The sequence below is a fragment of the Mus caroli genome, unplaced genomic scaffold, assembly GCF_978045245.1.
Source record: "Mus caroli unplaced genomic scaffold, Mus_caroli_1 scaffold_6, whole genome shotgun sequence".
NCBI classification, from domain to species: Eukaryota; Metazoa; Chordata; class Mammalia; order Rodentia; family Muridae; genus Mus; species Mus caroli.
Window position 1 is genome coordinate 114,266,837 of NW_028227261.1, and position 144,179 is coordinate 114,411,015.

At 43.9% G+C, this 144,179-nt stretch overlaps 2 protein-coding genes and 1 pseudogene across 2 annotated transcripts; 1 reads left to right on the forward strand and 2 right to left on the reverse strand.

Moving 5' to 3' along the window:
* Nucleotides 1-312: 312 nt before the first annotated feature.
* On the forward strand, nucleotides 313-46,664 carry Rigi (RNA sensor RIG-I). The gene is made up of 18 exons (XM_021159600.2): nucleotides 313-537; nucleotides 11,786-11,920; nucleotides 20,071-20,252; nucleotides 21,405-21,552; nucleotides 22,777-22,899; nucleotides 24,501-24,608; nucleotides 25,209-25,362; nucleotides 26,090-26,348; nucleotides 28,208-28,370; nucleotides 29,984-30,088; nucleotides 32,966-33,123; nucleotides 33,930-34,065; nucleotides 36,733-36,881; nucleotides 39,525-39,615; nucleotides 41,437-41,607; nucleotides 42,593-42,744; nucleotides 42,921-43,064; nucleotides 45,414-46,664. Exons 1-18 carry the CDS (start codon nucleotides 432-434, stop codon nucleotides 45,708-45,710), a joined length of 2,781 nt encoding a protein of 926 aa, XP_021015259.1. The 5' UTR covers nucleotides 313-431; the 3' UTR covers nucleotides 45,711-46,664.
* A 6,583-nt stretch (nucleotides 46,665-53,247) lies between these two features.
* Aco1 (aconitase 1) lies at nucleotides 53,248-111,289 on the reverse strand. Its single transcript, XM_021159519.3, has 21 exons — nucleotides 111,145-111,289; nucleotides 90,765-90,891; nucleotides 89,851-90,019; nucleotides 87,376-87,513; nucleotides 76,058-76,127; nucleotides 75,772-75,955; nucleotides 75,166-75,305; nucleotides 73,800-73,971; nucleotides 72,689-72,789; nucleotides 71,551-71,667; nucleotides 70,306-70,465; nucleotides 68,925-69,060; nucleotides 68,165-68,249; nucleotides 66,756-66,912; nucleotides 65,266-65,390; nucleotides 63,406-63,510; nucleotides 62,173-62,315; nucleotides 60,762-60,909; nucleotides 57,794-57,916; nucleotides 55,303-55,488; nucleotides 53,248-54,031 (listed from the first exon to the last, which is right to left on the reverse strand). The coding sequence occupies exons 2-21, from the start codon at nucleotides 90,859-90,861 to the stop codon at nucleotides 53,918-53,920; spliced, it is 2,670 nt and encodes an 889-aa protein (XP_021015178.1). The 5' UTR covers nucleotides 90,862-90,891; nucleotides 111,145-111,289; the 3' UTR covers nucleotides 53,248-53,917.
* A 15,591-nt stretch (nucleotides 111,290-126,880) lies between these two features.
* Nucleotides 126,881-127,607, reverse strand: LOC110293704 (cyclin-dependent kinases regulatory subunit 1 pseudogene; annotated as a pseudogene).
* Nucleotides 127,608-144,179: the final 16,572 nt, after the last annotated feature.

A 144,179-nucleotide genomic window follows, 5' to 3' on the forward strand; every position in this document is an offset into this window, starting at 1 on the left:
GACCGTCAGAGCTACATAGAGAAACCCTGCCCCGAGGAGGGAAAAAAAGGTTAAAGATTACTGTAGGACCCAGCTGATCTGTGGAAGAGGTAACTGGCGTTTATGTTTTTCAAAACTCATTGAACTATGCACTTCAATTGTGCGCACTTTAGAAATATAAACCCACTACGCGAAAAGCTGCGCCCCAACTTAAAGGCAATTTCCAAGGTACTTCTGGGTCCCTGCGGTTCAGTGGCTGTCTAGGTTCAGAAACGAAACTGGATCCCCGCCCCCCCCCCCCGCCCCCTCCAGCGCCCTGAGGCAGTTTCGGTTTCCTAGCGCCAGCAGGCTAGGCAGCTTTTTCATCGGGACTCCTTGGAAAGTCCCCACCACGTTCATCTCTGGCGGATTTGGGGGAGCCAGGGCGCTCATAGATCGCCTGGAGCCACAGAATGACAGCGGAGCAGCGGCAGAATCTGCAAGCATTCAGAGACTATATCAAGAAGATTCTGGACCCCACCTACATCCTCAGCTACATGAGTTCCTGGCTCGAGGATGGTGAGTGGTCCCCAACTGGGGCTCTCAGGCTTTCCACCTTAGCGAGGGGGAAAATATCACTCAGATCAGAAACAATTGAAGGCTCCGTCTCTCCTCTACCCGCCCACCCCGCGCCTTTCTTATGCCAATTTGGGTTATCCCATGTATGTGAGACTCCCAGGCCACATTAGAGTAGACAGCATGGGGATTTGATGTTCGGGAACAAAATTCCTGCAATCTGTAGTAACTTGCATAAGAATACCACTCTTTTCTTACTTTCAAAGCTGGGGAAATGGTCTGTTCGTCTTATTTTCACCTTCTAGACTGCTGTGTGCCTCCTGTTGTCCTGTCATGAGAAACTGAGAAATCAGAATGCGCCCGCCCCTCCTTAGATTCCTGTACAGAGCAAAGAGCAAGGCTTTGGGCCGGGGCCAAAGGTGGAGGTGAGGGCCGCAGGAAGCAAGAGGACTGACACGCGCATTTCTGTCAAATCATGTTGCTGAAATCCGTGGAGGTCCAAGGAAGTTCGTGGAGGAAAACTTTCTCCAGACTCCGTGTGTTCAGTTTAACACAGTTGTTCACATCTAGCTTTTGGGGACTTGATTGGTGGAATAACAGACTCTTTTTGTAAATTGCACCGGGTGCTTCCATCTGAGTAAACAGACCTCCCCACCTCACCCCCACCCCCAGGGAGAAGGGAGAGGGCGTTTGAAGGGGTGACCGACCGAGGGCATGCGGCAGCTACTTTTCATTTTGCAAGTTAAAGCCTAGATGTCTTTCCTGGTGTTGGACGATGGTGGAAACTGCAAGTTAATTCTGACTCTCTTGAGTTCCGAAGCCTAACAGGCTATGCAGAGAGGAGCTAAAGAACACTACCCAGGGCTACCCATGCCCTGGTTGTGCTAAGAGAGAAGCAGAAAAAAAAAAAAAAAAAAAAAAAAAAACCTAATGATTGTGGGGGGACGGGGGGGGGGGGGGGGGGGGGGGCTGAGGAGACCAAACCCACCCAAGGCTTTTCTTAACACCAGGGTCACTTGCCTTTCAATCCTTTAATCTGATCTTTAGTCATTTACATTAGCATACAAAGTAACTAGTTCAATACTGAAACAAAGTAACTAGTTTGTTCAGCCATTCCTGCCATTGCTCTTTGTTCTTATTTAATTCCCTCTTCTGTGGCTCTTCCATCCCCTTTACCAGTCCCTCTCTGGACGCCCACCCCCCCCCCTTTCCTGGAAATGGTACCCTGTTCTGCTTTCTTATAACATGAGGTTCATCACACTCCCTCCCTCCCCCATTTAAGATGTCATCCTTTCCTCTCAGGGTGCCTGTTTTAGTTTCATGAATTTTAGGGTTTTAGTTTTTTGTTTAGTTCTGTGATTTTTTTAAAATGTGGATTATGTTGAATTTGTAGATTGTTCTTGGTGCTAGAGGCCTTTTTATAGTATTATTTCCATCCATCTTGGGAGATCTTTCTGAAATCTTCCAGTGTCTTCGAGATTTTTTTTCCCCACTGCCTTAGAAGTTTGCATTGTAGCGATGGATGGATCGTTCACCTCTTTGGTTAGTTTGTTGTTATTTGTTTGTTGGAGGCTATTGTGAGTAGAACTCCCTCCTCCCCATGTCTTTCTGGGCCAGGTTGTTCTTAGTATGTAAGTAAGCTACTGGTTTCTGTATGTTTATTTAGAACCCTGCCTCTTGGTTGAAACTTTTTATGAGGGCTGAGCTTTGTGGTAGAGTCTTAGGATTATATAGGAATCATTTGACTCATTCCTTCCCTATTTGTCTAACTTTTATGTATGTCTCTTGTCTAGTTGTTCTAGTTGGAACTTTAAGCGCTTTCTTTTTTTTTTTTTTTTAATTGTTTTTGGTTTTTCGAGACAGGGTTTCTCTGGGTAGCCCTGGCTGTCCTGGAACTCACTTTGTAGACCAGGCTGGCCTCGAACTCAGAAATCCACCTGCCTCTGCCTCCCAAGTGCTGGGATTAAAGGCGTGCGCCACCACGCCCGGCTTTAAGCGCTTTCTTGATGAAGAGTGGAAGGAACAGGCACACTTGTCTCATTCCAGACGCTAGAGGAAACACTCTCAGTCTCTAGTATAATGCTGTCTGTGGGTTTGCCATTGTCTATGTAAGAACAAACAAACAAACAAACACACACACACACACACACACAAATCATAAGGAAGCATAAAAGACCAAATAGCCAAGACCACCATTAACAGGAAGGACCGTGCACTCCAATCAGATTGGCTACCTATCAAGGAAACCAATAACAACCAGTATTTACAAGGATATAGATCGAAAGGAACCTTTCTTTTTGTTACTGACATTGAGGATGTAAACTTCTGTAGCTGCTATGGAAATCACTATAGAGGTTTCTAAAACAAACCTGCAAGCAACCCTACCAGGTAACACAGCCATGCTCTCGGAACTCAAACTCCAACATACTGTGGACACACTTACATACCAGTGTTTATTGCTGAACTCATTCATGTCACTGAGGGTACAGTAAAGAACCAGAGACGGCTCTGTGGCTCCATGGAAGGCTTTGTTTGTTTGTTTGTTTTAGTTTTTCAAGACCGGTTTCTCGTCAGGCAGTGGTGGGGCACGTCTTTGATCCCAGCCCTTGGGAGGCAGAGGCAGGTGGGTCTCTGAGTTCGAGGTCAACCTGGTCTACAGTGAGTTCCAGGACAGCCAGGGCTACACAGAGAAACCCTGTCTCCAAAAAAAGAAAAAAAAAAAAAAAAAAAGACTGGGTTTCTCTGTGGCCTTAGCTGTCCTGTAATTGGCTCTGTAGACCAGGCTGGCCTCAATAAAGTTGTGCACTGCTACTTCTTGACCAGGGGGAAGGTTTTTTTATTGTAGCTACAGTGGAGCAAGCAGAGGTATCCGGAACAGAGGGACACAGAAGTTCACTGGCCATGGGAGCAGAGAGAGTAGCAAGGAGAAACGAGAAAATAGGGTCATGGGGGTGGGGTGGGGGTGGGGTGGGGGGCGTGTATAGCCTCGGGAGGTTACACCTCGTCAGTCACTGTAACTAGGAAACAGAACCAGTCTAAATGCCCATCAATGGATGAATGTATAAAAACTTGGTAAAGCTGGCACACACTTTTAATCCCAGCACTCGAGAGGCAAAGGTAGGCAGATCTCTGAGTTCGAGGCCAGCTTGTTCTACAAAGAGAGTTACAGGACAGACACGAGGGGCTACATGGAGAAACCCTGTCTTGAAAAACAAACAAAACCACTTAATAAAACTGTTTCCAAAAAGCCGGGCGTGGTGGCGCACGTCTTTAATCCCAGCACTCAGGAGGCAGAGGCAGGCAGATTTCTAAGTTTGAGGCCAGCCTGGTCTACAGAGTGAGTTCCAGAAACTGTTTCCAGTTGGAACAAAATTTGGGCTAACCTAACTCTGTGTTACTGAGCTATGGTCACTCAAAAATGTTTTCTCTTATTCTCTGTTAGATGAAAGCTATTGTTTTTTGTGTTGTTTGTTTTTGTTGTTGTTGTTGTTTTCTGTCTTGAAAGTTTGCTTTGTGGTCCTCTTACCCCTTTAGGTAAGGTTTGCTGTTGTTTGCTTGTGGCTGTTGTGAATAGGAACACCCTTTTGTGATTGCTTGCTTGCTAAGTGTGCTAACAGCATGTTGGAAAGCTGCTGGTGTATGTGTTCATTGAGAAATTGTTTTATCTCCCTTTTTCCATGCCCCCCCCCTTTCCTCCCTCCCTCCCTCCCTCCCATCCTTCTGTTAGTACTAATCTAATATTGGTATCAGAGTAATGATAGCTTTGTACAATGTGTTTGGTGATGTCCCTTCCCCTACTCTTTTATGGAATAAGCTGACTAATATTTATGTTAGCTTTTCTTTCAAGGTTTGGGCAAATTCTGCAGCGAATCCATCAAATTGCAGGCTTTTATTTCTTGGGAGACTTTTTATTACTGTTTCAACCTTATTCCTTGTTATAAATCTGTTTGTTTATATCTTCTTGATTAAATTTTGGTAGGTCATAGGTGTCTAGGAATTTGTCCATTTCTTCTAGTTTGTTTTAAGTATGAATTTTCAGAGTATTTCCTAATGATTCTGTGCAAGTTATAGGACTCTGTGGTAATCCCCACCTCCACCACCACCTTTTTTCCTTTCTAATTTTGTTATGTGGGTCTTTCTCTCTTTTTGTTAGTTTAGGAGTTTTAAAGTAATAATTTGAATTTAAAAATAAATCAGCAAAGCGCTGAGGAAAAGAATAATAAATGTATGTGAAATTCCTTGTCTCCGACGTGAGGAGGCAGGCAGCACAGCGCATCACCTTGTAGCTTTAAGATGTTAGCCAGAGGCTAAAGATAACAACCCACGAGTTTAGAGAAGATTATACTGGTTTTATGCTCTAGAAAGAGAGAGAAACATGTTTAGTAACTTTAGAGTGATACTATTTGAAGTATTAGGAGGTGTGGTCTTGTTGGACTGAGTGTATCACTGGGGATAGCTTTTGAGATTTCAAAAGCCCAAGCCAGGTCCTGTGCCACCTCTCTCAGCCTGCAGACCAGGATGTAACAGCTGCTCAATGCCTTGTGTGCTGGTGCGCTCCCTGCCATGATCGTAAGGGACTAAGCCTCTGAAACGCTAAGCAAACCCTCAATTAAATGCTTTACTTAGGGTTGGAGAGATGGCTCAGTGGTTAAGAGCACTGACTGTTCTACCAGAAGTCCTGAGTTCAATTCCCAGCAACTACATGGTGGCTCACAACTGTCTGTAATGGGATCTGATGTACTCTTCTAGTGTGTGTCTGAGGACAGCTGCAGTGTACTCATATTAAAAAAACAAACAAACAAAAAAACCCCAAGAATTAAAAAACTGCTTTATTTTATAAGAGTTGCCTTGGTCATGGTGTCTCTCCATAGCAATGGAACAATGACTAAGACACCCATCTAAAGAAAAAGAAAATCAAAAGTAGAAATGAAACAGGCATATTAAATAAATGTAGATGAGAAAACTAGAGACCTAGTTTTAATACTAAAACATATTTCACAGACACAAACCTTAAATTTCGAAGGGTAGCTAATTCACAACGCAGCTTTGTTGGGTAATAAATTTGACATGGTAGAACTCAAAAAACTCTGGTATTACCAGGCATTTTATGAATATTGTTAAATTAGTTCATCAATATTAAAAATGATATAGACATTGTTCAATATAGTAGTAATCACTGAGAGGATGCCACAGACCCTCTGGGCCCCTTTGTCTGCGTGGAACGGGTCTCTAGTCGCAGGTGGGAAAAGCGTCGGATGAATGACAGACAGATGTACACAGGAGAGGTTGTGTAGAATCTGAATGTAATTTGTCAAATCAAGCATCAAACTTTTTATACAGAAGACAATAAAGAAGTTGGGTGACGAGCCGGGCGTGGTGGCGCACGCCTTTAATCCCAGCACTCGGGAGGCAGAGGCAGGCGGATTTCTGAGTTCGAGGCCAGCCTGGTCTACAAAGTGAGCTCCAGGACAGACAGGGCTACACAGAGAAACCCTGTCTCGAAAAACCAAAAAAAAAAAAAAAAAAAAAAAAAAAAAAAGAAGAAGTTGGGTGACATACCCGCAAGGTACAAATGAGGTTACTGGATGCTTAATGACTCTTACACAAAACAGAGGAATGAAAACACAAAGACCGGAAGCAACTGGGCAATAAAAATAACTGAGACAAAGCCAGCCCTATCTAAGGTCAGCTATAGTCTTAGAAGTCGGGTGTGAGGTCTTTACTCTCCTTTCACACCCAAGTCATGGTTCTAACTAGGGAATTCCGTTCTTGCTAACCATCTCATGAATAATGCAATACTCTAAAACCACAGCCTGGTCTACTTCCTAAACCAATGTAAATTCCTGTATATGGGAGCGACTTGGCTTTTATTCTAAGTGATAGTGTAATGCCAGAGGCAATTCTGAATGTCAATGAATTCCCATGGTCTGCTCAAGGACTTTCTAGAACTGTTGGAACACTGGTGAAGGCTTTAGCTATGTCAGAATTCAATCTTAAAAGGGACTTATAATAGGATAATACTAAAAGAGAGCACATGGATCCATACACTAGACTAACTTGGGAATGGAAAATTAATGTATGGGTTAGAGAGAACGCCAGACTCCAGGACTGAGTTTCCATGAAACTCTTCTGCCTCTTGAGTAGCTTCCAGACCTCAGCCTGTCAAGCTGACTCGACCGGAGTGCTTGGCAAGAGGACACATATGTAAGTTTGTACTCTATAAAATGAGAGTCCATTGCCTGGCAGTGGTGGCGCACGCCTTTAATCCTAGCACTTGGGAGGCAGAGGCAGGTGGATCTCTTGAGTTTGGGGCCAGCCTGGTCTACAGAGTGAGTTCCAGGACAGCTAAGCCTACACAGAAAAAAACATATCTCAAAATACTGAAAGAAAAAAAATGAGAGAGAGAAAAAGAGTATATCAACCTCTCCCAATCTGTAAGTTTTCTCGGATGCTACACGACACAAAGGGTTTCTCTGTGTAGCCCTGGCTGTCCTGGAACTCACTTTGTAGACCAGGCTGGCCTCGAACTCAGAAATCTGCCTGCCTCTGCCTCCCGAGTGCTGGGATTAAAGGCGTGGGCCACCACACCCAGCTTAAGTGACTCTTAACCAAAGGAAAATCAAAGCAATGCTAGCCACTTTTAAAGTAAAGTGACAATCAACTCATAAAGTACACATTTAAGGTAACAGCTCAGCCTCTAAACAGGAAAAACTGCAGCTTAAGTGGATTAATTGATAACTCAAAAGAATGAACCTAAGGCATTAGTGAAATGGACAATTATAATGCAAGACACTGCAAACAAAAGACGATGGCAACCGGAAACAGTAAGAGCCAGAAAAATCCCAAAGAGAGCAAATCAGCTAAAAAAAAGAACAAAGATTTTAAAATGCTCCTCTAAGGACAGAGCTAATAGGGTTTCTGCAGTCTTACTGCAAAAAAGGTGCCTAATGGTCCCATATTCCAGAAGGTAGAAAATTAGCCTTTTCCTAAGACACAAAGGATTCTTACAAGGTGAGTTTAAAAAATGAGTAAACAACTCTTCCAAAGGAGAGTGTGTGGGATGCAACAGGAGGTTTAGTTTAAAACAGAATGACTGGAGAGAGGGCTCAGCAATTGAGAGAGTGAGTGTACTGGAACCCAAGTCAGGCTGCCTATAGCTCCAGCTCAGGGCATCCCGCACCATCTTACTGTGCTCAGACCTAAATATACAAACACTAAACAAACACACAATTGTTGTGATGGTTGTCCTGATTGTCAACATGACCACATCTGGAATGAACTAAAATCCAGAAATGGAGGGCACACCGGTGTTCCAGATCTTGAGGCAGGAATACACAGGCTTCTGACTCATTTCTTGACATGGACTGACACAAGCTTTTGATCCAGATTTTGAGGCATACTGGCCATGAAAAGTTTAGGCTCATGCAAGGTAATACATACCTTTAATCCCAGGAGACAGAGAGGCAAGCAGATCTCTGAGTTCAAGGCCAGCCTGGCACAGAGCAAGTTCCAAATCCAGCCGTGGTGGAACACACCTTTAACCTGCGACACATCTTCTGCTGGAGGCCTATTTAAGGACGGGGGAAGAAGGAAGAGTCACTCTTCTTTACCTGCTTTTTACTTACTTGCCAGCACATCTGTTGGAACCTACTTCTTCAGGATTCCAGCTTATATAGAAAACAGAGCCCGGCGTTGGTGGCACACGCCAGCCTGGTCTACAGAGTGAGTTCCAGGACAGCCAGGGCTACACAGAGAAACCCTGTCTCGAAAAACCAAAAAAAAAAAAAAAAGAAAAAAGAAAATGGGCTGAAACAACTAGCCTCATGGACCAGAGCAATTGCTAGACTCTTGGACTTCCCATATACAGCTGACCATTGTTGGGTTACTGGGAATGTAGCAGTCAGTGGGTAAGAGCGCTGACTGCTCTTCCAGAGGTTCTGAGTTCAATCCCCAGCAACCACGTGGTGGCTCACAACCATCTGTAATGGGGTCTGATGCCCTCTTCTGGTGTGTCTGAAGACAGCTACAGTGTACTTACTCATCACATATATGTATGCAAGCCATTAAAATAAATTTTCTTTTTTCTTTCTTCCATTCTTTCCTTCTTTCCTTTATTCCTTCCTTCCTTTCTTTTTGTTTTCTTTCTTTTCTTTTTTCTGAGACAGGGTTTCTCTGTATAGCGCTGGCTGTCCTGGAACTCACACTGTAGACCAGGCTGGCCTCGAACTCAGAAATCCACCTGCCTTTGCCTCCCGAGTGCTGGGATTAAAGGCGTGCGCCACCACTGCCCAAATATTTTATTCATTCATTCATTCATTCATTCATTCATTTTATATATGTGATGAGTACACTGGAAATTCCATCAAAAAGAGCAAGTTTGACTGGTATCAGTAGATTTACTGTTGATAGGAATCCCTAAATGAGAGCTAAGGTAAAAGGCTCTCCCTCTCCTAGGTCTTCTGCATACCTTCCTTGACTGGTCTGGGCCAGATCTCCTAAGCTCTAAGAATGTGCTGAAAACACACTGGTAACTGGCTCCCTCCTTGGGAATTTGTACTCCCTCTGCTGTGGGAAACTTGGATATAAGAGGCTACAGGAGGACAGTGTGTTATACCCCAGGCACAGAGTTAGCGTGTACATTCAAAACGCATACCATTTTGAAAGTAGCAGCTGCTAGCATTTCCTGTCACCTGGTCAACCTGGTCTCTTTAGCTCCCCCACCCCTTCCACTTTTCTGCTGTGTTTCTTTTACTCTCTTAGCAAAAATTGGAATGAAAGACCACAAATGTATTTGTAATTCAAAATGCTTGCTGAATCAGCTATACTCGTTACTGTTGCCATAGGGCGTTCGCTCCCACCCACCCCCACCCCCTTAGTCCAGCAGTTGCTTCAGAGTTTTGAAGAAGAGGAGGAAGCCTTTCTTCTTCCATGTGACACCCTCCACTGCGACTTCTGCTTACTGTGGGGAACTTGAGTGGAGGACGGGAGTGTGCATTGTTGAAGGAGTGGAGGACGGGAGTGTGCATACATGAAGGAATGGAGGACGGGAGTGTGCATACATGAAGGAGTGGAGGACAGGAGTGTGCATACATGAAGGAGTGGAGGACGGGAGTGTGCATACATGAAGGAATGGAGGACGGGAGTGTGCATACATGAAGGAGTGGAGGACAGGAGTGTGCATTGTTGAAGGAGTGGAGGACGGGAGTGTGCATACATGAAGGAATGGAGGACGGGAGTGTGCATACATGAAGGAGTGGAGGACAGGAGTGTGCATTGTTGAAGGAGTGGAGGACAGGAGTGTGCATAGATGAAGGAGTGGAGGACAGGAGTGTGCATACATGAAGGAGTGGAGGACAGGAGTGTGCATAGATGAAGGAGTGGAGGACAGGAGTGTGCATACATGAAGGAATGGAGGACGGGAGTGTGCATACATGAAGGAATGGAGGACGGGAGTGTGCATACATGAAGGAATGGAGGACGGGAGTGTGCATACATGAAGGAATGGAGGACGGGAGTGTGCATACATGAAGGAGTGGAGGACAGGAGTGTGCATTGTTGAAGGAGTGGAGGACGGGAGTGTGCATAGATGAAGGAGTGGAGGACGGGAGTGTGCATTGTTGAAGGAGTGGAGGACGGGAGTGTGCATAGATGAAGGAGTGGAGGACGGGAGTGTGCATACATGAAGGAGTGGAGGACAGGAGTGTGCATAGATGAAGGAGTGGAGGACAGGAGTGTGCATACATGAAGGAGTGGAGGACAGGAGTGTGCATAGATGAAGGAGTGGAGGACAGGAGTGTGCATACATGAAGGAATGGAGGACGGGAGTGTGCATACATGAAGGAATGGAGGACGGGAGTGTGCATACATGAAGGAATGGAGGACGGGAGTGTGCATACATGAAGGAGTGGAGGACAGGAGTGTGCATACATGAAGGAGTGGAGGACAGGAGTGTGCATACATGAAGGAGTGGAGGACGGGAGTGTGCATACATGAAGGAATGGAGGACGGGAGTGTGCATACATGAAGGAGTGGAGGACGGGAGTGTGCATACATGAAGGAGTGGAGGACGGGAGTGTGCATACATGAAGGAGTGGAGGACAGGAGTGTGCATAGATGAAGGAGTGGAGGAGGGGAGTGTGCATAGATGAAGGAATGGAGGATGGGAGTGTGCATACATGAAGGAGTGGAGGACAGGAGTGTGCATACATGAAGGAGTGGAGGACAGGAGTGTGCATAGATGAAGGAGTGGAGGAGGGGAGTGTGCATAGATGAAGGAGTGGAGGAGGGGAGTGTGCATAGATGAAGGAATGGAGGATGGGAGTGTGCATACATGAAGGAGTGGAGGACAGGAGTGTGCATAGATGAAGGAGTGGAGGAGGGGAGTGTGCATACATGAAGGAATGGAGGACGGGAGTGTGCATACATGAAGGAGTGGAGGACGGGAGTGTGCATACATGAAGGAGTGGAGGACAGGAGTGTGCATAGATGAAGGAGTGGAGGAGGGGAGTGTGCATAGATGAAGGAATGGAGGATGGGAGTGTGCATACATGAAGGAGTGGAGGACAGGAGTGTGCATACATGAAGGAGTGGAGGACAGGAGTGTGCATAGATGAAGGAGTGGAGGAGGGGAGTGTGCATAGATGAAGGAGTGGAGGAGGGGAGTGTGCATAGATGAAGGAATGGAGGATGGGAGTGTGCATACATGAAGGAGTGGAGGACAGGAGTGTGCATAGATGAAGGAGTGGAGGAGGGGAGTGTGCATAGATGAAGGAGTGGAGGACGGGAGTGTGCATACATGAAGGAATGGAGGACAGGAGTGTGCATACATGAAGGAGTGGAGGACAGGAGTGTGCATACATGAAGGAGTGGAGGAGGGGAGTGTGCATAGATGAAGGAGTGGAGGACGGGATTGTGCATACATGAAGGAATGGAGGACAGGAGTGTGCATACATGAAGGAGTGGAGAACAGGAGTGTGCATACATGAAGGAGTGGAGGACAGGAGTGTGCATAGATGAAGGAGTGGAGGATGGGAGTGTGCATACATGAAGGAATGGAGGATGGGAGTGTGCATTGATGAAGGAATGGAGGACAGGAGTGTGCGAGGATGGAAGGGTTGAGTCTGTTGCTTCTCAAAGGTCTTCTGGTTCTGTGAGTTATGACTCCCAGTCCCACATGGGAAGGTCTGGTCTGTTATCTTCCAGTGACTAGTGCTTCTGCAGGCTGCTCACTTGCCCTTGCTTCTGTTTGCAGAGGAGGTGCAGTACATTCAGGCTGAGAAGAACAACAAGGGCCCAATGGAAGCCGCCTCACTGTTCCTCCAGTACCTGTTGAAGCTACAGTCAGAGGGCTGGTTCCAGGCCTTTTTGGATGCCCTGTACCATGCAGGTTGGTTCCTTCTTCTTCCTCACAGTTCAGAGTACTTCACTCTGCTGCCTCAGAAGGCTGAGGGGAGAAAAGTGACTTGTTCTGTGACATCTGTGTGTGGCTTCTGCCTCATGCGGGAAATGTAAAGACTATTTTGAATCAGATAAGAGAATGGTTTATACTAGAAATATCCAAAGCAATCTACAGAGTTGTAACCACTAGGAGAGGTGACAATATTACTAGCATGCCGGTATCTTTCAAGAGGAGAACGAGTAAATAAATCGGTTTTATAATGTTTACTGTGCTCCATTATACTGCAATGAAGCGTGTGGACATGTCTGTAAATGACAACCCAGCTGAACTGTAGGCATGCAGCATTTAAATTTGAATATCATAAACTATAATAGCTATAAAGTTCCACATGAGTCAAACTAAACAGATAGGGAAGGAAACTGGACCAGTCCTGGGGCGTAAGCTTAATAAACTCTCCCTGTCTGACTGAGATCGGTGTCCTGTGGTTTGTGAGGCAATTCCTGAACTATAACACTTAAGCGATTACATTTCTTGCCCCTCTGCCACTCTAGCTTATTCACTGGTGAAAGAAGAATACTTTTCTTTAGTGTTACCAACAATGAGCAGGGGGTGGGGGGATGGGGGAAATGTGAAAAGGCAGGCCCAGTGTACGTAAGAAACACCAAAGAAAAGAAAGCCACCGGGCTCCTGTTGCTTTCATTGTATTGGAGTGTTTGTCAGCTGGCTGGGGATGGGGGGGGAGCACACCTTTAATCCCAGCTCTGGGGAGGCAGAGGCAGGCGGATCCCTGTGAGCTCCACCAGTCATGGCTGGCCTCGCCAAGAACTGTAACCATCACATCCTAACACAGGTGTGTTGAATTAACATGATACTGTTAAAACCAACATGCTGGCTTCCTCCGCTGCTGCGGTCCCTAGGGAAGCCGCACATTGGCACCAGCTGTATAAAAACTAATGATTTTTTTTTCTTTTTAATTCATTAAAAGGATTTAAATGTCATTGTTATAAAACTTGGTTTCCTGCTATTTCCAGGATTAATAATTGACTTATTCTCTCTATTTCCTGCTTTATAGACCATCATTTTGATACATTATCTATTTCCATCTCAGTGATACATGCTTATCTTACCCGTTTATTTCATTTTAAAAATTTGTGTGTGTGTGTGTGTGTCTGAGAGTGGGCATGCATTTGTGAGTGTATTGCCTAGAGGTCAGACATTCCCCTGGAGCTGGAGTTAATGGCAGTTGTGAGGGACTGACATGGGTGCTGGGATCTGACCTCAGTCCTCTGCAAGAACACTATGAACCTTACTTGCTAAGCCATCTCCCCAGCCCTTACCTGTTGCAGTTACTCTCCATTCCAAATAAGCCCTGGCAATGAAAACAAGACTTAATTCATATGAATACAAGCTGTGCACCTAGGTTGGGCAGATCTACCGCTACACTACTATCTTCTCCATCTATGAGACACACCCGCCCTTTTTTTTTTTTTTTTTTTTTTTTTGGTTTTTCGAGACAAGGTTTCTCTGTAAAGCCCTGGCTGTCCTGGAGCTCACTTTGTAGACCAGGGTGGCCTCCAACTCAGAAATCCACCTGCCTCTGCCTCACAAGTGCTGGGATTAAAGGCGTGCGCCACCACTCAGTTTCGGCAGGCCATGTGCTTCTGCTCCACTTTTCTTCTTCCTCCTCCTCTGTGTCCGCTCCCTCTTCCACTTTCTTCTTCTCTCTCTTCCCACCTTCCTCTCCACCTTCCTTTTTTTTTTCCTTTTTTTTAAGTTTTTTAAAAATTAGGTATTTTCCTCATTTACATTTCCAATGCTATCCCAAAAGTCCCCCCTACCCTCCCCCCCCACCCCCCTACCCACCACCTTCCCTTTATCAGCCCAATCACCAGTTCTCCTTTATTTTACAAATTAAGGTGGGAAGCAGGTTTACAGGAAATCACCCGAGTGCTGAGTGCTGACTCATTCCTTGTTCACAGCCACTCACTGGAGAACGGAATTACCATCAAATGTAATTAGGCCGAGGGCTCTCCACAACACTTACCAAGCACTTCAAATGGCGCAGCAGGGGATCAAGAGACAAGGAAACACAAACTCTGCTTATTTTCCTCCTCTCTTATGTAGCCCCATCAGAGAAGCTGTTGTTTACCTTTTGTGGGCTCTAACTAATTTGAATATTATATTTAAGATCTTGTCTCTTAAGTAGAAATGGCACAGCTAACTTTAACTGTACAATTATATGAGGTTTACTAGTAAAAGTCTCGCGTTTAGGCAAGAAAGGGAATTTTAAAACATTTGTATTGGAACATAAGCGCTGGAACATCTCTGTTTGCAAGTGAGGTGCTTTGTGTGCACAACCCTAAGAGTTTCATAAAGGAATGGTCTGCATTAATCAATTCAGAAAAGGCTCAGAATATAAAGCCAATATCATCAAATAGAGATGGAGACCAGTTTATGTACTAACAAATAATGCAAAAAAAGATTTTAATCAAGCGATTCCTTTTATAACAGCAACAAGAACAATAAAGTTAGGCATGCCAGTGCTCCTGACTGCTGAACCACCTCAGCAATGCAAACGTTTACATCTTAGCAGTAAGTACAGCTTCTAATTCGTGAATGTAAGACGCCATTGGTTAGTTAGTTAGTTAGTTAGTTAGTTAGTTTCAGAAGTGGTTTATGGCCTTCGGGTCATAGGTCTTCCCCTGCTCAGCTTTGCTTGTTCCTAACTTTATCTAAAGTTCTCAGTGTTGTTATAAAAGGAATCACTTGGGGCTGGAGAGATGGCTCAGTGGGTAAGAGCACCCGACTGCTCCTCCAAAGGTCCTGAGTTCAAATCCCAGCAACCACATGGTGGCTCACAACCATCCGTAACGAGATCTGACTCCCTCTTCTGGAGTGTCTGAAGACATCTACAGTGTGCTTACATATAATAAATAAATAAATCTTTAAAAAAAAAGTAAAAAATATGGGAAAAAAAGGAATCACTTAGTTAAAAATCTCATCCCTAGCCTGTTTGGTGGCACATGCCTTTAATCCCAGCACTTGGGAGGCAGAGGCAGGCGGATTTCTAAGTTCGAGGTGCCTGGTCTATAAAGTGAGTTCCAGGACAGCCAGGGCTACAGGGAAACCCTGTCTCAAAAAACAAAAACAGGGCTGGTGAGATGGCTCAGTGGGTAAGAGCACCCGACTGCTCTTCCGAAGGTCCAGAGTTCAAATCCCAGCAACCACATGGTGGCTCACAACCATCCGCAACGAGACCTGGCGCCCTCTTCTGGAGTGTCTGAGGACAGCTACAGTGTACTTACATATAATAAATAAATCTTTAAAAAACAAAACAAAACAAAACAAAAAAAGCACTGACTGCTCTTCTGAAGGTTCTGAGTTCAAATCCCTGCAACCACATGGTGGCTCACAACCATCTGTAATGGGATCCGATGCCCTCTTCTGGTGTGTCTGAAGACAGTAACAGTTTACTTACATATAATAAATAAATAAATAAATCTTTGGGTGGGAGTGAGTGGGGCTGGAGAGAGAAGAAAAAGTGTCTGAAGACAACTACAGTGTACTTACATATGATAGATAAATAAATCTTTAAAAAAATAAATAAATGAAAGATGCCAATATTACCCAGAGTAGGCACAGTAATACCTTTCATAATGCCAAATTTTGGTGGCAGGATTGTTTATTAAACAGGAATAGAAAAATTTACTCTAAAATTCATATGAAATATTAAATGGTCAAAATATTGGAAAGAGAAACACACTTGGAAACCTTGGGGGACTTATATTTCCTGGTGTCAAAACATATCACAAAGCTACAGTAATCAAAACAGTACAGAACCTCCATAAAGCCAGATAATTAGACATTAGCCCAGAGGTAAACTCTGAAGGATATGGCCAAAGGTTCTTCGGCAAGGGTACCATGACCGCCCAAAAGGGGGAAAAAACAACCCAGTCTCTTTAATATGAAAATACATTGGAGTAAGTGGATATACATATGGGAATGAGAGGTATCAGGCATAATCTTGTGCTATGATGTGAATTTGAAATGTCCCCATCACATTCATGTTTTGAGTGCTTGGTCCCCAGCTTGTGGGGTTTTAGGAGGTAGAGCCTAGCTAGCCAAAGTAACACGTGTATACGTTCATATATGTGTGCACACAGGTATGGGGGTACTTGTGTGTAGCCCAGAGGCTGACATAGTGTCTTCCTTAGGAGCTCTCCACCATATGTTTTTGGGAATTTACCCTCTCTGGCTTGACTGGCTGGGATTATACGGTTGTGCTGCTACACTTGGCTTTTTACATGAGAGCTGGGGACAGGAACTCAGGTCCTCAGGCTTGTGTGGTGAGCACTTTTCTACTAAACACCTTCTTGGTCCTGGAGCTATTTTGATTGTTTTAGTTTTTTGGGTCTATAGGGGGGAGAAAAAAACCACATTGTCTTCCCAGGGTCTTGAATGAAGTAGATGAGGGTCTGAGAGGCAGGCACGCCTGGTGGATCTGTCCAAGAACCCCAGAGTACGGCATTCTTGGATTCTTTTAGTAGAAGCCATTTTCCTTCTCCATTTGCCCATTGACTTAATCTTTTCTTGGAATGGTGTGGAAGGAAACACTTTTCAAGGGCAGTGTGATGGTTTGTATATCCTTGGACCAGGGAGTGGCACCATCTGAAGGTGTGACCTTGTTGGAATAGGTGTGCCCTGGTTGGAAGGGGTGTGTCACTGTGGGTGTGGGTATAAGATCCTCCCCCTAGTTGCCTGGAAGTCAGTCTTCCACTAGAAGCCTTTGGATGAAGACATAGAACTCTCAGCTCCTCCTGCACCATGCCTGCCTGGATACTGCCATGCTCCCACCTTGATGATAATGGACTGAACCTCTGAACCTGTAAGCCACCCCCAATTAAATGTTGGTTTTTTATAAGACTTGCCTTGGTCATGGTGTCTGTTTACAGCAGTAAAACCCTAACTAAGACAGAAGTTGGTACCAGGAGTGGGGTATTGCTGTGATAGGCCTGACCATGCTTTTATTTGAAAGAATGTGGATTTTGGGACTTTGGATTTGGAAAGCAGTGGAATGCTTTAAATGGGGTTTAATGGGTCATCCTAGTAGGAATATGGAAGACTTTATTGCTGGGAGTAATTTGAACTGTGTTGACCTGGCCCAAGAGATTTCAAAGGAGAAGAATTTCAGAATGTGGCATAAAGACTGGTTTTGTGGTATTTTGGTGAAGAATGTGGCTACTTTTTGCCCTTGTCTGAAAAGTTTGCCTGAGGCTAAGGTGAAGAGACTTGGATTAATTGCGTTGAAAAGAGAAGTTTCAAAAAAGCCCAGCAGAGACTTTGTTCTCTGGTTAAGTCTTATGAAGAGAAGTTTGAACAAGCATAGCAAGCTTAGAAAGGAAAAATATAAAATATATAGTTTGAGTATTAAAGGAGTACCAGGAAGTGAAATGGAGCAAAATCTTGTGTTCTAGGAGATAAAGATTAAGGGAGTGGGACCTTGGGGCAAGATCCTACCCAGCTAAATTAAATCCAGGCATGGTGGTACACACCTTTAATCTCAGGAGACAGGCATGCTGATCTCTGCATTCAAGGTCAATCTACAGAGCAAGAACCAGGATAGCCAAGCTTAGGCAGTGAAGGATTTAGAAAACATAAAGCTAGTGATAATGTAATAGGACAAGGGGATCATGTTCTAGTTCCTGTAAGCAGCAGAACTCGGCAGATTCAGCCATGTGCCTCTGGCTCTAGAGTTAAGAATGGAAGGAACTACTGGGACAATTGATGCTGGTTAGCTGGAGCTAAGGAATTAGCGGTGATTAAGAAGAGACCAGCATCGTTGAGGTGAAATCTTCTGGAAATTGTTTTCTGGGAGCACAAAGAAGCTGTGTTCCAGAGATACCCAAGGTTGTACCTCATGCTGCGGCTGGACTTGGTAATGTGTAAGAGTCACTCAGGTGGTACTGCTTGTGAAGGAATGAAGGGATCATGGAGAGAAGCTGAGGCTTAGCACTGTGAGAGGCCAGGGAAGGCCATTGGAGAAGGTGAAGCCTCAGCTGTAGTTGATGGCCCAGGACTGAAGGGGTCATGCAAAGGATTTGAGGCTTGGCACCCTGAAGAGAGCCTATGAGAGGCTATTGGTGAAGCCTAGTTGGAGTGGAATACCCCAGTGTATTAGAGATGTCAGTACCATGGAGTGATCACCAAGAACTGCAGCCATAGTGGAGTGGATCAACCTGAGCTTAGAGTGCTACAGAGGGCAGAGCTGGAAAAGTGATGCCAGCCCTTAGGAGGAGTCCAAAAGATCAAGTGGAATCCCAGACACTGAAACAAGAAGCTGTAACATTGAAATTGCCTCGGAGACTCAAAGATGTTAAAGATGCCAGAGCCATGGGACACATGCTGAGGAAAGCTGCTAACAGGGAATGGAACCAGCCCAGGAGAAAGCATTTTGTTGCAGTCAACAAAGATGAAAAAGGAGTGGAGATCTGAAGACCGCTTTGACATCAGCCATGGAGATGCAGAGTTTGGAGTTTGCCCAGCTGGTTTCCTGCCTTGCTTTGGAGATTACAGTTAATTAAGTTGGATGAATCTCAGAAGAGACCTTGAACTTTGGACTTTTAACATTGTTGTGACTGCTACAGGCTATGAGGACTTTGAAAGTTGGACTAAATGCATTTTGCATTATGCTATGTTTAAGTGTGGCCCCCATAGACTCATGTTTTTGAACAAGTCTATGGGGACCAGGGAGTGGAATGTGATGGTTTGTATATCCTTGGACCAGGGAGTGGCACCATCTGAAGGTGTGACCTTGTTGGAATAGGTGTGCCCTGGTTGGAATGGGTGTGTCACTGTGGGTGTGGGTATAAGATCCTCCCCCTAGTTGCCTGGAAGTCAGTCTTCCACTAGAAGCCTTTGGATGAAGACATAGAACTCTCAGCTCCTCCTGCACCATGCCTGCCTGGATACTGCCATGCTCCCACCTTGATGATAATGGACTGAACCTCTGAACCTGTAAGCCACCCCCAATTAAATGTTGGTTTTTTATAAGACTTGCCTTGGTCATGGTGTCTGTTTACAGCAGTAAAACCCTAACTAAGACAGGCAGGATGTAAGATTCGCATTGCTCTGGTCTTCTTTACTGTCTCCGCCTGAGAAGATAAACAGGATGGATTTGACTAATTTAAAAGTAAATTGAGATGACAAAGAGCTGGCTCTGTGATTAAGAGCACTTGCTGATCTTGCAGAGGACCCAGGTTTGGTTCCTAGACTTACATGGTAGCTCACAACCATCTGTAATGTCAGTTCCAGGAATCTGACACTCTCTTCTGCTCTCCAAAGATACCAGACACACTCACGGTACACAGACACATGCAAAGTAAAATAGAAATAAATATTAAAAAAAATAATAAATTGTGGGTTGTTGTTAAAGTGCATGAGGGGCATTTTCAAGATTTTATTCTAAGGTCAAATACAAGGTCTCATATCTGTTCTTAGGACTTGACCCTGAAAGATAATGAATTTTAGGAGACCTAAACTGTTGGGTACTAAAAATGAGTATTACTCCCATTTTGGAAAATCATGAAGAGCTGTATTAGCTTTCTTTAACTACTTTGAGTAAATGCCCGAGGAAATAAAAAGCAGAAAAATGAGAGCCAAGAGGATCTGTAGCTTCTGTACCCAGGGATGGTGAGGCAGGGCACCAGGGCGGGAGCATGTGGGCAAAGCGGCACTTTCTGATAGACAGGTGGCAAAGGGTGCCAGGCAGGGGCCCTGGACAAGATGCATTCTTCAAAGCCCATCTCCAGTGACTCACTTCTCCCAGAGAGGCTACAGTTCTCAGTTGCTCCTTCTGTATGAACTCAATATGCTGCCAGTGGTGACGCCAGGACCCGAAGGGTGTGGCCACCAGGTCTCGCAGGGTGTGGTCACCTCTAAAGACTGCCACCAGCTGGTGTCCAAGCCTGTAACCTGTCAGCCTCATGGCCTGGCTCCCCAGACTGTCCAGTGACTGAGGCCATTTGCAGATGGTTTTCAGTTCCCTTGCCACTGATTTGAACAGGATTCCTATGATTTTGATTTCAAAGCATTTTTATGTTGGATTTGCTTAAGAAATCCCCATTTCTCTTTCTTTTCAGGTTACTGTGGACTTTGTGACGCCATCGAAAGTTGGGACTTTTCAAAAATTGAAAAGTTAGAGGAACACAGATTACTTTTAAGACGTTTAGAACCAGGATTTAAGGCCACAGTTGATCCAAATGATATCCTTCCTGAAATATCTGAATGTTTGATTAATCAGGAATGTGAAGAAATCAGACAGGTAAACCAATGCCAAATTTGAAGAAAAATGCAGAGACATTGGAAATGCCCATTTTCTGTCTTTGTTTTAGGCCCAAGGATAATTGAAACCCACAAAAGCTCTCATCTAGCAGGTATAATGACTAGAATAGAATTTTTAAAGTGAATGGGGTAATTTTTGTGCTAGACTATTAGAAAATTAACCTATTTGCAGTTAAAGTTGCCCCCTTACTTTTTAAAAAAATAGTGGTTTATGCACAATGCAAAGCACACCAAACAGTGCAACAGATAAAAGGAAAAATATGTCAGGCTCTTGGGCATAAATACATTTATTACAGTCTCTCAGTCACTTAACTAGTGATGTGGTGCCCGACAGTTCATTTAGCTTCTCTAAGCATCTGTGGGGTTTTTTGTTTGTTTGTTTGTTTGTTTTTTGATTTGTTTTATTTTTTATGTCTAAAGAAAATGTACCTTTTGGGTTTTTTGGTGTTTTTTTTTTGTCGTTGTTGTTGTTTGTTTGTTTTGTTTTTGTTTTTTCAAGATAGGGTTTCTCTGTGTAGCCCTGGCTGCCCTGGAACTCACTCTGTAGACCGGGCTGGCCTCAAACTCAGAAATCTGCCTGCCTCTGCCTCCCGAGTGCTGGGATTAAAGGCGTGCACCACCACGCCCAGTGAAAATGTACCTTATTAGCATTCTTTTAGGGTTAAATGAGAGGTCATGCACAAAATGTGTATGTCAGCTTGATGCATAGCAGTATATGCACAATGCATTTCAGTTATCATTAGAAAGAAAAGTCATAGAACATCTGCTTTCAAAGAAGACCTGCTGCTGTGCTGTTAGGCATTTCCAAATGGCTCTGTGTGCTGATACATCCTTAGGGTGAATGGTTAGCATCTGGGTTAACGTTTTTTACCCCAGGATTGCTGATAGCCATGGATATAAGGATTCAGAAGATGACAACATTTGCCTTGGCATATTGATAACACATTATAAAAGACAAAGGTGAAGAAAAGAATATCTTAAAAGCTAGTGCTGGACAGGGCAAAAAGATGATGCTAACTAAGCCCTACTCAATTATATCTCACAGTGATTTCAATCAGATACCGCTTCCACAAAAGCTTGCCAGAGGAAAGGCTGAGCTGCCTGATCAGTGTGCTGCATTTGTCTCCCCCAGATCTGCGACACTAAAGGGAGAATGGCAGGTGCGGAGAAGATGGCCGAATGTCTTATCAGATCCGACAAGGAGAACTGGCCAAAGGTCTTGAAACTTGCTTTGGAGAAAGACAACAGCAAGTTTAGTGAACTGTGGATTGTTGATAAAGGTGGGCTGCTCCAAGAAAGAACCCTGGACCCTGCTGCACTCCTCCCAGTTCTCCCCACTTTACTACCCATCAGAGGCGCTGTTCACTTCAGATACCAAAGGCTGTATCCCTAGGATACAAGCAGTGGGAAGCTGAATTCTGGGAGGAAGGGAGCTACATGGCATGGAATTAACCCGACCAGGTCAAAGAATCTAGGGAAGGCTTCCAGCCCCAATTTAAGTTATCAGAGAAATAGCTTGAGAATTCTAAACTTAAAGGTTCAAACTGCAAGACTTACCTCCCTATCTGAGCAGAGGCTGAGTGTTGTGGGTGATAGTTATGGACTGGTTCTCTTGCCCGGAAGCCATCTGGACTCAGACAGAGCAAGAGTAAACGAAGATTTACTGTGTTTAAGCCAACCTCATTTGGCTTCCGGAAACTCACTTCTTGCTTTAAACAGACCTTGATAAATACCTGAGTTTCTAGTTTCCGTTCTCACCTAGATTTCCTGAGAACATAAATTATTCCAGAAACTCTACATCGTTGGTCAGAGATGGAACCGTGTCTCTTTAGTGTGCTCCTGCGTTATTTGCGTGAGTTCCGGAGTGGGGAGGGGCTCCGGATGCAAACTGCTGAGCGCAGCGGGTTACACACTTGGAGTCGCGTAGTTCCAGGTGACGCTGGAATTCAATTGCCAAGTTGAGCTTCAAACTCAAAATGATTCTTGCAGTTGTTCTAAGCCATCAAAGTGGGGCTGTTGAGATGGCTCAGTGGACAAGGTTCCTGCCACTGACCCTGAAGGCCCAAATTCAACGTCTAGAGCCTACATGATAGAATCAATCCCCAAACAGTGTCCCTATCCCTCTGCACACTCACTGTGTCACGTGTGACACACACAGTAAACAAATCCATTTCAAAAGTAAATAAAATGTTAAGAAAGTGCAAGACTGTGATTGTAAGAGCTCAACGGAAATTTAGATGTTTAGTGTTAGTGTTAGGACTTTTTGGGGCTTCCCCAACCAAAACCATAATCACATTGCGCATGCTTTTAGTCCTAGCACGTAGGAGGCAGAGGCAGGTGGATTTCTGAGTTCGAGGCCAGCCTGGTCTACAGAGTGAGTTCCAGGACAGCCAGGGCTATAGAGAGAAACCCTGCCTCGACCACCCCCCTCCCCCCAAAAAAGATTCTAAGTTGTAAGCTGTTATTTATGTTTATGATTGTTTGCTTGCCTGTTTATCACAAAGGTTTCAAAAGGGCTGAAAGCAAGGCTGATGAAGATGATGGAGCGGAGGCGTCCAGCATCGAGATTTTCATTCAGGAAGAGCCAGAGTGTCAGAATCTCAGTCAGAATCCCGGGCCTCCTTCAGGTACCAAGCATCGTTTGCTCTCATCCATGATGGTGTTCCCCCAGCACTTTGATGCCCTTTGAAAAGTCTTTTTTAAGGATGATTAAGAAAAGAAAGAGAATTTGTGGGGCAATAGGGACTTCATAATTAGAATCCCTGTTCCTGTCTTCCATGGCCTCTGCTGCTTTTAATACCCTTCAACCCTCCCCCTCCCCTCCCCTCCCCTCCCCTCCCCTCCCCTCCCCTCCCCTCCCCTCCCCTCCCCTCCCCTCCCCTCCCCTCCCCTCCCCTCCCCTCTCCTCCCTCCTGTATGTATGTCTTCATCTGTACCGTGTTCCCAGAACTTCAGTGTCCATGACTTCTCAAAGCAGCCTTGCTCTCTAAAGAACACTTCTGCTCATGAGCAGCCACTTGTTCAGTCTCCTCCCAGGATCCCAGGGCTGCCATACAAGTGGTCGAGGTGGCTGTGTGCCCACTGTTTGCAGCCACTGTGTGGGGCTCACAATAGCTTCTCATACACATGTGCTGTTTAGTTACCTGTGGTTGGACGGAGGCCCTAAGGCTCCTTGAAATACATTTTCAACACAAAGAGACCAGAAAGTAGTTGTAAGACATGCCATAACAAAATAGTGTGTGTGTGTGTGTGTGTGTGTATATATATATATATATATACATATATCAGTATATCAGGGAGGAGACAAGATTAATAATGAATAGTGTTAAAAGATGTGACTTTTTTCCCTAGAACAATAGAATAAAAATAGACACCTTACAAATGATGTCAGCAACTGAATGACACAGGTTTCTGCCATCCTAGAGATGCACAGTGGGAACTGATTTAAATGTTTCAGACACACAGTGGTCCATGCATGTCTTTTAAACAAAGGCAATTTCCTTCACTTAGGAAGTCTTTCTTTACAGTGGGAAGGTTAGACACACTAGGTGATTTCAGCCTTTCCTGTCTCATGACATTTTGTATGCTGACCCGTTACTGAGATGACGCCTCAGACCGCTGAACCTGGTCGTGCTGAGTTGAGAATCCCATTGGGCGTCCTGAGAAGCACACAGCATGGCTCCTGCTCACTAAGCAATGGCTTTGAGAATCTGGGCTGACAGCTGGTTTTCCTCGGCTGTTTTGGATGATCTGTTCTTACTTTGTTCCAAGTGGCTTTGTTTTGAATTAGGCCATTCTTGCTGTCCTTTTTCTTGATAAAGTTTCCATGATTAAGAAAGAATTCATGGGGCTGGAGAGATGGTTCAGCGTTTTAAGAGCACCGACTGTTCTTCCAGAGGTCCTGAGTTCAATTCCTAGCAACCACATGGTGGCTCACAACCATCTGTAATGGGCTCTGGTGTACTCTTCTGGTGTGTCTGAAGACAGGGACAATGTGTATATTCATATACATTAAATAATAAATAAGTCTTCAAAAAGAAAAGAAGGAAGAAACAAATGGGGGGGGTAGAGAGAGAGAGAGAAAGAACACACTTTGGCCAAGATCCCAAGCCTCAAATAGGGGCGTTGTTGCTAGAGTCAGAACTCATGTCCACTCACTGAATGGCAGTTGCACCATGATTCCTTATAGCATGAACCCTTCGATAACTTTGTCCCCTCTATATTACAGAAGCGTCTTCTAATAATTTACACAGCCCATTGAAACCAAGAAATTACCAACTGGAGCTTGCCCTGCCTGCCAAGAAAGGGAAAAATACAATAATATGTGCCCCTACTGGTGAGTCAGTTGCTGTCACTCACAGAACTCTCTCTCTCTTTGCTTTTTCTTCCCCTTTTGGGTGCTGTAAAACGAGGAGTTTTCCCCTGTGGCATTTGCCCATGGGAGAGCTGCTCTATTAGCCATCTCACTGTATTTCTTTTTTTTTTTTTAAGATTTATTTATTTATTATATGTAAGTTCACTGTAGCTATCTTCAGACACTCCAGAAGAGGGCGCCAGATCTCGTTACAGATGGTTGTGAGCCACCATGTGGTTGCTGGGATTTGAACTCTGGACCTTCGGAAGAGCAGTCGGGTGCTCTTACCCACTGAGCCATCTCACCAGCCCCCTCACTGTATTTCTTAAGGAACCTGGATAGCGATAAGGAGGGAGACAAGTGTCCTCTTTAGTTTGCTTTTGGTTCTTGCTACCTGAGTGCATGTTACTTAGAAAGTAGCTTGGCACTCTTCAGCCATGGTTTAAACTGTCATTGTTACCGCAGAGGAGGGATTATCAGTTTATTTGTATCCCAATGGTCATAAGGAAGCCAAAAATGAGTACCATTCTGGAAAACCAGCTAACACGGGTTATCTGTTTCCTTTTTCTTCCCTACTAAAAGGTTGTGGAAAAACCTTTGTGTCGCTTCTTATATGTGAACATCATCTTAAAAAATTCCCATGTGGACAAAAAGGGAAGGTGGTCTTCTTTGCCAACCAAATTCCCGTCTATGAACAGCAGGCAACTGTGTTCTCACGATATTTTGAAAGACTTGGGTATGTACTACTACAATCAGTCTAACTGCTTTGATTTTTGGTTTTTGGTTTGTTTGTGTTTGTATTTTAAATTCTAGCCTCTTTGGCTGGTTTTGGGGACTTTGTTGTGTCTGGTTTGGGGGGTTTTGTTGTTTGTTTTCTGAGACAGTGTATCACGTATCCTGAGCTGTCTCCAACTCACTGTGTAGCTGAGGTTGGCCTAGAAGAGATGATCTTCTTGCTTCTACAAGTGCTGAGATTACAGTGTGCACTGGCATGCCTGGCTGTTCTCTGTTTTTCAAAGCTATGATTAAAAGAAAATTACCATAGACTTAACTTTTAGAGGTAGTTCCTTTGTGCAATAACATTTTTGGTTTAACTTTACCAGAAATGCTAAGCCCTCATGTCATGCTCTGACAGTTAATGAACTTGGTGGCCAAATTTAACATTTAGGCGATACACAGGTCATCCTTAATGATGTTATACTTGATTGGCTATTACTCTTTTCAAAATCATTTCTCTCCTAATGACTTGAAAGAATAAATACAGTGTGATCAGCTATAACTTCTTGCATTTCCCGACTCCCTGGCTTTGTGTCAGGTCTGTGAGAAAGTTCAAGGTACTACCCAGTTTTACTCTTTTGGGCTTGGGGTGACTTCCTAAATTGCTGCTCTGACCTAGACTTCTACTTTGTCTCCTTGTTCATTCACATCAAGGTTGATGATAAGGGATTTCTGTCATTCCCCAGGTACAACATTGCAAGCATTTCCGGGGCAACATCTGATAGCGTCTCAGTGCAGCACATCATTGAAGACAATGACATCATCATCCTAACACCCCAGATTCTTGTGAACAATCTCAACAACGGAGCCATCCCCTCGTTGTCTGTCTTCACTCTGATGATATTTGATGAGTGTCATAACACTAGCAAAAACCACCCATACAATCAGATCATGTTCAGATACCTAGACCACAAACTTGGAGAGTCACGGGACCCACTGCCTCAGGTATTTCCAATCAAGTGACTTCTAAGAAGAGCCACAGTCTTCCAGAGTCCCACTTAGTTGCTCTTTTGTAGCCACATTTGAGCTTGCCCTCCTCGGGGTCTCAGTCCATCGGTACAACTCAGTGGTCAATGTTGGTTCATTCATTTGACCAACAGTTGTCCTTGGTGTCCAGGGTAGATGCCCTTCACAAAAAACAAAATCTAGGCTGCTTAAGTCTCTTGTATGAGATGACATTGCATTTATATATAATCTACACACTTTCCTCTTGCATACTTTAAATCATCTCCAGATTACTGGTATTGTACAGTATGATGAAAATTTTATATAAATAGTTGTAGTACTATAATGTTTAGGGAATAAAGGTGGGAAATTCATACATGTTTAGTACTTATGAAGTTTTAAAAATATTTTTGATCCATGGTTGTATGAATTCACATTTATATAACCTCTGGATTTGGAGGGCCAGCTGTATAAATCATGGGTTTCCATGGACCTTGTGCATTGCTCTAGGCTCTGGGACACCAATATAGAAGATATAGTCCTGGCTCTCATACAGTTAAGTTTGCAGGGAGCCAAGAACATAGTAGTCACAGCTTATCATGAGGTATGCTGCAGAGACAGGTAAAGGGTGTTGTCAGAACATAAGGGGTAATAAGGCATAGAAATGAAAGGAATTAACAGGGGTTTGCCAGGTAGATAGCTTCTGGTTTCTAGTAAGAGGGTGCTGTGTGTCCAGGGGCTCAGGGAAATGGAAGGGCCTGACATGCCCCAGAACCTTAAAACTCTATAGTATCACTTGAGTGTGGAGTGTGAAGCAGGAAACAACAGTCAAGCTGTTTGTTATGACAGATGACCCAGAGACACCAGGAGGGCAGAGCGTCAGTGGGCAAGTGGATGGCTTAGCACAGGGAACAAGCAGCAGCCTTCTGATGTCATATGAGAATCGTCACTTCAGAGTCATTCTTACATGTGACAAGAGGAGTACAAATTCTCCTTCTGTCCATCATAGGAGAGGGGGTGCTTTGCTGAAAGTCAGCGATATAGAAACGGGAGGGGGCTAGAGAAGATGGGGAAGTTTGATTCAGGCACTGATAGATGCAATAAAGAATGACGATAGTGGGGCTGGCGAGATGGCTCAGCGGGTAAGAGCACCTGACTGCTCTTCCAAAGGTCCTGAGTTCAAATCCCAGCAACCACATGGTGGCTCACAACTACCCGTAAGGAGATCTGACACCTTCTTCTGGTGTCTGAAGACAGCTACAGTGTACTTATGTATAATAATAAATAAATCTTTAAAAAAAAAAAAAAAAAGAATGACGATAGTGTATCTATCAGGGGCCCCAAGAAGCTGAATTATATACAATTCAGCTGAATTATATACAATTATATATAAACTATGAATTATATACAATTCTTTTGCTCCAACAATAACCTTTTTAGGACGTGCAGATTAAAGGACATTTAGTATAGGACCCACAGTTTGTTATTCTCAAGTATCATTGATAGGAAGCAAATTTCTTACCGTCCAGCTAATCATTTAGGTGAGTGATTGCTGAAGGGTGTTATCATACTGAATCTACACAGCTCTCGTTGTACACGGCCATTTCCCAACCTCACTGATTGTTGAAGATTCTTGTCCAGGCACACAAAATGCATGTGATATGGACGATTCTGGAATGGACTTTTTCTTCCCATTGCGACGTTTAGTAAGAGACTGGGGGATAAAGAACAGGGTAGCCCTGCCTGGAAATGTTTCCTCTCTGTTCTAGATGACACGCTAGATTTATTTCCGAGCTTTGCTTCAGGGGATCTTTGTGCTGGAGAATGTCAGAGAGCCAGTGGTGGGGTGCTCCTTACAGGTCGTTGGGCTGACTGCCTCCGTCGGCGTTGGAGATGCTAAGACCGCGCAGGAAGCCATGCAACACATCTGCAAACTCTGTGCCGCCCTTGATGCCTCCATGATTGCCACAGTCAGAGACAACGTAGCAGAACTGGAACAGGTCGTTTATAAGCCCCAGAAAAGTAAGTGGAGGTCAGCAGCCCACCCCTCGGGAGTTTGTAACATTCTGTCCCCTCTACGTCAGAGACAGTGGATGAAGTTTGAGGCTGTATTTGTTTGGTAAAAGCATTTTTAACTCCACACTTCAGAAATGGCTACATTTCCTATCTTTCTCCCTAGTCCACCTCTTCTCCCTAGCGACGCATGAGTCTCAAAGGTAGCCAGAAAGGGACAAACATCCCTACTCTGTCTCTAAAACCCGTCCACAGGCACCAGCAGCTGAGTGAAGGAGGCAGTGGGAAGATTCAAGCACTTTGAAAGCCTCAATAGCTAGTGGCGGAGTCAGGTCTCTGTGCTCCGGGCCCTAGGCAGGGGCTACGCGGCCATCTTGTTCTTGTATGTATCTGATCATTGTAGTGGCATGACCCGAATCATGACAGTTCAAATGGCCAGAACATGTTTTTAAAACGAGCTTCATTAGAAGATGGTTATTACTTATTAACTACCTGTGTAAGCAGGGAGGTACAGTAGTTACCCACGCTGGCTGGATCTTGGCCTGAGCACTCGCTCTGTGAGTTGATGGCAGGATCGATGGCAGGATGGGCACCGGGGTGGGGGGGTGGGGGGGGTGGTGGTGGTGTGTGTGTGTGTGTGTGGAGAGGCACAGCCTTGGTTCTTTCTGAGAGTCCCCGTGGAGAGTGTGAAGAAGGTGTGAAGGGGTGGGTCCCCACCCACACCCACCCCTTAGCAACACTAAGGGTTTCTCTACAGTTTGAGCCCTTGGAGCTTCATCTACTTCAAAGTCATTTTGTGTTGCTTTCCCCGGCTATGCAAACCCTCTAAGAGCTATTCTGGGGATGTGTCCCAGCTCCTGCGCGCCTTCCTTTTTCCCTTATTAATTCATCTTGCGGCAGCTTCCCCAGAGAGAATGAGGTTTCCTCCCCTCTCCAAGCGATGCCTTCCTTGCCTGCACCTTCCTTGCCTGCAGGGCTCTGATGGGCGGGTTTAGGAGCACACCTTTGTTTCCTTTAAGGAGTGGGTGGGTTGGGGAGCCGGGGGAGGGGGGAGGGGATAGGGGGTTTTTGGAGGGGAAACCATGAAAGCGGCTAACATTTGAAATGTAAATAACGAAAATATCTTTAAAGAAAAGAAAAGAAAAGGAAAAAAAAAAAAAGAAAAGAAAAGAGAAGAAAAGGAAAGAAAGAACCTGCCTTCTGTGCAGCATAGGGTAGCTCTTGTCAGCTCTCTGTCACTGAAACAGGACATGTGACAGGCAGTTCTTTTTCTGCCAAAAGTACACAAATATGAATGATAAGATCAATGGGGGCACTCTTGGGGGCTCGGAGGTGCGCAGGAGAATAGGAAATCAGGAAAACGGGGCTGGAGTATGGTATTTGCTGAAACCAGAAGGCTGCCAGACCTGCCACAGTAGAGGCACCAGGAATGTTGACTGAGACGCTGGCTTAGACTAGACCAGGAGAGACACTAGACTCAGAAGCAGTTCCGAGGCTTCTGACCGCCTGCTGTGATTTGGAGCCTGTGGCTTTAAAGGACTTACCCAGGATGGAGCAGCATCGGGAAATGGCTGCATAGGACCTGGGTTTCCTTCAGCTTACTCACATGCCTTTGACCCCAGTTTCCAGGAAAGTGGCATCCCGGACTTCGAACACGTTTAAATGCATCATCTCTCAGCTGATGAAGGAGACAGAGAAGCTGGCCAAGGGTGTCTCCGAGGAACTTGGTAAGCCTGTGCCAAGTCCTGGAGAGAGAAATCTCATGTTTCGTGTACCTTCCATTTAGAGATACTCATGGATTGCTCATTAGTGTCTTCAGTTTTGGGTGAGATTATACTCAGAGGTGGACTGACTTATTTATTCACACATATTTCTTTCTCTCTCTGTATCTTCTTTATCTCTTCATTCTTTTTTGCCATCTTTTTTTCTCTATTCCTTTTTTAAAAGATTTATTTTTATTTGATATGTGTAGATGTTTTTGTCTGCATGTATGTATGTATATCACATGTATCAGATACCCGGGAACTGGAGTTACAGACAGTTGTGAGCTACCACATCTGCTGGGAATCGAACCCATGTCCTCTAGAAGGGTAGCTGGTGCTCCTAACCACGGAGGAGCCCCCATTTCTCTAGTTGTTTTTAAGACAAGGTTTTTTTCCCCGTGTCCCTGGTTGGCCTGAAACTTGCTATGTAGACAAGGCTGGCTTTGAACTTGCAGGGGTCCCTTTGCTTCAGCTTCTGAGTCCTGGGGTCTCTGGCAAGCGCCACCATACCTGGCTCAGATGTAGACTTTCTTAATCCTAGGTTGTTTAGGAACCTTATAGGAATTCTTTAATTCTCTCTTGCCTTTTTCTTTTTAAATACAAAACACATCCACCTGGACATACATACCTGAAAAATACTGTCTAAATCATCTTCTAAATTTCCTTTTTTCCTTTTTTCCCTCTTGAGATAGAATCTCTGTATTCAGAGTAGGCTGGCCTTGAACTGGGAACTCTGCCCCTCTTCTTCCTCCTCTCCCTCCTCCTCCTCCTCCCAAGATGTGCATCATCACTGGGCTGCCATTAGAGTGCCATTGTCCCTTCCAAGAGCAGTTCCCCCAGTGACCTAACACTCTCTCATTGTCCTCAGCTCTTGAAAGTGTCACCACCTCCTAACCTCACACACTGAGGACCAACTAGCCTTTTGCCACATGAGCATCCAGAAGGCACTTAAACAGTAGCTAAGGCACAGCACTGGGGGAGGAGTTTGAATAATGAATCCACTACGGTCCTAAAGTAGTAGGGTAGTAAGCATGCTCTCTCCTCTAGAGTTTTGGAAACTCTGTAAGGTAAACAGTAAAGAGACCAGGTAGTCGGTACATGGCTCACCTAGGAACAAGATAACATGGTCTGACTAAAGTGGTGGATGGACAGACAGACAGGAATAGAGTTATATGACTTACTTTTTTGTTTTGTTTTTGTTTTTAAAACAGTCTGCCTGCATAGCCCTGGCTGTCCTGGAACTCTCTTTGCTGGCCTCAAACTCACAGAGATCTGCCTGCCTCTGCCTCCGGAGGCATCCACACTTTAGAATCTTTTCCCACCTCCTCACATTGAGTATCTGTCAATAGCTGCCTCATTTCTTCTGGAACTTGGACGTTTCTCATTGTGAGCTGGGTGTGGTGGCACCATCTCTACTCCCAGCAGCTGGGAGCCTGAGTCTGAGGCCAGCCTAGGCTACATACTGAGCTCCTGTCCTTGGGGCAGAGGCTGGGAAGAACTTGTCACTGTTTCTTGTTGGTACCCGTCCTCTGCTCTATTATTGCAAATGTGAGAGAAGCCATTTAACACACAAATGCATTTCTCTTCTTTGAACTGTACTGTGCTTGTCTCAAGAAGCCCAGGACACAAAACAATGGAGCAAGCATCTGGGGCTGTTCCCACTTCGCCTTTTCACCCCTACCCACACCAATCTTCCCCTGAGTCTGAATCGCTGTGAATCTCACAGTGGAACCAAGCAGTCAAGACTTAACTTGCACATGCACACACAGATGCTTCCGGGATAACTATGTTTGACTCCGCCTTGTGGTTGGTGCTGCAAGTGCTGCTCTGAGATCAGGTGTTTGGGCTTCATAGCAACATAGAACATGCTGGGAAGGGTCCTGGTGCTCCCATTTTTATATAACTGTCTCTGATGAAGCTCTTGAGACTTGCTACTCTAATGGTATCTTCATCTTGAAAGGCAAAGTGTGTTCCTCCTCCTCCTCCCCCACCCCTCTTCTTCGTTCTCTATTATGTTATTTCTGAACTACTTTGGCTGTCAGCCCCTTAAGCCTGTAGAGCATAGACACCACAGAGCTAGGTTTGAATTCTTGCCTCCCCCACACAATATGAGCTTTATGACATTGGGGGTAAATTCGTTTTCCTTTTATAGAAGATTTATTTACTTTAAAAAAACATGTGCATGTGTGGGATGGTGCTGTTGCCTCCAGGGGTCAGAAGAGGGCGCTGAATGCCCTGGAACTGGATTTACAGATGGTTGGAAGCCACCCAATGTGAGCCCAGGGAACTGAACTTGGGTCCTCTACAAGGGCCTAACTATTGAGCCTCGACTCCCGCTCCTTACTCAGTCTTTCTGAATCTGTTTCCTCTGTTTTTTTTTTTTTTTAAGATTTATTTATTTATTTATTATATGTAAGTACACTGTAGCTATCTTCAGACACTCCAGAAGAGGGTGTCAGATCTCGTTACGGATGGTTGTGAGTCACCATGTGGTTGCTGGGAATTGAACTCAGGACCTTTGGAAGAGCAGTCGATGTTCTTACCCACAGAGCCATTTCTCCAGCCCCTGTTTCCTCTTTTTAAAAATAAATAAATAAATAAATAAATAATGACCTCATGAAATTAGAAAATTTCAATGTAATTATGAACCTTGACTTTGGGTCATTTAGTAAATAGTTATTTTACACACTCTCCCCCCCCCCCCCCCACACACACATAGCTTAAGACCCAGTCTACTTCAGGATAAACATCTTCCATCTTCCTTACAATGAATAAGAAAGAAAATCAGAGGACCGGTGCTTGCAAATCTTTTATTTATCTATTTCTGTTCTTACCCTATAGGAAAGCTTTTTCAAATTCAAAACAGAGAATTCGGCACCCAGAAATATGAACAGTGGATTGTGGGCGTCCACAAAGCATGCTCAGTGTTTCAGATGGCAGACAAAGAGGAGGAGAGCCGGGTCTGCAAAGCGCTCTTCCTGTACACATCACATTTGCGGGTACATTGCTGCTCTCCAGGGCTTATTTTCATCACTGCATCTCCTGGGATCTGTACTTAGGCAGCTGAGAGAACATTAGCGTCTCAAGTCCTGAAAGTCATCATCAACCTTATTTGTTTTCTGAAACTTATCAAGTCTCCAAAAACTGAATTAAAGGCTCAGAGTCTATGCCACACCTCCCTCCAGCTTGTGATTGGTGACCACCATCTAACTGAGCTCAAGAAGTGGCTCCTGTGGCCATATCCAGAAGCTTGCGTGGTCTTAATTTTGTTATAAAGCCATATATTAGAATCTCGGGGGCTCTGGTTAGCACAGAGGGAAGGAGTAAGAGCCCTCAGCCCTGTTTGCTATGCTCTGGGAACTATTTAAAGACTTACTCCACACCATGGGATTGTGGAATCTTAACGCTTAATGGACTTTCAGCATAGGTGGTAAGGGCCATAGTTATGCAAGGCCCATGTACACTTTAAGCATGACTTGGAACTTAAGGGGAATGTCAAAGCTGACTTGCTTTTGTTATTGTTTCTCAAGATATGCCGTTTCTCCTCTCCCAAGGTGGAGTTTTATAATCTAAAGTGAATCTACTTTTAATTTTCTAGCTGAGCCAAAAATAGAAGCCAGCTTTTAGTTCAGAGGTTTTTATTGTAGACCCACTAAGGGCCATTCGCCTTTAAACCCTCAGCTGTACTGTATGAGAAGGATTTTCTGCAAACCAGTTTTGTGCTAAGTACAGCGAGTTGAACTTGAGTGTAGTGAACATATGCGACCTCAGAAATGTATTGGGAATCACTTTTCATTTCAAACAGAAATACAACGATGCACTCATCATCAGTGAGGATGCACAGATGACAGACGCTCTAAATTACCTCAAAGCCTTCTTCCACGATGTCCGAGAAGCAGCATTCGATGAGACGGAGCAAGAGCTTACTCGGAGGTTTGAAGGTGAGGCCGATTTCTGAAGTCAGGAATCCCTGGGGTCTGGTGGCTTGCATGGCAGTGTGCACATTGTAGTTAGCATACCTAGCCATCATGTTGGGTTTCAGGTGAGATTTGTAGGGGCTGTGACGATGCATGACCTTAGCATGGCTGAAATCCCCAGCGCTAAAACCTAAGCTAAAGCTTTAGAGCCAACCAACCGACGACAGAAGGGTTTGGCCTCAGAGAAATCTAATGCCTGTGGATGGGTCTGATGCTGGTCCCACTTTTCACTTGGGAAAAGGGGAAACAGTGGGATTTGGAAAGAATGCTTCCTCTAGGTGGTAGGTAGTGCTATTCTGATTAACTCAGTCATTCAGAAGGTTTAATAACAGCAGCACGTGTCTGATGGTGTCAAGGTTGTGCTTTATGTATGCCCTTCCTTCCTTCCTTCCTTCCTTCCTTCCTTCCTTCCTTCCTTCCTTCCTTCCTTCCTTCCTTCCTTCCTTCCTTCTTTCCTTCCTTCCTTCCTTCCTTCTTCCCTCCCTCCCTCCCTCCCTCCCTCCCTCCCTTCCTTCCTTCTTCTTCTTTTCTTCTCCTCCTCCTCCTCCTTCTCCTTCTTCATCTTTATTCTTCCTTCTTCTTCCTCCTCTTCCTTCTCCTCCTTCTTTGAGACAGGGTCTCTCTGTGTAGCCCTGGCTGTCCTGGAACTCACCCTGTAGACCAGGCTGGCCTTGACCCAGAGATCCACCGGCTTCCCTAGTGCTGGAATCAAAGGAGTGCGGCACCAATGCCCAGTTTATGCATACTTCTAATAGTGAGAAAAATGCCTTATTACCCTTAGAGTATACTCCGAACATGGGAAGGTAGAAAACATTTTCTTTCTCCTTTCAAATTACTTTTCCTAGAAGCAATTACTATTAATAACTTTTTTGTTTATACTAAATAATTTACTGTACATATGTGTGACATGCTATGTTGATAAATATGCCATTAGTTTTCTGTGGGAAAATGTATACACATATATGTGCATATGTTTATTATAAATTTTACTGATACAGATCACATAGCAATAATAATAAATAATAAACACACAAATAATAAACACGGAATTCATGTTCCACAGAATGCCTTTGGTGGACTTTTCAGTACCCTGTGTCCAGAGCCAACCAGAGATGGCAATTACCCAACATGGAGTTCTGAAATGAAAGTCAGTTCTAGCCAGGTGTGGTGGCACACGCCTTTAATCCCAGCACTCGGGAGGCAGAGGCAGGCGGATTTCTGAGTTCGAGGCCAGCCTGGTCTACAAAGTGAGTGCCAGGACAGCCAGGGCTACACAGAGAAACCCTGTCTCGAAAAAACCAAAAAAAAAAGAAAAAGAAAAGAAAAGAAAAGAAAGTTCTGTTAATGGCAGGAATAAGAACAAAACGAAACAGCGGAGGCATGTTGGAACCTTGCTGGTTTCTCAGTGATGGGAGCAACATTTTTCTGAGCCAGATAGTTTTTCAAACACGAGTGGGACATTTCTGCATTTTCACGTGATGCATAAATAATAGCTAAATTTAATCCACATTATATACTTAGCACTTTACAAAGTCTAGCCTGACAATAAAGGATGAAGCAAGTGCTATCTTTATTTCCATGGTATGGGTACTTCTAGGGTCATCAATCTTCAACCATCACCATGTTGCTGAACTTGTATAAAATTGAGCAGTGACACACACTAACATTTCTACCATTCATACACTATAGGTACATACTCAAGAGCATAGATAATAGTAAACTGTAATAAAATGAGTTAGGAAATTAATAAGCATGGATATTCGTTAAATTTGTTTTTAGTCATTGAGCTGCAAGCATAAAGAGTTGAATTTTTAATAATAGTTGTATTTAAAACCAGGTCCACAAGTCTGAAGAACTTAATAACTGACCATCATAATCTGGTTTGATCTGGTTCTAGTACACCACCATTGTGTGTGTGTGCGCTCCTATGCATACCTATACATTTTGAAAAAAGATAAGATATCCCATGCTTCAATTTTTAACTTAAAATAACCTTCTGAAAGCTGGGTGGTGGTGGTGCATGTCTTTAATCGCAGCACTTAGGAGGCAGAGGCAGGTGGGTCTCTAGGTTCAAGGCTAGTCTGGTCTACAGAGCCAGTTCTAGGATGGCCAGGGCTACACAAAGAAACCTTGTTTCAAAAAAACCAAACCAAAATACCACAAATAAAAAAATATATCTTTTTGATGTTTCCAAATCCTCAGGTATATATAACTCTTTAATTTTAATAGTAACAATGTATTTACCTCAGTGTATTTACCTTGGTAGCCTGGGATCTGTTGAGCTGTTTCTCAGTACTCAGTGTTTTGGTTGTGTTTTTTTTTGTTTGTTTGTTTGTTTTGTTTTGTGTTTGTATTTAGTTCACAGTTTCAAAACTGACTGTCCTTGGAATCTTCTTCAGAGTTTTCTAAATTGAACTATGAGTCAAATTCCTAGCTGTAGATGACTGTGTCAAAGACCGTGCGAGCTTTATATTGCTATGCTGCTTTTCCACACGAGGATTCCTGTTGAAACAAGTGTTTACTTCTCCGATTTCTGGTGAACAGTGGAAAGGTTAACTGAAATAGAAGGTCACTGTTTGTTCTAAAGCTTTAACATTTGTAAGCCCTTTGCAAAATGCTCTCTATTTACAGAAAAACTAGAGGAATTAGAAAAAGTTTCCAGGGATCCCAGCAACGAGAATCCTAAACTAAGAGACCTCTACTTGGTCTTACAAGAAGAGTACCACTTAAAGCCAGAGACCAAGACCATTCTCTTCGTGAAGACCAGAGCACTGGTGGATGTAAGCTCTGTGTGTGTGTGTGTGTGTGTGTGTGTGTGTGTGTTTACAGATTAGCCCTACTTTATTGAAAAGGCTGCCCATTCTTCACTGCCCTGTAATCGAGTATCCATACATGTGTGGACCTCTTCTGATTATTTGTTCTCACACCCATTGTCACTGTTTTTATTGACCCACAGTTATAAGTCTTGGCCCTATAGAGGAAGCCCTGCATCCTTTTTAAAATTTAAAATTTCCACGTCCAGCCATCCTGTAGGTTTTGATTAATGACTAATGTGTCTTATATACCTCAGTTATCTTCATATCATCTTTTAAAAATAATTTACTCAGATTTTAAAAACTAGTTTTAAAATTGGGCAATGGGCTGGAGATACAGCTCAATGGTCAAGCGCTTGTTTAGCGTGCATGACTTTAATCCCCAGTTCTGGAAAAAGATAGATATCTCTCTGTTTATGTAGAATGCCTTGAGTCTGGCCACAGCATATCTCTCTGTTTATATAGAATGCCTTGAGCCTGTGGCCACAGGGCATCCCTCTGTTTATGTAGAATGCCTGTATTGTTTCTGCTGAGTAGTAGATTACCCACAAAGCCAGAGGCAGAAAATGTCAAGCTTTATTATTTTATGAGATTCGTGGATCAGGATCTGAAAAGGACCGGATACTTATGCCTCAAGGATACTGTGCCTGAGGCCGCAGTCAGCTCGGCACTCGGCTCCTTTTGCAGGTTGTTGGCAGGCTTGTGAAGATGAGCCTCCAATGTGGCAGCTGACCTTGCTTCAGTGAGACAAGAAACTGAGAAGAAGAGGGCCTAGTAGACAGACACTGCCACTTTATAAAGTCCATCTTGGACCTGATGTCCCACCACATCTCCCATATTTCAGAGATAAACTACAGATTATTTTTAGAATATAGGATGTGGAAGTCATTAAAGGTCGCTTGTTATGTGATCTTTGCTGTCTTCTTTTGTTAATGAATGTGGGTGTTTACCATGTGCATGCCGTGCCCACAGAGTCCAGGAAGGGGGCATGACATGCCCTGGAACTGGAGTTAACAGACAGTTGTAAGTTGCCATGTAGGTGCTGGGAATTGAACTCAGGTCCTCTGGAAGAACAGCCAGTTCTCTTAACCACCGAGCCATCTCTCCAGCCCCCTTTGCTGTGTTTTATTAGCGTTTTGTCATTTTTTTTTAAAAAGACTTATTTATTTATTTATTAATTATATGTGTGTACACTGTAGCTGTCTTCAGACACTCCAGAAGAGGACATCAGATTTTTGTTACAGATGGTTGTGAGTCACCATGTGGTTGCTGGGATTTGAACTCAGGACCTTTGGAAGAGCAGTCGGCGCTCTTAACTGCTGAGCCATCTCACCAGCCCCGTCATTTTTAGTATAGAGGTCCTGCATACATTTTGTTAGATTCATACCTAGGTATTAATTTTAGTGTTGTCATTCCAAAATTGTACTTTCAAATATTTCTCACTGTGGGCTGGGAAGACATCTAAGTAAAGTGTCTAAAGTACAGGCATTAAGACCTGGCTTCCAGCAACCTGGCAAAAAAAGCCGAGTACAGTAGAGCACTCTTGTAATCCCAGCCCTGGGGAGAGAGATAAGCACAACCCTTGGGCTTACTGGCCAGCTAGCCTAACTGGCAATGCCCAGGTCCCAGGGAATTACTCAGTCTTAGGCAGAATGAAGGTGGGTGGCTCTTAAGAAATGATACCCGAGCCGGGCGTGGTGGCGCACGCCTTTAATCCCAGCACTCGGGAGGCAGAGGCAGGCGGATTTCTGAGTTCGAGGCCAGCCTGGTCTACAAAGTGAGTTCCAGGACAGCCAGGGCTATACAGAGAAACCCTGTCTCGAAAAACCAAAAAAAAAAAAAAAAAGAAATGATACCCGAGGTTGACCTCCACATGCATGTACACACACACACACACTCCCCTCCAACACAGTCAGCCATGTATACCTCCACACAACACACAGTTCTTCCAATTGCAGCTGTCTGCTGATATTTACTGTGTTGATCTTTCACCTTAAAGCCTTGCTAAATTTCACTTACTCTATGTCTGAAGCTTGTCTTTTTTTTTTTTTTAAGATTTATTTATTTATTATATGTAAGTACACTGTAGCTGTCTTCAGACACTCCAGAAGAGGGCGCCAGATCTCGTTACGGATGGTTGTGAGCCACCATGTGGTTGCTGGGATTTGAACTCTGGACCTTCGGAAGAGCAGTCGGGTGCTCTTACCCACTGAGCCATCTCACCAGCCCCCGAAGCTTGTCTTTTTAATCACTTAAAATATCTCCTACAGGGCTGGTGAGATGGCTCAGTGGGTAAGAGCAACCACATGGTGGCTCACAACCACCCGAAATGAGATCTGACGCCCTCTTCTGGTGTGTCTGAAGACAGCTACAGTGTACTTACATATAATAAATAAATCAAAAAAAAAAATCTCCTACATTAAGCCATAATGAGGCAGAGTTATATATCACTAGAATCGATTGTTGTTTAGAATTTAGGATTTGCCAGTCTGAAATCCATTTTTATCTTTAGTTGTATTCTCTTTTTGCATATACATCCATTATATCAAATTGATGTGAGGTTTAGAGTTTACAAGTAGTGTCTAACTGGCCATTGCTTTTCACTTTTAGGCTCTGAAGAAATGGATTGAAGAAAATCCTGCACTAAGCTTTCTAAAGCCTGGCATACTGACTGGGCGTGGCAGAACAAACCAGGCAACAGGTATTTATGTCTATTGAATTAGATTTAGTATACTATGTATATAAAATGTATATAAATGTAAGTAAAATGTATAAACACTACATTGTTTTAGTGTTTATATCAGTCAGAGCTCAACCAGAGAAATAAAGCTACTAGATTATGTATATGTATGTGGTAATATGTAAGTATGTATGCTTATTTGTTTGTTTGTTTATTTATGTACTTAGAGATAGGGTTTCTCTGTGTAGCCCTGGCTGTCCTGGAACTCACTCTGTGGACCAGGCTGGCCTTGAATTCAGAAATCCACCTGCCTCTGCCTCCCGAGTGCTGGGATTAAAGGCGTGCACCACCACTGCCTGGCCTATACTGTTATTCTTTACCCAGTAGATTTTTTTCCCCATCTACTGCCTCTTTAATAGTTTTTAAAAAACAGTCCAGGCAATCCTGAACTCTAGCTAGTGTGGTCTAGGGAGGAAGCTTATCATTTCCCGTAAGAACCCTATGTGGCTAGTTCTCATCACAGCTACGTCCCAAGTTATATCTCATGACTGTATGACCTGCCCTCACTGTTCTTCCTGCCAGTGTTGTTTACACTAAACAAGTCTCCACCCCTTCTCTCTCCGTCCTCAGGCATTGCTCTTGTACTTTTCCATTGTGGAATTTCCCGTCTCATAAACATAGAATGGACTCAAGTGTTGAATGTGTGGTTTCGAGTCTAACACTACCTTAATGTGGCTGGATTTTCAAAGTTCTTTGCCATCTTTCCAACATGAATCCAACTGGATTTTCAAACTGACATATAAATAGAGCCTTGAATAACATTTTGTGTGCTCATCCATGCATGCATAGATCCAATCATGCGTCCAACCACCCATCCGTGCATGCATCTGTTGCGGCCTGCCCGCAGTCCACAACACGAACGGTTCAACTGAAAATGGCAGTTCAGGCTGAAAAGAGAGGAATCTAGACGGGGTGGAAGAAAAGAATGGAGCCAGGACAACAAGTTCTGATCAAGGCTCAATTTTATTAATTCCAGACACTCAGTTAATAAAGGAAGGGGGAGGGAACCCAATTTCCCGCCAAGTAACTCAGGGTCCAGTAGCAGGACGAACACGTGTGTGCCTCCAGGCAGCAAAGGCAGGTTCCAGCAGTGGGCGTGGCAGGACGAATGAGCCGGTAGCTCCACCCTTGAGCAGGCAGGTTCCAGGCTGGGGGGAAGGGAGGCCACATGCATCCATCTTTCCGTCATGCATTTAGACCTTACTCAGCTCCTGCTTCTGTGGAGGAGCTGCCATCCCTGTCATCTAACACCCGAGGTGCCCCTCCCCCCGCCACGTTCCCATCTTACTGATCTCACCCCACTTCCTCCACCATGGCTTCCTGCTCATCATTCTTATAGATAAAAATGTAATCTTTAAGCGTCATATTTTTATCTGCTCAGCCACAACCCATAATTGCTGACTGAGTGTTGGATGAATGAATAAATTGGTTAGGATGATTCTGCTATTGTTGTTTTCTGGATGATTCTTTCTTGTTTTATAGCTAACCTGGGAAAAAAGGTGGACTTTTACAAAAAGCCACAGGTTGCTAGTGTTTGGACATTTTCAGATTCCCTTATCTGTAACATTTTTACTTCCTACTTTGAGAAGCATGTTGTAATGTTTATGCCTTACTATCTTCATCTGTAAAATGGAACAATAAATAGTTGTCCCCAGCTCATAGGTGAAACCTGAGCTTTTTTTTTTTTTTTTTTTGTGAAAATGACTTTTGCACTTTTAGATGGTTCAAAATTAGTAGCCAGTTTATGAGTGAGTTGTACAGTGACCTCTTTATCCAACACAGGAATGACGCTCCCGGCACAGAAGTGTGTGCTGGAGGCATTCAGAGCCAGCAGAGATAACAATATTCTGATTGCTACCTCGGTCGCTGATGAAGGCATTGACATTGCTGAGTGCAATCTTGTCATCCTGTATGAGTACGTGGGCAACGTCATCAAGATGATCCAAACCAGAGGTGAGAGCGGCTCATTCCTGCCCCGCTCCTGTTTCCTCTGGCCCAGTGGGTGTGCCTGCCCTTGGCTTTTCTCCTTTCCTCAGCTGTATCATGTGATTGACAGCACAGCTGACTCTGGTACTGGAAATCTAAAAGCTGACTGCCTTGGTCAGGATTGGGTGGTTATAGGTTTACCCATAATACTCCATTGCCACTCTCCACAATGGTACTGCATTTTTACCCAGCGTTCAATGGCATAGTCATGAAAATATCATATCCACTAGGCCAGAGGCTTTGCCAGTCGGCAAGTAGACCTTTGATGGGTGTGGTGAGTAGCTTTCTGTACTCCAGAGTCTGATCCCACCTGAACCAGAGTCTGCCTTCCTTTCCCTTTCTTGTTTCCCCAAGAACAGCCCCCACCTTCCCTTTCCTGAATAACGTCTCTGTGCCTGTCACTCATCAGTCACATCCATTTTACATCCTCCGCTGCCGCTTACTGTGCGGTTCAGCCAGACAGACTCCCCTTCCTGCTCGTCCAGTTTCTCACATACTGCCACTCTACATGTTAGGTCCTATCTCTATCTCTGCCACACATAACCTAATTCTTCTACCTAGGACAAGCAGCCCTTTAAATGTCCACGACCTGTTATATCTGTCTCTGCAAGAGCATGACAACTGCATTCCTTTCTCCGCATTGCAGAAGGGCCAGGTGCGCGTGCACGGTGCCACTGCTGAGGGCTCGTGCCAGATTATCTGTAAATCAGTGTTGCTGGCTGTGCAGAGCAATCAGACTATGCCATTGGAGACCCCATGAAAACTGCCAGAGATGGTTTATCTGTGTGCTGAGCACACTGGCTAGAACCTGCATTTGAGTCTACTCTTCGGTTCAGCTTCCCTAGGAAGTAGGATGCAGTGAATCAAAGCTGAACTCGAGAGATACTCCTCACATCTCTTTCCAGTAACCTCAGAGTTTGACATTAACACACAAATGAAACGTTCTCTGCAGGCCGAGGAAGAGCACGAGATAGCAAGTGCTTCCTCCTGACTAGCAGCGTTGATGTGATTGAAAAAGAAAAGGCGAACATGATCAAGGAAAAAATAATGAATGAATCCATTTTAAGACTGCAGACATGGGATGAAATGAAATTTGAAAAGACGGTAAGTCTCTTTTTCTGTGCTACTCTTATGGAATCTGACTAGAAATAACAAATGACCATGGTTTGTCCTGAGTGTGTGTGTGTGTGTGTGTGTGGTATGTGTTTGTGGCCATGTCCATTTATTTATCTTTGTGTGCTAGTTTTGGTCATTCAAATAACCTTTCCGTTGGCATGTAGGTTCACCACATACAGTTGAATGAAAAACTCCTCAGAGATAGTCAACACAAACCACAACCTGTCCCTGACAAAGAAAACAAGAAACTGCTGTGTGGAAAGTGCAAGAATTTTGCGTGCTACACAGCTGACATTCGAGTGGTTGAGGTGAGTGGCCCTGGGTAGTTTTTAGCACCAGTTAAATCTTACCATCTTCCGGAGAAATGTTTGTAGCAAGAACACTATGTTGTGGGGTTTCGAGTGTTGACCATGGTCCTGTATTAAGAAATAAAATCCTGCTGGGTGGTGGTGGCGCATGCCTTTAATCCCAGCACTTGGGAGGCAGAGGCAGGCAGATTTCTGAGTTGGAGGCCAACCTGGTCTACAGAGTGAGTTCCAGGACAGCCAGGGCTACACAGAGAAACCCTGTCTCGGAAAAACCAAAATAAATAAATAAATAAATAAATAAATAAATAAATAAATAAATAAAATCCTGCCTCTCTGTGGGAGCCAGAAGGGTTGATGTTATTTAAGTCCAAAACAGAAAATGGTGCTTAACGGGGAGAAGAGGAGGGAGGTCTAATTGTAGCTGCCCCAGACAGTCAGGCAGGATGGATAAGGTTTCCCGTTCCACTGCATAGCAGGGTGAATACTGCTTATAGTTTCTGATTCATTACAACTCTTACAAAGAATTAGACTTAGACGAGAGGAATTCATAGCCGCATACATAAAGAGATGAAAACTGTCCAGGCAGAAGGGAATGCTAATTACTCTGGTAAGATCATTAGATCCTTAGAAATTATCACACTGCACACCCTAAGTGAGGACAACTGTGTGCTTTGAAAGACAGTCTCACTCAGACCAGGCTGGCTTCCACTTGAGATTCTTCTGTGACTCAGCCTCCCCAGTTCAGGGACTACAGGCATGCGCCACCACTCTCTCCAAAGAAATAGTTTTTTCCCAATGCAGGGATAGAAAATGAAGGCTATGCTAGATACAGTGTTATGTCCTTGATTAGTTCCAGGGACAAGGAAGGATTAGGCATAACAATCTGTGATTGATTTCTTAGTTTTAACAAATGTGTAACTGCATCCAAAATGGAACTGGGCTAAAGGCATTCACAAATCTTCTGCGGCATCTCTGTAACTTTACTGTATGTCAACGATTATGCCAAAGAAATGTTAAGGCTCTGATTTTGAAGTGTACATGGTTATAGTATAAACCTGCCAGCAAATGAATGGTAAAGTGGGAAAATAATATGAATATGAAATTATAAAGATGCTTTTGTTATGGCTACATACAACATGAACAGTGATATCTTTGTCATGACCAATGTGGGTCCACCTTTCCTAAAGGGGAAAAAAGGCTAATATATAAAAATGATATATTCTGCTAGTGAATACTCTCTTCCTGTTTTGTTTTCTAAACTTCCTTATTGGGACAGAGAATGCTTTTATAATGAAAACAAAACACCTCATTTTAAAAAAATATAACACTTGTAGGTTAGCTTTCTACTTTTTCACCCCTTAAACTTTTTTTTTTTTTTTTGAGACAGGATCTCTCTCTATAGCACTGGGTATCTTGAAACTCATTATATAGAGATTCCCTTGTCCCTGCCTCATGGTCTTCTTAAAACTTTTAACTCAGGTTGGCAAAAAACCTCCAGAGACTAATCTTGCAGTCATCACCACTACCAATGGCAGTGGCAGATGGCTGTACTAGCTAGGGGAGGGGTATATTCCTTACTATGAGTGACATCCATTTTCTGAGTCTGATTCTTTAGATGTAGAAGGTCCTTTCAGCTCCAATTTCAAGGCTTCTTGTTCACAGTGGCCCCTGTAGACCATTTCAAACCTGGAGAACGAGATGCTTGGTCTGCGTTTGCGTCTGTAGGGTACACTCTTTTTTAAAAAAATTGGATATTTTCTTTATTTACATAAAGAATACCCTCAGTTCCCCTACACTGGGTCATCTATGGAGCCTTCATAGGACCAAGGACCTCTCTTCCCATTGGTGCATGACAAGGCCATCCTCTGCAACCTTCGAAGCTGGAGCCATGTGTGCTCCTTTGTGGACCTGGGAGCTCTTGGGGGACTGGTTGGTTGATATTGTTTTTCTCCCTGTGGGGTTCCTTCAGTTGTAGGGTACTCTCTTAAGTCAAGTTTAAGTGGGGTCTGTGGACAGCATGGCTCCTGAGCCTGTTCACACACATACCCTGTGACCCCTGGGTGTTCAGCCCTGTGCTTTGGTGCCTTCCTGGCCTCTGGTGAACTTGAACTTTGTATGTGAACTCCTCTTTGCTTCTGAGTTGGAAAGCTGGGTCTCCTCCCTTCTCGGGTGCCAGACACCCAGGAAATGGGTCCTAATCGGCCTGGGGAAGACTGTCTATATAGTTTTTTTTCTTCCAACTTGTAAAATAAATGGGATTCCATTCATTCCTGACTTTTAGCTACTGAGTGGCTTCTAAGTCATTTTCGAACCGTTTCTAACATTGTGTGCTCCATCTCTTCCTCCTAGACGTCCCACTACACTGTACTTGGAGATACTTTTAAGGAGCGCTTTGTGTGTAAGCCACACCCTAAACCAAAGATCTATGACAATTTTGAGAAGAAAGCAAAAATATTCTGTGCCAAACAGAACTGTAGCCACGACTGGGGAATTTTTGTGAGATACAAGACGTTCGAGATTCCAGTCATAAAAATTGAAAGTTTCGTTGTGGAAGATATTGTGAGCGGAGTTCAGAACCGGCACTCAAAGTGGAAGGACTTTCATTTTGAAAGGATACAGTTCGATCCTGCAGAAATGTCCGTATGATCTCGGGCTTCTCAGTCTCATGCTACAGGGAGCCATGCCTTAAGCGTGGAATTAATGAGCCAATCCTTTCTTACCCAAGCCTGCACTGTGTTGAATGCCAGATAACCTGACTGGTTGGTTTCAAGCTGTTTCTGTCCACACAAAGCACACACGCCTGAACTGCAGCGCCGAATAGTTTCTTCACCAATAACTCATAGCATAGAACTTGGCCATGGTGGGGAGGGGTTAAACTTTTCCCTTTTACACTTTTCAGAACTGCCCGCCAGGGAACATGCAGCCACTCGGTACACCGAGAAGCATGATGGCTGGCGTGCTGGGAGGGTTCCCATTCTTCTCTGTTTGCTCGACCTGCTGGAAGCTGCCTTTTGCCCTTAATGACAGTGCCCTTAAGAACAGTGACTTGGTTCTTTTTCAGGCCACCAGACTGACTGCCAGATCCCTGCTGTCCCTTCTGTCCCTTGCATTGACTCCTTTCCGGATTTGGCCCTGCCACCCTGTCACCCTTTGCAGAGTCTCCTGGTTTCTGTCTCTTCCCTGTCTTTTCTATTTGGTTTCTTTGCTGACTCAAATTTGGTAGTTGCAAGGTTCAGTATGCACACATATATATTTAAAATGACATATACTTTTAAAATGTAAAAGACTATAGTTGACAGCTATGCTTACTGAGACAGTATTTCTGTTCTGTTCATTACTATACATCTTACCCTTGCTCTCATCTGCTCTTTTAACTTGGGCCATTTCCCGTCTTTGAATAGACATCTCAAACCCTGTCTGTATGTCTGTCTGTTCCCCACCTGTTAGAGACAGGGTCTCTCTGTAGACCAGAAACTCGATATGTAGACTATGCTGGCCTTGAACTCACAGATCCCCCTGCCTCTCAAGTGTTGAAATTAAAATCTTTCACCATGCCTGGCTCTAGCTATTTTCAATAAAGGCTGATGTTTAAAGTTTGAACTACTTCCAATTCATTCCCTGCCATGGCTTGTTGTTGTTTACTTTTGGAGACACTGTTCCTCTCTGTAGCCCTGGCTCTGTAGACCAGGCTGCCCTTGGTCACAGAGATCTGCTAGCTTCTGCCTCCCGAGCACTGAGATTGAAGGCCTGCATCACCATGCCTGGCTTGCCCTTTCTTCTTTTTTTTTTTTTGTTTTTTTTTTTGTTTTTTTCGAGACAGGGTTTCTCTGTGTAGCCTTGGCTGTCCTGGAACTCACTTTGTAGACCAGGCTGGCCTCGAACTCAGAAATCCGCCTGCCTCTACCTCCCGAGTGCTGGGATTAAAGGCATGCACCACCACGCCCAGCTTGCCCTTTCTTCTTAAACATTATATATTCAAATGGCATTTCCATGTTTCTTCTCAAGGTTTGCCAGTGCTTCGGAGAGCTTAGTTTGGGGTTCTTCACATCAAGAGACAAGTGTCTGAGCGCTGTTACTGCCAACAGACCAAAGTACTCTTCAGTTCAGGGAAGGAACTGCTGGCTTTGTAGGCAGTACAGTGCTTTTAACACCTTCCTAAAATTTACTTGTAATTCATCAGTTGTAGACCATCAATGGCCTAAACCAAACCGCAGAGATCATCTGACCACATAACTCCTCTTCCAGGACATTTACATTTGAAGACTATCCCAAGCCCACCCAGAGCACAGTGGGTTGCCCAAACTCCCCAGGTCAACCCTGGAGGTCAACAGTATGACATGGGATAGCACACCACTTCTCACAGATGCCTAGAGAAATTACTCAGCAACATGACTCTTTGGGGAAAAAAAAAACACCTATAGGGATTAGGCTTTTAATTTTGATAGAATAGGTAGAAAAAAAAGATATGTAGTAGTTCTTGATAGTGGTTATTGGTAAAATTCTTAGTGCAATAAAATGAATTTGCCGAGAGCTGACTTTCTTTTTTTTCTTGTTTTTTTGAGACAGGGTTTCTCTGTATATCCCTGGCTGTCCTGGAACACACTCTTGTAGATCAGGCTGGCCTTGAACTCAGAAATCCACCCGCCTCTGCCTCCCGAGTACTGGGATTAAAGGCGTTCGCCACATGCCCGGCTGAGAGCTGACTTTCATTTATGTCTTTTAGTCTATGTTGCCTTTCTTTGCTGCTACAGTTTAAGAACTCTACAGCTTGTATAAGATATCTACTGGAAATTATTTGAGAAAAAAACCTGTAAACATTATAATAATTTAATTAAAAATTTATGTATTATATATATATGGGTGTTTTTTTCTGCATGTCTGTGTGCACACTAGAAGAGGGCATTGGATCCTCTCTATTGTTATAGTTTTATGCTGCTGCTGCTGTTGCTGTGTGTGTGCGCTATGAATTGAACTCAGAACCTCCGGAAGAGCAGTCAGTGCTCTTAACTGCTGAGCTATCTCTCCAGTCCTGACAATGATAAATCAGTTGAAGTGAAATTGTCCCCCCCCCCTTTTTTTGCCAATGGGGAAAAGCAGACTAAATCTGAGACCAAATGAAGATTTGAGTTGTACACTGACTTAAGCCACTGCCAAGCATACCCTGGAATGGAGCAAACCCTGGGTTACTAAGTACTGAATGAATACAACAGGAAGGTTTTGAGAGATGGGAAAATGCTGGTCTTTGGACTTCCCTGATGGAAGTTGCATCTGGAATCTCTCATGAGCACATCACCAGTCCCCACTAGAGTCCTCACAGGTTGCCATCCATGTGTCCTTTTTGAGGCTGAGATATAACTTGTTCTGCAACCACAGACCTTGCTGTTTTGTGGTCAGTATTGGTATCATAGCATTTTCATCCTGACCTGGAGCCTTCAGTCAAAGGCCTCATTGTGCAGTAAGGCCGCTGGACTCCTGACTCCTATACTTAAAACAGACTTGGTAATTTCAAACAACAAGTCAACCAGATGCCAGTATTTCTGCACGCATGTCTTGTGGGATGGTGTTAGGTCCCCTGACAGATGCACTGAGTGGCCAGGGAGACTTTTGTACCCTTTTCCATTTTATCAGCACATGGGTCACTGTGTTGCTTCCATCATATTAACATCTACTTGAACCACTGGTTCCTGAAACACTTCAGTTCATTGGACCTTGTTAATTGGCTGGGATATCAACTAGACAGGTAGAATCAAAGTGAACTATAAACTTCTGGATCATGCCAGTAACTGTTTTAATACACCATAAAATATAACTACTACTTCATTTTACAAATGTGTGTTTAATAAACAGGTACAGGCTTGTTGGGTGTGAACTTTTAAAACTCCTAATAAAAATGCCAGCTATGATTATCTTTGTTTATGGCAATTTGACTAAGAGAACAGAAATTAGTTGAGTGTTAAAGTACATCTGTGCTTACAACATTTAACAACTTCCTAAAGAGCCGGTAGAACCACAGTTCCTGTGTTCACAAGCAAGGCTGTTTCACTCCTGTACAACCCACAGGCTCCAGAGCACTTGGGCTCCAGAGCGTGGTACTGTTGGGGAAGGTTGGGGAACTTGTGGGGAGATGGCGTGTCACTGGGGTTGGATCTAGAGACTTTATAGCTGGTTCCTCTTCCTGTTCAGTCAGCTTCCTAAGAGGAGATGCAATGTGGCTGGCCAGCCTCCTGCTTCAGTCACCGTGCCTTCCCTGCCTGCTGCCATGTTCTCAATACCAGGTCTGGAACCCTACACCCATATAAACCTTCTCCCTGAAGTTGCTTTGTCAGGATATATTCCCACAGCAACAGAAAAGTAACTCAGACACTAACACAGTCCTGAAGCAGAGGCTGTGCCAATGAGGTTCTTCATTGATGAGTAGGAAGTCTGACTATCTGTGCCTGAGGCAGATGTTTGCAATGACAAATGATTAACTGTCACCAAACAGCTGATGGTAGCCATAACCCTGACCCATGGAAGGATTTAGAATAGGAGATATAAACAGATGCTGTCTCAGAGGCCATTAGAACATGAGCTGAGAGGGGAGCGAATGGCTAAGCGGCCTATGTTTAAATAACTAGAACCAATTAAGTTCGAGGCCATGATGTCGCTATTCTTTAGTTACATGGACCAGTTTATTTTTTCTTTTGCTTAAGCCACATTGAGTCATCCTTTTAACACCCCAAGACTGACTGACTAGTCTTTTTCTATGAAACACAAAAACACTGTATGTACACACACACACACACACACACACACACACACACATACACACTTGAAAGGTACTTGTACTTTATTGCTGTGTTAAGTAAATTTGCCATTTAGGTCACTGTGGATGCCAAGGGAGGCCTATTGTTTAGGAAAGAGGAGGCAGTAATGGACTTAGACACAAAGGAGGTATCCATCCCCTTTACAAGATGAAGGAAGGGATGGGAGTAGGTGGGCCAGCCCCGCCTTGAGAATTCAGATAAAAGGATGTACAGTCTAGCTTTGGACCAGCATTGGGCACTGGCCAATACTGAAGTACAAAGAACAGCGGACACGTTTGGCTAGAAGAGTGGAGAGTGTAAGAAGCTTGTTCCAGAGGTGTGGCCACTTGAAACTTCCCTCACAACCAGAGTCTGCTCAGGCTGCTACAATAAACTCTCACACAAGAGTCAGCTTAAGCTTAGATATTCTGGAGGCTGAGGAAGCCAAGATCCAAGAGTCCCACCCCTAAAAACTGCCAGCCAAGAATCCTGTTCCTGGCATAGCTGTTCTTCAAAATTGAAGAGAGGCTAAAGGCTTTCTCAAATAGAAGACAAGGGAGCCATCCTAACAGCCCCACCACAGGCAGTTCTTCAAGCCGACACTAGAGACAAGGGAAGACACAAAAGCATAAAACTCCCAGGGAAAGGAACTGAGTCCACATCCAATGAGAATGCTACTGGATGGGATGCAAACCTTCCAACCATTTACTTCCACTTTAAAGGTTTAACGACAACGCCATTTAAATGATAATCACAACCATGAGTTATTAGGTGCACAGTATACAAACAAGTAAAGCATGGTGTTTAAAATACAAAATGTAGGAGGAAGAGCAAGTTTTCATACGTGCACCTAGCTTTTAAAACAGCCTGCGATATCACAGGACTCCTGGAGGCTCACCGTGATCACAACTCCAAACCTCCACTAGACAGACAGGAGACCGGACCAAAGAACATCACCGCGCATACAAGAAGGGGCTGAGAGGGACATCCACAGCCACGTGGAAGTGAGTCCTCACCTACCCGTAACAGGAGACATTTTAGAGATGTGCAAAAAATGTGTAAATACTATGCTCCTGAACAACTAATGAGTCAAAGGGGGAATTAAGAAAATTAAATTCCATGCAATGAAAGAATTAAAGTTATTAACATGTCTGTGCTAACACCATGATCTGCAGATGCGGTGCAATCCTAGGAAATTCCCAATGCTGTATTTTCCCAAAAAACAAAAGCTACCTTACTGTGTACACAGATCCACAAGACTCCCCACAGCCAAAGATATGCCAAGAAGGAAAACAAAACTGAAGTTATAACCGTTATCAAGCTTCAAAGACACAGCAATGAAAACAGCATTCTGCTAACATAAGAAGAGATGCAGAACCCAATGGGAAACAACAGAGGCCGCAGAGGTAGACCTACACCAGTGTGGCTAGGACTTGACAAGGAAGCCAAGACACACAACGAATGGAGAAGAGCTGTCTTCAATAAATGCTGTTGGAAAAACTGGATGGCGACATGTAAAGGAACAAAGCTGGACCCTTATCTTACACTATATAAAAAGCAACTCAAAACAGATTGAAGACTTAAGCATAAGACCTCACTCCAAGAAAGGATTAGATAAACCCAAGAAATGCTATGGCATTATTTATAGTTACGTCTTCAGCAATGAAAAGGAAAACAGGCCCACCAGACTGCTTCCAAATAAAAGTTTTCTAGCCGTGTAAATAGTCAAGGGTTAAGACTGACTACAAAACAGGAGAAAATAGTTGATAAATACTATCTAGGGTAGGTAGTATTAAAATTCAACAACAAAATTAAATAATTCAATTAAAAATGGGCAATGGCCTTGAATAGACATTTTTCAAAACAAGTCACAAAAGTGATCAATACATACATGAAAATATACTCAATATCATTAATCATCAGGGAGTTGCATATAAAACCATAGTTAAAACCACATACAAAAATCAAGGTTTGCATTGGTGAGAGTACAGGAGAGGGGATGCACACACAGTAGGAGGTCATATTCAGGTACGTGTAACAGGAAAACAGTATGGAGTCCTTCAGAAAGTCACAAAGGCCACTCTTATGACCCAGGGATTCCACTTCTAGGTATGCATCCGAAGGCATCAAACCAGTCTGTTGAGGAATACCTGCAGCATCATTCATCTCAGCGCTACTCACAAAAGCTAGGGTAGCATCTGCCCGGTTGTCTATCCACAGCTGAATCAGTAAAGAAAATAAAGGGCACACGCGTGTACACACAAATACACTACTTGTGGCAACAGGGATGAACTTTATGGACATTATGTTAAATGAAAAAGGCCATGTACAAAAGAAAGACAACAGCACCATCTCACTATGTCTAAAGTTAAATGTTCACAGCAGTAGTTACAGGGGGCGGAGAGGACACCGTAGCTAAGGAGGCGGTGAAGAGTCAGCTATGGAATGAATGGAGAAAATAGTACAAGCCGTACGTGAAAACATGGAAGAATGTGGGATTTCATTCAGGAGGAAGAAGCAGTACAGCATGGAGATTGCTGTTGAAATCTATACATCCTATATTCTTTGAAAAATATATTCTTGGAAGTATTCTCACCACAAGAAGTAAGAATGTGAGGCTCAATTCAGCCACCCTATGATGTTTACATAGTAAAAAATCATGTACGAAGTAAATACAGTTTTTACTTTTTAGTTAAGAAAAAATAATAAGAGACACAGTCTAGCGATGGTGGTGCACACCTTTAATCCCAGCACTTGGGAGGCAGAGGCGGACGGATTTCTGAGTTCCAGGCCAGCCTGTTCTACAGAGTGAGTTCCAGGACAGCCAGGACTACACAGAGAAACCCTGTCTCGAAAAACCAACCAACAACAGCAACAACAACATCAACAACAAAAAAGAAAAGAAAAAAGAAAGGAAAAAAGAAAAAGAAGAAGGAAAAGAAAAAAAAAAAGGAAAGAAAAGATAAAAAGTGAAGAGAGACAAAGCAAGCCCTCCCCCAGCGGAATGTTTAATCCATCCCAGGCACTGGGTGGTCTGGACAAGGCTCAGGGTTTGGGTCATTCACAGCACAGTTCTCAGTTCTGATTCTTCTCAGGCATTTTGTTACAGCAGCCTGAGCAGAATAAGGCACACCCTAAAATAATTCCAGTTATGAAGATCAGTGAAGAGATTTTAGGGCATCAAGAAGCTGCGATATGCTTCTTGCTGCTGCTGTGACCAAGATAGAAGGTGCTTTCTTGTCCTCCGCTCTGACACTAGCAGCTCACACGCTGGCTCCACAGTGTTCCCTCTGTGCCCGCAGCTCAGATGCAGGGGTACAAACAGCAGACTCGAAGGACTTCCAGGGCTCTCAGTGTCGCGACATCCCCCGACAAAATTCAACTCCAAAGCCAACACGTTTTCATGAAAATATATTTAATCTTATTCAAATTAGAAATCCCGTATCTCTCCCCAGTTATTTTCAAACAAAGGACCCCTGTCAACAATCGTTGAAAATGGTAAGAGACAATCTCATGTTGATTGAAAGGTAGATAATCAAACACTTTTGATGGCTGACCTATCTACAAGGACTTGTTCACTTCAAAGGAAGGGATCACATTACTGCTATGAATCTGAAGTGTGAAGAAGGTCTTAAGCTATGTCAGTTAACACTGGTGTAATATACAGAGGACTGGGCTCTCCAGGGAAGGGTGTCACTGAGCAGAGATAAACACAGAACAACAGAAAGGGTAGGAGCCACTTCTGAGAATACTGGCTAGTACTGAGCTCAAGATTAGTCAGAGGGAAAAATCAATGCCCGTGACTTTAAAGAGAAGCGAGTTCTCTTTGGTATTACGGACCTTCCCATGATTCTAGAATCCAGATTACAGAAAGGGATAAAAAGATTAACAAATCACAAAACTAGAGACTCCTGGCTCTGTGCCTCCAGGAATGGCAGTGCCCACTTGCTCATCCTGCCAGCACCCTCATCAGAAGTAGAAGTGGCCGCTCTGCCAGGCCTCCACCAGCGGGGGCCTGGTACCTCACTGGGTCTAGCACCAAGTGCGGGTCTCCTGAGAGGCCAGCACCTACTGGGCCATCTTTCGGATCATGTAGTTCAGGATGCCTCCATTGAGGAAGTACGTGAGCTCCACATCAGTGTCGAACCTCATCACGGCCTGGAAGGTCTTCCCAGTGTCCAGCTGCAAGAGCAAAGAGGCAGAGTGCTGCTGAAGGCGGGGCTGAACCGAGACTCCCACCTCGGGGAGACTCCGCCTGTCTTGGCTGCCCACTGGCCTCAGTTGGGGTGTGGTATATGCCCACAGTGCCAGCAGCAGATGGAACCTCCGCACCCAACAAGAACCCTGGGAATTTATGTGCCCACCAGAGGTTGAGGAGCATTGCAGAATTAATGACGCAGGTGTGAGGCACATGGGAACAAAGTGTCCTCTCAGGACAGCAGCTATGAGTGACACTGTGACGCTTTGCCCTGTCTTTTCTGGACATGCTCTGGGCAGCAGAGGTCTCTGGGGTTGTTCCTTAAGCAGCTGATCCAGCTGCTTGCCTTGGGTCATCCTGGGACCTCAGCAGCTATCTCTGCAGTATTAAATCCCCTTGGGACTTTGGCAGAGGGCACTTTATTCTTGCCTCTCCTGACGATGTGTCATTACCTCTACATTGGTTACTTTTCTGTTGCTGTGATAAAACACCATGACCAAAGCAACATATGGTTCCAGAGGCTCAGAGTCCATCATGGTGGGAGCCACGGCTGTAGGAGGAGGAAGATGAGCACTCGAGGGAACTGCAATTGTGAGTGTCTGAACTCTCCAACTCTGCCCCCAGTAACATACTTCCTTCCCCAGCATGGCGTAGACCTAAACCTCCTGGAGGCACCAGCGCTGCTTACTGAGAGTTCAGATGCAGGTGACTGTGGGGACTAAAGGGTTTAAAGCAAAACCATGGGGCTGAGTAAAGCCTGGGACGGGGGTCATGGAGGGCGTACATACAGAATTTGTTGATCACAATTTCATTTAAAAAAAAATTTAAGCCGGGCGTGGTGGCGCACGCCTTTAATCCCAGCACTCGGGAGGCAGAGGCAGGCGGATTTCTGAGTTCGAGGCCAGCCTGGTCTACAAAGTGAGTTCCAGGACAGCCAGGGCTATACAGAGAAACCCTGTCTCGAAAAACCAAAAAAAAAAAAAAAAAATTTTTAGATAACAGGAAAGCATCACCTCTGAACTTTCATCACTAATCTTTGGGTTGAGAGAGACGGAGAGAATGGGGCTGGCTGGGGATGGGAGTTCAGAATGAATTGATAAGCGATGCTAATCAGCAGATATTATCCTACACAGGACCAGGAGGCTTTACATCGGATGTCATCTGGAGTTAACTCCCCTCCACCCCACTAATTTCTTCTGTTAACTGATGACAAACAACAGGCCCTGCCGGTTCTGACAGCAGAAGCCCTGCGTACCTTGATCTGCACTGTCATGCGAGGCTTGAGGTCTTCAGGGATGTTGATAGTGTATCTTTCCCGACCTGTGAGTCCCAGAGAGTCTGCAGTTTCACCGGGGAGATACTCAAGGGGGATCACTCCCATGCCAACCAAGTTGCTGCGGTGAATGCGCTCATAGCTCTCTGCCAGGACAGCTTTGATTCCCTGATGAACCAAGAGAGATGTTTAGACACAGCTCCAACTTTTCTTTAAGAGGTGCACAGACACTTTGCAAGACACTTCTTTGGAAATTCTCACAGCTAGATTACAGACCTGTTGACCCTTCATCTCAAATGCCATCCTCTGGTTAGAGATAACTGAGTAGTGAGTCGTATCCGACTGCCTACCGTACACCAGCATTTTGTAAACACCTCCTTGAATTCTTTCCTGCCCTCCAGTAGCCTGGAGATCCAGCCAATGCTATTACAGCTCCCTTTCACTGAGGGAGTCTCAGTGGTGGGATGCAGTATTAGAACCCATGAGGTCTGACCATGCATTGAACCACTTTGAGACACAAGAGCCCTCTGGAATACGTATCTCAAATATGTGTGTATATATATATATATATATATATATATATATATATATATATATATATAATTTTCCTTTCTTTGGGTTTTATTTTATTATGAGCACACATCAGCAGACACCAAGGGTTTAATCAGACCTGACATGCAGAATATACTACTAATTAAACGATTAACATGCATAGCTTTCCCACCTCCTGGTTCAGGATCAAACTGCACTCAACAGTGTTGCTATGCAGCTTCCTATAAAGGGCCTTTTACTGTTAGTGTGCAACTGGCACCATACAGCAGTAACCAATACAGCAGAGAACTGTGGTAACTATGCTTTCCTATCAGTTATCAATCCTTAGATACCACCTCAAATCTACTGCACCAGAACCTTGCAGGGGTGTGAGACTGTGTGTGCGTGTGCGTAATATTACATTTAAGTTTGAAGAACCTGATTGTAAAGTAGTAGGTATTGAAGCTGTTGCATGTTAGAATCACCAGGGGAGGTTTTAAAAATCCCAGTGTCTAAGCCTTTACTAAATGAAGTGTATTCTTTAAAGAGAACATTTAACACAAGAAACATTGGCAGAATATAAAATGTGCACACCCTTTAGCTGGTGCGGTTGCTCAGTGGGTAAAAGCACCAGCCATCATGCCTTAGGTCCCACAAGGCTAGAGTCAACTCCTGCAAGCTATTTTTGCTCCGACTTGTAGCTGTGTGGGTGCTCGTGTGTATGCACCTGCGTATGTATGAACATGAGTGAACAGACTAAATCCATGCAATTTACAATGAAAGCACCCACCCTTGCTTTACCCAGCTCCTCACTGCTGCCTTACAGCCTGCAGCTTGCTCCATACACTCACTGAGGACTATAACCTTAATATATCTTGGGGCTCCGAGCTCTGAGACTACATGTTGGAACATGGTCCAGGAATGGAGTCATGTGAGGATAATTCTGAGTGCTTTATGAGAAAAACTCCAAGAAACAACACAAGGGTCTTGTGAACTCAGTTTCTTCAGAACAGGGAACTGCTCTTAGAATGTGTTTCCGTGCCTGCCCAGGTATAGCGGATTGGAGTAAGTTTATTTTCAATTACTCATTATTGCTTGCTGTCATTATTCTATTAAATTATTATTCTATAATCCTATTATCATTATTATTATTTTGAGACAGGGTTTCTCTGTATAGCCCTGGCTGTCCTGGAACTCACTTTTGTAGACCAGGCTGGCCTTGAACTCAGAAATCCGCCTGCCTCTGCCTCCCGAGTGCTGGGATTAAAGGCGTGTGCCACCACTGCCTGGTTCCTATTAAATGTTTAAATTATCCTTTACATACTTCTATGGAAAACATGTTTTTGCCACGTGCATCTTGTCCTTGTGATTGTATACAGCTTGAAGTCATGAGAGCTTTACTCATGTGACCTTAACTCTCACAGTATAAATTGTTTGAGGTTCTAAATAAAGTTGGCTTCTGCCCCATTTATGGGTTCTATTCTCCCAGGTCCTCTAGAATGGTGACAATTATGAAAGCCATGCTATTTACATATATATATATATATATATATATATATATATATATATATATATATATGTGTGTGTGTGTGTGTATATATGTATATATATGAATGAAATATATATATGAGAGGTAGCTGCTTATACATTTCTGAATGTGTCAGCCCCGACAGGCTTTCCTCCAAAGTTGTGGACAGATACCTTCAGAGCTGATGCTGTCAGGCCCAAGCCCAGCTGACCTACCTGAGCCAGTTCTCCCTATGGACTGTTGCCCTTTGGGTGGAAGAGGTCTAGATCCACAGAGAAGCAGGCTGGATGAATATCACAGTCTGCTTTTTCATAATGTCTTGGGAACAAAGCCATAGCATCTATTCCCAAGCACCCTCCTGGCTCCAGCCCCAGTTCTGAGTGGCCCACCAGGAAGTTCCTGCTCCATACGTACCAGCAGGAAAGGGCCTTTGGCTGCCCAGTCTCGGGAGCTGCCTGAACCGTATTCTTTCCCAGCCAGAACAATCAGGGGAAGTCCAGCCTGCTGGTACCGCTCAGCAGCATCGAATACATCAAGCTGAGAAGAGGAAAGGGAGGTTTTATAGAAGGACAAAAGGCAAGAGTGGGCACACAGACCCCCAAGGACACCCGTGACAGTACAGGGTCCAAAGTGCCTCGAGGACAGCTAAGTCAGCAACAACTAAAGAACAGGGCATGTGAGGGTCTAAGTCCCCAGGGCACACCAGCTACTCATTTTTTACCAATGTGAATCTTACTTCTGCCTGAACTGTAACTGTTCTCCAATATTATAAATTCAAATCCTAGGGCATCGGAGGGAAAAAAGGGAACTGCATAAGGTTTTTGTTTCCTTCTCTTCTACTGACTAAACTGTTTGCAACTAAAAGAAAAATCCCACAAAGCCCCAGTTTTAGCCCAGTACTAGCGGCACAGCAATGGTCAGTTCTGGAAGGTAGTGAAATGTAAGATGGTATAGAAAGGACAACATAAAGCCCATTTGTCTTCATGTAAGGACCAGGCCTGATTTTGAAAGAAGGCCATAGGCACCAGCCCCAGGGAACAAGGTCATAAAACCTCCTCTCAAGGAACAGCCTGGGGATAACCACAAAAATGGGAAATATCTTTATCTCGGGATGGGCCATCTGGGCTGGGAAGCCCTATCTCCTGACATAGGAATGCAGACCACCGGCCACCTGTGACTTCCGCTAGTACCCACCAACGAAATTTTAGATTACCCAATCCTTCTAGAGAGTTGCCCTGCTTCCCTATAAGTAGCCTGAGCCCCTTTGCCATTTCAAAGAGTGGTTGATCCCTGTGTGCTGGATCTGAGTCTGGGGTCTTCCTTTTCTGATTTTCGGAGCCTTACAGTATATTTATAAATCATATGTCAAATGCAAAGGCTTCTTGCCCCTCACAGCGCAGGCCAGGGCAGAGGCAGCAGAAGCATGCATGGACGCAGCAGGTCAGGAAGGGTCCGTTAAGTTAGTGAGAAACATCTTCCACCAACAAATGTCTGCTGAGCTGAGAATTCCCTCGATATCTGATGGCATTACTGGTGACTGGGAATTTATAAATTATCTGTTTATAGCTAAGTGGATCAGAAAGTAAAGTCCTTTAAAAAGGAGTCAACTGAAAGGGGCTCAAGGCAAGCCTTTGGTTAAATCCTAAAATAGTCTTTTTCACGTGTTAAAATCCTGTGGATGGCTGGGGCTGTGCTTAATTCCATTTGTTATCACCTGAACCCTGAGTTAGCTGGAACTCATGAATATAGAAATGCTACACAACCTGTTGAGGTTTGGTCTGTTGCTATGTTAATGCTAAACTCTGTTCCCAAAGGTCTAGGGCCAGGAGTTCACATTCACAAGCTTTTGCTATGCAAACCTTGTTCCTTAATTTAAAAATACTGGTTAAATAAAATTGGCTACTGGAGGAATCAGGGGTAGGTGGGTTTTGAGTTACCTGGCTGGGGGTGAAGAAGCAAGGGGAGGAAGAGAGGAGGAAGCTGCCCTGAGAGCAGATGGACCATGAGCACAGCCAGGAGAAACAGTAAGTGTCTGGGCACATCACTGGGGAGGCAGCCAGGCCAGCAGTTAGAAAAGTAGATTAGCAGTTATTCCCCCAGTAATTGTCAAAGCCAAATAATATAACCATAGTGCGAGTCTCATTTATTTCTAAGTCAGTGGGATAAACTTAAACTGGTTCTACTGCAACAACAGGAAGTCTTTCTCTGCACAAGGAAATAGCAGGATCAGAAGGAAACCACCTACCTGCCACATTCCAGAGATTACTAGCCTGGTGAATTAACAGCATGGAAGTTTGGGTCTTAAAAAAGCTTTGTGAGACTGCAGCTCAGAATCCTAGTGGGAAGTAGCTTATGTTACCTGCAGGCTGGCGTTCCTTCCAGAATTTCTCATTTCTCTCTCTCTCTCTCTCCCTCTCTCTCCCCCTCTCTCTCCCCCTCTCTCCCTCCCTCCCTTCCTCCCTCCCTCCCTCCCTCCCTCTGCTTTCTTCTTACCACACCTGCCTGCTACACTGTTTAGGACTGTTGAGCTAGGTAATTTTTACATCAACCTGACACCAGCTAGAATCCTTTTTGAGTTGTTGTTGGGGAATTGTAATCAGAGTATATTGTATGAAAAAATATATTTTCAGTAAAAGTAAAGTAGAAAGAAAAAGAGGAGGAGGAGGAGGAAGAGGAAGAGGCAGCGGCAGTGGCAGCAGCAGCTGGCAGGTCATCTCCAAGGAGGGTAGGCAATTATCAGGCAGGTCTGTAACAGTCCTCAGAGACCTGCAGATGTGGAACCATCCTGGATATTACAGATCACCCCACACTGTTTTAAGCCTCAAAGCCATGTAAGGCTGGTGTTATTTCTAGGTCACAAATTTATAAAAAGGCCTACAGAGGTAAATAAATGATACTAGGCTCTCGCCTCAGGTGGCTCTGAGTTCAGGGTTTCCCACTTCATATACCCACACCTACAAATAAACAACTCCACGTATACACCAGCTTCAAAAAGCTCCTTCGGGGCTGGGCAAACCTCAAAGGGCCCCCCATGGCCCTTCCTTCTGCTGCGGACGCAATGGAAAAGAGCAACAGCCCTCCTGATAACTATCCTAAATAATCCGGAATTTAGACCTCAAGTAGTTTAAGCACAGATGAAATTTTGCTCAGAGATTTTTTTTTTTTAAAAGCTCAACTTCCAGGAAATGAGACTTAGTTGAACCTTGGTGTCCATCCACTAACCAACAGGAGATTGTAATCTCTACCATGATAAGTGGGACACATATGGACACCCAGCAAGAGGAACCGTAGGAAGTCAGGCAGGCTGTGGCCGTGAAGATAAAGAAAGCCACTGTGAAGAAGAGGCGTCAGAGCCTGACAGACACTGGTTTCTGATACTCACGGTTTCTCCTGAAGGGAGATGGACAGTCTGAGGTGCCTGCTTGTTCAGAAACTTGTTCAGCAAGCGAATGTTGGCAAATGTCCCCCGGGCCATGATGGCGTCGTTCCCCCGGCGAGAGCCATAGGAGTTGAACTCTCGCGGTGTCAGGCTAATAAAAGATGTAGCACGTGAGTGAAGAGTAAACTTAGCTTACACACGGACCAAAAAGAAAAAGCCATAAACCCAGGCACGTCACTGAATCTGCCAGACACTGCTCTGCACGCAGGTTGTTCTCAAAGCCTTAACTGGGTCAGTCAGGCAGGAGCAGAGTAGAGCAGGAATCAATACTCCCCGGGATCAACTCAAGAGGATCTGGATCTCCTCTTAACTCAGTGGGAAGCTCACACAGCTACACCTAAGTGAACACTGAGTTAAATAAAAGCAATAGGGAGGCCAGCAGGATGGATCAGAGAATGGAGGGCAATGGGATATGCTCCACTGACTACACGTGGGCCTGAACTTGCCCTGAATAATCAGGGCCTGCAGGCCAAGGGAAGCAGTGAACTCACTCACGGCAGGGCCAGAGATGCTGGATCTTATGCCTGAGGACCGATGAAGGCAACTTTGTGATGCCAAGAATAGCAGGTTTCAGCAACACAGCAGGCAGGTCACTGGCCTGTGCCTTCCACACTGGCGGTCAGTGTTAACATGATTTAATTGTTACGTCTCTACCTGGAACTAGGGAAGCTTCTCTTGGGTCTCAGGAGTAGACACAACAGGCAGGCCTCAGAACCTCGGAAATCCTACCCCAAATGTCGTGGCTTTGTGCACTGCAGGGAGGGGGCATTGTACTCGCTTGTGTTCACTGCCCTAAAGAGCTCCAATGTCAAGAGAATCCCCCTCCTGTCCCCAGAGAAAAAAGTGCCTTACTTCTCAAATTTGCTCTGAGCCCCCTCTCCAAGGGAACTGATTCAGAAGAGAAGGACAGAAATCAGGAATTTTTTTGCTTCCCACATGGAAATTAGACTCGGGAACCCCCAAATCATGATCTGTATTGTGCAGAGAGAGAATGGTGTGGGGATGACTGTGTGCCTGTCTGAGGGGAGGAAGGGGTGAGTGAGCTGCACACTGGAGGCAGTCCTGGCACACTGTCAACAGGACATGGCAATGAATTCCAGGTTGTAACACTGCTGGGCCTCAGCAGGCTCTGCCCAGGCTTCCGGCTTGAGAAGGCTGAGCCTAAGGCTTACAGTTGCTTAGGAAGCTGTCCCTCCTGGTCACTGTGACTCACAGGGAAACCAACTGGCTTTCAAGCACCAGTGCTTAGCAAAGAAAGACAACAGTCTGATCTCAAAGTCACCACAGAAAGAGAGAAATGCCAGCTTCATTTTGTCCCTCTGCCTTCAGCCCTTCCCGCCTCACCCGCACTCACCCTCTGTTCGTCAAGTAGCGAGCGGCAGGGCTGTTTCTTGCAATATTGCCGGCGGGAGAGATATGGTCCGTTGTTACTGAATCTCCTAAATTGAGTAGCACATAGGCATCCACTATGGACTTGGGTGGCTGGAGATCTAAAGTCTATCGAAGAACGCACAAGTCAGCATTTGCCCAGGCTTCCCAGATAGGTCACCAAGTGAACCAGACTGGGGGTTCTACACCAATGCACAGAAAGGCCTCAATCACTGGCTCATAGCAACGGTGTTTACAATTCAAAGTGAGGTGAACTGAAAGTATTCGCTTCTGAAGAGTGGACAGACGGTGACATTGGCACCAGCCCTCCAATGAATGAAGCTGCAAGGACATCCTTCCTGCTTCTCCATAATTCTTCAGATGACAAGGACAACTGGGCTGACTCCCCCACCCCCCGCCCTGCCCCACTGTCCCATAGCAACCTGTTATGGAGTGTAAGAGTTAAATACATATGGCAACCCCTGAGGATCTTTTCCCCGACCAGTCCTGCAGACCTTGCTGGTCCTCCCTAGGTGGTGTCTTCTCACCAGGCTGTCTCTGCAGTCATACAGAACTTCTGACCAGAGAAACAGTGCCTGCAGCCAAGCCCCCAAGCCTCCTCCAACACACTGAGCATTATCGGGTTGAGTATGCAAAGGTTTTACTGTAATGAGCAGCCAGCACAAGGCTGTGGGCTAAGACTGTACAAGGAAAAAAACATCTTTAAGAGCTTATGTTTAAAAGGAAAAAGCCAGGGGCTGGAGAGATGGCTCTGAGGTCAGGAGCACTGGATGCTCTTCAGTTACTATCACCTACATGATGGCTCACAGCTGCCTTTGACTCTAGGTACAGGGGATCCAATGCCCTCTTGTCACCGTCCTGGGCACTACACACATGTGGTACACAGACATACATGTAAACAAAACAGTCATACGTGTTAAAAAACAAACGTTAGGCCAGCGAGAGGGAGGGAGGTAGAGGCTCTTGCCAACACCAACCCTGAGGACCTGAGTCTGATCCTAGAACCTACTGTGCACGGAGAGAATTCACTCAGTAAAGCTGCTTCTGACCTCCATGTGTCATGGCACACCTGTGCCCATGCTCACATACAAGTATCACAGACATGCATGTGCGCGCGCGCGCACACACACACACACACACACACTAACAAGCACAATTTAAAATACACAGCATCTACAAATATAATAAAGATCCATACCAAGCTTTCAAAGAATGGCGGTGACTTAATGTAAGTAGATTTGGGATTCCACGCATACAGCTTCTCTGACGGGGCTGCTAAGGCATTCCAGCTTTTGTTTACGGTCTGAAAAAAAATGTGAAAAAAAAAGGGGGTAAAGATTCAATCACATTCCAGTCCAGGAAAAATCTGATAGGTACATAAAAACTTTCAAAAGCGTTCTACTAAAATCCACTTTGATTCTAAGCAGATACACAAAGTGGCTCCTTTGTCTTGCTAAGTGACAGGAATCCTGTCCAGTCCTGCCCTGGTAGAAAGGTCCTTTGCCCTCCCCAGGGACTCACTTGCAGGTGACCTTTCCTGTGGAGACACTGGCTACTCGCGGTTTCTCTGATGGTAACTGTCTACCATGATGAAACTGAAGAAGCCATGCAGCAGTGCTGAGGGAAGCTGCCACTCACGAACCACTGCGAGACTGGGAACCTCGGTTCAAAGCCCAGGTAGGTCCTCAGTAGATGGTGTCAGCCCAGATGGATGACGTTTACTTAGAGCTTGGGAAGGCCAAGGCTCCCACTGGCTCTGCACCCACAGACACCAAATGCTTTCATTTTAATTTGTTAAGTGTTACCTATTTTTATTTCCAATATATGTGTCTATATTTTATTTTTTTAATGATTTCATGTACACGTGTACAAAGTTCTAGGGCACATCCCCCCATCACCCTCTTGTCCCCTCCAGTTCTCACTAACATCATTCCTTCTTCTCACCTCCTCTCTCCTGCATTCATGCCTTTTTCTTCTGACCTGCTCAGTTTAATTAGCACTGCTTGTATGAAGAGCATGGGGTGGGTGATTTGTGGAGCCTGGATACCTTCTCATCAGCTACACTTCTGAAGAAATGACTCCTGTTCTCCAAGCCACCGCTCATCAGGGAGGGATGGGGCCTCGTGAGTCCCACCCCCATCCATGATGGAACCAACAGATAACGGATATGTTTTCTTAGAATTAGGGGCTTCCAGGTTACATGGACACTAGATAGCAAATGACAGCAACTGTGTATCTAAGTTGGCTTGAATTTTCTTCATAGATCCTTAACTTGATCTTTGTTGATGGCTGACAAAGCCCCCAACACTATTTCCCAGTGAGCAGCTTGTGGAGGGAACAATGAGAGGATTCCATGCCTACTACCCCATCTTAGAATCTTATTCTCATTTCAAACCATTACCCTGGCCAGAAGACGTTGGCCATCAGGGACGAGCATTACCAAGGCTCTTTTCCCACTCCTTTTCTCCTGTTTCATTTATTTATTCATTTAGTTACTTTGAGACAGGGTCTCACTTCGTAGATCCAGGCTGTCCTGGGGCTCACTATATTGATCAGGCCAGTCTCCAATGCCCAGTGATACACTCGCCTCTGCCTTCTGGGTGCTGTGCTGGGATTAAAGGCATGAGCTACCATGCCCAGCTTTTTTCCTATTTTAAAATGTACAATGGTTTTTTTTCCACTCATTTCAACAAGTTGGCACATTCTGATTTTTTTTTTTTTAACATTCAAATGATTCTTTGAGAGGCACATTCAATCAACTCACTCCACTCCAGTGACAATAGATAGGGGCCATCATGGTCCTCAACACAGGGACATGCCAGGATGTCTGAAAAAGAGTGGAGCTATAGCAGACCTAAAGACTGCTATTGAGGCCTGTGCCATCCCTTGTACCGATCTGTGCATCCTGGGTGAAGAATAACCAAGAACTCGCCTCTAGTCAAAGGAAGAGAGAGAGATATTTCTCTCTATAGCTTATGCTCCTATTAGCCTTGAGGTCTGCAGAGATAACAGAAAATAAATGCTTTCCTGTGCGCGCATGTGCCACGGTGAGTCTCACCTCTATTTTCTGATAGACTTCCTTAAACATCCCGGGGATGACATACTGCCGTTCCACTGCCTGGATCTCATCTCGAGTGGGCCAGATATCCTTCAGAAACACTTGCCGGCCCTGTGCGTTCACTCCTGGGGGAGACATGTTGCTGATGAGAAAATCTCTAACACCCATTTTCATTATCACATAGCCACATCTGTTCTGTGCAAGCATGAATCAGTGAAGACTGAATCTCTTCCTCTGTAAGAAAATCTCTGATCACATTTCCATCACGTATTTAATATATAACCTGGTAGCATATGCTCTCTTATTTACAGACATTTACATACAGCTGGGCCTCTAACTTGTAGGCTCTGAACTTGTTAATTCAATCAACTACAGACTGAAAACAGAAAACAAAGAGTGTCTGCACTGAACTTGTATATCTCCCCTCTCGTTATTCCCTACACGACATCTATATAACGTTGACATAGTCATAGGTGTCATGAGTGGCTTAGAGGTGGTCTGCGACTAATGTGAAATACTTTCTCGTTTGCTATTAGGCACTTGAGTTCTGGCAGATTTCAATATCCTCAGAGGTTCCTGAAGCCAATGCTCTATGGACACTGAGGAAGGCCTACAATCCTGTTCTTAACTGGGAACTCAGATCCAACAGCACACACATTGTGCCTGACTGAAGCCCGTGTCAATGTCAGGCACACCACTGGCTTCTTGTGTGTAGAACACTGGACGCCAGTTCAAGATTATGCTCCAGGCTATCTAAAGTGAAAGCAACATCATTGACTATGAAAAGGACACTTGCTTACAGATATAAGAGCCGAGACAAGAGGGCAGAGCGATGCTGTGTCTGGCTGTGGCACACTGACGATGTGTACTGGGTGAGTCAGATTTCCCCCCAGCTCATGTCTCCCTGACAACACTGGGAATATTGATTTAGGGTCAAATACGTCTTAGTGAGTAGGGATAATTGAAAACGTAGAATCCAAAGCCATGGAGGGTCAACTGTAGCTAGAGTTCGATTTTCCAAATGGAAATCTAAGGGATGTCCGCCACACTGAATCTCCAAGGGGTGAGGATACAGAGAGAGCAAAAGCCCAGGGCAAAGCAGCACTTGGGACTGTGAGATTCTGAAACACCTGGAGCGTGCGCATATAGGGTGCGCAGTAATGGGAAGCCTGCCTCAGGAGGCCAGAGGAGGCAAGCCAAGGATCACTGAAGAATCCAGAATGGCAAATTGCTAATATGTTTGGGCTTTATGTTCTTTTTGCAATCAACCACCCCTAATAGAGTCTTGCTTCTTCTTCTGTCTTTTGTCTGTACCCAGAAGGACAGTGAAGAGACCTCTCTGTCTCATCTCTATAGAGTCTTTGCCTCCTTCTGCTTTCTGAGTCCTAGGATGAAAGATGCATGCCAGCATGCTCCCAACAGCAGCAACTTCCTTCCAGTCTATTTTTCAGTTCACTAGAAAGAGAGAGTCACTACCCCCCAAATCTTACCCAAAGGCTCTTTCTCGAAGTCAATCCTGATGGTGCCTGCAATCGCATATGCTATTACCAGAGGGGGGGATGCTAAGTAGTTGGCTCGTGTGTTAGGATGGACTCGGCCTTCAAAATTCCTATTCCCAGACAGAACTCCAACAGCTACGAGGTCTCCCTGTGTGAGGCAAGAGAACTATCAGCTCACAAGGAAGGCACCGCCTAGGCTTCTGTCAGGTCAGCACTCACATCATGTGGACAAAGACATCAGCCACCCTTCCCTCAGGTCTGCTACCGGGAGGAAGGCATGGAGGGGTATCCCAAAGGGAGATAGATGCTCCAGGTCACATGCAGGGAGCAGTGGGCAGTCATTTCTGTTCTTGAGAAAATACCAGATGGGTCAGCATATAACATAACTTTTGCTGCAGGAGTCTAAGACCAGGTTAGACTACCAAGAAAGGTCAAAGGGTGAAAGCTGAAAGAAGCTACAGTAATGGGTCCAACAGTGCTTTTCAACAGGGCTGTAGATCCTTGGGGCCAGAAGCCAAACCAACCGAGGCAGTTTATATAAGGGGATGTGTATGATCTGGAACCAAGCTTCAAATGACCAGTAACAAACACATTTAGAGCTCCTTGTCATTCAAGCCAGCATGGTCTGAGCCCTCGCCTATGTGTCAGGCACTGTGCTAAGCACTTCACTGTTATTAACATCATTTTCAGTGCAGGGACCCTCAAGACACCCCAATACCAAGTTCTCAGAACAAAGAACATTTATTTGCCCCAGAGGGTCACAGGGCAGGGAAGAAGAGACAAAGACAGGAGACAGAGGATGAAGGAGAGGGGGAGGGATATTTGTTGGGCTGTGTGTCGGGGAGCCCATGACAAAGGACTATCTCTGGATAGAGAGGCGATAGATGTGGCACAGGGAAATGGCAGTTTGCTAAGGTAAAGGGGGAAGCCCTGTGTTAGGATGAGTTGTTTAATTTTGGTTGCACATGATTAGGACAGGCAAAGGGGGATTTTGATTGTTGGACTTTAATACTTTGATAGCTAGACCTTGGTAGTCAGCCTCAGGGAGAGGAAGTGGCCAATTAAGGGAATAGATGGTTTTTAACAAGGCAGATGGAATGGGGCGAAGGGCAAGGCCTTCCCGAGCTGTGTTTGCCATGCTTGGTCTGGCGAGAGTCCCTCCGTTTAGCACTCTCTAAAACATATCATCTCCAATTTACAGTTGTGGAAACAAAGGCACAAACCAGCTAACTTAGTTGCCCAATGTTACACAGCTAGTGATTTCTCCTTCTTCATCTTACTTCTAAAGCATATTCTTCACCACATCCCAGTCCCAAGGACTGTCTTAAAACTTCGAGAATTTGCCACATGTTACATGAAGTCAGGCAAGAGGTCTGCAGAACACAGACCTCTGTAATTACCTGAGTGATTGCCTCTACCACAGGTTCAGGAAGGGGTCCACTGTTGCCGATGCAGGTCATGCAGCCGTAGCCCACCACGTCAAACCTAGGCATCAAAGCACAGGAAATGTCCGCTCAGTGAGCCCCTCTGCTGGAATACTCCCGGAGGCCACAGGTCATAAAGGAATGGGAGTGGAGTGAGTTTAAGACAGGATGCTACTGACATTTTAAAGCTTGTTAACACAGGAGTTGAATGATTCGGGATCTTGAAAAGCTTAAACCAGATGTGTCATTTAACGTCCCTATCTCCTATTATTGTGAGTTCCGCCAAACCTTTTGAATTTTGCAAAACACACGGGGAAAACAGATACTATCCAAACTAACACAGTAATGGGAGAAACCGTTTTGGCATCTAATCACTCATTTGCCTCAAGGACTAGAACGACTGCAGCCACTGAGTAACTACTTTTCATGCCAAAATGCAGACAATTGCACGGCCACGACCAACCAGCTTGCCGTTCATCTCAGTACAAATGACGAACGGCGCCCTCTTCTGGGGAAAGGAGGGAACATCACACGGAAGCCCAGGGTTCACTCTTGTATGTATGTATGATGGGCCCCATGGAGTTGGAGTGCTAGGGATTAAGTCTGTCTACCCTGTGATAAAATGCTATGAAAGTACACAGCACCAGGTAAGCTCAAACCGCTACCCACAGACACAGATGCCAGAGGACTTCCACAAAAGCTAAGGCACAAACAAGACAAACACCCTCTTCCTCACCCTAACTGGGACAGGTAAGGCATGACTCCACTCTCTCGAAGGTAGTAGGTGACCACTCCACTTCCAGGAGACAGGCTGGTTTTGATGTAAGGCTTCACACTCAGCCCCGCCTCTACAGCTTTCTTTGCTAACAATCCTGTGAAATGGTGAACAGAGACACAGCATGGGTGGCCTTTTGTTTATATGTTAAGAACACATTAGGAAAAAGTCTGTTTTTTTCCAGTTATACTTCTTGACCGGCAGATCAAAAGTTTACTACCCAGAGACAACTGATGCCTGCAGCAAGCCCAAATGAGTCACGGGAAGGAAGCAAGAGGGAGGACCTCTCGCTCCTTTTAACAAATACATGGTGGCACACATCTTTACTCCCAGCAACCAGGAGGCAGAACCTCTGTGAGGTTAGACCAACCTGGTGGACACTGCAAGTTCTCAAAAACCAAAAACAATCAACTAAACAAATAAAAGAAATCCAAGCCAGTTAGGAATATTTTATAAAATGGGTTTTTAAAGTTTGGAGGGAAAATTATCTAAAATTATCTGTTTGGATTTAGAAGAAAAATTGTAACTGGGAAGGCCTTTTCTGAGATACATGAACTGTGGACTGAATGACAGTGAATCCAGGCAGCCGACAACAGATCTAGAACACAGATATTGATAAAGCAGAAGATCAGAGGCCCTGGGCCCTGGACTGTGATGGGATAGCCTGTACTCTGACTCTAGAAGAATCACAGCTGTGGGGAAGACATGAGGCAAAGAGGTGTGGGAGCAGGGAGACAAGGCCACGGGGACTGCTGATGTTGCCTGAGAAAACTGGTTCATTCCAGGAAAGCACATGAAGTTAGGTGGCAAAGATGAACTCTAATGAGATTCCCCTTTGGCCCACTAAGAAAGAACTCTTGGCTCTGGTCTCTGGACCCAAGGGAGGCTCTCAAGGATGACCAAACCTCTGAACTAAGGAGTTCTTCTGGCACTGAACTCTGCATGTAACTATTAACTGCTTCTCAGCGTTGCACAACAGGCCGGGCGCATGGAGTTTGATCAGCTAGTGCCCTGTGCCCCAGTCCGGCTGCAACTGCCAGTGCACCAAGACAGTGCAAAGCTCACTGCCCGGGTGGGCCTTATGGGAACAAAGTCTATGACACAGCAACAGGTTCTGCTTCTATTTCTTTCTTTCTCAGGCAGACCCAGATTCTAAGTGTTAGCAGAAATCCTGCTTCCTCTGCTTCTCGCTCCTTATTTTCTGTGCTAAGCACAAAAGAAGGCTGTATACAGGATGACTTCTACTTCAAATATTTTCTATTGGATGCTATTTGTTGCACCGGAATTTTCTGGCCCAGTCAGTGTCTAGCTCTGTAAAGAGGCTGAAAGCGGATGTGCTCACCTGCTCCTAACATCACGGATGGATTGCTGGTGTTTGTGCAGCTAGTGATGGCAGCGATGACCACAGAGCCATGAGCGAGAGTGAATTCACTGTTATTATAGAGGAATGTCTTGCGGTCATTGTGACGGTCTGGGGCAACTTGGAAACCTTTAAATCCTTGCTGTGGGAAGGGAAGGTTGAAAATATTGCACGTAGTAAGAAAGAAATAGGACACACACAGTCTGCTATAAAGAGAAAAATATGTATGATCAGAACTTCTCACTTTGGAAGAACTTTGGTAATAATTTTAAGTGCCAACTGTTAACAGAACAAACACTTCTATGAGTAAACTTTGAAATAGCCCAGAAAATTTCACTTTTTAAAAATTCACGAAGGCAGTTGTGAGTCCTGAATCTTGCTCAGCAATGAAGTTAATACCAATTGCTTTCTTCCCTCCTCAAGACTGGGAGATTAAATTTATACACAGTTCAAAGTTAGCCTGCAAAGAGCCCTGATTCATTAGTGTGCAGTTCAGTGCGTATGGCCTGAGACTACTGATTCTGACCACATGGAAATTTGGAGATGATATTTACTAATAATTACTCTCATCAATAATGTAAGGCACAGCTGAACATCTGGTATAACTAACACTGATGCCTTGTGGCTAAGATCCATCCCAACCTCTCATTTGGGAGCCCCTCACTGAGCAGCAGACATGCTGGGAGCTTTGTGGGGTAATGGAATGATCATGATGCAAATCTTATGCTCAAAGGCACAGGTCAGTAAGGGAAACCACACATGCAACAATCTAAATGAAAGAAAAAGAAACCTCACCCAATGGGCTTCAGGCTGTGTGCTATGACGTTTCAGGTGAGGGAAAGATGACTTCCTGATAGGAGATGCTTGGGGCCATGCTACAGAGAAGGGTATCTGAGCAGAACTTTATGGAGTAAACAGGATGTCAAGAGATGGAGCAGAGGCATCCACACACAGGGGCAAGAACTAAAGTCCAGGGACCTAAACAGTGTGTGTGAATAGGGCCAACGACACTGTAGAAAATGGGTTTTCCTGTGAAAATGCATAAACGGGTTGTATTTATAGGCAGGCATGCGGTGCGGGGAGCTACAGGGCCCATAGCTAACATGAGAATCATGAAAGCGTTTAGGACAGAAAAGAAATGCCCTTGGCACAAGGCTTCAGGAAGACTCATAACAAGGTGCTGTGAAAGCCTGGACCTAAGACACAGGCAGAGTCCAGAGGCCCTACCTTGGCTCCAAGGCAGCTTTCAAAGTCCTTTTTCATCTCAGACACCGCGACTTTGTCCTGAGGTCTTTTTGGTCCACTGCAGCAAGGCACAACTGTTTTCAGATCTAACTCCACAACCTGTGCGCCCAAGCCAAAAGCAATCACAGACTTCACAAAGAGACAGCACAACCACACCCGAGCCCTTAGAACATCCCAACAACAAACAGCCAAATAAACATGCAGGCACGCTCCAAAACTAAGGAGCCAGCAATCCTCCTACCCTGTGCAAGAGTCATTTCCCAATAATAAGATGGGCACGGGAGTGGCATGGGCTGGCAGGACTCTTTGCAGCCTTAGACAGGGTGGACATAGGCTGCCTGCTCTCTGCCACTCCCTACTCTGTAGAGTAGCTCACATATGGCTTGCAAGCCGAGATGGGCTTTCTACTGAAGGATAGACCCAGAATCCATCACTGCAGAAAACAGTCTGACTACTCAATGAGTACTTTTTTCCCTTGATACATGAACACTGGGACCCCAAGTCTAGTTAGCTTTCTAATCTTGGATGCTTGGAAAAATATGGATTCAGTTTTTCCCCAGAAAATAAAGCAAATCACTGGATAAGCAGAACCACTGACATGGCCGTGCCTTCAGTTCTTTCTAGGACTGTAACAACGATGGCCTTGGCCTTTAAACAGCTCAGCTACCTTAACAAAGCCTGCCACGCAGAAGTGTCAATCAGTAGGCGGGAGGGGGCACCCAAGTCACAGAGGGTAGGTCAGCAGTCACGTTAAGAAGTCTCTTTGGAGCCGGGTGGTGGTGGCACACGCCTTTAATCCTAGCACTAGGGAGGCAGAGGCAGGCGGATTTCTGAGTTTGAGGCCAGCCTGGTCTACAAAGTGAGTTCCAGGACAGCCAGGGCTATACAGAGAAACCCTGTCTCAAAAAACTAAAAAAAAAAAAAAAAAAAAAAAAAGTCTCTCTGGTACGTTTACGTCCTTAACCTTCTCATTTTTCACCCTTTGCCACCCTGTCCTGTCCCTTATAATAACAACACAGAGACTGATGCCCCACAGTTGGACCACCCCTGAAAAAACAAAGACCACTGCAGTTGTGACCTCAGAAAGAAGAGCCGTGACAGCTGGTAGCTACTCTCATACCTGAGTGAAGTCTGGGTCTTGAGAGGCGTCGTTGAAATCTCGAAACATGCCTACAGCCTGAAGATACTTCTGAATGTGCTTGACTTTGCCTTCCTCACGACCTAAATGGCATTAGTAACAGATAAGCACGTTACTATTTCCTGGTGGGAGGCTATAAGCTGAGAGCCCGTCTGTAGCTCCGTGTGAACACACACCAATGGTTCTGCTCTCTCAGCCTCCAGGCCGCTTCTCATCAGCACTGCCTGCTACTCCTACCCAAGAGACGTGGACAGAACAGATCCTGGCTCTACGTACAGTGACAGTTCCTTATCAGGAGGATGCGCAGCCTGAGCCCACTGCCCAACTCCACCCACGCATCTGTCCTCAACTTGCCACAGACACTCTTAGCATGACTTTGTTGAAATAATTACCAACCACCTCATTCATACCTCTGGCTCGTAAGCACTTCGGTATGCCTGGCACTGTGTACTAAGGGATTCATATGAATTACTTCAAACTCTGATCCCATGAAACAAGTACTATTATGATTCTCATTTACTAATGAGGAAATGCTAGCTCAGGAAAGTTATGAGCTAAATTCTTTAAGGATTCTCTAAGGAATACAGCTAGGACAAGGCAGAACCAAGAATCTGAATTTGCATCTAAAGTCTTAGCCCCCAGTGCTGCATCTCCAGGAACACAAGCTTGAACCCACAGGTGCAAGCCAGTCACAGCCTTCAAGTCTCAATCTGCTACTCATCAGCCTTGGTTAATTACACGGCTCTGATTCTAAGTTTCCTCTCCTATTACTTGGGCAAGTAATCCATCAAGCTACCCTACCAATGTATGAAGGGCACCAAAAGGCACCCCAGAGACAACAGTTACCATCACTAAGATCTCTTGTGTCAATATAAAGAAATCCGCAGTTGAAAACCAGCACACACATCTGGGTTCTGTGGTACCTGAGAGAGGTTTTTCTCTTGGCCATTATAGCTCCATTTTACACCTCTTTAAATCTGATGACATACTGTCTCCACAGAGGAGAGTAAGTCTAATACAGGAGCATGGTGTGGGCAGAGGCGGAAGGCAGGGCTGTTATTCCCAGTGTCTCTGCCTTCAGCCCTTTACTTACCTGTCTGCAGCAGGTACGCGATGCTAACTTCATCAACCGGGAAGAAGGCTGCCGTCGCACCATACTCTGGGCACATATTGGCAATCGTAGCTCGGTCAGCAATGGACAGCTGAGCCACTCCTGGCCCGAAAAACTCCACAAATTTGCCCACAACTCCCACTTGTCGGAGGTGCTACACAGTGGAAACGATAGGAAAGTTTGAGGCTTGACAGCCTGTGTTTAAAACACAGAACTACTTCTTTGCAACACTCCCTAAAAGCAACAAGGCACATAGGACTGGGTCCCAGAACTGCAAAGGGACACCACTGAGGGATGGACGGGGGACGCTGTAGTTAGGAGTGCAATATCAGCATCAGCCTTGGTTTTGAGAAGGCCACTATGGTGTAAACATTAGGGGAACTGGGAAGGAGAGAGCGGGGACCCCACTGGTTTTCCATCAGTGCTCCTGTAAATCTGAGATTGTAGCAAACTTATTCTTTTTTTAAATTATCATTATTATATTTGAATATGAAGAGTGGTGTAGTTGCAAATTTATTCTTGTAGTTTTAATAAAAAAAGAAAAAAAATGGCAAAAAAATGTGAATAACACCAGGGTAAGTTGTTCCACATGAGAACCATCAGAATGAAGGACAGTGTTTGGGTAAATGATTTGTTTTTACACATCTAATGCCCACTTCTGGCTACCACACATCCCACAGACTGCCCATCTCCCGTCTTCCCCAGGAAGCCAGTGACAACAAGGGACAGTTGGCGAGTGCACAGGAAGCCCTTCGGTTACAGGCATTCTATGACACTCTTGGGGTGAGCCCTGCTATTCCATTTTAGAAAAATACTATGACAATTTGTGGTGTTTAAATAAATTCAATTCTAAAGTCTATAAAGATTAAACCAAAGAAAACCTTTTGGCTTTTTTTAGCACGGGGTCTATACAAATGGCTTCTAAAGTATATGACCAAGAAAAAAAAAAAGGTGTTTAAAATAAAGACCATGAAACCTTATTTGTATCTTATTTCTTATACAATCACAGTAGTTACGTAAATAATTTGTTTTTAAAGAGATAATGCACAATACTTGCTACCACAAATCATGTTCCATGGAAAAGTAAATGAATGCTGTTTGTAAAGCAAGTGAATTAAAAAAGGGGGGGGGCAGGTTCCTGCGTAAGTTTAAGAAAAAGCCCTAATACTTTCCAACTAGTAGATATATCTGTTACAATAAAGTAACTTAAAATCCAGGTGGGGCCAGAGAGACAGCTTGGTGGACAGAACTAAATCCCAAAGGTTATCTATCCTCTGTACTTCATGCATGCCTTGGCCTGATACACACACACATACACACACACACACACAGACACACGTATCATTACCTTGGTAATGGTGAGCACGATGTCCGTGGATGTTACCAGAGGGTGAGGCTTCCCCATCAGCTTGTAGCCAATCACCTGGGGAAGCACCATGCTGATGGGCTGACCCAGCATGACAGCTTCTGCTTCAATACCACCCACACCTGCAGTGAACAGCACAGCAGAAGAACGCTTTTATAGTCCGCACTGCCCCTCAGCTAGAGGCCAGAAGCCCAGCCTGCATGTCTACCTGGTAGAGAGCTGTAGTCCCCTGAGGAACACTCACTTTTCTCTATTCCCCAGGACCTGTGTCAACATCTCTTCAACACCACACTTAATAGAGAGTGGATTTAGGAGGCACCATTGTTAACAAATGCCTAGGTGATTTTTACTTATACAAATGTCCTGAAACTTAATTCAGCTTAGTTTTACAAATAGAAAGTAAATTTCACTTCTAGGTACTGAAAATATAGCAGCAGTAAATAGAACAGAGAAATCACCTTCCTCTGTGACCGTGCAAGCAAGGCAGTGAGGGAGGTGCATGCTCCAGACGACCGTGCACACACAGGCGGTAAGCGAGACGCATGCTCTGTAAGAGCGAACGTGATGGGAATGCGGGAGAAGACTCACCCCAGCCAAGAACTCCCAGACCGTCAATCATGGTAGTGTGTGAATCTGTGCCCACGAGGCTGTCTGGGTAGTAACATCCATCCTGATCAAACACTACTCTTGCCAGATACTCCAGGTTCACTTGGTGAATGATTCCCGAGCCAGGAGGAATTATCCTCATGTTGCAAAAGGCCTGGGAACCCCACTAGGGTTGAACAACAGGAAGACATTTTTACTCGGTCTGCACACCTCTCCTCATGTCCCACACACACAAAACCAAACAGAGAAACTGAATTCTGGCCCATACCTTTAGAAATTCAAATCGTTCTTTATTTCTTTCAAACTCCAGGTCTTGATTCTTCTGTAAACTGTCTGCCCTGTCAGAAAGGAAAGACTGGCTGTATAAACTGCAAGGCCTCGCATGTTACCCATCCAGCCTGCTGGTGATGATCAGTGAGACAGGTTTGAGGCTGGTACACAGTCCCCATCACCTGCTGGGAAACTGAGACAAGCTGCTAACGCATGTTACCTTTGACCTGGTGCACGTGCCTTCAGCATGGTGGAAATCCATTGAAAGTTAAGTCCCTAAGTCTGACTCTAGGGACAAATTCAAGACATGGATGCCAAGAGCAGCAGGGACATGCCTGCTTCTCCTCTCTCCACTGAGCCACATGTGGGGCCATGCTAATGTGTTCATGCTGGAGAAAGCAGAGAGCAATGGCCAGGCCCATTGCGATCAGAATCCACATCTCCTGTCTTTCTTTTTTTTTTTTGGTTTTTCGAGACAGGGTTTCTTTTTATAGCTCTGGCTGTCCTGGAGCTCACTTTGTAGACCAGGCTGGCCTCGAACTCAGAAATCCGCCTGCCTCTGCCTCCCGAGTGCTGGGATTAAAGGCGTGCGCCACCACGCCCGGCACCTCCTGTCTTTCATACTGGGGTTTATGTAGACGGCTGCTCTCCACGAACAACTGTAAACCCCAGGTCGCATGCAGAGGTTTATTCAGGGTCACTCAGGTAGACTAATCGCACTTCTGCATGTTTAGCACACAGAAGGCACTCACAGTCTGCATATGGACTATGAGGAAACACTAAGCAGCTGAGACCACTCATTATATAATCACTACCTATGATGACATTGCTATGACTACTATAATGACATCACTGGGAAACAGCTACGATTCTAACTGCTTGATTAATTTTCTCATTGAATCTCCAAAATGATATTTTGAGTTGAGCACTACTAACGTATGCGTTTCAAATGAGAATGAAGTTAAAGCTGCCGGGTGCCGTGCAGCTAGTAGGTGGTGAGATCTCGGCATCTGGATCGGTGTCCACACTCTTACCCCCACACCCACCCAACACTGTCCCTTGGATCTTACTGTCTCACCGTGTCCTCATCACAACCTGCAGAAGCAACACAGGGAGGAGGGAGGAGTTGTCATGGTCAGATGACTGGTCAATCATGAACTGTCATCTGAATCCCAGTGTGACTGTTTCCCAGACTCCACTTCACCCTCAGTCCTTCCTGTCACTCACCAATCAGCTACTGAGAACGCACAGGCTGCATCTTCCCTGCTCCGCAGGCTCAGGGCCTGGCAGGAAAGAGAAGGAGCCAAGCAAGGCTGGAGTGTTATTACTAACTCTGCACGTGTAACCCTGGATGTCACAGGAGTATGCAGAAAGGGCATGAACTCCGACCAGCAAAGCTTCCAGAAAGGAGGAAATGACATCAATCCAGGCAGAAAGATGAAGGGAGCCAGCCAGGGGAAATTACACAGATATTCTTGGGAAGAAGATGTGAAAAAAAGCTCCCTGGTGTCGACACTGATTGGCTGAGTAGAACCATTTGGTTGGACAGAGTTGGAATGTTGCAGACCCAGAGCTAAAATTATCTTAGGCGGCTATCATTAGTTCCTTCAACAGCTATGCATCACGCACCTCTGCTTCTGACCTAGCCTTTGGGATGTTTTAAGTTATTAACAGATCACTAACTTCTATCATTCGAAAAGCTAAGCATGTCAGACAACATCTATGATCATCATCAGAGGTCCTGATTTCTGAACCCTGCCTATCTGGTGTCCCTGCCAACATATATAGCAAACGCACTGGCTCACGAAGGTGTTTATATAACCACTTCCCCAGTGTAGCATACCATTCAGAGTCAACCCACGTCCACACTTCTAGGCCATGGGAATAAATATCATATTCCTTTTGAAGTTCGAGAGCTGTGTTTTTATAGATATAAACAGCCAGCATGTCCCCAAAACACATTTAGTGAATATAGTGACCTTGTTCCCACACTGTGACATGAATATTCTAATGAAATTAATTTCTGAGAGACAGCAGAGCAGGGGTCTATAAACTCTAGCTCCAGGGCTGAATTCAGCGCAATACTGTAGATGCTTCATCCCCAAAGAATGATTCTGTTTTAAAGATTGGGGATGGGTTATATGACAGAGATAGCATGTGGCTACCAAAGCCTGAAATATTTACTTCTCAACTTTGTAAAAACAAACAAACAAACAAAAAGGTATTGATCCTATTGAGAAACTGAATGCCTGAGCATTTACATGTTAGAGGAAGGCAGAGAAAGACATGGAGAAAGGAGAGGCCCAGCTGGAGCAGAACACGGCAGGACTCCAGTGCAGGCACCTACATCAGCAGGCCCTTTAGATACACGGCCCACTCCTCAGCTTCACCAGCTCCTGCTCCTCCTGAGGCTTCCAGGCCTCTGGCTCCTGCCTGCCTGTCTCTCCCTGCCCTGGTGCATGTGCATCGGGGACACCCTAATACTCTGCCCGCCTTCCTACATCTTCCTCCTCTATCTGTTCACAGCTCATCTACCAAAGCCTTTACCATCAATGTAGCCCCAGTTAGCGTCTCAGTCCATTAGACTCACTTCCATATCTCCACTAGTACTGAGTCTCCTACATGTGCACACCATTATCGGCCTGCCATATTCTAATACACTATAAATCCTTTGTTTTAAAAAGCCAATTCTTCAGCCTGACCTGAACCTTGCTTTTCCAGACCCTTCATATTCTCCAGTCCAACCTTAGGGTCACCACCATAAGAATCTCTGAAAATCCTACACGCTGTCCTCTCTTAGGATGATATTTTGGCTTTTCTCCCCCTTGGTCTGGGTGCTTCAGGATTCTGACCGAGTGGCCCTCTGGAGAGCCCTCTGGCTCCGTCAGGATTATCCGACCCTTCTCGGGTGTGACCACGCTTAGTAATTGCATTGAAGTCATATATTCATTAAACTTTCTCTTTGAAATTTACTGGCTTATTGGATAAATATGGGTACAACACCGGTCTGTTAAACGTATTTTGAAAAGAACAGCAGAGAAGGGATTCCAAATATTATTTCTACCAGTACAGGTGAGATTGTGACTCATTACATGGCTGGTGGCCTCTCTCCTGTGACACATGAGCACCCGCCTCTCTCCTGTGACACATGAGCACCCCTGGACTCTAGTCACCTCTCTGTTTTCTTAACTTTCAGCATCAGGAGGACGCTGCAGCTGAAACGTGGAATGAAGAGAATAGAATGCTTGCCCCTGAAGATGTTGGGCAAAATGACCACAGAGGTCTTCACAAAATGATTAAGAGCCAGAAATGCTCAGGCTAACAAGCTAACACCATGAAAGCAAAAGCAAAAGTGTGGCTCAGTGTGCCTTGCTGTGGTTACCAGAATGAACCAATAGACCTAGAATTCAAAAATTTGGAATTTATTTAATTTTACTACCACTCAAAACTTTCCTAAATTAGTCCGACCTAGTGAGCTCTTTGGTTTTTTTTGTTTGTTTGGGGGGGACAGGGTCTCGTGTAGACAACAGGCTCCAAGCTCCTCATCCTGCCTCAGCGCTCGAGGTCCTAAGATTACCAATGTGTCAACATGCCCCGCTCCAATCTAGAGAACTAATGAAGTCCCCGAATGGCCTCATAAACAGAAGTGATAACAATCTCCTTAATTATTTAATACAAATTAATGTTTGTAGTTCCTGAAACTTTCATGGAATAGAGCCTAGAAACTCACAAGTAATGTTCCCAGAGAAATAGCTTTCATACTCATGAAACCTAGTTATTAACTGTTGTGAAAAAACCAGGGAAAACCAGGGATGCTAGTGAGATAAACACAGGACACATGGCAGCAACATACTAGTTATGAGGAGAAGCATGGCCAGCCTCCCGAACTGACTCTTACACAAACTGACCTCTCCATACCTAGTGTGCATGCACTAGATTTGAATTTGTATGCAACATTCACCATTGCATCTTAAGTTTTCCTGATACCATTTACATTACGATCATGTAAATGAAAAAGGTCCATTTAAAAAAAAAAGAAGAAGAAAATAGTTGATGAAGGTCAACACTTAAAGGGAAGGGAAAAATCAAGAAGATAGCCCAGATGCATCCACAGTGTGAGCCCAGAGGCATCCACAGTGTGAGCCCAGAGGCATCCACAGTGTGAGCCCAGAGGCATCCACAGTGTGTGTGAGCCCAGAGGCATCCACAGTGTGAGCCCAGGGGCATCTACAGTGTGTGTGAGCCCAGAGGCACCCATAGTGTGAGCCCAGAGGCATCCACAGTGTGTGTGAGCCCAGAGGCATCCATGGTGTGAGCACTTGGGATCTGAGGGCAGCAGGGCAGCCGTGAAGAAGAAGGAGGTACAAGGAAATCAAGCTCTCAGCAGCTGCAAATCTCTTAAGACAGTGGTTCCCAAGCTTCATAAAACTGAAACCCTTTAATACAGTTCATGCTGTGGTGAAGCCCAAACCACAAAACCATTTCATTGCTACTTTGTAACTGTAATTTTGCTACTGTTATGAATCATAATGTAAATACCTGATATGCAGGACATCTGCAATGTGACCCCGTGAAAGGCTTGGTTGACCCCCAAAGGGGTTAAGACCCACAGGTTAAGAACCATTGCTTGCTCCTTATAAGGTGAAGTAGCTATCTGACTTTGTGAGGTGACTTTACTATTACTTGTGTGGTAGGACTTCAGAAAATCCTTACTCACGTAGGGTACTATTTGGTATTGTAACTTCTACTTTCCAAAACAGAGCCACTGAGCAGTGCTCTTGTAACTTAAACGGGGCTTGGGAGAGAGGCAGCACCTGAGAATGGTTCCGTATGGAACCCACTAACATCTCCAATGGGGGATTGGTTTTGTTTTCCTTTGGATCTTATCTGGTTTTGTGGGAGTATTTTTGAATGACCCTTTAAAATGATCAAATAATAGTCTCTTGTTGTAAAAATAAAGACGAGTTAAAACCCCAGAGGGGGATGTGTAGTGGGCTGGGATACCTTCTCTGGGTATCACTGCGATGTGTTGATTCATATACACAACTTAGATTCTGGCACACCGAACTACAACGTAAGTACATTCTGAGCGTTATTCATTAATGTAACTGTGGGACACCCAGCAATCCACTTCAGGGTATGCCATCATTTACTGTGCTGTTTCCTTTTGTGGGGCATTGAGAAGGGGTCTAGATTCTCATTTATAATAATGCTTTAATTGCTAGCTACCTTAGGATTATTACTGCTATGAAGAAGCACCATGACCAAGGCGACTTGAGAAGGCCAGGCTTTATTTCAGTTTGCACTTTCAGGTGTCAGTCTATCACCCAGGGAAGCCAAGGCAGAAACTCAAGAAGGGCAGGAACCTGGAGGCAGGAGCTGATACAGAGGCCATGGAGGGGTACCACTTATTGGCTTGCCTGTGGCTCGCTGGCCTGCTTTCTTACAGAACCCAGGACAACCAGCCCAGGGATGACCACATCCATAATGGGATGAGCCCCCCACCATGTCCATCATTAATTAAGAAGATGCTCCACAGGCTTGCCTGCAGCCAGACCGTATGGAAGCGTTTTCTCAGCTGAGGTTCCCTCCTCTCTGATGACTCCAGCTTGTGTCAAGGTGACAAAGAACTAGCCAGGGCACCCGCCAGGAGCTTCTTCTGAATTTCCAGTATTAGTCAGAAGTATGTTTTAATGCAGAAATCCCAGGACAAAGGACAGCAAACTGTCTTGTCTTTTTAAAGATTCACTTTATTTTTAGTTGTATATCTGTGTGCTTGTTGGTGCATGTGAATGCAGGTGCCCCCAGAAACCAAAGACGGGTGTCAGGTCCCCAGAGCTGGAGTTCCTGGTAGTGTTGAGCCTCCTACTGTAAGTGCTAGAAGCTAAACTTAGAAGAGCCATCTCTGCAGCCTCGAGGCACAGAAGCTTAGAAGGTACTGCTACATATTGCTTTCATCATTTCCAATTACAGTGCTATTAGCAGTGCACATAAATGTCTCCCTCATGACACTTTGATAATTAAGGTGTAATCTTAATTATACTGATAAAATAATATGATATTAGAAATATTTATTTCCACTGGATGGTTTTAGCTCCCTTGTCAAAGATCAAGTGACCATAGGTGTGTGGGTTCATCTCTGGGTCTTCAATTCTGTTCCATTGGTCTACTTGTCTGTCACTATACCAGTACCATGCAGTTTTTATCACAATTGCTCTGTAGTAGAGCTTTAGGTCCGGCATGGTGATTCCACCAGAGGTTCTTTTATCCTTGAGAAGAGTTTTTGCTATCCTAGGTTTTTTGTTATTCCAGATGAATCTGCTGATTGCCCTTTCTAATTCGTTGAAGAATTGAGTTGGAATTTTGATGGGGATTGCATTGAATCTGTAGATTGCTTTTGGCAAGATAGCCATTTTTACAATGTTGATCCTGCCAATCCATGAGCATGGGAGATCTTTCCATCTTCTGAGATCTTCTTTAATTTCTTTCTTCAGAGACTTGAAGTTCTTATCATACAGATCTTTCACTTCCTTAGTTAGAGTCATGCCAAGGTATTTTATATTATTTGTGACTATTGAGAAGGGTGTTGTTTCCCTAATTTCTTTCTCAGCCTGTTTATCCTTTGTGTACAGAAAGGCCATTGACTTGTTTGAGTTAATTTTATATCCAGCTACTTCACTGAAGCTGTTTATTGGGCTTAGGAGTTGTCTGGTGGAATTTTTAGGGTCACTTATATATACTATCATATCATCTGCAAAAAGTGATATTTTGACTTCTTCCTTTCCAATTTGTATCCTCTTGACTCCTTTTGTTGTCTAATTGCTCTGGCTAGGACTTCAAGTACAATGTTGAATAGGTAGGGCGAGAGTGGACAGCCTTGTCTAGTCCCTGATTTTAGAGGGATTGCTTCAAGCTTCTCACTATTTACTTTGATGTTGGCTACTGGTTTGCTCTAGATTGCTTTTATCATGTTTAGGTATGGGCCTTGAATTCCTGATCTTTCCAAGACTTTTATCATGAATGGGTGTTGGATTTTGTCAAATGCTTTCTCAGCATCTAATGGTGCTGGCACAACTGGCGGTTATCATGTAGAAAAATGCGAATCGATCCATTTCTATCTCCTTGTACTAAGGTCAAATGTAAGTGGATTAAGGAACTCCACATAAAACCAGAGACACTGAAACTTATAGAGGAGAAAGTAGGGAAAAGCCTCGAAGATATGGGTACAGGGGAAAATTCCTGAATAGAACAGCAATGGCTTGTACTGTAAGATCGAGAATCGATAAATGGGACCTCATAAAATTGCAAAGCTTCTGCAAAGCAAAAGACACCGTCAATAAGACAAAAAGGCCACCAACAGATTGGGAAAGGATCTTTACCTATCCCAAATCGGATAGGGGACTAATATCCAATATATATAAAGAACTCAAGAAGGTGGACTCCAGAAAAATCAAATAACCCCATTAAAAAATGGTGCTCAGAGCTGAACAAAGAATTCTCACCTGAGGAATGCCGAATGGCTGAGAAGCACCTGAAAAAATGTTCAACATCCTTAATCATCAGGGAAATGCAAATCAAAACAACACTGAGATTCCACTTCACTTCAGTCAGAATGGCTAAGATCAAAAATTCAGGTGACAGCAGATGCTGGCGAGGATGTGGAGAAAGAGGAACACTCCTCCATTGTTGGTAGGATTGCAAGCTTGTACAACCACTCTGGAAATCAGTCTGGCGGTTCCTCAGAAAATTGGACATAGTACTACCGGAGGATCCAGCAATACCTCTCCTGGGCATATATCCAGAAGATGTCCCAACCGGTAAGAAGGACACATGCTCCACTATGTTCATAGCAGCCTTATTTATAATAGCCAGAAGCTGGAAAGAACCCAGATGCCCCTCAACAGAGGAATGGATACAGAAAATGTGGTACATTTACACAATGGAGTACTACTCAGCTATTAAAAAAATGAATTTATGAAATTCCTAGGCAAATGGATGGACCTGGAGGGCATCATCTTGAGTGAGGTAACCCAATCACAAAGGAACTCGCACAATATGTACTCACTGATAAGTGGATATTAGCCCAGAAACTTAGGATACCCAAGATACAATTTGCTAAACGCATGAAACTCAAGAAGAACGAAAACCAAAGTGTAGACACTTTGCCCCTTCTTAGAAATGGGAACAAAACACCCATGGAAGGAGTTACAGAGACAAAATTTGGAGCTGTGACGAAAGGATGGACCATCTAGTGATTGCCATATGCAGGGATCCATCCCATAATCAGCTTCCAAACGCTGACACCATTGCATACACTAGCAAGATTTTGCTGAAAGGACCCAGATATAGCTGTCTCTTGTGAGACTATACCGGGGCCTAGCAAATACAGAAGTGGATGATCACAGTCAGCTATTAGATGGATCACACGGCCCCCAATGGAGGAGCTAGAGAAATTACCCAAGGAGCTAAAGGGAACTGCAACCCTATAGGTGGAACAACAATATGAACTAACCAGTACCCCGGAGCTCTTGTCTCTAGCTGCATATGTGTCAAAAGATGGCCTAGTCGGCCATCACTGCAAAGAGAGGCCCATTGGACTTGCAAACTTTATATGCCCTAGTACAGGGGAACCTCAGGGCCAAAAAGGGGGAGTGGGTGGGTAGGGGTTTGGGGGGTGGGTATGGGGGACTTTTGGGATAGCATTGAAAATGTAAACGAGGAAAATACCTAATAAAAAATAAATTAAAAAAAATATTTATTTCACTTTTTTATCACCAGCAAAACTGAAAAAGCTTTTGATACTGTTCAGCTCTTGAACAGTTTTTTTTTTTAAAACTGGAAATATATATTGTTCTTTACAAAATCATTTGCTGAGTCTTATATTCCTAAGTAGATTACATATTCCTTTTCTTTTCTGTTTTGTTTTGAGACACAGTCTAACCATGCAGCACTGGCTGGCCTGGTTATCCTGGTTATAACACGGAATTCCACCTGATCCTGTCTCCCAGGAGATCACAGTTGTTTACATACTAAGATATAACCTTTGCCACAGTTTTTGCAAATAATTTATTTCCTATTATTTTTAAAGGCACAATATCTATAGACATCTCCCTTATTTTCTTTCTTTAATTCTAAATTTAGAAAAGTCTTTCTAGTCAAACATTTGACACATCCAGAATTATAATTTCCTTATAATTAAAGTTACTGTATGTACCCAATGTATTTGAATTATGAAAGTACAAACTGCTACTCTTACTGCTTAAGAGGACGTGGGAAGTCCCTTGTCCACTCACAGATACTCATCCTGCTTCTGTCCGATGCAGGCTCCTCGGACCGACTGCTTCTCTATGTCTGAAGCAGCGTCCTATAACCTTACCTACCACAGCCGGACTGTAGTTTCCACCCTGATTTTTGACTGAACCGTATTGCTGGATCATTATCACTGTGGACAGAAGTGGCTCTGTAACTGCTGAGAGAGCTTTAAGGCACACTTTGGTTTTCCAGCCCCTCTCCCACGCCCCCAGTGTTTAAACTGCCTTCTTCTTTAGCCTGTGTGCCAAAGAAACACAAAGGGAATGGAGCTGTCACCAGGTGCCCCGCACATCAGCATCCCCAGCCTGCCCAGCCACTGTCACTTGAGGCAGAGCTGCCCAACCACCCTTGGGGGTTGGGTGGGTCAGCTCACCATCCTACCAACCTGCAAGCACGTCAGAAGAGCAATTCTCACTGCCTACTGCCATTGATACAGCAGTAGGTGATTTTTCATGTCTAACTCTGCATAAGAACTTTCATGGCTTGATGGTATAAACTCTGCCTTATGGAGAAAGAACAAATAGTAGTGTTTCCTCTCACCCCTTTCCTGCCTGTCCACACCATTTTGATTCAAAGGGCAGAGGCCATTAGTTTTTTCTTCTCAAGTTTAACTTTTTCAGGTGTTCCCAGATTCTCCTGCGGTATTGGAGATGCACAGTAATGTTTGCTATCTAGATGCCATCTAGTCCAAAGAATCATTCCCCAGTTCTAGCAAAGCCTTTTGAAGAATGAGAGCAAAGGCAGAACGTTCACTAACATGACAGCACAGGAGACTGCCATCACTACGTGACCTGTGAACACAGAACTTCAGTTACCCGAAAAACAGGTTAGGATTACAAATGCTACAGATAGTTTGCTTAAGATTTGCTCATTTCTTAAATGTTTATGATGTTATTAAGTTGCTAGTTTGCAACTGTAAAGTCATGTGTTCCAATTTCTTTGAAAAGCCATTTTACTACCTATATCTTGGGGGTAGAGAGAGATGAAAAGGAGATAACCAATCAGCTTCCAAGATTTAGTTTGTCCCCATCTCAAGGTACCTCAGTCATGCTAACTTAACTTCTCCTTTAACTTAGGGATATTTTGAGGTTAACCTTAGTTATGTTAAGTGTAGATTACACGCACAGCTCCATTCTAGTAAACCAGGCGACTCCAGACACCGAACTCCCATGGACTTGTGGGTCCACTCTAGTCAGAGTCCAGCAAGACGAACGCAACACAGGCTAGCTAATGAAGGATTTCTGACACATGGGGATTTAAACTGGCTATGAAAGATGGGATGGATTTTGGCAGGAGAGGATGAGGATCTATCCCAAGCAGGGGAGCTGAAGGGTAAGTCAAGCAGACACTATGGCAAGGCCCGGGTAGCCAGAGACACAACAGCTACTGGGACAAAGCAGGAACAAAGCTGCAGTGGATTCAGAGCAACCCAACTCCTCCAATGTCAGCCATGCGCTTGCACCGACAATCTCTCATGAGAAAACATACACGTGTGCTCTGAATCAGACTTCAAGCTATAGTCAAGCCACTAGATGCAGACCACTCCTATCCAAAGCAAACACAACATAACAGGGTTCACACAGTCCATCTCTCCCACTATCATTCACAGGCGAGTCAATTTCCTGGCAACACCTTACAGATACTCTTAAATACATATGCACATTTAAAAAATCCTTCATATACTTGTATGTATATGGGTATGTGTGGGCATGCATGTTCCATGGCCCTCACGTGTAGGTCAGAGGACATATCCATACATTAAAACTCCTTCTTATGTTTACTTATTTATATGTATATGGGTTTGTGTAGGCATGCATGTTGGTTCTCTTCTTCTCCTATGTGGGTCTCAAGGATGGAACTCAGGGCCTCCGTCTTGGCAGCGAGTACCCCAACCTGCTAGGCTATCACCAGCCCAACATGTATACAAACTTTTAAAAGCTATATATTCTAATATCTTGCACAAAGCAGAAACCCAAGGCACTCCTTCTAAGTTTTCTTCCTTACCTTCTGTTGAAATCAACCTGGATGGAATGGTCAATTACAAGGTCAGCGGGGCAGACAGGGTTAATTTTCTCCGGATTCCCTCCCAACTTCTTCACAGCATCTCGCATTGCTGCAAAATCCACCACAGCAGGCACACCCCTAAGGAAAGAAAGAAGAAAGCATGAAACAGCCATAAAGGTGTGCGACTGCATTCTGCAGGTTTGCCAGTGCTAATAACTGACAAGGGACCATCTCCTCAGAGGAGCTAACAATAGGTGACTTAGACAAGTGAAGCTCTGAGCATGTATTTCCTTGGGCAGAAATCACATAGGTGGCAAGTGGTATGAGTGAGCAGAACCTCCTTGTAGAACTTCATCATATATTATCTTAAACACAGGAACCATGGGAAAACTGGTATGTTTACCCTCAAGAACTCTACTAGAGTGACTGCTTCCCAGAGCACTCCTTCAACTTTAGACCACTCAAAGGAGTAGATATATACCTTGGAATAAGACTTACCAAAGAAGTGAAAGGTCTCTACAATCATAACTTCAAAACACCAAAGAAAGAATCCGAGGACCCTAAAAGATGGTCAGACTTCCATACTCATGGATTGGAAGAATCAGTGTTGTGAAAGTAGCTATATTACCGAATCATCTGCAGATTCAATGTAATTCTCATCAAAATTCCAATGCTATTCTTCACAGATACAGAAAAATACAACATTAAATCCACTCGGACACAAAAAACACCACAGGCTGTCAAAGCAACCCAGGGTGTCTTAGCGTCTTTCTCATTGCTGTGATAAATGGTGACAAACGCCACTTATTAAGGGAGAAAGGGATCAGTGAACTGCAACCCATGGCTCCTGGTACAGTCCTTCATGGGGAAGTCAAGGCAGGAGCCTGAGGCAGTTGATCAAGAAGAGAGCTAAGAACACATGGTCAACTCTCACACAGCAGTCCACTGATACAGTCTGGGATCCCTTGCCTAGGGAATGGCCCTACGCACAATTAAGACAGGTCTTCCCACATCAATGAATGCGATCAAGATAATCTGTCACAAACATTTTCAGAGACCTTCCTCCCAGGTGATTCTGTCAAGCTGACAACACTAACCACCACACTAAGCAAAAAGAATAACACTGGAGATTTTCTCATACTTGATTTAGAGGTTTGCACATATTAAAGGAAATAGCTTATAAAGTGAAGGGGCAGCCAACACAATGGGAGATGATCTTTGCTATTGATACAGCAGACAGAGAACTAACATCTAGAATATGTAAATATCTCAAAAACTAAACAAGCAAACAAGCCAATCAATAAAAAGACTAATGAAATGAAAAGACAGTTCCTAAAAGATAAAATACAAATGGCCAATATACACATAAAAATGTTTAGTTCCTCCCAAGCCACTAAAGAAAAGTGAATTTATTACATTGGGATTCCATTTTACTCTAATCAAAGTGGAAGTCATTAAGAAAATCATCAACACACACCGAGGACATGGACCAAAGGGAACTGCATACACTGTGGATGGGAATATACATTATATATATATACATCCACAAAGGCAGTCAGTACAGGGATTCCTTAAAAAGAAAAAATTACCTAAATGGTTTTGAGATGTTCCAAATAACCTGGTCATACCACTTCTGGGTATTTACCCTAGTCTCCAAGTCAACACATCACAGAGACACTGAACACTGGCGTTCACTGTGGCCCTGTAGCAGCAGCTAAGTTATGCAACCAACTAGGAAAGAGCAGTGGATAAAAACAGTATTATGGTGCACACAGTACAAATGATGTTAGCCCCAAAGAATAAAATTTAACCCTAAAAATTAAACCATGTGCAGTTAATGGAGATAATCTATAGAGTGAACCACGCCAGGCAGAAAGACAAATGTATGCTTCCCTCATTTGTGGCTCCTAAGTTTCACGCAGATGTCTAACGCTGTCTATATGTGTATTACATGAAAGTAGATGTGAAGCTGTGCAAGAGAGCAATGGGGCCTAAGGAGGGTGGGGGGAGGGAGGAGAAAAGGGGCAGCACAGATTTGAGGAGCAGCAGGCTGCAAGCCGAGTGCAAGCCAGGCCTCACGAAGCACCTCGTCTATCCCTGAGGTCGGTCGGCACAACTGTGTGCAGGCACAGCAGCCTGCACAGAGACTCTACACAACTGTGTGCAGGCACAGCAGCCTACACAAGAGACTCCACACAGCCCTCCTGCGTGCTGTCTTCTACCCTTCTCAGTGTGATCAGTCCTGAGGATGGTACCCCTGTCACTGGTGAGGCGGGGTGACTACTAGAGACATAGCAGGCTTCTCTTGTTCCAGGAGCCCCTTGCTTTCCTTTTATCTCCTGGTTTCTCAGAGACAAAGCATTTTTGCTACAGTAAAAACTTTCTTGGGAGGCAGACAAGGGAGGCAGAGAGGGTGGGAGTGGGGAAGAGAGAGAGAGAGAGAGAGAGAGAGAGAGAGAGAGGTGGCAGGCTCACGTAAAGTCTTGCAGTATGACTCGGGCTGGCTTAAATGGCACTTCTATGTTCTTATGTTGCATGACATTCCAATTCAGGATATTCTCGATGTCATTTTTCTTCACCAGAAACTCATCACAGTTCCGAACAGCTGCCTCCAGGAGAACTCTGATAGAAAATGGTAAGCGTCCTGGGGATTAAGGTAGAAAGCATTAATAACCTCAAACCACAGGGCACCTGCTTTTCACAACTCTCTTGAAAGCCAATCCTCAGATAAACTTGATACATGACATCGGATTATTCTTCTAAAAGGGAAAGAGGGCCAAGTGATTGACAAGTTTAAAATGTATATAAGGTGAAAACTATGTACAGTGAACAGACTTAAGAAACATTCAGTAGTTGAAAATACTCAAAAAACTAGATGAAAAAGTGTATTTATTTATGTTAAATGGTTGTTTATTTTGAATTCAGTAACAGAAAGAAACATTCCTATTAAGTCATCACAGCTCATGATCAGTCTAGACTCTCATGTATGATATGCAGCAAGCAATATCTATTTTCATAGGTACACAGAATAATATTTCTTAAGAAACTAATGCTCAAGAAATGAGAAAAATGACCTATTTACAATTAAATGCCTTAAACATAATGCAGCATGTCCACTTCATATAAAAATAATTTATTCTAAAAACTATTTTATTTACAAAATGGAAATTCTTTCTTGAAATATATGAAAAGTACTACTACAAACTAGACAAGACAGTAAGATACGTATTTGGAGATGAATGTGCGTATCTGTGTATCTAACCTACACTCGCCCACTGTCTCCTGTGATCTCTTCTGACTCTCTCCTAGAGGCTACATAATCGCATGATCAGGTATACAGCAGGAAACAAGCTGCTAACAGCAATTACATCACAGAGCCGTGCACCCACCATATCTTGAGTCCTCCAATTTATTCAAGTTGAAGAACCTCTTTCCTGGTTGGGCAGGGTCCAAGGGCTCAGCAAGGTGTGCAAATGGGTTCTTCATGATTATTGACGGTCACGTGTCTCTGAAAAACTAAATAATGGGGAGGGATTACAGGAAGGATGAATATGATCAAAATATATTTTATTCACGCATGAAATTCTCAAAGAATTAATAAAAATTAAAATAGAAGATAACTTGTTTTTGGAAGATGGACCCTTTGTAGAAATTATGGTATACATTTACATACATAAATCCTTTATTAACTTTTCAAGATAGGAAGGGGGTTAGGACTCGAACCAACACAAGCGTGACAGCCTCAGCAATGTGTTTCTTGTAAAGCTACCATGTCTGAAAGCCAGCATTAGCCTCTCACAACAGCAAACAGCCCAAGCACCTTCCCTCTTATTTCAAAACTTCCAACATTCTTCCAAAACTTCATGTAGAAAAAGCAGAAACAAAAAGAAACAAAAGATGTCATCTAACAGACAATCGTGGCTATATGAACAGACCTAGAGGCTGGACTCATCTTTTAGCAGAAACCAGGAGGCCATGCAGGTGAGTTTACACATCTCAGGATCCTGCTGTCTCTGCTTCAGTAAAGCCACTGGTAAAGCTGTATTGGAAGCAGGGATCCAAGAGCCTGTTTTCTGATACTGTTCTATGTCTTTCTATTTTTTAAATTTCTACAGCATTTTCAGTAAACTTGAACATGAGTTAGAAGTCTTTGATTCGCCTTGGCATCTCTTAGTAACAGTATGCTGATATCTGAGAATCTGCCCTCTCATGCTCTTTCCTTTGAGCTTCAGGTCAGGCTCCAACTCCCCACATATGTGTACAGGGAACAGCCACCCTAGTTCAGGACACCATTCCTAGGTCCAACATAGATATAAAAATACAACTGAGAGCAAAACACACTAAGGTGGGACTCACCCTTCCATAAATCTATTCTTCAATATTTTTATTTACTTTTATTTTATGTGTATGAATGTTTGCCTGCATGTATAAATATATGTGTGCCATGTGTGTCTGCTGCCAGAGTGGATGTTTGATCCCCTGAAGCTGGAGTTAAGGCCAGTTGTAAGCTGCCGTGTAGGTGCTAGGAACCAAATCTAGGTCCTCAGCAAGAATAGCAAGTACTCTTAACCTCCAAGCCCTCCCTAATATTTTTTTAATTTAAGTATAACAATAGTTAGTAATTTCCTTGCTTCATCTCAAGGTTTATATGAGTAAATATTATTTAGATAGTTGATACGTTTATAGAACTACCAATATGGCAGGATGGCATTATTGCACAGGGTAGAATTGTCTGTGAGAATGCAAAGTGTGGGTGTCTATAATTCTTCACTACAGTGGTATAAATCTTCACTAAGGACACAAGAGTCCCTCTTGGGACTGGTTGCCTCAGCAGGAAGGCTTGGGTTTTGTGTATCCTTTACTATCTTTTATATTTTAAACTATGAGCACATACAAGTTTTTAAAATACTAGATAAAATTTTAAAAGAAACAGCTATCTATCTATCTGTGCATCAATTCAAAGTGCAGTACAGAACTATGTGCCAACCCAAAACATCTTACATTTAAAATGACTGAAAACCTGGAGCTTTTGTGTACAGAGAGGATGCCTGTGATGGTTTGTATATGCTTGGCCCAGGGAGTGGCACTATTTGGACGTGTGGCCTTTTTGAAGTAGGTATGGCCCTGTTGGAGTAGGTGTGTCACTGTGGGAGTGGGCTTTAAGACCCTAGTACTAGCTACCTGGAAGTCAGTCTTCCACTAGCAGCCTTCAGATGAAGATGTAGAATTCTCAGCTTCTCCTGCACTATGTCTGTCTAGATGCTGCCATGTCCCCAACCTGATGATACTGGACTGAACCTGTTGTCTTTTATAAGACTTGCATTGGTCATAGTGTCTGTTCGCAGCAGTAAAATCCTAAGACAGTGCCATAAACCTAAGATTTTATAACTGAATTCACATGATTAGGCACAAGCAAAACACAGGTGTGCTAACAAACAGTATACAAGATTAGCTTTAGGGATATACACATATACACACACACAAACACATATGAAACATATGGTATATGAAACATAAACAAGTGGATTTCATATTGAGACTTCATCATTAAGAGATCTAATTGTACACATGCAAATATTTCAAAAACCAAAATAATCTGAAAGAATACTTGACACAGGGTCTGTCTATGCAGCCCTGGCTGGCCTGTCACTCACCATGTAGCCAATGGTGGCTCTGCACTTATGCCAGCAATTCTCTTTTGCTTCCTGGGTATAGGATTATAGCCAAATGCCACCCTGCCCAGCTTATAATATAAACATTCAAACACTTCTGGTCTGAAGCATTTCGTGAATGAGTACCCAGCCTGGACTAGGTAGTCCGGGGAGAAGCAGTTAAGAGTTACCAGTACAACCAGACGCCCTGTCTTATATTGGGTTTCTGTTGTTGTGACAAAACACTGACCAAAATCAATTTTTGCGGGGGGAGGGGTATGTTTCATCTTCCAACTCTGGGGTCACAGTCTGTCATTGATGAAGGTCAGGGAAGGGCTGATGCAGAGGACACAGAAGAACACTGCTTACTGGTTTGCTGTCCCATGGATTGCTCAACTTGCTCTCTTATATACCCCAGGACCGCCTGCCCAGGATGGCATCACCCACAGCTGCCTGGGCCTTCCACATCAATTACTAATCAAGAAAATGTCCAGAGATGTGCCTACAGGTCAATCTGGTCAAGGCATTTTCTTAATGGAGGGTCCCTCTTCCCAGATGTGGTGGTCTGAATGAGAACGTCCCCCAGAGGCTTAGCTGCTTAAACACTTGGTCCCCAGTAGGTGGCACTGTTCAGGGTGTTTTAGGAGGTGTAGCCTTGCTGGAGAAAGTGTGTCACTGGGGGTGTGGGTGAAGTTTTGAGATTTAAAAAACCACAGGCCATTCGCAGTCCCTCCCTGACCCGCTTCCTGCTTGTGGCTCAAGATGTAAGCTCTCAGCTTCCAGACCCAGCTGCCATGTCTGTGATGTCATCATGGACTCTGGTCCCTCTGGTGCCCAAAGCCCAGATAAACTATTCTTCCGTACGGTGCTCTGGTCTTGGTGCTTTTCCACAGCAACAGGAACGTAACTAGAATAATACACTAGATAACTCCAGCACCTATCAAGTGGACAAAAAAAACTCAGCAGCGCATGGAGAGGAGGCTGCACGGTGCAGTGATTTAAGCATGTGTTGTCTTGTCGACATGGTCTCAATGTGTAACTCATGCTACTTGGAACTTGATATGTGGTAAGACTGGCCTTGAACTCACGGATATACCTGTCTCTACGTCCTAAGAGCTGGAGTTAAAAGAGACATGCACCTCCATGCCCCAGCCTTATGGTTGGTTGTCTTTTTTGAATTGGGGGTACATGTAAGATGAAGCATCATACAAATGCAAGAGACTTGTTAGTGTGCCTTAGTAAGTGGGGAACCAACCAAGTCTAAAAAACAAAACCATCAAAACTCTCTAATAAGAAAAATCAAAACTTGTCTACTTAAGTAGTTTGGAAATCTTTGGGCCCGTGAAATTGAAATTCATCAATTTGAAGACGGCATCCATTTACAAACACCACATTACTACATCCTTTGGATTTGCCATCCACGCCTTAGGCCTCACGGTCAAAGTTTTCACCCCACATGATAGCAACTATAATGATAAACCTGTTGTTTTTCCTGCCTAGAAAAAAAAAAAAAAAGATTGACTGAAGAACATCTCCAGGGCTTCAGTCAGAGGAAGTGTGGAAAACCTAAAGAACTGAGCAAATCTGTCATTCAATTCTTCAGCTACTTTTAAGTTCTGAATCCTTATCTCCGTAACATGTCCTAAAGGTGCTAGGTCTGGAGCCAGCCAAACATGTACAATGAAATCAACTGCTCACCTGTACCCATATCTACTGCCGTTCAGTGTGGGCAGTTAGCTGATTTCCTTAGCATTGCTCTCAGATGCCCTGGGTGCAACACTAGTCCTCACGTGAATCCTGTTTCTCCCACCAGCCTGCAGAGCCAGGGCGTAGCTTAGGGTGGATGCAGTGCCCAATATGGCTCCTGCAGAAACTGGCTCGTATAAAGAGTTCTTACTGCCTCCCTTTTCCTTAGGAAGTTGGTAACTCTAACAGTACCATGGTCAGCAAGCAAACTGTACTCGTAGGTGTTAGAGGAGAAAGGAAACACTTCCTACTCAGCGAGCAGAAGCCGGTACCGACCTGCGTACCCTGAGCTGCTCAGTCTGTGGGGGAGCGAGTGTGTCACTGCATGGAGGGTGGCGAGGAGCAATTTAATGCAACTACTAAAAGTCAACTGGAAATCAAATGGGTAATGCTCCTGAGATGGCTCTGGCAGTGCTCACCCACGCTGCGCTGAGCCACTTCTCTGCATCCCTGCCTCTGAGCACACATGTGCACACAGGACTGCATGTCCACACAGCACACAACCCCAACCAATGTTGCCCGGCACCGCAGCTCAGATTCAAGACTATTGTATATTATGATCTACAGTCAAAGTTTTCTGTTCTCACAGAGTAATTTAATTATGGGAAATAACAATGTTTAATGTTTCTTACTATCGTTCTGGTAAGTACCAAATTAGTGTTTCTTTGAGTTGTAATATATTAAAATGTATTGCACTTTTTAAAAAGTGCAATTTGATTGTTATCTTGAGTTTCATAAAAAAAAAACCAATAAATCAATTTTGGATTAGGATTTCAACAGAGTTTCTTTTAAGAGTGACTTTTTTTTTTTAAATGTATGTAAGCATGCTGTCGTAGACCAGAACCCATTACAGATGGTTGTGAGCCACCTTGTGGTTGTTGAGAATTGGACTCAGGACCTCTGGAAGAAGAGTCAATGCTCTTAACCGCTGAGCCACCTCTCCTGCCCCTCAACAGAGTTTCTATCCGTTTCTGAAATGTCCCTAAGCACGCACTTGCCATTTTGTATTCTATATTTATTTGAGGCAGCATTGTCAGCATTGATGGTTATAAAATCAGGATACCGATCAGCTCCAACCCTACAGCATCATGTATTCAGCCAAGATCTAATTCTTCATATGAAACAAAACAAGCACATTCATTCCATTAGTGTGTAAACTTGCCTTTTCCTTAGCAAATACTAAAATTGCATATGTATAGTAATTAACACATATATCAAAGATATATTTTAAAATACATTTCTTAATATTTCAGTAAATACTTGGAGTCTATGCCTTTTTCTACACTTATACCCAAGGTCATGTAAAAATCCCAGAAGCAAAAAGGGATCAGGAGGGAGAGATGTGTAAGGCAGCCCTGTGCGGTCTTCTGCAGTCCTGGTAGGAGCTCTGCCAAGGCAACACATCAGCACTCCTACTTCCGAGGGATGCTACAATGTATTTACCCTAGGAAGGCACAGAGAGGCGTGAACTCTGGCGATCTCCACTGCCCAACTCCTGCTGTGGAAGTAATGCTGGTCCAACCAGGCTACACACCTGCCCCTAACTGAAGACAGCTGCCAGAAATCTCCTAGGCCAGCTCAGCATTGAATGGCGGGACGATTCTTCCCTCCAGCACCTCTTCTGAGTCATGCCTTATCCATGGCCTGCCCACCTTTACTGAGCCACAGGTCAAAAACAATAGCAGCTGTGTTATAGCAACTAAAAACTGGTTTTGCTTGGAAGTTGAGAAATAATCTGGAGGACTCAAGAATCTAGGGGCACTCCACAGCTCCACTCACATTACCACTCCTGGTGCTAATCTCCATACAGGAGGTCCCAGTGGTTTGGTAATTTCATAAGAAATCTCCAAATGACCATATTTCAATGAGGAAGTGAGGGAAAGGACCTTTGGCTGGGAATAGGTCCAGATCTAGCACAGATCCTAAGCATGGCCAATGCTTTCTTGGTCAGCTTCTTTCCCTGGTCAAACTCTAACCCATTCCTAACCCTGTACTGCCATAATCCCCCAAACTCCAAACTACCCCAAGGTCTGCAGCTTTGTCCAGGAAGCCCACCAACTGGCTAGGGGGCCCTACCTCCTTTTGAGTAAACACAGGCTCCAGCTTTCCTCTCTAGCTGTGCTTTCTCCCCTGTGGCTTTGCTCTGGCCTCTTTCCTCGGTTTTATCTATCTACTCTGCACATGGGAACACTGAAAGACAGGAATGGGCCCAGAGAGTGAACTGTGGATTTGGGGAATTGGCCAGCACATAATTCTGGTTTCTTCTGTGGGTAAGTGGGAAGCATCAGCATACATAGCAGAATGTTTTAGGCTGCTGCCTTTTCTGCTTCACAGAAGGCAATGATATTAGAGGCAGGAGGAAAAGTAAACACGTAGAAAAGGAGAAGAGAAAATGAGACGGACTTGGGCAATGCTATCCTAAAGAGCGAAGCTAAGGCAATCATTCAGAGCCCGCCCTCCTTGGAGGCTTAGCGGATACTTAGGGCTCTGGAACACTCACCTCTGGCCACTGAGTCAAGTGAAAGCGTAAGAGTTCTTACACAGGAGGATTTAATAAAGGGAACCCCTTCACTGTGCCTCCTCCTGGAAGCAAAGTTAATCATTTGGTAGCACAGTGACTGGCTCAAGGCTAACCTACTATGAAGTGATAGCTACGTGAACTGCACACCAGAATTCTCACAGGACACTCTGCACAGGAGAGCGCAGGCTACAAACACTGAGTTTTTAGAGGAAATCACAAAATAAACAAAAGCCCAAGTATCAGGCACAAATATCCTAATCTGAGATAGACATATAAAGGCGGAGCCATGCAGATAAGGAGTTCTGAGTTCTCCTTGGTCTGCTGGTAACTGTCCTGTGGTCTCAGTGTGGGGTGCCTGTGGGGATCTGGAGCCTTCACTTGTGCATATTCAGCGTCATGTAAACTTCCAGCACACATAGGCCTACCCTGACCTGGCTGTTTGCAAATATCACCAAACAATGCTGCACCTCTGTACACAGAGCTTTAGAGGCCCCTAATCCACTTAATAAACTGTCCTCAGCTGTCAGTTCCTAGAAGCAGGACAGCTAGGAGAAAGGGTTTTACACCTCTGCTTTCCCCCCAAGCACCCTGGGAAGTTGTATTAATGTTCTTCCTGGCCGGCCGTGAACAGAGGTGCACAGACCAGGCAAGATGATTTGTTCTTACTTTTTGCCAAGTTTCTTCAAGAGATAAAAAGCAATCTATTTTATATTTCCTTCACAGCTAATAAAGTTAAATATTTCTGATTTGTCTGTTAGATATGTGAATTTCTCCATTTGTAAACTGTTTATCTGCCAGTAAGGTCAAACTGGGTGACAAACTGAGATGGCCTCTGGTGACCAAATGTTCTAATCCCCAAGGAATGTAAGTGAGATGTTAATATTGATAAGAGTCAGTGCTGTAACCCCAGAGGGAATTGGACAGCCCTTGCTCTGCGCCTGGATTTGAGACTCAGACTCTGGATTCCCCCTTACATAACCAAAGCTCTAAAATATGTTGCACAATTGGCCTAAAGCTTGCACAATTGAGAGCCTCACTGCCTACAACAGCAAGCAAAGAGGCTCATTAGTTTAACTGTGAGCAAAATTCCCATCTAGGCCAAGGTGCTTTGCTATGTGTGTCCCTAGATTAAACCTCCATATCCAAGCAGCAATTATAAGAGGAAGACTGAGTACTGCTTATGAATGGATGCCAACCCACCACCCTTGCTTGAAAGGTATGTTTAACCATATTCTAAGTAGCATCAGGACCAAAGGGTGGGTGCATGCCAGTTTTGTCCACCAAAGACATACTTGTTTAGAACAAACTGCCAATGATCAGGGTAACAAAACAAACAAAAACAGACAAATCAGGCTGCATCTTCCCCATTGGACTCCAGCCTACAGTTTCACTAGGCCTATGTTACCCCTCACTATCAGAGTTGAATCCTGTCAAGCTGCCTTATGTTAAAGAGACCCTACAGTCAACACTATCTACCTTTGCACCCTCAGAGGAGGAAGCAGAGGAGTGATCTTGAATAACAGAACCCCATTGGTGGTGGGGTGAGTGCGGAGTTTGGGGCTGTTAGTTTTTGTTTGGGGCAGTACACCAGTTTCTTGGGAACTGCACGCTCTGTACACGCCTGATAGGTAGGAATCACATCACAGAGAGCACACCCTCGGGACTGCTCACTTGGGACATGCGTAGATAACAAGAGCAGATTACAGATTAATAGTCTAGGTGCTGGCAGGGAGAGGTTCCCTGGAGAGGTTCCCTCGGCGTTTCTTGCCGTGTGGCCTCCTTTCCCCACGGTCCATTCTGAACGTAGACAGCCTGAACGTTCACAGCTCTCAACTCGAAAGTCAGTCATCACGTCTAGAGTTTACTTCGGTTCACAGCTGTGCTAGGCTCCATTTTTTTCTTTTTCTTTAAAAAGAAATTAATTGGTCCTATTCCCAAACTGACTGGTGTGTAAACATTATGCTACTTATAAACAACTTATTTTGTTTAAAAAAAAAAAAAAGCAAGGATGTCTATAGAAGCATAAATACTGAGGTCAGATGTGTCCAGAAAGGCAGAATCACCATGGCTTGTGCCCAGCTCTAGGAAGGCTGTGCTGTCTGCGTGTTGTGGGTGCGCGTGGGAAATGGATTTTCTCAGAAACGGGGTAACTCTGACCCTTCCAGATATCTGTAAAAGCTATTTCAACCCAATGAAAACCTCTTCACTCATAACTAGAAGCCAGGGTCGTGTGTGTGTGTGTGTGTGTGTGTGTGTGTGTGTGTGGCATTTGTAACCAAATGACTCATTGGAGAAGCCAGTACAATGATCTACGTTGGGAGAGACTAGAAGACCACAGTAGCACAGACAAAGGCATTGGCAAAAGCAATGGCTCTGTTGCAGTCGGCCCTGGGGTGGGACAGACGGCCCAGAGATTAGGTAGGAGTGCTGACTACTCTTCCAGAGGACCTGACACTGATTCCCAGCACCCATGTCTCCAAACCACACCCAACTCCAGCACCAGATAATCTGATGCCTGCTGCTAGCCCCTGCAGGCACTGAATTCACACACAGAGAGAGAGAGAGAGAGAGAGAGAGAGAGAGAGAGAGAGAGAGAGGAAGAAAGGAAGAAAGGAAGGAAGGAAGAAAGAAAGAAAGAAAGAAAGAAAGAAAGAAAGAAAGAAAGAAAGAAAGGAAGGAAGAAGTTAAAGATGGTATACACCCACAGGAGTGGATGCTCACAGTCAGCTATTGGATGTATCACAGGGCTGCCAATGGAGGAGCTAGAGAAAGTACCCAAGGAGCTAAAGGGATCTGCAACCCTATAGTTGGAACAACATGATGAACTAACCAGTACCCCGGAGCTCTTGTCTCTAGCTGCATATGTATCGAAAGATGGCCTAGTCGGCCATCACTGGAAAGAGAGGCCCATTGGACTTGCAAACTTTATATGCCCCAATATAGGGGAATGCCAGGGCCAAAAGAATGGGAATGGGTGGGTAGGGAAGTGGGGGGCGGTATGGGGGACTTTTGGGATAGCATTGGAAATGTAATTGAGGAAAATATGTAATAAAAAATATTAAAAAAAAAAAGATGGTATACACCTTTAATCCCAGAATTTGTGGGCCAGAGGCAGGTGGATCTATGAGTTCAACAATAGTCTAATCTAAATAGTGAGTTCCCAGATAGCCAGAGCTACATAATGAGGTCCCATTACAAAAGAACCAAACCAAACCAAAATTCCCCCAAACAAACACACACACACAATGAAGCAGTTGCTGGCTCTGGCAGCACTGGCAGCACCTTTTTCTGGAGCATCTATTACATAGAGCACCGATTACATGGAGCACCGACCACATACTACACACAGAGCCGCCACTGAGCTAAGTAAGTGTCCCTCTCAGAAGCCTGTGCCAGGCTGACTTCTTCTTGGTACATTTGGATGTTATTTATTGGTCTATTTCCTTTCCGTTTTCTGTCCTATCCTAGGTGACTGACCAGAGAGCAGGCCATATATTTCTAGAGTTTAAAATGGATGCGAAACAATTAGTTTTCATGTAGGCATCCCACATTTCCGTGCTCCGCTCTCCAAATGTACAAAATAAGGTAGATCTTGGATCTAAGGTAAGTTTGGACAATGGTCTAGAAAGTCTTCTAAAAACAATTTCTGACTCGTGCATTCAATAGATACTTCTACGAATTGATTTAGAAATTGTGGTAGGTCCGAGGGAGACACCAGCAAAGACACAGAGACGGAGCTCCCACCATTATAGGCCAGTAACACACAGACTAAACAAGTGAGTGTCCACGTAGAATGTGGGGTAGGGAGTCTGTTCTTTGTAAAGTAGAGGCAAGGCCAACAGGCAGCTCAGGGGCAATGAGAAGGAGGGTCAGGTGACCAACGATACCTCATTGAAGCCACCCAAGCAGAGAACTGAAGGCACAGCTCCTATACACAATTCTCAGTTAAGGTATGAGTAATCTGTAAGAGGGTGAGATCTCATGCAAAGGCCCTGTGGTAGAGGCCAGCATGGAGGTGAGTGAGGACCAGAGGGAAAACACCAAGCTGGGACTGTAACAGGTTACTTGGGGCTTTTCAGCCACTGGGTGGGGCTTTGTAGAGACAGTTATACATTCCTGGCTGTTCACCTGGTTTAAATTATAAGCTTTCAACAAAAAAAGTTTGTTAAACTATGATGAGGCATGAACTCAGTAGGAAAATATTAGATGATAGTTAAGATGTGGTTCCTTCCTGAGTCTGACATAACCTTTGTTTCTTTTTAGTTCATTACTAAACAATACTGAGAATTCTGGGTATGCAGCACAGAAATGATCATGTCATACGGAGCACATGCACACAAGCTCTGTAAATACGGTCATGATCTGGGAAAAGGGGCAGGCCATAGCAATGCCTGACAAGTAAGTTCTTTTGGGGGACTTCACAATCCTGAAGGGGCCTCTGTCCTTACCTGTATCTTAAAGACAAAGAATCGACCCAATTAACTCATTTTAAGTTAGCTGAAGCAAGTCAAAACAACAGAAGACTCATTTTTATTTTTAGTATCATTGGGTAGTTAATTGAAACAGTTTCACAAAATGTTGCTGAATTTCAGCATTGATAGATTCTGGTGACATCTAGGAAAACCAGCCACAGGGCACAGAACGCTAATCCAGAAAGCAGAGCTGCTGAGGCAGAGGTCAGGCTCTAGGCCAGTCGGCCTTGTTCTTTGCTTGGGAAGGTAACCCTCAATTCCTCTGGGTATGTGCATCTTCACTCTGTAGTTCCTAATAGTCATTAGTGGGCTTAGTAGGTTTTGCCTGCAGAGATCCCAAACACACTCTCTGCATCTAAGTTGTGAGTGTGCGTGAACGTGAAAGTGTATATGTGAGAGTATGTGTGTGTGAATAAATGTGTGTGAATGTGTGTGTGACTGTGTATGTGTGTATGACTGCGTATGTGTGAGTGTGTGAATGTGTGTGTTATAAATGTTACTTTATTTCCTCAGATGATGCAATGAGATAAGAGCTGTACCCAACCTGTATGAATACGTGCTTGGGTTGAGCTCAGAGAATTTCTTTCTCTGTTCTATCTCTAAGGTCTAGGCCTGGATGCTTCGAGCCTCTATACAATCTAATCTTCCAAGTTGACTGATTTGATCTGGCTTCTCTTGGCTCTCACTGAATTTCTCTGCTTGGCCTCACACCAACTTTGGCAATCTGTTCTAATCTTCTGGCTCCTCCTTATTCTCCGGTTCATTCTGCCTTCATCTGTGTCTAGCCTGCTCTCCCTGCCACCTGCCTTTGTAAAATGCTCTGGCAAAACTGCTACACTTTCTCTCTGTGCTACTCCTGAGTACCTTCTGCTGGCACTCAATTAGACATCACTTTCAAGCTTGCCTGCTTCCTTCTACAAACTAATTCTTACCTTCACTGTTAGGGATTAGAGGTGCGTGCTAAGGGTGTGTCTGTAGTCCAGACAGAGCATACTGTAATCTAAAGTGTGTCAGAAATCCAGCCAGATTACACAGACCTAGAAAGTCTATGGATGGGATCACTTGCTAAAGAAGTCCTGTTGCTGGATTAAAATCCCTGTATTTGTGTGTGTGTGTGTGTGTTGTTGTTGTTGTTGTTTTGAGACTGGGTCTTCATGCATAGCCTAGTCTGGCCTTTTACTCTCAATCCTCTTATCTCAGTTTCCCAATGCTAGAATTTGAGTCGGATGTGCCACCATTCCTGGCTTGTATGTAAGTTTGGAGGAAGAGCAGAAGGGTGAGTTACACTGCAGAGCAGCTGAAACTCATTAAAAAAAAAAAAAAAAAAAAAAGAAAAGAAAGAAACCTGACTCAAGCCCTTGAATTTTTGTGGGGATGAGTTTTTGACTTAAATTTTAGGACGTCACCACAAAAGGCTATATGTGTAGCCTCCAGGGACCTCCCGGGCCCACTTTTACCTTGGCATTCATCAGGTTTGGGAGGTCCAAGGTGGTCTAGTCAGGATCTCAGAACTGTCAGGATGCAGAGAAAATGACTATGCTAATGAAGTTCTCAGAAGCCCATGTATACAAACGGGTCGCAATGATTTTCCACAAGAACAGCAAAGTCTGCAGGACCGGAGGCTCCTGTCTCTGACCAGCATATTCCTGCCCCACAGCAGGGCATCATCATAGCCAGGCAGTTGAATCCTTTTGAAGCCACAGGCAGACGTGCTGAGATAGGAACGGCAGTGCAAAATGTAGTCCCTCAAACTCTTAGGCAATCACGCTCTAGTTCCAGCTCAGTGAATACATGTGGTGTGGCTTACACATGTGGCTCCCGGTGACATTAAGTCTTGGTATCTGTGCTTCTTTGGACAGTGCAAGGAAGGAATATCAAAACTTCATTCGGCCTGTAGGCCATGTGTTGTCTTAGGATAATGTGACCTAATATGTTTGGAGATAACATCACCATACTACAAGGTCTCCTGATATGAGAGAAGGAACTGATAGGATTCACTCAAGCATTTGCTGAATCCCGGAGGTGGGTGAGGTAAGGACCAAAGCTGGGAAGCACAGTAATTAACAGCATTACAGACCAGAAGCAGCTACTGCTCAAGGATATGTGGATTGTCACTGCAGTGCCAGGCACCTCAAAGCGCTGATAAAATCTTTAAGCAACTCATCCACAAGGTGCCACTATTTTATTTCGTAGGTGACAAGACAGTCAGAAGGGTTAGGTCACCTGCTGAGGCCTCTGGGTGGTAACCTAGCTAGAAGTTCATCTCAGGCCTCCCTTGCCACAGACAACTCTCTTGTACCTAGGATACAACCTCTCAGCTACAGGCAGAGTCATTTCACATACGAATATCCAAATTAAATAGTGTTGGAAAAAATTAAACTCATAAATAATCTTCAAACTCTAAGGCATCTATGTGAGATAGATAGCCTCAAGCTATCTATCCTAAAGCCTCAAGCTCCTAAAATGTCCTTGACTTTGGACAACTCTGAAAGGTTGGGTTGATGTGAATAGTAAAGGCAACAGCAGCATGAAGGCAACTGAGCCCTTATCTTTTTTTTTTTTTTAAATTTTTTTTTAATTAGGTATTTTCCTCATTTACATTTCCAATGCTATCCCAAAAGTCCCCCATACCCTCCCCCCGCAAGCCCTTATCTTTGCTAATGCAGGAAACAACATCCCGAGTCCCAAGGCTAGAGAACGGAAGCCAGGCTCTCATCGTCTTTACATCTCCCTGGTACAGCTCTCCAACATGGCGGATTCTTGGCAGTTCTTGAGCAAGTCTATTGACTGCTCTTCTTCTCAATCAAAGATTCAAACTAGTGAATCACATAGGAGGCCAACTTAGAATGGTGCATCTTCAGGAACCATGTCATAACCTGTAACCTGTCCTGTAATGCTAACATACAAAGGACGAGGAGGACTACGAATAATCAGTGGTCCACACAAGTCACTTGGAGCGACGGCCCAAGGCAAGTCATACAAAGACAAGCGTCCCCAAACTGCCCTAAGGTTAGGAGTGAATGAGAGAAGTGCAGGGAGACACATCTGCTAAGTCGTCAGAGTGCTTGGGAAAACTCTTGACAGCCAAGTCTAAGGAACTGCTGGCTCAGAGAATGAGATGTTGTAAGGTAGTTAATGCGGTAAGAATCGTGCTGAGTTGCTCTGACATACAGTGCTTAGCAAGGTGGTTTCATGCCCTTGCAAGTTTGTAACATTTAATCCTCAATTCTTTGGTTTCTAATCTGCACTTGAGTTTGACTGCCCCTTAAGGTGGTAGACAAGAACTTTTTCTGTCTTCTTAAGGAAGATTAAAGAAACACCACTTTGTTTTCTTTGCAGATTTAAAGTCACAGCACCTGTCTGTACATCTCTGCCCCTCATTACAAGGAATACTGGGATAACTGAATGAGTTAACACACTAAGCACTGTACGTTCTGGGAGCTCTATGATACAAGTTACAGTAACTGATGAGATTGTTACCAAATGACTGCATGAAGCTTGGCAGGCTAGAAAAGTAGCCTATTCCTCTTGCTAAAGATTTAAATCTATACTTTAAACAGAGCCAAGAAACACTCTCACCCAATAAAAGGGACCCGATAAGATATGGATGTCTAAGTCTTTTTCCTGGAGTAGGAATGAAGAAGCATGGTAAGAGCTGACAGATTCAAAGGCTCCAGATACAGGTGCTAGTTCTCTTTGAGACAAGAAAAACAAACAACTGGCCCGTCATAACTCTTTAAGACTTTCAAAAATCTATGCAAATGAGAGAAACTTTACTTGGCTGCAGGTAATGTTTGAAAACATCTCTTTTATATTCATTTTATTCCTCCATTAATTCTTTTTAATATATTTTTACTTAGTGCATGTGAGTGGTTTTGCCTGCATGTGTGCATGTGCACTGTTTGGGTGCCTGGTACAGGTGGAGAGGCCAGAAGGTGGCATTGGATGCCCTGACACTGGGGTTACAGACGGTTGTGAGCTATCATGTGGGTGCTGGGAACAGAACCCAGGCTCTTCGGAAGATCAGCTAATATTCTTAAACTAGTGAGCCATCTATCCAGGCCCCCTCCAGCGAATCTTATCAACTCACTTGGCATGCATTTCTTGAGCATCTTCTTAGAAGTAATTATTAGGTTCCGCAGGAGAAAAGAAGATAAAAAGACATACCTTTTATACAAAGATTACAACCTAACAGAAAAGGCTGGCATAGACACACATTTAATTACAGTATGATAAGGGTCAGAAAAAAGATTAGCCCATAAAAACAGCCACAACTGGGACCTGAAGAAGGCTTCAGGAAAGCCAGAGTTGGCTCCAGCAGAGGGAAGAGCAAAGGCCGAGAGGGTTCAAGGCTTGCAGAAGCTCCACCTGGCCCACATGAGGCAACTGAAAAGCAGGCAGACAGGCAGACAGGCAGACAGACAGACAGACAGACAACAAAAGCACCACGAAGAAAGGTGTTTGTTCTTGTTTGTCATTTAAGTAGCTGAATATGAAGATGACAACTCCTGGTACGGGGAGGAGGGAGGAAGAAGGGTATGGATGGAAACGGGACTGGTCACTAGGTAATGTTCAGACTGTAGAAGCCAGATCACCCTCTTTTCCATGTACTTTTTGTGCCCCAAATTTCTTATTAAAAGAGTTCAAAATGAAGTGAGTGAGTGAAAAAGAAGACAGAAAGGTAGAGACTGATGTGGGGGCGGGGTGGAGGCACCCAAAGGATCCAGGAAGATGGTCAGCTGATGGCACTAAACCTATAAGGAACTTCTAAACTCCTAGTCAAGTGGACAAAGGGTCACAGCAGATTCCAGGGGGAAGTCAGCACAGCACAGCACAGCACAGCACAGCACAGCACAGCACAGCACAGCATAGCACGACTCCAGTGGTCAGTGTGCCTGTTTTCAGTTCCCCATGCCTTGCCCTCCTCTCCTCTCTCTACTGGAAAAATGACCTGCAAATCTCTGCTGCCAGGAAGCCTGTTGGTAACTCAGTGTAGGAATGGAGCAACTGTCTCCTTCGTGTGTTACTCGTAAAACAACTGCAGAGATTAGCTCTTATCACAAGCGAATGCAGAATGTATTTATACTGCAAAGCTCTAAGAAGCAAGGTTGAGGAAAATCTAAAACCCACATTAACCCCATCACCAAGAGAAATCCATTCATTACTGTGGCAAACCAGTTTCTTTACCCAGGTGATCACACAGGGACACACACACACACACACACATACACATGAGCACACACTTATATTTTCTTTCCTCAAAAATAGAGATCACAGGAAAATACTCATTTTAGGCTTATCTTAAAAACAACGTACTAGATTTTTGTAACTCCAGTGCAAGGGTTTCCATAAGGGCCCATCAACAAACATTTTGCTTTTAGCACTTTTAACCTCTGGTAAGAATTTAAGTCAAACACTAGGCATATAAATTGAAATGTTTTGACTTGAGAGGGTTTGCTCTGAATATTCTAAGTTAATATGTATTAGTATTGCACATACTCATTCAGAAATGTGCCATGACAATGTCACCTGCTGTGGTGGTTTGAATAGGAATGGCCCCCGTGGTCTCATATATTTGAATGCTTGGTCATCTGGGAGTCACACTACTTGAGAAGGATTAGGAGGTACTGGCATGTTGGAGGATGTGTGTCACTGGGGGTGGGCTCTGAGTTTCTCCTCGCTGCCTGAGGATCTGGATGTGGATCCAGCACAGCATCTGCCTTCCTTGCCACCTTGTTCCCGGTTATGATGATAATGGACTAAACCTCTGAAACTAAGCAAGTCCCAATTAAATGCTTTCTTTTCTAAGAGTTGCCATTCATGATGTCTCTTCGTAGCAATAGAACACTAAGACATTGGCCTGATTTAGGGGGTGTGGTGTAGGAGTATTCTTACCAAAGAAATCACCCCATCTCCCTTTAAAGGCATAGGCTGTTCTAATTTACTTTTTTGCTTTAAGTTGTAAAACAAACCTATGAATCTGACAGGACAGATGAGGCTCTTATATCACAAACACTAAGAGAGAAAAGGCTCCTGACTTGTTGGTTTCATCTTACCCTCCTTCTCAGAAATAGCAACTGTTAATAGTTTAGTGTTTGTTTTCCATTTCTGAGGCTACTTTAAATTCCTGGGTGTGAGATCACATGGGAATACAACTTATGTATGTATATAGGTAATAAATATGCACATTAGCTACAGTATGTGTAAAACATGTATATATAACACATATGATAAATATTATAATATACATGTGTACGAGGAAGGTTTGCCCCTGCCCCTGAAGTTAGGATAGCTATTAGAGATGCTGCTGGGTTTGTGTCTATAGTTAAAGTCTACACTGTATTAGAAGGCGGGTCCATCTACCCCAGTGTAAATCTGAGATGGCTCTAGAGAGCCGGGAATAGGATTTCTCTCACTGTGCATACCATGGAGTCCTTCTGTTAACAACCTACTCTGCATTCTTCTATGATTGATTCTAAGACCTCTGTAGCTTCAACTTCCACACACATCCACCTTGGAGATTCCAGTCCCAGAATTCCTGAAGAACCTCCTTTTCTACACAGAAGATATTTTTGAAACATTCTAGTGTAAGAGTTTGTAAACTATGGCCCAGTACCTGTTTTGTAAATGAAAGTTTTATTTGAACATAGATATCTTTGCTTATATTGCCATGGCTGCTTTCTTACAGTAACAGCATAAGAACTGCATGGTTGTGGTTTTTGCTGTCTGGCTTTTCACACACACACACACACACACACACACACACACACACACATACATGTTGATCAATATTAGTATATTTTAAATACAGCCTCCCCTGCCCCCATCTACCAAAAATTTGGAAGACTTGAATAAAACACCTCATACCTAATATCTTTGTTCAGGCAAAGGAGTCTGGCTTTTCCAAGAAAGAAAGAAAGAAAGAAAAGAGAGAAAAGAAAGAAAGAAAGAAAGAAAGAAAGAAAGAAAGAAAGAAAGAAAGAAAGAAAGAAAAAGAAAGAAAGAAAGAAAAGAAACCAAAGTAAATGCACCTTGGCTCCAACAACAGCAGCAGTGTGCTGGTAAATGTTTAGCAATTTGTTCCCAGGTAGAAAAAAATTCATACATGGAGTGCTGGATGACTTCCATATTGTAAATAAATATTCTCATTATGGTCCATTTCAAGCTACAGAAATGTAACACTGCTGAACACAGAGTTGAGAAGACACGTGCACAAACACTAGCATAAATCTCTCTCAGGAAACCATGAGTGTTTGGGACACCTACTAACCACAGTCTAGTTGGAAAGTCAGAGACACTAAGGTTCTGAGAGATGAAGTAACCTTCACAAGGTGAAGCCAAGAACAGACACAGGTTGGAAGGGATTTTCCTTTGCAGACTCTAGCGGTCGCATGAGGAGGTATCTTCTCCTAAAAGACAGGAGATTGGAGCAAACAAGACAAACAATGTTGTTTGTCGGGGGAAAAGGTAATAAATACCATTTATTTTAATTGTCATCTTCACATGTAGGTCTCTGGTTTCCCTTTGCATGTGCTTTTTTGATGCACACCTTCCTAGCAGGTATTGCTTTCTTATATGACTATGTTTCATGTACACATACAGACAGGAAATGATCTCAACTGAATGGTACTTACCTATGCTCTTGACTGTAAATTCCAGACAGGCCCTTCACCTTTTAAAATCATTCATTTCCCAGGGTCCAGAAGAGTTGGAGCTGAGATAAACATCTACTCAAGGATGAATACGAGAGGCTCCAGCATCAACGTGTATAACAAGAACACAAGGGCTCAGAGTTCAGATCCCAGTCCCCTTTTCCCGACTGTGGGAGCAACAGCATGTGTACAAATCATTTCTAATGTATTACTTAAAGTGCTGAAGCTGCTCAATCAGAACACAATAGCCTCTTTGGGTAGAGGATAAAGAAACTTGTTTGGTTTGAGGTATACATTTTTTGATAATATGTATATAACTTCTATCTCAAATTCCTGTAGACAGCATGAAACAAAGGAAAGACTCTAATGCAGGGTTCCATCTATCACATACGGACACACTGGGCAACTGCTTTCCAGTGGCAGAGGCAGGACCACACACAGAGCTCACCAGGAATGTGGAAGTGGCAGAATTCGGAGACTGGGACATCATACTTCAACAAACCCAAGGCTAGAAACCCCCAACAGAACTGAACACAGGGATAAGGAGGCAAAAACACGCCACCTGGTGTTTTAGAGATGACCTCTCAACTGCTTGGTAATCTTACAGCAACTAGTACACATTTGGCATGGTCTAGTCACACCCACCTCCCTGAACCCACAGGCCTGGTGTGCTACATCAGGTTTACACACATCAACTCAGCAGGCACAGAAACAACCAAGGCACACATGAACATCACCCAGAGCCACCACCAACTGTGGGGATCTCGTACTCAGTTGGAAAGTGAGGTCTAGAGTGCTCCTAGGTATCAGAGGTTAACTGGCTCCACGGTGCGGAATGGAAGAACCATAAATAAAGTGGCAAACCCAGTGAACTATGCCTCCTAAGCACTGGCTACTTCGGTGGTTCTAAAGTATGCTGCGGAGAAACACAGGCGCAGGTGTTTGGGCGGTCAAAACCACTCTTTAAGCAGTACAATGTTACATTTTCACCAATATACTTAAAAGTCTTCAGAAGCTACATGACCTGTCATACGGCAACAGGCTGAGTGTCTCCTTCTAAGCAGAGATTTGCAGGAAGAATGCCATTCTTAATAACTGTTTTGGAAACTACAGAATTCTTTTTTAAAGTCATGTTAAATGTAATCGGTCTATTCTGAATTAAGTATATTAAGTGTCTATACGTTGTATTTATACACCGCAAAAATCAATAGGTACAATCTATATAACAAAGGTTCTTTAGGCGCGCTGCTGGTCCTAAATCCAAAAGTTCGGCAACTTCTGCTTGGAGGCTGTCATGCGTGCTGCAGGGAGATCTGCGGTTCAAGTGCACTGGGCTGGCCAGAGTGGTATAGTCCCGTTCTCCTTGGGTTTCTCAATCAATCACCTTGGACTCTATGCCCTTCCACTGAGGGGGCTCTCACCCTCACCCCGCCTGCCTTCGCCCCGTGCTGGGGACTCCAATCTGCCCGGCACAATCGTTCCTTTTTATCCCGTGGGCTAGGGCCTGGCACAATGACACCCCGGCGGTGCGGCCCTCACACCAAGGCAAGAACTCCCGGGGCGCCGAGTAGAGCCACTCCCAGTCCAGAGCGACGCAGGCTGGGGAGCGAGTAGAGAGGTCACCCCAGGAGCCAGCTCCACTGCCTCCCCGCAGCTCTCCCCGTGTCCTCGGGTCTGCACCCGTGGGAAAGGCCTGCACGGACGCCCCGGGGCCGCGTGGTACTCACCGCTCACAGTGCAGCTCCCGGAGCACACAGGCGGGTGCTAGCAAGGTCCCAGGCCGACTCCGCGCTCCTCCCACTGAGCGGTCCTCCGGACGCTCCGGCAGCGAGGCGGGACCGGTGGGAGAGCGGGCCGGAACCAGCTGCTGCAGGAGAGGGGCGGGGCCCGGGCCTCACTCCGCCCCCGAGGGGCGGAGCCTGGGCACCTCCTCCCTCCAGAAGCTGCAAGCGATGGCTAAAGCTAGTCCGGGTGCGCCCTCCCTTCGGAACCTTCCGATCTTGGCAGATGGGCGGAGTCTAGGGCCTATTCCGCCCCAAGGCCCAGATCTGACTTGAGGTTGCGGCCAAGGGGCAGAGCTTGGGAACACCTCTTTCAAGAGCCTGAAGGCAGACCATACGGAGGGACGAGTCCCAGGCCCCTACATGGCCAACCCAGGGGGCTTAGGTTTAGGGGCTGGGCACCGTCCCACCCCTAGAACAAGAGACTCTTGGCCACGGACGGGGGCGGAGCCTAGGACCTGCTCCACCCCTCTGTACCTCCTAGGCCGGAAAGCCCGAAGCTGAAGGCCATTGATCTTCGTGGCTCCTCCCCATAGGCGGGAGAAACTGAGCCCCGAGGCTGCATCCAGTTTTGCTAGTGGCTCAGTCCCAGGAAGTGTAGAGCCTATTTCTAGGCTTTTCCTCTTTTGGAGCTTGGAGAAGGCTGACTGCCCCTCACGAAGGGCAGAGTGTGACATGTAACTGCCTGACTAACGCAGGGAGCCAGAAGAAGAAAGGACTTAGGATTTCTGTTGCTGAGATGAAACGCCATAAACAAAAAGCAAGCTGAGGAGAAAGGGGTTTATTTGGCTTACACTTCCAATTCATTGGAGGAAGTCAGGACAGGAACACAAGCAGGGCTAGAACCTGGAAACAAGAGCTGATGCAGAGGCCGTGGGGGTGATGCTTAATGCCTTGCTTCCATGCCTTGCTCAGCCTGCTTTATTATAGAACTCAGGACTACCAGCCTAGGTGAGACCGCTCACTTTGGGCTGTGCCCTCTCCCATTGAGAAAATGGTGAGAAAATGCCTTACAGCTGGATCTCATGGAGGCATTTTCTCAGCTGAGACTCCTTCCTCTCTGATTTGCTAATTTGTGTCAAGTTGACAAACAAAACACCACCTTTCTTTTAAATGCTGGGTGGTAAGTACGTTTTCTGAGTGCCTCAGTACACTGAATAATCGGTCATCTCCCTCTTCCAGTGTCCCCCACCTCCTCCACCTTGCCCTTCACTTCCTATTCCTCCCCCAACTGCTGTTTTGTTTTAGATTTCTTCCTGAGGTTTTAGTTGTTTGGGGGTTTTGGTTTGATTTTGAGTCAGAGACTCATGGGCCCCAGGCAGGCTTAGAGCTCATTGTTTGGTGGAACTCCCCAGACCTTGGACTCCCTACATCTACCTTTAAAGTACTGCAGGTTCTGCCCCACCACACCCAGCTCTTTTAAAAAGTCAGTTTCTCTGTTATTACTAGCTCAAAGCACAGGAAGTATACATCAAGAACACACCTCAACATTTCTGTAGCTTATACAGAATGCAAACTTTCTATATATAAAACTTGGTTTTAGCCTACAGCAACCCATTAATTACAGCACGTGCTGTCCACCGATCTAAAGTCTGAGCTGTGAGACTGAGTGGGGGTTCCGTACGTGCTTAGCAGTTTAGCCTCTCAAGTCAGTGTGAATTTGGAAACATGATTGATTAGCTCTAGATGAAAGGATTTAAGGTTTTGCTGCCCAGATTGTCTGGAAATTCAGTGTAGGCTTCTACATTGAGTTAACATGAATGAGCATCATATAGGGAGAATAACTAGGAACTAGTATGTCAAGCACTTGGCTAGCGATGGATTTTGCTGCTCTAGGTTGCTCCCTTAGTGTTGAAGGCCCTGAGTTCCAGGAACTCATCACAGTCTGGACTTGAGTTCCAAGCTGTCCAAGCCTAAGGCTGGTTATTCCAGGTACTCAGGGCAGAGGCGTATTGCTCTTGCTTCCTTCTGCTCTGCAGCAGGTAGAGTTATAACTCCTGATCTTTGGCTGAGACCAAGCTTTACAGTCTCTGCTTTTTGTTCTTCAGAGCCCCTGCCTGTCTTTACACTTTTGCTATTCCTATATAGTCATAGTTTCTTGCATTTTCTTCGGAAACCCTTTAACCACTCTGTCTTAGTCAGGGTTTCTATTCCTGCACAAACATCATGACCAAGAAGCAAGTTGGGGAGGAAAGGGTTTATTCGGCTTACACTTCCATGCTGCTGTTCATCACCAAAGGAAGTCAGGACTGGAACTCAGACAGGTCAGGGAGCAGGAGCTGATACAGAGGCCATGGAGGGATGTTCTTTACTGGCTTGCCTCTCCTGGCTTGCTCAGCCTACTCTCTTATAAAACCCAAGACTACCAGCCCAAGGATGGTCCCACCCACAGGGGCCTTTCCCCCTTGATCATTAATTGAGAAAATGCCTTACAGTTGGATCTCATGGAGGCATTTCCTCAACTGAAGCTCCTTTCTCTGTGATAACTCAGCTGTGTCAAGTTGACACAAAAATAGCCAGTACAATTGACCCCTTGTCAACTTGACACACAAACACATCACTAGTAAGCCTCAACCCTTACATTCTTATTCATCCCCAAGATCTAAATAACTTTAAAAGTCCCACAGTCTTTACATATTCTTAAAATTTCAATCTCTTTAAAATATCCATCTCTTTTAAAATCCAAAGTCTTTTTACAATTAAAAGTCTCTTAACTGTGGGCTCCACTAAAACAGTTTCTTCCTTCAAGAGGGAAAATATCAGGGCACAGTCACAATCAAAGCAAAAATCAATCTCCAACTGTCCAACGTCTGGGATCCAACTCACGATCTTCTGGGCTCCTCCAAGGGCTTGGGTCACTTCTCCAGCCATGCCCTTTGTAGCACACACGTCGTCCTCTGGGCTCCAGATGCCTGTACTCCACTGCTGCTGCTGCTCTTGGTGGTCATCTCATGGTACTGGCATCTCCAAAACACTGCATGACCCCTTCAGTCCTGGGCCTTCAATTACAACTGAGGCTGCACCTTCACCAATGGCCTTCCATGGCCTCTCACAGTGCTTAGCCTCAGCTGCTCTGCATGACCCCTTCATGCCTTCAAAACCAGTACCACCTGGGTGACCCTTACACATTACCAAGTCCCACTGCAGAAGGAGTACAACCTTGCCTATCTCTGGAACACAGCCTCCTTGTGCTTTCAGAAAACACTTCCCAGAAGATGTCACCTCAACGATGCTGGTCTCTTCTTAATCACCGCTAATTTCTTAGCTCCAGCTAACCAGCATCAATAGTCCCAGTAATGCAAAGTTTTTGCTTTAGTAGTTCTGGTATCTTGTTAATCACAGCTGATTCTTCAGCCCCAGCTAACCAGAACTACAAAATCTTCACAATAAAAACAGCAATGGCCCTGAAGAGAGTCTTTAATTTTCCCCCTGAAATTTCACAAACCAGGCCTCCATCTTCTGCACTGTTCTCAGCATTATCTTCCAAGCTCCTACACAACATCTGACAGAGCTCTTAGCAACGAATGGATATTCAAGCCCAAAGTTCCAAAGTCCTTCCACAGTCCTCCCACAAACATGGTCAGGTTGTCACAGGAATACCCCATTCTGCTGGTACCAATTTGTCTTAGTCAGGGTTTCTATTCCTGCACAAACATCATGACCAAGAAGCAAGTTGGGGAGGAAAGGGTTTATTCGGCTTACACTTCCATGCTGCTGTTCATCACCAAAGGAAGTCAGGACTGGAACTCAGACAGGTCAGGGAGCAGGAGCTGATACAGAGGCCATGGAGGGATGTTCTTTACTGGCTTGCCTCTCCTGGCTTGCTCAGCCTACTCTCTTATAAAACCCAAGACTACCAGCCCAAGGATGGTCCCACCCACAGGGGCCTTTCCCCCTTGATCATTAATTGAGAAAATGCCTTACAGTTGGATCTCATGGAGGCATTTCCTCAACTGAAGCTCCTTTCTCTGTGATAACTCAGCTGTGTCAAGTTGACACAAAAATAGCCAGTACACACTCCCTAGTGTTATAGTTCAGAGCTCTTGAAGGGCTTGGGAACTCTTAGCTGCTGTGTTGTTGCTCTGAGCTTTGGCCGTTGGGGTCTCTTAGATCTTGATGACTCTGGGATGCTTCAGCTACCTCATCATTGCCAATGCCAGTGCTGCTGTCTGTGCCATCAGATATGGAAGTCACATCTTCCCTCCATACAACCTGCCTAGCTTGATTAAGACTGTAGACAAAGAGATTATTTATTAGGTGTTGTGCTAGGCCTAATATTGCAATCCCAGAAGAAGTCTCACAGACTAAAAAAACAGTTAGGGGAAACAGTCTTCTCACATAGCCGGAATGGGACTATGGCATATTTGTGTATGGACTGTAATTCCACCAATCACAGCCCCTGCATGTGCATAATTCTACCAATCACAAGTGCTGCATAAACGAAATGACAAGCTTCACTTAAGAACCAATCACAACAAGCCCCACATTACACCAATCACAGTTTGCTTTTCTTCCCGAGTCAGTAGAGAGTTACTCTCTTCTCCAGTCTGGAGGAAGGACTAGCTTCCCAATGAGCAGACTCATCTAGAATTTACTATCTCTGTTTTATGGAGAACAGAGTCTTCCAAAGCCAGTGCAGTTTGCTGAAGAGGTCGTGATTGGAACAGCAGCTCCTGCATCCAAAGATTTAGCTTCAACAGCAGCCAGTAGGTGCAGTGCTGCTTGTTTCTGTGAAATAGCTAACTGTTGAGTAGCAGTATCCTCCTAGCCTTGCACTTTGGAAGGAAACTTCTTAAGCTATAAACTTCTTAAGCTATAAGGGGAGGTGAATCAATGGGATGTTTCAAGACGGGATATTTAAAGGGAGATGAAACACGCCATCCTGCAGGGAATCTTCTTAAAACGGTAAGTAAATGACTCAAAATAGCTTCAGGAAGTCCCTAAAACTGACCAGAATCACTCCCTGCTTCAAGCACCTATGAACAGTAAGAATTGTTCAGAGTCACTCTCAGACAAACCAAGCTGCCTGGAAGAAGCAAAGACCAGCAGAGCTGCCTGGAAGAGATTCATACCAACTATGCAACTTAGAAAAAAAACACTCCAAAACACTGAATTGCTTCTGGGATGTGCATTGTGGCCCACGTTTCTAGTTTGTGTGAACTGTCATCCATGATAGGGTGGGCTTGGTGATACAGATGTCTTTGAGTAATTTCTGCTCCTATAAGTAACCCCTCACACATATTTCTGTAAGTAACACAAATAAAACTCATTGGTTTGATAGTTGGACTTTGACAGTGTCTGTACTTTGGTCTCTGATCAGTTTCCTGTCTGGGATGAGTAGACATTTCTTCATATCTCTCTAGGAATGGTGTCTCAGCATTTCTCCAGGGCATCTATGGTGCATTTAAAGCAACCCCAATGCTCTGATGAGTCTGCCAGTTGCCAAGAGAAGCTGCTTTGTAGAGAGAGCCCCACCCAAGGACATAGGGTACAAAAAAAACCATGTTTGGCAGTTGTTGATCTCTGGTACCAGAGATACTCTGGTACCAACAATAGCTTAACTTATTAGGAGGGAAAGTGATCATTTGAAATGTGCTTGAAATAAAGTCTTATCATCTGTACTTAATTATGCTTAATCTCTAGCCAGATGTCAGTGGGGGAAGAATTGGTTCTTCTCATCTGTCTGAATAGTTATACAGTTGATGCTGTTACCATGTACTGCTCCCACTAGAAGTAGAGACCCGTGGTTGAACTTTTACATGTCACTCAATTCAGCTCCTCCAACCACCACTGAAGAGTTGGCAGGTATGAAATGTGCCACAGTATATCTGACTCTTGCGTTTCTATGTATGTTTCTCCCATCATGCTACACAATGTTACCCTGGACTATACTTAATTTTGAAGAGGAGGTATAATTTCTGTATTCTAACAGGAGACTTTCCACCCACCTCCCAAATTCCATTCACAATTTTTTTTTTCTTGGATGCCCTGGGCATTAAGGTGAGAGTGGAAGGCTGGGAGTAGTCAAGTTGACTTGGACTTGTCCTGAGGTAGGCCTATCTTAAGGTTCAGTGACAACGTGAATATAACTGATAACTAGTGAAGAAAACAATTCAATCATAGATGTGAACAGAAAGGAGACAGCTAACATGCTTAGCAACATATGGGAGGTTCCTATACCCTTCTTCTTGGCTGCTCTTTGCCATGCCATCAGTGGGATGGTACTTGGGAACATAGCGGCCTCTCTTCCACTACTGTCCTCTCTGTGATATTTAACTGTGGTGATGAATTTTAGACATTTTAATTTCCTATAGGCTCTTCCAACTCTGTACTTTCATGATTCAGGTCTTCATTTTTGGATCCTCTGTTTGAGGCCCATCCACTATACTCTTGTTCATCTTGTGTCAGATGTAACTCTATAAGCTGATAAGTTTTCCTTGATCTCTGAGGTGGTTTGTATATGCTTGGCCCAGGGAGTAGCACTATTTGGAGTTGTGACCCTGTTGAAGTAGGTGTGACCTTGTTGGAGTAGGTGTGTCACTGTGGATGTGGGCTTTAAGACCCTCATTCTAGCTGTCTGGAAGCCGGTATTCTGCTAGCAGCCTTCTGATGAAGATGTAGAACTCTCAGCTCCTCCTGCACCATGCCTGCCTAGATGCTGCCATGTTCCCGCCTTGATGATAATGGACTGAATCTCTGAACCTGTAAGCCAGCCCCAATTAAATGTTGTTTTTATAAGTGTTGCCTTGGTCATGGTGTCTGTTCACAGTAGTAAAACCCTAACTAAGACAGTCTGTTACTATGCAAAATCCCTGCCTCTCTGAGCTGAAGTCTGCTATGTCTCCCTCATTTTAAAAGTATTATCAAAAATAAACTTCCGTCCCCATACAGGGTAAAAACCCTTACTCATTTATCTTTACACTCTTTATTTCTAGTCATGTGTTGCATCATCACCTGATGTTCTCAAGTCACTTTTCAGTCATCATATCTCCAGTGGGAGTTTAGTATTCTCTCTTAACTCTCTGTCCACCTACCCAGTTTCTATGCTGTCCTGACTCTTGACTCTTGAATTTGAATTTTGATTGGTTGTGAAAGATGAACATTCAGGGTCTTGAGAACCGTGGGGCCATGCTTACACAGAATCTGCCCACTAAATATTTCTGTCATGGTGCAAAAGGTTGTAGTCACTAGCAGAGTGTCTGTTTTGTGACTTTCTGAGATGAAACGACTCAAGTATGGCGGGTACTCGGTTCTACTTGACTGGCCAGAGGCAGAAGAGCCTTAATGAAAAGTTACCATACTCAGCTGGCAACGTTACCTTCCAGAGCCTTTACCATGAGAAGGGTAATGATTTCATTAGTGCCTTAGTGTGGTTTTTGTTACTGTGATAAAACACTGACCAAAAGCAAGTTGAGCAGGCTAAGGTTTATTTCATCTTCCACTTCAAGGTGGAAGTCCATCACTGAGGGAACGCGGAGTCAAGGCAGGAACCTGGAGATAGGAAGTAAGGCAGAAGCCATGGAGGAATGCAGCTCATTGACTTGTTCCCCATGGCTTGCTGCATTTCCTTCTTTCCTTCTTTCTTTCCTTCCTTCCTTTTCTTTTTTTAAAAAAGATTTATCTATTTTATTTATATGAGTACAGTGTAGCTGTCTTCAGACACACTAGAAGAAAGCATCAGGTCCCATTATAGACGGTCGTGAGCTACTATATTGTTGTTGAGAATTGAATACAGGACCTCTGGAAGAGCAATCTGTGCTCTTAACCACTGAGCCATCTCTCCAGCCCCCATACTTGATTTCTTATACAACTCAGGACCACCTGCCTAGGGGTGGCCACAGTGGTCTTCCCACCCCACCCCCATCAATACTTAATCAAAAAAATGTCCCATAGACTTGCCTAAAGGTCAATGTGATAGAGGCTTTTTCTCTCTAGAGATTCCCTCTTCCCAGATGACCCTAGCTTGTGTTAAGTTGACAGAAAACTAACCAGCACATTTGGAGGCCTGTTAAGCTCTCAGGACTGTCTCTTTCTATTCCACACTGACTCCATTGCAGTGATATGTGCTTTGGGAACACATTCTGAGAAATGCATCCCTAAGATTTCTTGATCAGTAGGTGCTAGAATCATATGTGGCCAGAGTTGTATAACGGCCCCTTGTGAATTAAAATGTGGTTACCAGGTGTATTAATACGCTGGACTTTCGATTAGGTGAAAGATTCTACGAACTCTGTCTAACTGACTGTACAGTTTATAATGTTCTTTCATATGTGCATAATTTCATAGGAGGGAAGGGGTACCAGAGAAAGCTTTATTTTACTGCTCTCAAGCCTCAGGGTACCCTGAAAGCATAAGCACTACACTCATAAAGAGGCTGGCTCCACACAAAACGTGGTTAGAAGTTCACCTTTTGAGAAACACTGGTGATAGTTCTCAGACTCACCAGAGGACACATTAAAAATATACTTTCCCACGTACCCTGTCCTAAAGTGTCTGCTTTATTATCTTGTGGGTGGGATCTGTTTCCAGATTCTGAGGAAGCTAAGATTTTGCCACACACAGCTCTGTTCTAGCATGCTCATCCATTGGCACCAGGGACCTACTACATAGATAGACTTCATGAGGACGGGGAAGCATGCCAGTTTGTCCCTTATCTGGCACATGGAGCCACATCGCATCACGGATGCCAGCACAGGGCTGCTGACTCTGGCCTGCTGTCACCACCTCACCACTGCTTGCTCATTGGTTCCTGTTGGCCTCCACACTGTTCAGGTTTCTCTTGTGTAACACAGAGGAATGCAACTTGTCAGTGAATGAAGTATAAAGGGTTCCTCCTGAGTTTCTTATTTCTAGAGAAGACTAAAATATCTACTTTTTTCTTCATTCAATGTATATCTTTTTCCATGACAGGAAAAATTTGAAATTAATACCTTTTTTTCTTCTTCTAAATCCCAAAAAGCTATCATCATTAGGAAAGGCAGCAGCATCTATGTGCCATGTAATATTCAGCCCCGCCCCTCCCTCAATCTGCCACATACTTAATTTCCTGCTCTTTCTTACTGCCTAGGTATTCGAATCCTTAGAGGCCTTCCCAGAATGCTCTGGCCAGCCAATGATAATAAAGCAACATTTCCCTCAAGATAGCTAATAATAGAAAGTATTCTCAAATGCCCATTTAAACTGTTTGTGGTTTGTAAAGTTACCAGAGCTGTTTCACAGACGAGAAAACTGGAGTTCAGAGTGGTTGTGTTAGTTTCCTCAGGTCACAGAGCAAATGGCTATCTTGGTTTGCATGAAAACGCATCTTCCTCCAGAGCTCATCCTTTGGACCTTTACCCAACAAAACAGCCAGACACCCTGTCATCATGACTACTGTTCGTTACAGAAGAAGGAGGGAATTAGATATTCTGGGAACCAACTTTAGTCACCATGTTGTCTACAATACCGTATTAACCTGTTTTCACGCTTGTTCTCTCTGATTGCAGTACAGAGATCCTTGCTGTAGTGCGGTAATGTAGGGTCAGGTCACTTAGGTAAGTAAGTGGAGTAGGTGGTGGGGTGTTAGAAACCAAGGGCAGCACAAGGATTGTTGTGTAATTACCGAGTGTCTTAGTCAGGGTTTCTATTCCTGCACAAACATCATGACCAAGAAGCAAGTTGGGGAGGAAAGGGTTTATTCGGCTTACACTTCCATACTGCTGTTTATCACCAAGGAAGTCAAGACTGAACTCAAGCAGGTCAGGAAGCAGGAGCTGATGCAGAGGCCATGGAGGGATGTTCTTTACTGGCTTGCTTACCCTGGCTTGCTCAGCCTGCTCTCTTATAGAAGCAAGACTACCAGTCCAGGGATGGTCCCACCCACAAGGGGCCTTTCCCCCTTGATCACTAATTGAGAAAATGCCTTACAGTTGGATCTCATGGAGACATTTCCTCAACGGAAGCTCCTTTCTCTGTGATAACTCCAGCTGTGTCAAGTTGACACAAAACTAGCCAGTACACCAAGTGTCTAGTATCCTTCAAGTATGTTAATTTTCTAGGTTACTTTTAAATGCATTGCTTTTTTTTTTTTTTGGGTGGATAGGAAACTGTCAGGGCTGGCCCATCATATCTATCCGGGCACTGAAATACAATGCTGTGACCTAAGGCAGCTGTTGTTGACTTATATTTCCAATGAAATGGTTGAGTAGCCTTGACAGATGAAAGGAGAAAAGAACAGCAAATGTGTTGCTTGCCTGCGGGGGTGGGGGGAGGTGGGGGGGGAGGGGAAGCTGGGGGCTGGTAGTGTAGTTCAGTTGGTGGAGTGGTTTTTAACATGGAAGAACTTTTCTCATCATGTTCATTTCCTACAAACTACAGAATAAAATATCTTGCCTATTCCAAGTTCGGCTATGAAAGTGCCAAGAGGAAGTGAACAAGATCGTGGTCAGCTGCTGCCCTCTGTTGGCAGAATGTGAACGCGTGGTAAGCAGACATAGGGAACAGCAGTGGAGTAATAAGCAAGAAACTGCTGACCCCTGTGCTTGAATTAGGGAAAAGCTGGAAGGAGCTGAGGAGGAGGGTGACCCTGTAGGAGGACCAGAAGCCTCAATTAACCTAGACCCCTGAGATCTCTCAGGCACCCGGCCGCCAACCAGGCAGCATACACCAGCTGATATGAGGCCAGCAACATATATACAGCAGAGGACTGCCAGATTTGGACTCAGTCAGGGAAAATGCACCTTACCCTCAAGAGACTGAAGGCCCCAGGGAGTGGGGAAGTCTGGTGGAGTGGGAGGGTTGGGGACATCCTCGTAGAGATGGGGGAGGGGGTGGGGAGGGGGGGTGGAGGGGAGGTATGGGATGTGGGACAGTCAGAGGGTAGACTGGGAGGGGGATAAAATCTGGACTGTAAATGAAGATAAAATAAAAAGAAGAAAGAGAGACGGTTAAGAGTGTGCTCTGAGCCGGGCGGTGGTGGCTCATGCCTTTAATCCCAGCACTTGGGAGGCAGAGGCAGGCGGATTTCTGAGTTCGAGGCCAGCCTGGTCTACAAAGTGAGTTCCAGGACAGCCAGGGCTATACAGAGAAACCCTGTCTCGAAAAAACAAAAAAAACCCAAACAAAACAAAACAAAAAAAAAGAGTGTGCTCTGTTCTTGCACATCTGAATCCAGTTCCCAGCACCTACATCAAGTGGCTCACAAGCACCCTGCAACCCCAGCTCCTGGGGGGATCTAACATCTCTGCCTCCACAGACATTTGACCTCTGCATGTGTGGGCATGCACACACACACACACAATATAATGTAATATATATATATAATGTATATTAATAAATATAATATAATAATATAGTAAAACAAAATGTTTTTAAAAGAAGAAACATTAACAAATTAATGATTGTTCTGTCCCTTAAGTCTCTCCCAAAGGTCATGGTAGAAATAAAAATATTGGGTCAGCAAATTGGCTTTGTTAAGAGCTTGGTATTTGGGTTGCAGAATGATTGTGATTACATAAATTAGTACTTTGAAGCACCTGGGGATTACTGCTGTTATTATTTTCCCAGAGCCCTTTGGTTACCATGTTAATGCTTACCCAAGCTTGGACAGTGCTCATCTTTGTGATGTCAAGATCTAAAGTTGATTATGGCGATTGCTTTCTTTTCCCAGTAATTCCAGGCTCTTACAACTCTGACATTTCACTACCTTTCCCTTTCTGGGCCATTATTGTCTTGTGTGTTATGCTCTTAGATAATAACTCTTTAAAGCATCATTACCGTTCAGTATGAATTTGGATTTATGTATACATGTTCTAGTTTTGTCATTCTTCATTCATGTCTAGCTTTCTTCAGAGGTTCTGGGCACCTATTCAGTTAGTAAGATTCCTTAATATTTTCTCTAACATCTGTCCACTGGTCTCAATTCTGCCCAAGTTTCCTTTGGGGGAGAAATGTCCTTCTTCCTCTTTTCCTCTGCTCTTCTCTGTTCTCCTCCCTCCCACCTCCAATTCCCTTTTTCTACTTCCACAGGGTTAGCTCAGGCTGGGCTTGTGCTCAGTGTAGAGCTGAGAAAGACTTTGTGCTCACTGTCCTGCATAGACTCCCTGGGTGCTGGAATCACAGACATGCACCACTGTGCCCAGTTTAGGTGATGCTGGGCATCACACTCAGGGCCTCATGTCTGCTAGGCAAGCACTCCTACAACTCCAGCCCCCAATTATTTTTTTCCAGCTCTTAAAAATGGCCAGACCTCTGGTTTCCATGGTGTTTGTTGAGAAACCCTCTGTTAGTCTAAATCTCCATTCTCTGAAGCTTAGCTATTGTTTTTTTTTTTTTTTATGGTGATTTTTTTTAACAATCTGTTGTGTTTTTTCCTGTTTAGTTTGATTTTTCTAAGAATTCACTAGTTTTTCTCCTGGAGTTCTGTTCTAGTTTGCTTTCTGTTGCTGTGAGAGAGCAAAGGGTTTATTTGGCTTACACTTCCAGGACATAGTCTATCCTTGAGAGAGGTCAGGTGAGAGCTTGAAGCAGAAACCAGGGAGAAATCTGCTTACAGATTACCTCCTACCTCCTCTGGCTTGCTAAGCTACCTTCCTTTTACAGTCCAGGCCCAAGTGCCCAGAAACATCACTGTCCATAGTGGGCTGGGTCCTACCACATTGTCTAAGACGAGCTCACCAATATGTTCAGTGATCCAAGGAGGGAATGTGGGGTTGGTGACCATATACAGCAAGCACACACTCACACACACTTGGTGGATGAAGCAAGCACCAATGAGCAAGTTTCAACAACTTGATACATAAACAAACATGCATGCATACATACATACATATGGACAGACAGACAATGGACAGATAGACACATTCACACATTGAGTGAATGGAACAAAGCTCCAGACACTTTATATATGTATATAAAATATGTGTATGTATATATATACATTTTGGAGCAAACTCCAACAAACAGGTTCTAACTACTTTACATACACACATATACATACAAACACATGATTGGTGGATGGAACAAAGCTTCAATAATCAGGCTTCAACCATTTTACACACACACACACACACACACACACACACACACACACACACACATTTGGTGGATGAAGCAAACTCCAATGAGTTGACTCCAACAATTTTATTTTTTCTTTTAGCCTTTTTATACCACCTAATATAGAGTTGTCTATGTAAGAAAAAGATTACCTCATCACCACAAGTTACATATCCTCTAAAAACAGTCACCACAAAAACATATTCTTCCAAAACAAATTAAAATCATTACCCAGAAGGAAATTACAACAGGATATTGATTATGAATTTTTCGTTTGAAACTCATACCAAACTAAACATTTCCCATCATCTTTCTCTCCACAAGTTCATTGCAACCCAAAAGCAATTTGTTATTGAATTAACAAAGTTTAAGTATGTCAGTCTATAGTAGCAAGTCTTTCCCTAGGCTTTGCAGACAGCAATTTGTATTTGCCAAGAAACAGATCATCACCTATCTTACATCTTATTTATGAACTCCTGTTCAGCTAAGTTGGCTAATTGTCTATCTTCTATTCTTATAATAGAATTATTTACTCTTTACTCAGAACTCTGACTTTTTCTGGTGCATACCGAAACCTGTGCCTGTGACTACATCCCTACATCTCAAGCTCCAGGAACTCAGACCCAACCTAGAAGAAATGTTTTCTTTGATCATTGACTTGTCCCAAGCCTATTTTTCTCTCCAGTACAATTATGTGCTTGTAATGCATGAAAGCTCACTGTGTTCCTTTCCTTTTTTTTTTTTTAAAGATTTATTTATTTTTTGTTTATATGAGTACACTGTCTTCAGACACACTAGAAGAGGGCATCGGATCCCATTACAGATGGTTGTGAACCACCATGTGGTTGCTGGGAATTGAACTCAGGACCTCTGGAAGAGCACTCAGTGCTCTTAACTGCTGAACCATCTCTCCAGCCCACTGTGTTCCTTTTCTAACTTATGCAGCCTTTGCTTGCTATTCTACTAGGAGGGGCCACATTCTATCCTTGATTCTAACTGCATTATATCTTTCTGGCAAAACAATTTAAACCATTTCCTTACATTTTCTATCAATTACTCTAACTTTCTAAAACTATTTAAGTAAAATCAGGAATCCTGGAAAATAATTCGTCTAAATAATATTTTATCAAAGCTCATCTTCATGTTGATCTGCAGGAAAATTACCCAATAGAGTGGTCGCTCTATCACCCAGGAAGGAATCACGCCAGGCTGTGGGCAGTGAGGGTCTCCTCACACCCAACCACACCATGCCAGATACATGAGGGAATGTAGCAATGGCAAACGTGAGAAGGCACATCAGTGGCAAGAAGCAATCCTGAGATGAAGGCCCTGGGGCTGTGCCTCTCCAGGGCACACCCATCGAAGCACTTACAAAATGGTGGGCAGTCTCCAGGAAGCTCACTTGCCCACTGCAGCTCCTCGTGCATGGCACCTGCCACCACATCAGTCAGCAATCATGAAAATGACCCACAGACATGCCCACACCCTAGCTGATAGAAACAGGTTTTCAACTGAGATGACGTCTTCCCAGGTAGGTCTAAGTTATGTCAAGTTGACAAAAGCTAACTATGACAGTATTCGTAGGGTTGACAAAATCATCCACATGTGGTCCAAAGACAGTAGACATGTGGTTGGATACAGAACTTACTGAGTTCTCAGCAATGGTTTACATTCCTTTACATTGCCCAGGTTAAGAAAAGAGGCAAAATGATCCTTCAAAAATTTTTAAGAAAGTTCCTTTTTCTCTCCTTATAATAATTTTTTAAAATCATAGCTGTAACAAGTTATTAGGCGTCTGGAAGTTCAGAACAATATTAATTTTTGTCTTATGTTTTGTAAACCAGAAATATGAAATGGCCTCTTGTGGGCAGATGCCAAATAGTTGGCAGAACTGTCCTGCATCTAGAGTGTGCAGGAGGAAGCCATTCTCCTTTCTTTTCCAGGGGCTAGTGTCCACATGCTTGCCTTGCTGTGGCCCCTTCACCATCAAAGCCAGCAGTGGTCATCATCATTTCTGTGACTCTCCACGGTCTTTATCTCCGGCACCCTGCTTCTTCCCTCTTATCAGGCACTCTGGGATGATACTGGGCCCACTCCGGTGAGATTATCCTTATTCCTCAGACCTGGTTTAATTGAATCACAGCTGCAAGGTTCCTTCGACATTAAGCATCACCAGTTTAGTGTTCCCTGCTATGACGCAAACCCATTGTATGCATTGTACTTTTATAGATCCTTCCACTGGGCAGAGAGACAGTGTCATAGGATGCTCATGATGCCTTCTGTATCCTGAGTACAGAGACTCTTATGACCCAGGCATCTTGCATCTTCTTCATGATCCATGAAATAATAACATGCTTTATCAATTGCAAGTGGAGACCACCCCTCATCAATACGTGAACATCTTTCTTTATTAACCACTTGGTTTCCTTTAGGTCTAATTCTTCTAGGAAAGACAAACATTTTATTTTACTCTCATCAATCATATTTACTTATTTATGTCTAGGTTTCAGCATAATAAACTGGATTCCTATTCTTTTCTTTTCATTTTTTTTTAAGATTATAAAAAACTTCCTTTAATCAAGGCTTGTAACATGGAAGAGATCTGTCAGATAAAATACAAAGTTTCCAATACATTGAAACATAAATCCATAAGTCATCATAAATACAATACCCAATAGTAAAAACCACATCAGCAAATTCACACCATCCCTGTAACAGCCATGATCTAGATTTCACATGCTTCTGCCAAATGACAAATATGGCCTGCTGGATCCCGAGCACAAGAGGGCTTTGAGGTCACACTCATTTGACAGGGCTGTGGCACTGGTGGCTCAACTCCAGAAGCAAAGCAGGTACCAGCACATTCAAACAGTGTATCCTTTACATATCAAAGTGAGAAATAAGAAAGCAACATGGTCACACGATCAGAAAGATGGTAGGGAGTGAGGACAGCTGTGGAAAGCTCGAGGCCGGAGGACGGTTCGCTGGCTTCATTTCTTTGGCTTCTTGGGCAGTGGCCGCCGGAACAGATGTGAGGTTCTGGTTCATGGATCATATAGTGGACCCATCCCTGACTCTGCTGAACGCCGAGGTTCCTCCATTCAGATTCAGACATCAAATGGGTTTTAGGGACCAGCTTGGCTATGTCCTTGGGCAACATGACATGCTGGTACTCGAACTCCTCGTCGTCGTATTTGTCCGAATAGTAGATTTGTTTGTGGGACATGATTGCTCTGTCGGAGGGCGCTCAGCCCCGCGCCACTGGACTCCGGACAACTCTCCTATTATTTTCTAAAGACACCAACTGTGCTTTTCTTGGATTTATGAACTCATGAATCTAGACATGTTGGTTTCAATATCTGCAGCATTGTTTTGACTGATGCTTAAATTAATCTAGCTTTACTCAGTGGGACTGCTTTCAGGTTGGCTCCTGAGTCCTTTTGATGTAACTCAGACAACCTTGATATTGTCCTTTCACTCTGACATAACATACTTGCTTTGTCCGGTGCATTCCCTAGACCCAGAATCTGCCAATTCTCCAAAAAGCCCCATTTTGTTTAGTAGAAAATAGTCCTTACAGACTACAGTCTGAGCACTGTGGAACTCACTGCTGTCAGACTGATATCTATAGAAACAATACCTTCAGCTTTTGTTTGTTTCTTTGCTTAAACAGAGTCTAACCCAGAGATATATGGCAAAATAGAAGTGTGGTCCAACACTAAAGTCAGGGTATAAAAGAATAGAATTGTATCTGAGAGGCAACAATTTAATCTCCATCAGCATTAAGTCTCCATATGACGTAGTATTTTTTAATTTATAAACAAAATAGTATATATTTGTCTATAAAGTTATTACCTTGTGTTTTGATGTATAAATATACTATGTACAATGCATAAAAAATTAAGTCACTTAACATAAATTCTTTATGCATATTTTAGTGGTAAAAACACAATTACTCCTTGAGCAAATTCAAACATGCAGTGTATTGTTATTATCTGTAGTCACCAAGGCGTAAATAGACCTCTTGAATTTAGTCCTCCCTTGAAACTAGAAATTTGAACTTTTGCTCAAGCTTCTCCCTAACTCCTACCTCTCCCCCCCCCCCCCAGCTTCCTGCTAACCACCAGCCTCCTCAAACTCTTCCTAAGAGTTCAGGTGTTTTAGATTACATACATTAGTGACATCATTTGTCTTTCTGTGCCTGCTTAATTTACTTAAAATACTGTTTTCCAAGGTCATCTATATTCTCACAGCTGACAAGGATCTCTTTCTTTACAGCTCAGTAATTATGCATAGGGACACTATGTTTTCTTTATTTACTCATCTCTTCATGGACACTTGGGCTGAAACCAAATTACTTTCTGTGAAAATATAGTTATGTCTTTGACATAATTATCTCATATTTATTAGTAATGTATCTAGGATTGGGATCTCTATAGCATAGATAGCTCTATGTTTGTTGGGGGAAATTTCCATAGTGTTTTCTGTAATTGATGTATATTTCCACCAAAGGAATCGGAGATGTGGTTCAATGATAGAATGCTCAGTCAGTATGGATGAGATGTGGGGTTCAATTCCCAGTACTGAAAACAAAACAGTCTCTCCAAAGCAAAACAAAACCATCCCCAATAATGCTATAGAGGTATTTCTGTCACCAATAAATGGTTTGTTAGCTATTAGATTTTTCACCATTAACAGGCAATTATCACTCTTTTACACATAGTTGGGCAATATAGAGTAATACAAAAATTATAATAGTTTCACTGTTCTTATATAGTCATTTATAATGGAATAAATGTTTATTGTTCATAACTTTACAACTATATAGAGACACAGCTGACAGAGATAACTAATTATGAGCTACTCTATCAGTGAGCAAGATGGGCAGCTACACCATTTATTGCAGAAGGGACAGATGTGCCTTCTGGGGAGCCATGCTTTGTTTCAACATAACAGTACAGAAACTTTTTTGTTTAACTTTTGGGTTTTTTTATCTCTATAAAATCTGACTTCCCCAAACCCATATTGGGCAGTTCATGGCTACCTGATGAACTGTAACTTTGAACTGTGAGCAAAAACAAACCTTCCCATCTTAAATTGCTTTTGTCAGGGCTTAAAGAAATATTACAATTGGAGAATTAACTCACATGGTATCTTGTTTTTAACCTGACATTCTTTTAGAAAATATATCTTTTCTTATTCTCAGTTGAACAAATGAATGCATTTTGCCTGGCTTTTTCCTATGTATCAAAACATAAGTAAAAACACTTCTCAGTTGTCACAGTATGCTCATCTGTATGGAATCTCAAAGACTATTTCCTGCTGCAGAAAATTATTCAGACACATGCCTAACATTTTAGATCCATTACCCACTGGGTTTTGCTGTGTTTGATGGAAATCTGCAAAGGCTAAGTTACATATAAATAGCAGTGTTATTAACAATCACAAAATTAATGAGATTAATAATGAGCTCAAGTGTGTAAAATGCCAGAGTTAGCATAAGCACTGTGATACCTTTGTGCATGACATTTTTATTTTGCCTCAGGGAAAAGTTCTGTGAGCTAATTCCCTAAGTAGAGCCAATACATTATCACTGCAATTAAACTGCTCAGTATCTTAGTTGTTTTTGAAACTTCTAGAGAGCAAAAACCAAAGTACTCTTGAAGGAGACATTTGTCGTTACATAGTAAGTCAATGTGGGTTCCAACAAAACAGAAATAAGGAGCAGCTCTGTATAGCACTCTGGTTTTTGTAAGAGTAAAACATGTTTACTGAAAAATACTTGAAAACACACACATACACACATGCATACACACATACATGCATATATATACACTGTTCAAAACTACTCACAAGCCTATATTTCATCGATGGCCTATGACTGCCAAAATGTCTTGTTCTACTTATCTCTATGAGGAGCATTTAGTGAGATTGCTTTAAATAAACATAGTGTCTTAGTCACTGTTCTATCATGACCAAGGCAACTCTTATGCAAGAAAGCATTTAATTGGAGCCTTGTTTACAGTTTCAGAGGTTTAGTTCATTGTTATCATGGTGGGGAGCATAGCAGTACACAGGTGGATGGTGGAGCAGTAGCTGAGAGCTACATGATGGATCTTTAGGCAGAAAGAGAGAAAACCTGGACCTGGCATGGGCTTTTGAAACTTTAAAGCTCACCCTCAGTGATACACTTCCTCCAACAAGGCCACACCCCTCAATCCTTCCCAAACATTGCCACTCCCTAATGACAAGCATTTAAATATATGAGCCTCTGGGGGGTCATTCTTATTTAAGTCACCACACATAACACCACAGAGTTTTCTTAAAAGCTAATAGAAAACAGTGTTTCCAGCCTAAAGTTCCAAATGTTTCTACAATTCTCCACAAAACTACATGGTCAAGTCTGTCACAACCATACCCCACATCCCTGGTACCAGCTTCTGTCCTGGTTTAATTTCCACTGCAGTTGTAAAAACACTCTGACCAAAAGGAACTTGGAAGGGGTTTTTACTTGGCTTGTACATGATAGTCATCATTGAAAGAAACCTATGCAGGAACTCAAAGCAGGAATTGAATGAAGCAGAGGCCGTGAAAGAATGCTGTTTACTGGCTTGTTGCCCCCTGACTTGCTAGCCTTCCTTTCTTATGCAATCTAGGACCACCTTTAATGGGATGGTACTTCCCACAGTGGGCTGGGTCTTGCCACATCAATCACTAATTAAGAAAATGCTTCTTCAAACACGCCCACAGACCAATCTGATAGAGGCATTTTCTCTATCTTGGGTCCTTCTTCCTAGTGACTCTAGCTTGTGTCCCATTGACAACCTAAGTGGCACAGTCAGAAAAGGCTAACACAGAGGGTTATTACTTTATTATAATCTCTAATACATTTAGCTTGCTTATTTTAATTTCCATTAAATTATAATCCTGGCTCTATTCCTGAAGATGACGCTTATCTATCTTTTTGAACACGGCTAAGTTGAGGTCGTGCCTAACTTGAGCTACAGACTACCAGACTACCAGAGGAGAAAGGTAGCCATCAACCCAGCAACAAACCCTGTGATCTATAACAATGACCTGTTTGCATGACATGCTGTTGCAGTAGCAGCACAAACATAGGAGTAACCAACAACTCTGTTTGGATTTAAGGCACACACCATGATGTGGAACCCATGCCTCACACTGCTTGGGTAGCCAAGAACCCAAAACCAGATAGGTTATGTTCTTAGGGGAACAGCAAATACTATTGTTCTTCTAAAGGAACGTAGCAATGAAAGATCTCTTACTGCCATTCTGCTATACCCATAGAAAAGTGTCTTGTTCAGCCATCATCAGAGAAGCTTTCTTTTGCAGGGGATGGGAACAAATACATAGTTTCCACAGCTGGAAACTATGCAGAGCGGGAGGCAGACAGACATAGATTGTGGCAGCCTGAACAGAACCTACACAGGTTCAAGCCAGACAAGATCCCAGCACTAACATGGGGAAGTGGACACAGGCTCCCATCCTTAACCAAAAAGCTATCTCTAATTGACAACCATTTACAAAGAAAAACATAGCTTTCTCCAGTGGAGTCTCACTGTGCATACAAACCACACTTCAGGGTGGGCACTATGCCCAGCAGTAGATGGCTAACACAAAATCAGCTCAGTGATATCTTTGTAGGCCTTTTGTCTCCTATTGCTCTAGATGGCACTTTTTTGTCTCACTGGTCTTTTATGGTTTCTGACTTTGTGTTTTTATGGTTTTGTGTGTGTGTGTGTGTGTCTGTTGTTTGTCTGTTTGCCTGATTTTTTTTTTTCTAAAGAAAGAGAGAGATAAACAAAGGGCATGGAGTTAAGTGGGTGAGGAAGTGGCAAGAATCTGATGGAACTGAGGGAGGGAAAACCATTATCAAAACATATTGTGTGAACATTTTTTTCAATAACGTTTTAATCCTATCTCACGTGACAAGTCCTCAGTAGATATTTGTGCTGGCTGGTTTTGTGTGTCAACTTGATACAAGCTTGAGTTATCATAGAGACAGGAATCTCCCTTGAGGAAATGCCTCCATGAGTATATCTATATCTATCTATCTATCTATCTATCTATCTATCTATCTATCTATCTATCTATCTATCTATCTATCTATCTATCAACATTTAATTGGGGCTAGCTTACAGGTTCAGAGGTTCAATCCATTATCATCAAGGTGGGAGCATGGCAGCACCCAGGCTGTCGTGGTGCAGGCAGAGCTGAGGGTTCTACGTCTTCATCCAAAGGCTGCTAGTGGAAGACTCCTCCATGAGTTTTTTTTTTTTGGGTTTTCGAGACCTCCATGAGTTTTATTAAGGCATTTTCTCAATGAGTGATCAAGGTGGGGGAGGGCCTAGCTCATTGTGGGTGGTGTCATCCCTGGGCTGGTAGTCTTGGGTTCTATAAGAAAGCAAGCTGAGCAAGCCAGGGGGAAGCAAGCCAGTAAGTAATATCCCTCCATGGCCTCTGCATCCGTTCCTGCTTCCTGACCTGCTTGAGTTCCAGTTCCGACTTCCTTTGGCGATGAACACCAATGTGGAAGAGTAAGCTGAATAAAATTCTTTCCTCCCCAACTTGCTTCTCGGTCATGATGTTTTGTGCAGGAATAGAAACCCTGACTAAGACAATATTTCTTTCATTTTCTTTGTATTTTTTCACTCTGTGTCTTGAGTGGATTTCTTTCACACTTATTGTCCATGTGACCCAACTTCTTCAAGTGTTGATAAACGTGTACTTGCATATGATAGAGATCATAGAATTATCACCAGCATCCTGAAGGTAGGAGCTACTTTCTCAGACTTGTATTCCCTATGCTCTGAGCTTGCACACTCTGAGTGCAATCGCCCAAGGCACTTCACTCTCACCGGAGGCTGCTGATAATTTGATTTCGATGCTCAGATGATGCAAAACTCTTCACTTGGGCTTCCTGGAGATCTTCAAACTTGAAAGAATGTCCCTGCTCCTCCAAACCCCTACCTTGTACCTAGGCATTTACAGCGTGAGAATTCAAGGCTTCCCACCCTGACATTCTGACTCTCATTACACACAGCATTCCTCTTGGCTTCTATTGTCAACAGTCCTTGAAAACTCCTGTTGTCAAGGCTGCATTACTTCATGTTGCCAAGCTAACAGTCATCTCTTCTGGCCTCCTGACAGCAGTGGCCTAGTTTGCCTCCTAATTGTGCTCTCTCCTGTTTGCATCAGCGGCATAACTTCTGGATATTCTGTTTACTCCATTGGCTGCACTTTCTCTGCTCCCTTTTCTCTTTTCATATACTCTGAATGCTGTTTGAATTATAATGGAGTCATCTGTACCAATCTAGGAAAAGATTATAAATAAAGGCAGAAGGTTATCCCATAGCTGATAAAGCTGATAACAAGAAATATCAGCAGACTACTGTAACCTTGACCTTGCACTAAGCCACGGGATAAATATTCCTGTAAGAACATCTGCCCTGAAGCTGCATTTCCCTCCTGGATTGGTGATATCATTGTTATTGATATTTTCTAGTCAAGAATAATCATTATACAAGAACTTAAATAACACCGTTTGTTTTATCTTTAAAACAAATAGTGAATAGTTTGCCTCCTTGGATATTCCTACAGACTTTTCCTTCTGAGATTCACTCCCAAATAAATGAACTGCGCTTGGAGACACTCCCTGGTTTGTTACTTAGATTGACAGCTGCTTGACCTAATGTTGAGAAACCTTAGGATTCTACTATGGGATTTCTTTATCCCCCCTTCTCTTTTCCTGGTGATCTTATCCAGAATATTTATTGAACACTGTCAAAATCAGCTCTTTAATTTAGACTCTCCTATTGTCCAAACTCATGTGATACCTTCCAACCATGTGATCACTCCCAAATGCCAGATCCAGAGGAGAACCTTACCTCTTCTCCCTCAGCATCCTGGTCTACTTCTCCCCCTTCACGTCTCAGGGAACAGCATGACCCTCCCTTGCTTGAGCTGAAGCTCTAGGAATCACTCTTGGCTCATCTATTCCTAGAGTCCTACATCCCATCTGTCCAAGGACAGTCAATTTCCCCTCCAAAATTTCTCTCCATCTCTTTTCCTTTGTCCTACCATTACAACCACCTCCTTCCCTCAGCCGACCCATAACTTCCTTCTACTCCTTTGATAGCATTCTGCCTGGGCTGTCTGCTTCCAGTCATTTTCCACTACCATCTACAGAGTGCTGAGTTTTCCTTTTAAAATATAAATCAGACTGCATTGCTGTACCATTAAGTCTCCCCTATGGCTTCACATGGTGTTTGATATGATCCAAATGCTTCATCTTCAGTGAGCTCTTACAACATTTAAATTCTGCCTCTGATATATGTCATGTTCACTTTGCCCATCTTATTGATGCTCACACTTGCCAGGTTCACGGTCTACCCTGAGGCTTCTGCTCTTCTCCACATGGCATGCTCTGCTCACCTTTCTGATCTCCTCCACTGTGACCCTGGGTATAGTAGATTATATGACCTTTTTGTCATTTCCCTCATGGTCCCACTCCTCTTGATTCATTATTAACCTTTCAGAATAAACAAACAGGAATTTTAAAAAATTCATGAACCTTTAAAGGTAATTTTAGGTTCACAATAAAATTGAGTAGGAAATACAGAAAGCTGTCATGTGTCACGATTGACATTTAGCACCACGAATGCTGTCTTTGTTGCAGTTGATGACCCCACTTGGACACATTTAGTATCACCCACAGTTCTCACACTTTACAGCAGGGCTCACTCTATGGGTTTGGATAAGTGTAGACTGACATACATCCATTGTTACGAGTCACACACTTTCTCATTGCTCTAAAACCCCTCCAAACTTTGCCTATGTGTCTTCTCCCCAGATCCTGGGAACCATGGGCCTTTACTTTTTCTCTTTATAAAGTATAAAATAGGTGGAGCCACACTCTATCCACCTCTTTAAATTGGCTATCTTTTTCATTTAGTAGTATGCATTTCTGTTCATCCATGCCTTTTCATGACTTTTTAGTATTTCATTTCTTTTCAGTATTGGGTAATGTTCCAATGCTTGGGTATATCACAGTGTCTGTGTCTACTTTTGGTTGCTTCCAAGTCTTGACAAACCTTCTGTAAATATCTCTGTGTGTTGGTGTTGATGTGAGATTTTGACTAATTTGAATGAGTACCAAAGATTGTAATTGAATAGTTAGAGTATAGTTAGTTTTATGAATAACTGACAAATTTTTCCCAAGGTGATTTCCTCATTTTACATTCTAATTAGAATGAAAAAAAAAAAAACTTAGATAACCACATCCTTGCAAGCATTTGTTGTTGGCTGTGATTTGACTTTGGGCCATTTTATCTTTGTGTTGCAGAGTTTGATTTTTGTTTTAACTTGTAATTCCCTAATGGTATATGATATTAAATATCCCTGCATACTTTCCATTTGTGTACCTTTTTTGATGTTTGGGTCTTTTTCCTTTTTATAATTAGAATACAAAACAATGAGTTTTGTTTTTCTGTTTCCATTCATGTGTACCATTGTACTTGGCTTATAGTCACACCTGGGTATTTGTTTTTTTTTTTTCCTTAAAAAAATGAGTAATTTTCCTATTTTCTTTTCTTTTTACTTATTCTTCTCTCATATATTAATCCTGAATGCGGCTTCTCTTTCCTCTATTCGTCCCAGTCCCTCCCTACCTTCCCTCTTCCCCAGATTCATTCCTCCTCCATTTCTCATCAGAAAAGAGCAGGCACCCCAGGGATACCACCCAAACACAGCATAATATGCTACAATAAGACTAGGCACATACCTGCATATTAAGTCTGGGCCAGGCAACCCAGTAGGAAGAAAAGGTCCTAAGAGCAAGCAAAAGAGTCAGAGATAGCTTCACTCCAACTATTATGAGTCCCAGGAAAACCCAAGCTAACCAACAACAACATATGTGTAGAAGACCTAGCTAGCACAGACCCATACAGGCTCCATGATTGCCATTTCAGTCTCTGTGAGTTTAGTTGATTCTGTGGGTAGTGTTGTGGTGTCCTCAACCCCTCTGGCTCCTATAATCCTTCCACCTTCTCTTCTGAGGAGTTCCCTGAGCTCTGCCTATGTTTGGCTGCGAGTGTCTACATCTGGTCTCGTTGGTTGCTGGAGGAAGCCTCTCTGGTGGTGGTAGGGCTAGGCACCTGTGATGGCTATTCTCACTTGTCAACTTGACTAAACTACCGTTCAGAAAAACCTACCATCCAGAAATGGAGGAGACACCTGTGACCCAGGTCTTGAATATATAGAGAGTAGCAGAATATCACTAGGAATCAATTCACTTAGCGCTCTAGGCCATTCAGCTTCTGTTTCCTGGTCATCCAGACAATGGCAGATATGGCTCCCTCTCCTGATGTGGGTTTTGAGTTAGAGCAGTTATTAGTTGACTGAGTTATTTTATCATGACATTTTGAGTATATTTTTGTTAACGGCCCTTATCAAAGTGTCTTTTGTAAATATTTCCTTCCAGTCTGTGGCTCCTCATTATCATGACATTATCTCTCACAGAGACATCCTTTTTAATTTTAATGAAGTCCAGCTATGCATTATTTATTTCATGGACAATGGCTTTGGTGTATTTAAAAGGTCATCACCGTACTGAAGATTATTTGATTTTCTTGTTTATGAACCATTTTGAGTTAATTTTTACTGAAGCTCGAAGGTGTGTCTTAGGTCTCTTTTTGCATATGGATGTCCATTTTTTTCAACACTATCTTCAAAAGGCTACCTTTGTTTCATGATTTGCATATTCTTCTTTGTGTAGATCACTTGAGTGTGTGTACCTGGTGTGCTTGTGGTCTCTTCATGCTGTTTGGTTTGCCCACTAATTCACACTGTCTTGATCGAGCTCCTTTGAGTTTGAGTAAGGCTTCCTACTTTGTTCTCTCTTGAGTAGGTGCTTCTGGATCTTTTACCATGCAACACAAACTTTAAAGCCACTTTATTAATAATAAATTCTCAGTCCACACACGAAATAACTTTCTTGGACTTTAACTGGAATTGCACTGAATTTGTAGAGCATGTTGGGAAGAGCTGACATCTTGACACTGTCATCAGTCTATACTCCAGCATCCATCTCTCACTGTTTATTTGATCCTTTGATTTCCTCCATCGGTGTTTTACAGTTTTCCTTGCATCTTACCTATATACTTTGTTGGGTTAATACATAATTATTTCTTGTGGGAGGGGATGCTAAATAATGTGGTTGTCAATTCAAACTTTACTTACTACTGGCATCCTTTGCTGCTTAGAAGCTTCTTTGTGTCTCAAAGTATGGCGTCGAAGGTGAAGCAGGACATGACCTCACTAGGGGGTATGGCCCCATCAACTACAAGCCCTGGCTGGGGAGTGTCGGGGTAGAGCGTGTTTGCTGTGGGCATCGGGGCCTTGATCTCTGGCTACTGGAGAATGATGATTTGGAACCAGGAGCGCAGGAGCCTGCTGATCGAGGACTTGGAGACCAGGATCGCCCTCATGCCGTTCTTCCAGGCAGAGAAAGACCAGAGGACCTTGCAGATTCTTCGGGAGAATCTAGAGGAGGCCATCATTATGAAAGATGCGCCCAACTCGAAGGTGGGAGATTCTGTGTTCCACAGTACACGATAATTACCACCCCTCCTTGACGATGTATGGATTGCGCACCAAGGAGTACATGAACAACGCCAACTTCGGCTTCACCTGGTAGACTTAGGGTCTGAGCCGACGTACATAATAAAGAAGAGTCAAACTGTTGACTCTATTGAGACTCTGGGGAAAAAAAAAAAGCTTCTTTGATATAATCCCAGGTTTCTATTTTCATCTTTTGAGCGTGTGGACTTACTGTCCTGGCATCCCTGTTTGTAAGTGTGGAGCATCTGTCACTTCTCATGGGTCCTGTAGGAGAAGCTGGTGATGGGGATATGTTTGTCTACACAAGAACAAGCCAGTCAACATTCCATTATGGATGGGGAAGAGACTCATGAGGAATTATTGACAGTTGATAGCGGCAGAGGAAGAAGAGTCATTTACCTTCAGGGGTGTGTCTGTCCCCCAGTGGATAGCACTTATACCCATGTGATATGGGTATCTCTAATTGGACTCAATGGGTGTCTTAGTTACGGTTTTATTGCTGTGAGAAGATACCTTGATCACAGGAACTCTTATAAACTTAACTGGGGCTGGCATACAGTTTCAGAGGTCTAGTCCATTATTGTCATGGCAGGAAGCATGGCAGCATGCAGGTAGACATGGTGCTGGAGAAGTTGCTGAGAGTTCCATGGCTTCATCTGCAGGGAGCAGGAGGAAGACTGAGACATTGTCTCCAATGAGGCCACACATATTCCAATAAGGCCACACCTCCAATAATGCCACTCCCTATGAGTCTATCGAGACCACTTTCATACAAACTACTACAGTAGGTTATACAGGAAAAAAGAAAAAGGACATGAAAGTGTGAATAATATGTGGAGCAGGAATCCAGGAGGAGTAGAAGGGAAAGTGTATGTGTGTGTGTGTGTGTGTGTGTGTGAATATAATCAGAATTCATTGTATAGGTATATGAAATTCTCAAAGAATTAATAAACATGTATTCCAAAGAATTTATATCTTGATGCTTGCCTATCCGTTCTTGCAAATTATTTAATTTTCCTATAGACCCTTTAGTCTATGCTACAGTTAAAAATGTTTTGGTCTAATAGTTCTGACATTCTTGCCATATCTATTTCTCTTACATGTTTTGTGTCTTCAAGTTGTATTTTATCTTATCTTATTTTGTTTGAGTTTTAACACACCCTGTTCATTTTGGTTGAATGACTGGTATGATGTTCAGGTTAAAAGCCTGCAGTAAGTAGAACTTGGGTAGTGTGTGGGTGGAGGGGAACGTTCTTTAGTCTCATAATCAGGCTTTGGTATAATGGAAAACTTGTGCCTTTGGACTGGGGATCTGACCAGGGCTTCTTAGGATTTTTCTGCATTAAGTGGGGCTGGATGGTTGGATAGAGCTGACCTTGGGTATTTTTTCACTCTTCTATAAAGTTTAGACTGTGATAACCTACTAGAAGTCTAGAGTCTGGTAACATCTTTTTCTTTGAGGGCAGATCTTGGCATATTTCTAAATGGTTATCTTTTTCTTCCCCTTGCTGGAAGCACATGGGGTATATTTACTGACAAGCACAGTGAAGATCTGGCCGCTCCTTGAGGCCAAACTCCACACTACAGTTGATTCCCACTAGCCTGTAATTCAGCTCCAAGCCCCACAAGTCTCCAGCCACTGACATGGAAAGTTCAGGTTTCCCACTTGGCTGCTTCCCCTGGCAGTTTTGCCAGTTTGTGGTTTCTGCTTCCATAGCTGCAAGTCTCCAAATCTTCCTGACAATCTCTCTAGTTTTTTAGCGGAATGGTTTGCTTGGAGACTTCATTTCTCTGATTATCAAAGAAAAGTTATTGATGTTTTCTCTTCTGATACTCTTAGCTTCTTCTTAGGATACTATGGTGACTGCCAAGCCCTTCATATGGCCAACCTAATCTCCAGGAATATCTTATTGGTCTTTCTAGGAGAATGGATTTGTCATCTCATCTTTCCCAGCAAGGTTACCCTTCTTCCTTCTCTCTTGCCTTGCTGTGTCCCGGACCTATTGCTCTCCTGTATGCTGTGCTGGATGCTTTTTGTGAGTTTCTGCCAATAGATGCTTTTTGTGAGGCTTAGGAAGAGTTGGAAAGACTGGAGAAGGAAGGGACGTATTTTCATTTGTTTTTGCTTCTGTCCCTCAGAGTCTTCATGGGAGTCTTATTATTTCTTGCTGCTTGTGAACATCCCAGTGTTTGGATCCTCATAGACCTTTTTTTTTTTTTTAGGTCAGAGATTTAGTGAAGAAGGGGATTATGGGAAAACAGCAAAACTCTTTCTTCTTACAATAACAGTAACCTTCAGTAAAAAGCTACCCTCCAGTAAAAAGCTAGCCTGTTTAGTGGTATTTATTTTTTTAAATAGCATTTTACTTAACACAGAGAGACAATTACTCATGAGGAGAGAAAAGTGACTAGCTCAAGGTTCACACACTTTGTATATCTGGAGGAGGGTCTCTTTGTGTATCCCTGAAACTTGTGAGGTGGACCAGGTTGGCCTTGAGATCCCCTGCCGCTGCCTCCTGAGTGGTGGGTATGAAGGTGTGTGCCACCACCACCTGGCTGGCGTTGTCTTGTTTGTTTGTTTTAAAGATTTGTTTTTATTTGTTTATGTGTATGTGTATGTGTATGTGTGTGTGTGTGTGTGTGTGTGTGTGTGTGTGTGTGTGATGGGAGGGCAGGTGTGTGTGCATGTGGGTACCAGAACAGAGCATTGGATCTCCACTGAACTACCCAATATCCATGCTGGGAACACAACTTCTCTGCAACAGCAGCAAGCTTTTTTGATCACGGAGCCATCTCGTTAGCCCTGAAGAGCTGGATTTCAATCTCAGGTCTGGAGAGTATGTGTATCCTGTATTACACTACAGAGATAGAGAGTCACACAGAGATTGAACACCACAGGAATTTCAAGGACATTTTGTTTAAGCCAAGATAGGCTTTCTTTGTCAGAAGGGAATAAATTCCCCAAGGGAAGCTTTCTTGTTGGGTGTGGAATGGTGAGACTGGTTCAGGTTCAGTGTGTGGCTTTAGTCTCTGGTGCATAATCATGAAACCCACTGGCCCTTTGGGCTCCCCATTTGATTTGTCACTCATAACCTGCTCCAAAAGTGAGTATTGGCATGTTGACATTTTCAGCATTCCATTAAGTCTTCAGAACATGATTTAAAATGATTCTCACATTTTAAGTTGTTCTGCATTAAATCTATGCACAATTCTGTTTCAGGCTTTTGCTATCTTGTTTGGGGGAAATGTGGCTTGGCTTTCTTTAAGAGTTAGAGACGTGATCTAAGCATCTCCTTGGCTTTGAATCATAGATTTAAAAACTCCCAGAAGCAAAAAAGCTTATGGCTGGGAAATGCATTTAATTACAGACAGTGGAGTTTTTTTTTTTGAGAGACACAATGAAGAACATATCTCCAGAGTTACAAGGGATCATCTCATTTCAAGATAATATTTGCTATATTAAATCGGGCCAATAGATGGAGAAGTTGTTCCATAGAAAGCAGAAGGCTTGGTTCCTCCTCTGAGAAATAAAGAAATTTAAGTTTCTGGCATGTGGAAATGGATTTTCTTAATAAAAATGAGAAGTAGAAAAACTGGGTTACTTATAAATTTTAACAAGAAGTAGTATTAACTAGGAACAAGGATTTCACTAATTTCAATTAAGTGTACATGAAACTCTTACAGTTAATATTGTTTTTGAAATTTGGCATTTTCTACTTATAAGTATGTATGCAAGTATGTATGTATGTATGTATGTATGCATGCCTGCATGTATGTATGTATGTTTGTATATATGTACCTGGCCTTGTACAAAAAGGATTTAAAGTAATGTACAAAATTGTATACTATGATAAAAATAAAGTATAAACAAATAGTTAAGTTTAACAAGAAAGAATGAAGTGAAGTTGGGCAGCAAATACGTTCTGGAGCTTTCTGGAAGTTGATAGGGAATCAGCACCATTTGTGCAGTCCCATTGCTGTGACATAAATGCAAGGAGATGAACAACAAGACCAGAAATTATACCTCCTAAAAATCCATGAAGAAGGTGTTGTGTGTAACTTAACAAGCAATGCCCTTACAGTAAACATGCATGTGCTTCTCACAGTGCTGCTGATTCCTACACTATTAGCTGATACTAACCCCACCGTCTTGCTCATTAAAGGGGGCAGATGAACACCATGCACCCCAAACACTCTCTTTGAGAAAAGGGTAAGAGGGGTAAGAGGGAGTCATAGTGATCTGAGCAGCACCTTGGCTTGTGTGTGTGTCTATCTATCTATCTATCTATCTATCTATCTATCTATCTATCTATCCACACATTCTCTGGTTTAATTAGTAGACACAATTTGGAGCCCACAAACACACATTCTCTGGTTTAATTAGCAGACACAATTTGGAACCCACTAACTCTCCATCAACATTCTCCAGCCACCCCCACATTGGTGTGTTTTATGTACATACATGTGTATGTATATGTATGGAGGGTAGAGTTTGACTTTGTATATCTTTCTTAATCATTTCTCCACTTATTAGTTTAAAAAGATAGGCTCTCCCACTGAGCTTGGAGCTTTCTGATTGGCTAGACTATATGGCCAGCAAGACCCAGGACTCTCCGGTCTCTAACTCCCCACTGCTGAGATTATAAGCATGTCCCACACCATTTTTGTATGGGCGGTAGGAATCTAATTTCAGGTCCTCACGGTTGTGTGGCAAGCTTTACTTTTTAAACCAATTAAACTGGTGCCATCATTTTTGGATATTATTTCTTTAGTTGAGGGTTTGATACAGACAGAGAGATGCTGTAATGACTGAAGAACACGTTATCTGCACAACCTTTATCCTTGAACCTGGAACAATAAAATCCGTGTTCCACCTGAAGTATCAGCACCTGCAGTCAAATGACATAGGTAGCTGCTGTGTGGTTGATCCAAGCTGATATCTGTAGAGAATATATTAAGGACACTGGTGTATATTTTTTTAAATAATTTACATGGCTTTCCTTGTCATTTCCTTCTGGAAAGACTCACCCCAGCCCCTTGTTTGTTCCATACCTCCAGAGCTTCCATGTCTTGTGCTTCTTGTAGCCTCTCTCTTGCCATCTTGCTTGGTCCTCTATTTTCTCCCATGTTCCTGGAGAACATGGCTTCTCTGGACTGTGAACCACAAGTCAGATGCTACTGTCCCAAGCCTTTACTGCTGCCCAGACCAGTTTTCCTTCCCAAGTAAGGAAGAATCAGAAGACAACCATCAACTTTAATGGTTCCACCTTAGTCAGATTCCCCCAAAGTCTGGCAGTCTGTGACAAGCATTTTTTTTTTTCCTGAACAGTGTTTGGGGCTGGAAGCTGATCTGAGAAAGTTTTTCCAGCCACTTGATTTATTTGTGTCCAAGTTCTCTGCTTTCAAACGCAGAACCATTGCAACACAGTCAAGAAGCGACTAGAAGCCACAGAGTCCGTTTGCTCAACCTTACACACAAATGTCCCTGCACCACTGGACTTTCTCTCCTCTCCACTGTGTCCATTGCAACACTACCAAGAAAGACTATCTCAAAAAAATGTGTAGTCTATCACCTGAGGATATGCCAACAGGGTGTATTTTGGCCTATATTTCTGCATACTGGTTGAAAAAAAAAAGTGGCCCGAATTCTGTTTTGTTTCCATTAACCTTACTCTGAGAAATTACTGACCCTGAATATTGGAGCTGCAAATGGATTCTCTTAACAAGTATTCTGTCAGGAGGCAACCTCTGTGTGTTGTGGGCTTTTAGCCTGCAAATGCTTTCCCCTCCATTCATCCAGTCCCCTAAGAAGTATTTATTTGAGCGGCTTTTCACGTATGAGGATTTTAGGAAGATTTCTATCTCTGCTGTCTTGGTAGACTCGTATTTGGAAGACTCTACTTTTTGCCTGTTTTTACATCTGGTGCTGGCTCTTTAACACGTGTTTGCCTCTTCCTCCCACCTGCTTGAGACCTTCCCAAATCAGTGGCTCTTCTGATTTCTCTGTAGGCTTTGCCTTCCCCTGTGCACTTAGACTTATGTGAGGTATTTGCATCCTGAAATAGTTTGCCCATTCCTGTCATCCTTGAGAAAAATTATCTGAAATTCTTCCCTAGCTCAGGGCAAAGCAGAGATGGCACCATTGTCTCGTGGTACAGCCAGTGAGTAGATGCAAAGCCATAATGTAAGCTTGATGCTCTGTTTCACCATAACACTGATGTTTGTGTTGCTAGCGGTGCACAAGTCTGAATTGAAGATAACATTTGGAGACCAAACCATGTGGGCAGCCAGCAGCAGGTAGCCTTAGC

Bases quoted from the DNA above. Each gene is read 5' to 3' on its own strand.
- Rigi (XM_021159600.2), top strand. From the start codon at position 432: ATGACAGCGGAGCAGCGGCAGAATCTGCAAGCATTCAGAGACTATATC. The intron at 28,371-29,983 runs GTAAGTGGAGGT...CTTTGACCCCAG, and splicing joins CGTTTATAAGCCCCAGAAAA to TTTCCAGGAAAGTGGCATCC. The intron at 41,608-42,592 runs GTGAGAGCGGCT...CGTTCTCTGCAG, and splicing joins CAAGATGATCCAAACCAGAG to GCCGAGGAAGAGCACGAGAT.
- Aco1 (XM_021159519.3), bottom strand. From the start codon at position 90,861: ATGAAGAACCCATTTGCACACCTTGCTGAGCCCTTGGACCCTGCCCAA. The intron at 73,972-75,165 runs GTAATGATACGT...TCCACTGTGTAG, and splicing joins TCGTGCTCACCATTACCAAG to CACCTCCGACAAGTGGGAGT. The intron at 72,790-73,799 runs GTAAGTAAAGGG...AATGCCATTTAG, and splicing joins CGCGTACCTGCTGCAGACAG to GTCGTGAGGAAGGCAAAGTC.